Genomic DNA, 144,179 nt, shown 5'->3' on the forward strand with positions numbered 1-144,179 from the left:
ATATATAGAGATGAATAAAAAGCAGTGTTCATTGTTTCTCAATGGAAATTTCCATCAAATCTGTGGAGCTTCCAGTGGAGTTCTGCAGCACAGACTTCATGTGGGTCTTCTTGCAAGAAACAAGATGAATTTCTCTGAGTCTACACCATGTTCATTCACACTATATCTAACTCAGTATAATTCCTGTGTCTTGTGGATAACCAGACATTTGAAACTTTATAAAGCAACAAAGATAAAAGTAATTCCTGATGGAAACCACAGTTGTTATTCATTAACAGATGAGAAAACATTCAGTGCAGGAAAGCATATGCTAGTGTTAAGACTGCATCAGCCATTACACCAGACTGACCCCTAATGGTCAACCCACACTATTACAATGCAAGAACGATAACTCTGATAGAGATATTTTCCATTTGGTTTAAACAGAAGCACATGTAAGGAATTACGATGTAACACAATTTAACATTGTTTTTAAAGTTGCATTTATTTATTACTCTTCATACGATACATCACTGTACCACCGCATATATTCTGAAATATATTTTCATTATAAAATAGGGATTCTACAATCAAGGTTCAGATATAATAAAATGCTCTGAAGGATCATAACAGACAATAATGATGCATCTTCAAATTAAGTGCAGGATATTTTTTGATTTACTGTAATTTGATTCAGGGCAACTAAATGAATCAAATTGGTCATTTGGGTTTGTATCTTCTCAACAAATAAATTTCATCTCTGTGGATCAGATAGATGAAGTATTGTGGAATGGTTTCTTCTAAAACACACTGGGAAGAAATCTAACATATAGGAGAGATTCTAACATTTAGGATGGCGAGATTTCTCATTAAAAGAGCTTGACCTCCAAACCAGCATCAAACCCACAAATGTTCCTTTTGGTCCAAACATTGTTACATTGTGCCATAGTAGAGTGAATCGTTTTTGACATATTGTAACGCTTGCAAAAAACCATTCACAAAAGCACAGTAAATACCAAAGGCCACAAAATCGTCTGATTTGTTTCGACGTCAAACCATTAAGATTGTTAAAAACATCCTCCAGCAAAGGTTCGGTTGCGTTTCAGCGTGTAAGACTACGGTTTTCACAAACATGGGCTATAGAAATATATACTGTAGAAGTCAATATTTTGCAGTGCTGCATTAGTGTACATACATATACATACAGTACATTCTCAAGCTAGGTAGATTACTGCAAGAGACACCACACCATTTTGTGCTACGACATGGGATCATGGCTGTCCTCAATCAAATGTCTGCCCAGAAGAGATTTGTCTGAAAGCCTGAGGTATGCATAATATGCCCCGGTAACAATCATAATGTTACAATCATATAATTTTGTATATATATATATATATATCTTCTTTTCTTCTATGCAGGATTAACGCTAAAGAAGAAGAAAAGAAGATACATTAATAGTCATCTCACATACAGACCACCCTCTCCTTTATATATATATATATATTAAAAAGAAACAAAAAATAAAAAAAAAACAGCAAAACAACAACTAAACAACTAATTGTGCACACATATACAAGAAAAGGTGCCAAACCAGGCTCATATCATGATTAGGGTGATTGCTTGATTTGTAGGTTTGATTGTTCATAGGAGTTGTGAGCTACTGTAGTATGCAAGATAGAAGCACACTTGAGTAGTAACCGGCTAGTAACTGCACATGACAGCTTGAAATATCCTAAAACAGAAGGAAATGTACATGTGCTTTCCATCGTTTTTTGGCCAGTACTCTCACTTGACAATATGTGTCTCCTCTTAACCGCTTGAAACTGAAATTAGCTGACATACTATTACGCAACATCATAAAATTCACTCTTGCTTTCAGCAGGTCAGTGTGGAAAACAAATCATTGGGTTTGAAATACAATGCTTGCCGTGGAGTTTACAATAGCACTGAATTCACTCGGATATATAGGATTATGAAAGTGTTGAACCTGCTTATATAAACTAATACAAACCAGCCAGACTATATTAAATAACCCAGGAAAGGGTGATTTGCCTTTGTATATAAACATTCTTTTTCCCATCATGCTTTTGCTCTTATTCAAGTTTATAAAATACTACTCTGCTTTATATAAAATTAAACTGGCTAAAGTGACAGGACTTCTAATATACATCCACTGAGTATTTATATTCATGTGTCGTTTAAGAAAGAAAAAAAAACTACAAAATAATATAATAAGAGCGTAACAAATAAACCTGAAACATACAGAACGCACTGTACTCATATCGTACAACAACACTTTGGACTAGGTAACTTAGACAAACATATGCAACCATACCAAGTTAGATTAACAAGCTTTTTTAACAAGGAATTTAAAACAACGATTCCTGGATGCTACATCTCTAGCGCTACCTGGCATGCTTACAAGACGAGAGTGCAGGATAGGGTTGCAAAGGGAGGAAAGACTTTCCCCATCAAGTTTTTTTTTTCCAAAATGTACAGTACATCACTGTCAATTTACATGACTGTTGCAACCCTCACATCTTTAATGGACCTGGACTAAGGAGAACAAGACGCAAATTACAAAAATACATCAAATTCTCAACTATTTTCTGCACTAACTTGAAGTGGCTCAACAGTAAATAAGGTATTCTACTTTGTTCGTGTTCAAATCAACAAGTCTCACGGTGTGCTTGACTATACTATAGACAGGTCTCACATGTCTACTTGAATGCTGTTTGTTAGATGCAAGAAGTTCAATAGAGTGATTCACTTTTAGATATTGAAGTTTTCGACGCGTCTCATGCAACTCTGAAGGAAATAATCATTAGCTTACGTATAACATACAGCTTAAATGACCTGCAGCTTCCTGGCTAATGTTTTTTTTTTTTAAGCCACGTCTTATAGACACGAGTAGCCCTATTAAGCCTTGTTTACACACTTTCATTGCTAAAAGTGCAGTAACAATTCAATCACTGTCCAACAATTTAAAAACACACCATCTATTCTCTCAGGACAAGCTAGTACACAGCTTGAGAAAGCTGTACCGCATGAGAAATGTCATAAGTAACCGATAACAACTTTTTTAGGATTATTTCTGGCATAACAGGGATTGACAACATAAATTGTGGGCTCGTCCGGGATCCTAGAAATGACCCAGAACAAGTTATTTGCCATGGAATCATCCTCACTCTCGTCCACATGTTCACAGTCACGTTATGACTACTTAAAACTGGAATGTACCTGCTAGAAACATGTAGGCTTTTGCTTCATGCAGACAAGCAAAACACCTTGAATATCACATTCAACTTTGATTACTGCCCTAATTGTAGCTCAAAGCGCAAACAGAATTTAGCTGATAAGGAAAATTCTGTTAATAGTGATCAGTCTGCAAGGGTCAATGTTAGCTTTGAAATGGAACTGCAAAATAGATACTCACACATTCATACATTTTGGTCTACAGGTCACTAAAATGCACTTTCCCATCAAAAAATATGTCCTGACTTTACCATTTCAGGCTCTTGTTGAAGAGTTCCTGCCAACAGAAACATGCCAGAAAATCTCTGAATCATATTGTGACATTTATCTCTCTAAAGGGACTCTATCTAAAGGGATAAAAAAATAAAAAAAAAATAAACTTTGGCCTATTGAGGCTATTTCCATCCAATGTTTTGATACCTCATTCCATTTTTCAACAGTGAAGAGTAAAGAGCCAACATTTGTTTATATTCGCTATATAAATAAAACATCTTCTTCAGCATCAATATAAACTCTGCCAACTTTCTTGAACACTGACTTTCACAGTGAACATGTTCAAATGACCATGAGGACCACAAGGCTTTCACTCAATGCCTAATAGTCAGGCTTTCACACAGGAAGTCTTTCTCACTCAATACCACAGTTGTGGGTAAGGTGCTTGCTTCTGCAGGCCACTCTGCAACTGCACACCAATGAGGCCTGTAAGCCTCTTTCTTCCTGACAGCTTCAAGACAACCTGCTGCCACTGAGGCAGGTCATTCTAAGATTATCCTTTTAAACTGATAGTTGGCAACTAAATCTACTGGTCTTTTTCATAGAAAGCATTAAAGAGCCAATATGTACTATAAGAGAACAGAAGACAGTAAAGAGTTTTATAGCAACTACAGTTACAACATAGACTTGTTTCTGAGTGTACTTAAGCAAGAAAGGACAGAAAAGAAACAAAGAAACAGAGAAAGACCAAGTTAGAGCATGAGAGATAGTCGAGACTGTACAAATCAAATGCCTCTATGTCTCTCAGATTAGTCTCGCCTCTCCCTCCATTTCAGGTGGCAGCTCACACACTCCGGTGAAATTTATCTCTTTCCCCTCCTTCCCGCCTTGACTCCCTGCTTGAGACCCAGTGTCACAAGGTGAAGGGTTGCTATGTGATAGTGTGTCTGGTGATGTCCGGTGTCCTGTCCCAGCACGTCGCTCCTTCAGGTAGCCCTCGAGACGTTTGAGAATCTGCTTGGGGTTCTTCTTAGCAAAAAGCTCGACTTCTGTGCATCACAGAACAGACAGAGACATGGTCAGACTTTTTTTTTTGTTTTTTGTTTTTTGTAGATAAACTTAAATGTTCAGCATCCAGGCTACCTTGACCAAAGGTGTTCAATCCTGCTCCTCATCAGAATTTAGTCCTAGTCCTAATTAAACACACCTAAACCAGCTAATTATGGTCTTCAGGATCACTGAAAACATCCAGGCAGGTGTGCTGGAGCAAAACTCAGCAGGAAAGTGGCTCTCCAGACTACTCTCTAAACTACAAAGGGCAATATACACGTAAAACTCTTAAAGTCACAGTAACAAGGGTCAGTGAGAGTTAAACATGTTTTTGGAGCAAACCTTTACTATCATAAGTGGACTTTATGGGGGAAAATAAAAGTAAATTATGGCCCCTTCAAATGATATTGAACAAATGACACGGTGTTAAATAAAATCTCTGCTGAATGTCAGTAAACGATACCAAGAACAAATACTACGCTATTAATTTGTAACTGAAAAGTCACCTTTGAGTACATGGCCAGAATCCGAGATAGTTTTCTGCTGGTTCTTCCACAGCTGGTAGAGGTGCAGGAATGTTGCAACATAAAAATCATTCAGCACAGCTACAACCTGTTGCCTTCGGTTACACTCCCTAGGTGACATCACAAAGCAATAAAATGTTTTACTGCCATGAAAACAACTGAAGAGGTTATGTTAGGCTACAGCACAAACACACCCAGATGATTTCAAAGCTTTAAAAAACACGTAATTAATATTGCTCAAAATAACCATCAGTTAACGTTCAGGTAATCTTGTGACAAATGATGACCTACTTGGACAGCACTTCCTCTCTAAGAGCATGGAGGGCGATTCGGGTCATGTTGATTGACATCACACTGAACGGAAAATTCTGCAGGTGTTAAAAATTAAAATAAGTATTTTTATAAAAATTGAATGATAAGTTTGTAGTTTTTATGGCATGATACGTGAGCAAGTGTTTCTTTGTGTTTTGCATCACCTGGACTGGATGCTGAGAGAGTTTGTAGATGTCTCTAGCAAGTGGTAGTATCTCTGGGTCCATGACGAAGTAGAGAATGTGCATCAGACCCAGAAAACCAGTTCCCCTTAGATCTGTAGCAGGGTCTGAACCTAGGAGTATGAAAGTGTTACACAAAAACAAAGTTTACAAACAGGTGACTTCTATTTTATGGGATCATGAATAATTAAATAGTCGATGATTGTGGTTAAACAGTTTATCTTGATTTTTAACACAGGTGCCTTAAATTTTTGACGTACCTTGAAAGCCCACATTCTCCCAGTGTGGTCCATAGCGAGGGCAGTCTGCTCGAGTGCAAGTCAATTTCCTGTAGACGGTCTGGAGTACACGCATGTGCACTGACTGTCCATTATCCAGAGAACCTACAGAATCACAAACATTTCTCTCTGTATTTCTCCTCTTCACTAGCCTGCTTCCTAATCTAGTTGTCTAATAAACCTGGCATTGTATATTACAAATATTGTTTGCTCTTTGACAAATTGCTTTAATTCCTCTTTTGCAAATCGCTTGTGTCTGCTAAATGCATAAATGTAAATGTAAGGTAAGCAAATACACCACACATGTAAGACATTTAAGCTAGAGTTGCACCAATGTATTAGCTACAAATATTTATCTGCCCATTTTTTATCAATTTTAAAACATCAGCATATTGGCAATATCATGAAAAAGGCAAGAAAAAAGAAACTGACAGTTTATAAATTAACTGCATGAAAGCACAGAGTTGTTTAATGTTTGTTGCATAATCCAATGTTCCTCTCTGGGTAAATAATTAAATGCTCGCCCAAACAAAATCTGTACAAAATATAGCAGGGGTCGACGATAAGAACTGCCCGGGGCCAGCATGAACAAAGATCGGGCCAGTGCTGCATCATCATGAAAGTTTATCATTTGCACGTTTTTAAGCTTTGCCAATTTCAATATTCAAGCGTAAGAAGACATGAAAGAGAACTCAATTTGGTACTTGAGCGCTGTGTGAGCAGGTTTGCACCAAGAAAGCCACTGAATTGAGTTCTCTTTCATGTCTTCTTGCACTTGAATGTACCAGTTCACAAAATTATCTCAAAATGACTGTCTTGGCAAGTATCCTAATAAACATAGTCAATTATGCCTTAAAGGGGTCATATAATGGTACATGCACTTTTACAAGTTGATTGTACTGAAATGTGTGTTGGCAGTGCCTGTACACAACCATCACATAATGATAAAAATCCATCCAGTGTTTTTTTTTTTTATCTCCTTATATGTTTTCCCATCTCAAATCGAGCCGTCTGACCGTGTGACGTCACATGGTCGAACGCCCCTCCCACGATTGTTAATTGACAGCAGCATTTCAACACAGACCCGCCCTGAGCGAGCTGACATCATAGTCCGCGCGGACATTGTTGATACGCTGGAGCAGAATGGCGTCTAAGCGATTGTGGTGTTCTGTTCTTGGGTGTAATAACGAACACAGCAGTCATTTTGATGTTCTTAAATCCGAACCGCTGAAGACGCAGTGGCAGAGTTTGTTTTCGAGGGGAATATTCCCCACGATCAACGTCAATGCTTTCATGTTTTCACGAATCATTTCTCAACAGACTGCTTTATAAACGAGGGTCAGTATAAAGCTGGTTTTGCTAAGAAGCTGCTCCTGAAAAAAGGATCAGTACCAACTATTCGTGTTCCTGCTGCACCTCCAGAAGTAGTGAGTGTAACGTTTTATTAACCTTTATATTAATCTTTGCAAATCGCTTGCACGCTTCAAGATGAGGTTTACAACTCAGGGTACATTACGGCATGTTTTCTATGTACAACGTTCTCAATATAATTCATAATCCCAGTTTTATAATGAACAACGCTGTGTACGCACAACTGTGTACGCACAGAACAGAGGGGCGGGGTGAGCAAAGCTCATTATCATTTAAAGACAGATGTACTTAAAGGACAAGTTCGGTATTTTACACTTAAAGCCCTGTTTACAGATCGTATCTGAAGAAATAGAATGGTTAAGATTAAAATTTGGACACATGCTCCTGTCCCGAAAATTTTAGGTTTATTTCGCTTTTGTGGACCTATTTTGCCAAACGCGTCACACCCGTGATTCTTCCGTTGAGAGCTTGAATAATAGACACTCCAGCCCAGTTGGTGGCGATAATACACCTTTTGCCAATTGCAAGCAAACCACGGGCATTTCATTGAATACACAGAAGAAGCAGACGAAGAAGCGGCGGAGTAATATCGTAAAGGTGCTGCGGTCTCACACAGGGTGTCTACAGATATAAACAAGTTAAATTTAAGACTTTTTAAGACCTTTTTAATGCCACTTTGAATGAAATTTAAGACCAAACCTGTGATGGAAATACATATTATATTACATGCGTATTAGATTTTTAATTTGAGGGGGGAGTTTAGACTTTTTCTTTTATTTATTACATGTATCTGGCCTAAATGTATGCTCACTCATTGCATTTTTACAATGGGGTAATTTTGGTCTTAAGAATTTACACAACACAAGGAAGCTTGATTTCAATCTTTGAATTAAATTGAAAAAAGTAGCACAAATAAATACAATAGAATAGAGATCCCAATAAATAGAAATAAAGAGAAAAGTTTTTGCTTAGGTCTAACACTAGTATTCAGAAATACAGAGACTGAATAAAGTAATCAAATGTAAAATAACACTGGGTAGTATTTTAGTCCAGACTAAATTAAATACATAGGCTATTAATCCTGATTCCTTCAAATGAAAGCTATGGTTTGTTGTTTTGACAACCAAATGAATGAGACACATATGGCTGCTGTCCCTTTAAGAGCTAGTGCACGGATCCTGTGTTTCATTATACGGTCACGTGCGATTTATGCTTATTTAAGACATAACCGACTGTGTTTAGAGGATACTCACCAAGACCGAAATTGACATCATTTTCGCATGTTTTTGACTGTTAAAGCGATAAAATCCACGAAAAATAACTTTTGTTACCCACGAGCTGTTTGTGAGGCGGCTTTACTCTATGTAGCCTATGTGTGCAGAAAAAAACCCATCTCTCTCAGACAGCGCGCAAGTACTGAATAGTTTCAAATCGCGTGAATGTTTAATCAGGTAAAACTTTAAAAGACGTGCAAATGGTAAAGTTACTTATGATGCAATGCTGGCCCGATTATGCAAGTGACAATTCCGTCTATCCCGACTCCCGAAACGCGAGAGTGTATTTTTACCTCAGTATGTTTCTTCTGGGAGTTTTTTTGTTTGCCGTTAACTTATGCTCATTTGTTTTGATTTCTTCCTATAAAATCTATCACAGAGACAAGCAGCGCGAGCCTCAACAGCGTTACCAGAAAAAGCCTACATTATCATTTTCAATAGCTGTTTATGTAATAAAATCTGAATCATTCTCGCGATTCGATGCTTCACTTGTTATTTGACGGATATTAGGTCCGTCAGACTGGATAAATTTTAACGGTAACGTGACCAGAAATATTTAAGACCTATCGAATCTGAATTTAAGACATTTTAAGACTTTTTAAGGCCTTTTTTTAGGAAAACTTTATTTAAGACATTTTAAGACTTTTTAAGGACCCGCGGCCACCCTGTCACAGCACGTCCTATTAAGTCAATGGAGTTGGACAAAAACTACGATAAAACCTGTTGGAATGCATCTTTTTCAGCGATTTTTGATGGAACATATCAGTGAACACCCCTGACCACTCGGTGAGTTTCACGTCTTTGTAAACGAAAGTTTAATGTGTTTTTAGGACGGAATCTTCCAGTGCATATAGACAACCATTGTGGGGGTGGTGGGGGGGAAGCGAAATAAACCTAAAATTCTCGGGACAGCAGCATGTGTCCAAATTTTAATCTTAACCGTTCTATTTCATCAGATACGATCTGTAAACAGGGCTTTAAGTGTAAAATACCGAACTTGTCCTTTAAATGGCGTGCTGAAAACAGAGCTGTTTTTGACCAGGTAAAATGAGTGTTTTCTTACAATACTAATGAGAATTTTTTATTAAAATATATTACAAACTTTTGATTTAGACCCTAAAGAATCATAATAACTTGTACAAAAATGTCATTATATGACCCCTTTAAGTGAACATATGTTTACAGTATCCATGCATTGGGTCTTAAAGGGATACTTCACCGTTTTTTCATATTAAACTATGTTATTCCCTTAACTAAGACGAGTTGATACATACCTCTCTAATCTCAGTGTGTGCACTCAATCGCTCTGGCGCACGGCGACACTTTGATAGCACTTAGCTTAGCCCAGTTCATTCATTAGGATCCAAACAGAGATGAAGTTAGAAGCGACCAAACACCTCCACGTTTTTCCTATTTAAATACAGTTACACGAGTAGTTACACGACCAAGTATGGTGACACAAAATAAAACGTGGCGCTTTTCTAAGCAGGTAAAAGGGATAACTATAATGTATGGCGGAATAGCACTTGAAGTTGGGAGCGACTCTGCGCAGTAAAAAGTCACGTTGGTTCTAATGACAGAAGTGAGAGGGAGAGGATTTTTCAAGCATGACTTTTGAGACATGAGTCTCAAGTGCTATTCCGCCATACATTATAGTTATCCTTTTTACCCGCTTAGAAAAGCGCCGCGTTTTATTTTGTGTCACCATACTTGGTCGTGTAACTACTCGTGTAACTGTATTTAAATAGGAAAAACGTGGAGGTGTTTGGTCGCTTCTAACTTCATCTCTGTTTGGATCCTAATGAATGAACTGAGCTAAGCTAAGTGCTATCAAAGTGTCGCCGTGCGCCAGAGCGATTGAGTGCACGCACTGAGACGAGAGAGGTATGTATCAACTCGTCTTAGTTAAGGGAATAACATAGTTTAATATGAAAAAACGGTGAAGTATCCCTTTAAAAAGCACTGTTATTTCATCTTGTATTGTATTTGTGTAGGCCAGTTGAATGTTAAATAGATCCAATCCATATTCAATGAAAATAATTAATACATACTTTAATGCATGTGTTTTTGAACTTTGCTCATTTAAAACATGATCAAAACCGTAATATATTTTAATGACAAAAGTTCAAATAATTAAGCAAGTGATAAATGTCGGTATAGGCTAATCGTTTTTCGTTAAAATGGATATCAGTATCTAGCCTGGAAATCCAGACCTAAATCGAAAAGATTAATGGTCTGGCGTCGACTAATGAAAATCGGCCAGCTCGAGGGGCGGCACCAAACATGCATTTGAAAATCTCACTACACACAATTGGATAACACTACGACCAATCACAACATCGCTTAGCTACCAGCGGAGATAACTGGTAGATTAGACTCTTACGGTATCCGGTCGGCAAAACAGCAAAAACGCCCTTCTTGCAAAAGAACGATTCGAGCACCGTCTTCTGTTCCTCTTTTAGAGAAAAAGGCAAGTCTAAATCTTTCATTGTAGCGGTTTGTAGCCGTTTCAAACAAATGGTGTTCATCCATAGCAATCTTGCAATGTTTACTAATGACTTCGACGTCGCAGCGCTGTCGTCATCTCGCATCTGGCCCGCCTATATCAGATAACCCGATGTGATTGGTGCAGCTCAGATAGATGGGCATATTTAATGAGCATCATTACTCGACACCAGAGTAACTCGCTGAGCAAATTCAACTTGTGCTCTCGCGAGAACTCTGGATTACCAGGGTAATCGTATCGGCCAAAAAATCCAATTCTATGCATCCCTAATTTAATCAGTTACTCTGGTAGCCGTCTGAACAACTTAAAATAGGTCATGAAATAGAAAATAAAAATGTCCTTTATATTTACATTTATAAAAGGGTACTACACACACAAAAAACACACACAAAAATCAGTTTTATAACTCAAAGCTAACTCCCCATTTTCAAAAAAGAATTTTTGTTTTCCACCTTTCTGAAATGACAGTATTTGAAATCGCCTCGGTTGTAATGTTACGATTTTCCTCTACACGCCCCTTAACATTTTTATGTAAATCAAGGAAGTGTGCTCTCTGCAAAATGAATAAGCTAAACTCCAGAAAAGATCTGAAAATGCATTTCACCACCTCTTTAATTGATTCTTCAACACTAAAAAACTAATTATTAGTGCTGTCAATCAATTAAAAAAATCATTATTAATCAAACATTTTTCTGTAATTAATCGCACCTAACATTAAGATTAACATCAGTTTTTACTATATTTTTATATTGTAATAATTTCACATTTATCCTCCAGTAGAAACAACATAAATGCAGTATATTTTTTGTGTAATGTTCAAGAGCAGTGAGTGATTTTCTTTTTTTCTTTGATTAACATTAATGAGACATTACAGCAGCAGGTTTATTAGGCTGAGAGACTCAAATATACTGATAGAACTGCACTTCATTCTCTTTTGTCTTATCACGCTTCAATGGTTTAAAAGTATTTGCATGAACAAGCGTGTGATCATATACTGTAACGCTAGCCAATGATTGATGGAAAAATTGCTTTGTTAATTACGTTAAATATTTTTAACAATTAAATTGCATGCATTAACACAATAATTTTGACAGTCCTACAAATTATCCATTGGAATATATTAGTAAAACGATGTATGTAATCATTTAAACAAAGCATGCTACCAGACTTGTGAAGTCACATGTTCTACTCACATTGTGCGATGGCAAACACTAAGTCTCTCTCTTCTACAAGGTCTTTGTGTAGCCGTGGAGGTCCGAACAGGAAATGGGTGATGGCAGCCAATCCAGTCCTGTGAATGGTGGGCTGAATATTCTTCTGATAGAGGAGAAGAGCAAGTATAAAATAAAGAAAAAAGAAAGAGAATGGTCTCAATAGTCATGACAATCATAGTGTCATAATGCATATTCACTTGAAACAAACTCACAAGCAGGTCTCCAAGATCAGTGGTCTGAAAATGCTGCAGAGCCTCATTGAAGGAGATCAGTGGTGATGGAGTGAGATCCTCAGCAAGAACTATAAAAGACACATTGTTTTTTTTCTGACAGATGACCACACAATGCATCCCTCAATCATAAACATGGTTCAGTCTAGAAAATCAGAATACATAAAGCATATTCTATCACTAAAAAATAATTCCAATATGGAGGGCGAACCAAGAGAAATGTGGATTATAAAAAATATTGCATACATTTCAAATAATTAGAATTTATATAATACGTTTTAAACGTATACATTTTAAACTTAACATTTTTAAAAAGATAAAATAAATGTTATGGTCACTGATTACATTTATTTAGAAAATATTATTTTCAAAATAATGGCAGGATATCCTATCCAGTATAATAATGTTTGTTATATTATAAAATTATGTGATAAGTGATAACATGCTACATGATGAGAAAACTTAAAGCGGTTTTGATATTATCGATAGTATTGGTGTGTCACATGCTCAATCATTTAGTGAAGATGAAAAGAGACTTATGATAAAGATGAACAGTTTTGAGCAATGAAAACATGCACCTTAAAATCATTGTCATGTAAAAATAAAATTAAAAAAAATCTCAAAACTTTTGGCTGCACTGATTCATGATAATAATAGTAGGATAAGCATTAGTGATTTATAATAATAGTAAAAATAGTATTAGTAATAATAATAATAATACATTTAGATCAGTCAATACAATTATTGTAGATTTACACTATACTCTAGGTCTGCCAGTGAGCACAACCAACAGAATCATATACAGGGGTGCAAACACATGTATGGTCAAAAAAGAGAGAGGTAATCGAAGCCCTCGTCCCGCGGCAAATATCCAGATACTTACATTGCCTGCCACCCCCGGCCCACCCCTATAGGCACATATAGTCAAATGAAATTCTGAAAAACTATCTAGCACTTCTTCTTGCTTTACTACTCCTTCCTGAAAACAATTTCACCTGATGATTTGAATAGCTCTTTTTGTAAAGAATTAATAATTCTAGGATGATTGGGGTAATTTTGTAGGGTAGGCCTATAGCATCTGCATAGAAAATAATAAACAAATTACAAGCATATATAAATACAATAAAACACAAATACACGTGAAATAAAGCAGTGCTTTATGTTTATCAGGTAAATTAACTATTAAGTTACAGACATTGAATAATCAAATGTAAAATAACACTGCCTTCACTGTATACATTCAATATGATTCATATAATTAATACAGTTTATCTTTAGACAAACGTGATTTTTCTCTTTCTCTTTTGTTGTTTGATTAACTTTGGTGACACAAACTGGTATATTGGGTGCTGTCCCTTTAAGACGAATGCACATATCTACCGGTAATACTGACACCGTGACACGCATCCTTTTTCTCTGACTGCGTTTACGAGGAAACTCGTTGAGACGGGCACTGACTTTTTTTTTTCGTGCACATGTCTGTTCAAACACAAATAGATAAGAAAGAAAGGGGAATTCGGTGTTCACGAACTTCACGTGCTGTCTGTGACTGCGTGGCTCTGTGCGCCGACAGACCACTCTACATTTGGATGTTAAACATAATACATAGCCTACTGATACAGCAAAGACAACGACGGCAGTATTGACGGCAAAATAGGCTACAGAATGAATATTTCGTTCTGTATAGACAGGGGCAATATTTGAAAATCGATAATTAGGCCTATTTTTTTTATTACAATTATATGATTGTGTATATGATATGATCATTGATGTCAAAACCGAGAGACTTTCAAACATCAAAATGTAATTTATTAATATGTATTTGCGCCTTCTATTTTGCCTGGAAACTTCCAACACGCTGCGTGTCGCATGAAAAATAGGCGTCGGTTCTATTTCTAGCACGCGTTTTCTGCGCGGCTCGTGAGTGTCACGCAGCCAGTGTGCAAGCTCTAACCTGTTAACATGGGAGCCGAAATAAAAACGAACACGCCACGCAGCCAGTGTGTAGCCGAACTCTGGTCTCAGCAGAGATGCAGAGTGAGACACTAGTGGTTCACGCTTGCGCACATTCTGCTGTTTTGGCGCGCAGTGTTCTGATTTGCTTATTTCCTATTTACTTTTTGGTGAAATTATAATCAGGTCCTCTCAGACACCCCCCCCCCCCCCTCCCCCTCCTAAAAAAAAAACTCTTCGCATATAGAAACAGAAACAGATATCAATCCAACAGTTATTTTGCATGAGAGAAGGGATTAGGGCAAAGGCGGTAAAAGGGAGGGGCCAGTTAACCCAACAACCGAGTCTGTAATGACCATGACAACAGGACATGCCAGTCGCACCCACCGACAACACCTTTCTTCTAAACCTTTAACTCTAAGTATCAAACCTTTTAATTATTAATTCATTCTAAATCACCTAACATACAAACTCCACTTAAACTTAGCTAAAAGTCTTTAGATTGGCTTAAAGAATCTCGGTAGGGCTGCACAATATATCAAAATTATCGAAATATCGCAAATGTATATCACGAAATGCATATCGCAACAGCTTGCAATAACTGGGGTCATGAACAAAAGATAAAGAGAAAATCACTCACTGCTCTTGGCTGAATTACTTTTGTAGCTTTAATAAGAATCAGTATATATTTAATCCATACAGTGAAAACTAAGCAGTGTTTATTTTTACATTTAATTATTCAGTTTCTGTTGTTAAATAACCCTAATGTAGGATAACCTGAAACCCTAAACCCTGTGGTTTACACTGATGTTAAAATAACACTACTTATGCAACAGTAAAACACTAATGTTCACTTTCAGAAGTTGTAGGGATGTTTTCTTGTCACAAAAAGAATGTAAAACACGTATGTAGTTATATCATTTAAAATATATTTTAAAGATAATTTAAGTTTATTTTACACACTTTGAGCATTATCGCATTGCATATCGAATATCGCATTATTTAATGAGTTATCGCATATCGAATTTTTCTTCAATATGGTGCAGCCCTAAATCTCAGTCACATTTTGAGTTTCAGAGCAGTTTATGGTTCAGTTTACAGAGCCTAAACAACCAACCTTATTTACTGAGATCTGTCAGGGGACAGATATTTTGCTAAAATTATATTAAAATGTCTCATGTCATGAAAAGATTTTGGTCCTATCACCCACTCCTATGTCTATATATAGTTAATGTGCAGTAAAATCATTGCCCATTTGTTGCCCACATATCTCACCAAGAGATGCTAATGCTCCAGATTGTATCTGACAGCGATCAGGTTTCGTAATGTATCTATTTTAGCCAAGGAGGTGATGCCATCTCTCCAGGGTAGGGGCGTATGCTTAGTCATGGTGACGTAATGTGCTCAGTATCCAGGCTGACAGGACGTTGTTTCCATGGTGACAAGGTAATTGGTCTCACCTGGTTGGATGCTCTCCAGGGCATCCCACTCCTCTTGTGCTCGCTCCACCTCCAAGCTCACCTCTAGACAGAAAAATAAATAAATAAAATAAAAATTCACACACACATATATAGAGTAAAGGATGTTGCTGAACTACTGACATCATTCTGTGTGTAAAAAGTTTCTGAGAGATGAAGTCTTTACCTTCTGTTTTAGTCTGATTGCCTCCTGCTGCCAGAGACTGTAAGAGTCCATTCTGTTTTAGTGCTGAGATCTACACAACCACAAGTTCACACCGTTACCATTGCTATTCAAACCAGTAACATCATGTGACTTTGTTTAAGTGAAATACTCACTGGGACAGTTTTGAGATAAGGGTTGCCATTCACGTTGCCATTCTCTTTGATGCAATTACCTGGAGACAATCCATTTAGGATCTAAAAAAAAATCAAAAGCACAGCAACAGAAAGCAACCGTGATCCATGCAAATAATGACAAGACCTGGTTTCATTGAACAAATTTTAGTAGTGTGTTCTCACAGTTGTGCATTTGGAGTGTCCATTGGTTAGGTCCTCTGTCGGTTTACATTCTTGTGGAAAACCATTCAAGCCCTAAAAGGAAGAAATTAAAAAACATAAAAATTAAAAAAATTAATGGGTAACACTTTACAATAATGTGCATTAGTTAACATTAGTTAACTACCTTAGTTACTAAGAATGAACAATACTTCTAAAGCAATTATTAATCGTAGTTAATATTAATTTCAACATTTACTAATACATTATTCAAATAAAAGGATGTATTTTTTAACAGTTAATGCACTGTGAACTAACATGCACAAACAATGAACAGCTGCATTTTTATTAACTAACATTAACAAAGATTAATAAATACTGTAACAAATGTATAGCTCATAGTTAGTTCATGTTAGTTAATACATTAACTAATGTTAACTAATGAACCTTATTGTAAAGTGTTAACAAAAAATCTGTATTGGTAATATTATTCCTTTCCCCCAATTTTTTCTGAAAAGCTGCCACAAATGTTTTGTCAAAGCATTTCCAATTGAACATTTTAAAAGGAATCGCAATGTCCATTTGAAGCTGCACTGATAAAGTCTAAATTATGAGCACTTTACAAATGCGATTACATTTGAACAGTGCTTTTAATATACAATATATAAACTCCCTAGTCAGTGTGGTTTCCATGTTGTGAAATTCCCTCAGTATTGTCTGCTCCCAGAGTAAAACAAAGAGAGGAGGTGTAAATGATGGTATGCATCACCTGTTAAGAAATTTTAAATGCAGCATCATCTGTGTATATGCATGCCCCAATATTACAAAATCAGTCCTGAGCTAGTATACTATAGTACAGTATAGTTTGGCTTTTTCATAGATTAGCAGACTAAATGGACTTCTATGTTTTATTTCAGTTCTCAGTTTCGTTTAAAGATCTTTGACTTTCTTCATTAAAATCATTAAACACTTTGATCTTTCTCCAAAAATTCATTAGTAAACCAAATAAACTGTATATAAATTTAATTACAAAAAATTTAATTACTACAAAATAAAAATTCCTTATTCCCAAATAAACTGTATAAAATTAGCAGTTCAGATTAGGGATGTCACAATATACTGGTATTAAAAATATAACCATATTATTTAAAGGAATTGATTTCATTTTAACACAACAGATCCGATAATATTGTAAACAATCCAGAGCCATTGTCTATCTGTTTGTTCTCTAGCAAATATTTTGCGTTCCCCCAAGAAACCAGAACACACAGTTTCTCGGTGGAACGTTTATGTTTTTATCTCTTGATTTGTGGGTTTGTTATAGGTGAAAGTGCAATAATTCTGATGAAGTGTAAAAAAATTAATTTCACAAATGACATTGTGATTATAATTTTTAGCAAATAATTGTGATTATCAATTTAACCATTATGCAGCAGGACGAAAATGTGAAAAGTTTTCACTGACTAAAACTAGACTAAAAATCCCAGACATTTAGGCCTGGTTTCACAGACAGGGCTTAGATTAAGCCAGATTTAGGCCTTAGTTCAATTAGGACATTAAGTAGCTTTTATAAACGTGGCTTAAAAAAAACATTGCTGGTGTCCATCTTGAGACAAAACAATGGCACTGACATATTTTAAGATATGCCAGTGCAAGTTGCTTTCATTTAAAACAGCTAAAACATGCATTTTAGTCTGAAACTAGGTTTAATCCTTTGTCTGTGAAACCAGGGGTTAGTCGGCTAAAACTTCACCAAACAAAAACAGGACAAGGCTGACTAAATATGATAAAAACTAAAAACGACATTTAACACAGGACTAAGAATAGCTGACAAAACTAACACTAGTTAGTAGAGACACTGCACAGACACAGGTAATTCACACACACATCTCTCTCTTGATAGGCTAATTCATTCAAATAAATGTTATAATTCAATCAAATAAATGTAACCTTACCGCACTACTTTATTTGTCTGATTTAAAGCAGGCAGAAAGCTAGATCTAACAAGTCGTAGTTGATGAAAATGACCGTAATTTTAACCCTTGCCATCAAATTTAGTGCTACAAACATTAATAACAGCTTTAACTTGTCAATGCTCGTAAATGACCATGTATAAGCGGGATCATTTATGGCTAGCTGTGCACGATTTTAATGCATGACGTGGATGCAAAGAACCAGCAAAATCATTTTTTAAATAGAGTTTTAAAATAAAAAACTATCAAAATAAAACACTGACTTACTAAAAAATATATATTTTATGTTTACATGTCATGTGACCATTAACCATGAACATGCATTTGTGTCGTAAAATTGTTGAAATATTAAATTAAAATCTATATTAAATAAACATTTTACAAATTTACATTTTTTTTTTTTTTACCTGTGGAAGTATAGTGTAGTGTAGCGGCTTCTAGTACTCTAGGTAAGGATGTCATACATACCTCTGTATGTACTGCGATAGCAAGAACCCCTTCCATGACATGAGTCCACTGTCTCGCTGTCCCCCTACTGTCCACCCATCCTGTGGACTAGGCCAATTGTAAACACTGCACACTGGACGCACATGGTTCTAGAGCACTTGTAACGCTTTCAGAAGCACCTGCTCCTTGTCCTACAAGCGTGGATTAAGACTGAAACAGCAGAAGAGCTTTCAGTAGTGCATTGTTTAACCGTGCCACTTCTTGAGATTCAAAGAGGGGCTGGTAGAAACAAAGTTGGGCCAAGGAGCAGAAGCATAATTTCAGTAGTAACAAGCCTAAGGTTTTGTTCTAGTGGGACTGTGCAGCGAGTTGTGAATCGTGATGGCCTTGTTAGAGATGGATTTCTCAAGTCTGTCAAGTGCTAATTGTACCGGGTCTGTGGAACGTTAATAGGTGAAAGTTAGGCTTGTTATAGGTCCACTTATGTGAGACTGGAGTGTTGCAAAAGGAGCAGAAATCAGACATAGATTGGGTACAGCAGTGATGAAGCTGTATTTGACAGTGCCTGTGTTGATGACTCTGATGAAATTCTACTTGGAGGATTGAAGGCTTATTATGGGGACGTGTCGCTAAAAAGGGAGTTTAACGATGGATTTGAGGGTTACTAAGGGTCTCTTCAGAATCCTCCCTGTGGCCTTCTGATGTCAGCAACTGTCTCTGTAGGATACAATAATACATTTTAGAATATTAAAATTGTATAATATATAACATTTTTCAAAAGGTATATGCAACGCAAATATCACCGTGTGCAGAATATATAGGCATGATACACTCTCCAGTTTTCATTATAGAACAATGTAAAGGAGCGCTGCACAGAAAATAGGCATCCAAACGGGATGACGTCATCTTATCAAAACTGCATCCCTATGAAATCGAAATAGATGGAGTAATACGATCATCAATTACCACAGGTGAAATTTCAAACGGTTCTTTTCGTTTTGCAATGTCTTTAATGTGCAGACAGGCTTTATACGGCGGATAACTGAATCTATTGCATTCATAAAAATAAAACGGATGAGGGGTGACGTCATCTATATCCTGACTCACAAAACCTGAACTAACTAAACATTATAATAAACATGAACGACAGACAACTCAAAAGCCAAAGTATTAATCGATAATTAACGCTAATTTGGATATCAGCGACATCAGATATGATGCATCAGTTCCAAATGCGGCACAGCATGAATGTATGACAGCATCCAGTGAACTGTCAAACACCTTTACAAAAGATACATTAACCATTATATAGATACATGACGGTATTACTCTACACGTATTTTACTTCAGCAATCACTAATATAGCAACATATATCAAACATGAAAGATTTATCAGACGGCTAATCATGATAAAGACCAACAAAAAAAACTGACCAACTTACTCGCACAACAGTTAGGCTATTTCTGCCACAAATAACGGTACATTTCAGCCCCCTCCTCATTCTCTTCAAGTTAAATGAGCAACACGAAACGCTCACATTTACCTCAGCACTAAAAACCTGCCGTTACTTATTTCAGTTTAAAAAATTGTCATTTAATGTCACATTTCAGTCAGTGACTGGTAAAGCGTCTGTCTCGCGACCTGCTCGAGCTAACATTAAACTGCCTCAATCTTTTTGTACTCTCGCTTCTAGCTTAGCTAACTTGCCTATAATTAGTCGTTTACGAGACAATGTACACCAAAACGTGCGAACAATGTAGCGTTGTCTGTCTTAGCTGCTAATTACGCAATTATACCCTTGCTAGAATGATAGGTATTAAATATTAGTTTTATTTTTACCTCAGTTTCTCTCCCTCCAATCTCGGCTTCCCTTCCCCCTTTCCACAGTAACTGAAAACCCCGACGCCTTGTGGGAATTGTGGTTCTTCTACTGTAAATAGACTTCCGGTGCTGAAGGAGTGCTAAAGTCACGCTGTAAAGTACTTTTTTTTTTCTTTTTTTTTCTTTTTTTTTTTTTTTACAGTATTTCAGCAAAAACCGTGACTGCAGTGCTTAATCTAAAAATATATAAAATAAAAAATATTTTTTTAAATTAAATATGGAATATATTTGTATTTACACAATAACAACAATAATAATATAAATAAAAGCATAGTTCATGCTTAAATGCTTTCGCCTCAACAGTCCTTCAAGTTACAGAGAAGTTCCTAAAACTATGCGAATGGCAAAACATAAAAAATCCATGCTTTTCTCTGGGGGTTTTTCTCTCTATGTTTTTTTCTTTGTTTGTTTTCGTTTTGTTTCAAAGAGACAGCAGTCGGCTACTTAATCTGAAAGGATTCTTGTATAATTATGCTGTTTTATGACATTTTTAAGATTCAACAATCTAAGATTCAATCAGTCCATACAAAAGTGCAGAACATCCAGTGAGTAGATGCAAACCAGATGGAATGAAGGCAGAAAAAGGATCCAGACACAAAACTGTAGGCAAAAGCTATACATTTTATTCCATCAAGGTCATCAAAAAAAAATAAAAAAAATTGTGCCATACAATTCCAATACACCTATGCATGTCATTTAATTTCTGGGACATATATTTGTCATATGTTCAAGTGCCTATTTACAATCCATTTTCTACATTCTTATCACAAGTAAACCTTCATACCTTACATAACATTTTAAGTTAATAAACAACACCTTTGGCAAACATGTATATCATGACACAAAAATATTTTACAAAAAACAAATCATGGATAATTCCTCATTCATTGGCTAGTCTACTATCTAGCTAATAAACGTACCATGAAAGGGCGTATTGATCAACACGAAAACTTAAAACTACTTACCTCAAGCTCCATTAGCAAAATTGGCATGCCAAGTTGGCCTCATTTAGTCATGACCTTGTCCACATTCTCCTCTTTTGGTTCCTCCTCTTTTTTTCAGTGCACTTAAAAACCACAAATGCCAAAGAGCGATTTATCTTGCACTAGCGCAGGCTGATGACATTTTATTCCAACTTGTGTCATAGTAGCCTACGATTCAATAGGTGTCATCATCGTACAGTCTACATACTGTACATGTTGTACCCAAGTTTATTAGATCCATGTCTAGCTCTGTAACAGGGGTTAGCCACTTTGGCCCTCAAGATCCACTTTCCTGCAGAGCTTAGCTCTAACACAAGTCAAACACACCTAAACAAGCTAATCAAGGTCGTCAGGAATACCAGAAAGCGCAGGCATGTGAGTTTGGTCAGGGTAGGAAGAAACCTCTGTAGGAAAGTGGATCTCCAGGGCCAGAGTCGATGAGAAAAACTATGAGAGAAAAGAGGAGGATCAGAAAAAAAGTTGCACCAACCCAATCATTTGTTAATATATGCCAATGTTTATTATTATTATGTTCTTAATTTGTGTGGTGTGATGGTGCAAGTAATATAAGAAGGTTTATTTTGTTCTGTCAATCTGTTGCATACCGCACCCTCTCCAGTGCATCATCCAAACTACTTCATAGGATATCCCCCGAGGAAACATTCCTTATAAATGAACCTCTTGATATTCAAATTTAGAACATGAACAAATTAGCTCTTCCAGTATTTGTTTTCCTACTATGGAAGTCAATGGGGTCCATCAACTGTTTGGTTACCGACATTCTTCAAAATATCTTCCATTGTGTTCAGCAGAAGAAAGAAATTCATACAGGTTTGAAACAACTTGAGGGTGAGTAAATGATGACAGAATTTTCATTTTAAAGTGAACAATTCCTTTAAATGTGGAAATTAGTAATAAATAAGGAAGAGCATCCAAACTTGGTTAAAACAAAATTAAAAAATAAAATTTTCATACAACTACCCATTTATCAGTACCAGCATAGTGTAATGCAGCCAGACTTATAAATTACTTTTAAGTGGAAATAAAATTTGCATAAATCATTTTGGGTTTTGGATTTCGACACTTTCTGTTCCAACTGCTCATCCTTTTAAGGTTTAATTTCTGAATCCTATTTGCATACACATCTTTTCTTGATTACTGTACAGTTACATTATAATGGCAAATGAGATAAAATGGATTTAAATACAAAGAACAAACTGAGCTTGTATGTACAATGTCTAAGATCATAAGGGTGTTGGTGGAACCAAAAGTGTTCTGATCACACCTGGATAACGAATACTAATAATAACTTACTAATTTAAAGTCCCCCCTGTCAATAATTGTATCCCTTTAAACTCATCTTCGATCACCAAAATTACATATTTAAGCATTTGTTTTTCTTTGAACATTTTTCTTCATGCCTTAAAATAGCTTGAATGTAACTCTACACCCATTGCCTCATTTAGCATACATGCTTCTATGAATATGCAAATTAGCCCCGCCTCCACTCACTCCACTCGTTGGTAGTTTGTGACGTCAGAAACACCAGCGATTTCAAACCCCGTTTTTGAGACTGTCTTTGGTTCACTGCAGTTTTAAAGGAGAAAATACTCAGCAATGGTGTTGACTTGTACATGGTTTGTCTCAAAGCATATTAAAAACACCACATAGGCATATAAACAACATATTCAACATGTGTCTTTCAGAAATCTCCCAACACCGTGAATGCAGAGAGGTCATTTACACAACTTTTGCTTTGAAATTGATTCAATATACTCAGAAATGGCCAACTGCATCGGAAAAAATGAAAAACATTAGAGAGGCAAATGTGGCCTGCCTTTGGCCAGGACATCAGTGTTGACCTCATTTCCTGCTTTGTGCAATGTTGGCTCAAACAGACCTTCAAGGAGCCGAGAAGTTCCTAAAACACATGTGAATGACCAAACACCTCCTTGCTTTGGCAAGCTAATGCTAATTCAGTCCAGACGACAAGACATTTTTATGGACTGAATATTCTGGCTTTAATACGAGTCACATTCCCTTTCCGGGGGCAATTTGCTTGAACATCGCTGAGACGCTAATGGGCATAACTGACTCAAAATGTTGTTTATGTAACTGGCAGAGTGGCTTGCCAAAGTATGTTGATGAAGCTATTTCCTGTATTTCCTTACTCAGTCTGCAAAATGAAGCTTCAGTCATCATTTTTGCTCCTCTTGTGATACAACCATGAACAAAAAAGACTGATATTGTAGTTTGTCGTTGTAATAGGTTTATTAAATATTCGTTTAGCAGACATCCTTTTCCAGGGTGATGAAATAATAATATTAACTTAAAATAAATACTTTTTTTACACAAACAATGATAAAACATGAACTAATAAACCCATAAATTGATAGTCAGTGGTGTTCTGCAGAAGTATATGAGTGAATAAAAGGAAGTTAAAGTCACGAAATGGAGGTGACAGAGGAAGTCAGCTGAGTTTACCAGGTTGAAATCGAAACTTACTAAACCTCAATTACAATGACCCAGTAACCTACAGCATAAATGTTTTAGTTATTATAGTTCTGTGCATGCAACGTGAAAACATTTTAAATTGTGTGGCTTGAACAAAGAGCAGCATATTGCTTTGATGGACAATTTAACTTCTGTATCTGTGTGAAATGTTTAGGCCCACATTTGTAGGCTGGAATGGGTGTGACAGCTTTGGGTGGGAGGAGCTTGACCCTGAAAAGAATCTGCCTTTGTTGTGACATCTATGTTTTTAGGGTATAAGTGTGGACATCAGCAGGCAATGGCTGCTTCCACACTACCACTGGATGCCATTCTGTGCCTGAGGTGATTTGCGAAATCCACCTGGGTTTGCGAAAGTACCCGGTTGATGACAGTTTTCGGGATCCATCCCTGGAGAACAGGGACAACCCATACATTAGAACACTTATTAAGCTTATTTGGAAACATAGTGTGATACTACATTGAGAGTGACTTTACTTTGTAGATCTTCCTTATTAAAGACCATTTAAAGCATTAACTATCAATTATCATTTAAATTCACAGCTGCTTCAAAGGTAAACTGTGTCATTTTTAAAGCCACTAGAGACACCAAATAAAACTGAAAAAATAACTTAAATTTTCTAACAAGTTTCCTGAAAACTCCCCCTATTGGTTGGGAAAGAGATAGTGCCGCCTCAAACTCATGCTATTATACATATTAATCTGGAATAAGAGAAAGTAGGCTATTTAACGTCCAAGAAATTGCATACTTCACTTCACCTTTTAACTGAGAGGGCAACTGACTTACCTTAAGGTCTAAACTGAGCAACCAGGTAAACTTTGTCTTATTGGGATCATCTGCACTTGGTCGCATCACAATACAGGTGGGTCCATTCTCAGCCCTTAGAAAATAAGAATGAATTTAATACATTGCAAGAGGTTTGAATTTTTATCTTTGGGTGGGGAGTGGGGGGACTGTTTAAAATTTTCACTTACCTTACAAATCCTTTCTTCTCAGGCATTCCAGGGTGCTGAGTGGACATTCCAGCCAGGAAGCATGTAGATCCCCTGCGCTTGGCACAGCGGACACTTACAAAATCTCGTGGGCCAACCACATTTCCAGGTGTTTCACCTGAAACCTCATGTGTGATCATAGTATCCTGACCGATCTTCTGAAGAATCTGAGAGGGACCAAAACTGTATTGAATATCTCTAAGCAACAGTAGCTGTATGTTTTATTATGTTGTGATGGAGGCTTGTGAGTAAGATATAGGCAGTCCTTCAAAAGTGCAGTGACTAAAATGCATACAGCATAGGAATCTGGCAGTCAGTAGATCTATTTCTACCCACCTTGACTTGTTTGACATTGGGGTTCCACTCCCCCATTTGTTCCATGTTATTCACCAGCTCCTCATAAAGGTCATCTGTTTGCTGTTCAAGCATCACTTCCAACTTAAAAATCTTCCCAATGTCTGGTAATACTTTACTCATCACCTTATCTCCATTGAGCTGAGAGAGAAAAACCCACATAAAAAACAGTTTTAATTATTATTATTACAGTATATATGAGCAAAAAAATAAATAAAAAATGTTTGCAGCGCTAAAGGCCTTGGACACCAAAGTGCTGTATAAAACTGTATAATAAAATGTGCATGCATAAAAGGCATCTATACATGGCCTCATCAGAATGAATGATGAAATATGATTATGATTATGATTATTTTTATTATTATTATTACAGTCTCAATCTCAGTTTGCCAGCCGTCCTGGTCACTGAGGATGCTGACAGACTTCTGCAGAGCTTCCTGTCCCTGCTGCACATAGCACTGCTCAGCTTCACTGTACGTCTCTTCTGCAATCCGACTACCTGTGCAAAGAAACACACACATAAACATTATCATCTCCGTAAAGAAACAACAAATACACACTATATTTAAGAAGAAAATGTGCATTTCTGTGAATTTGATTCACCCCTTCTGCAAATTACATTGTTATGCCATAGGTGGCAATAAGTGACTGTCTTTATACGTTACTGAATCATTCACTCAAAAACACCGAATTATTTAGGAATCAAATAAGTGACTAACTGATAGTAAGAGTCCATCACTTGTGCATTTCGGAATCCTGTTGGCAGTATTAGGTCTAATTCGAACACATGACTCATACTGTCAAATACTGTTTTTCGCCTACTATATGGGAAGTCGTAAAATTGTGATGCAGAGACTCATTATTGTGTCGTTATGAGTGAGTCATTTAATCATTCACTCAACCTATTCGTTAAAAACACAGAATCATTCAAGAACAAAACAAGTGAGTAACTGTGTCTGAAATCGCATAGGGGTGAATTTAAATAAATTGGGACATTTTTTCCCAGTCATCTCAATAGCAAAAAGTGTCCCAATTGACTTGAATTCAACTGAGTAGGTACAACATTTTATAAAGAACTTACTTCATCGTTAAAAAAAGTACATTCTTAATGGTTGTAGTATGAATGAAATCCAGACATAGTATTGTACATCCATCATGTTGTCATTGTCATGTGACCTTTGACATCCATTGAGTTGCTTCTTTGCAATTCACATCTACTCTGGTGTGGCCTCATGGGATAGTAAAGTGTCCATCAGATAAACATTTCATAACCTTGCCAGAAGTATTAGGTCATCCGGGTACAATTTTTTTCACCTACTGTACTATATAGGGAAGTATGCGATTTCAGATGCTGTCTTTATGTCTTTATATTCACTAAACCAATTAATTGAAATACACTCGTTTGTTCAAGAACAAAACAAGTGATTGTCTTTATGAGTAAGTAATTGAATCATTCACACAATCAAAATGCTGATTCATTTAAAACGATACCATTATTTTAGTGATTGAAGCAAAAATAGACAAATAGTTGAAAATGCTGTCTAAATTGAAAGTTATTCACCAATAACTTTTTATTTATATATCTTTTCTACAAAAGAAATATCACACTCACTAATATTCAAAACAATAGCACACTGCTCCTGTAATATTGCTTAAATTATAGTATAGTGAACAGACAGTTAAACAGGACAATAACTGAGTAAATCATTTTAAGAATTTAGTTGGCTAATATTATTAGCTATTGGAGTCTACAGCATCCATATTTCTGTAATATAAATTTTGGAAGTTGTGAGGAAGTTATCTTACTGAGAAGTGAGCTCCTTCTTCGGACGTGGTTAATCCAAGCACCAGGTCCAGGTCCAGAAAGCTTTTTCAGCTCATGATGAATTGCAATCATCGCATTCCTCCTCAAACCTGATTGTGAAAGAAAAAGACAGAAAATAAAAATATATATATAAACTCGAATAAATACTAGCATATTATAAAAATATTTCAGAAAACCTGGATACATGAAACAGCTTCTTACCTGTCATGTTTCTCACATGCCTGTAGGAAATGCCAGCACACAGTTTGACCGTTGCAGGCAACATCATAAAATTTCCTTAACCGATGAATGAATGACTACACTTGAAATGTGGGCACGGTGAGTTAGAAGTGAAATCTGAGGAACAGCTGCCTGCTTCGGTCTCTTTATAGCCCCGTCAGACAAGGCCGCGTTCTCGTCACCTCGCAGATAAAACAGCACCATCACTCAAAGCACGGGGGTGACCCTGTGTGTCAAGGATGTGCATTGAACACGACGGCCTATCTGTTACCACTATAAACACGTTGTTACAGATAACGGCCAGTGCCTGAAGACTACCCACACAGAACATTGGTTTGTACACTTATGTTGTCTTTTTCAAGTCACAACAAACCTATCTACAGATATATTTTAGCATATGATAAGCCGGAAACTCTCAAAATTTCACACGACTTGCTCTCCCGAGTCCTGCTTCCATTACAGCATTAGTTCAGGAGGTCAAGTTTATAATGACAAATCATCAGCCAAAAATGTTCAAAATCATCATCATCCTATCTCCAGGGGGTCAAATAAAATGACATCATCACTTGGTGGCATCCCCCCCAAAAAAGAAGGTAGGCCTAATTAGTGGCTTTTCCACAGTTAAACCTGGGTGACAACTTGTGTGTGCTTTTAATGTGACTAATTATAGCTTTCAATAATAGAGATGTAAGCTGGGGTGTATTCTGCAAATCCAGGTTACATCTTATTACACGCTGTGCTACACAAACCCATATCAAAGCTGCAACGAATCAATTCTCAATCACTGACAACAATAAAAGGCCGATCTGGCAGCCTTGGACTCAACGGCAATGGAAACTTTCCTAGTTCTATGAAAATATTTGTTTAATGACTTGTGGTTTTCAGTTTGACGTAAAATCAACTTGTTCAAGAACATTGAAGCAATATCTTGTGGGGTAAAAGTGTCTATATGAGTGAAAGCACCTTAACCCACAACCTTGTGTCCCTCAGAGTAATTTATACTTTAAGCCTTAACCTTTATCAGACAAACTTCTAATCAGGAGGTGTGGAACAGCCATGGACTGTTGAAATGATGCTGGAACAGGTGCAAACCATAGCTGTCAATGGATTACAAACTTTAATTGAATTAATTACATGATATGACTTTTTTTCGTAACACTTTATTTTAGTGTCCATGTTACATGTACTTATCATAGTAATTATAGTAAATTATGCATAATAACATGCAACTAACCCTCAACCAAATCCTAATCCTACCCTACCCCTATAGTAAGTACATGTACTGTAGTTAATATTACTCAGTACTTAAATGTATAATTACATTGTAACAATGACATCTTAAAATAAAGTGTAACCCTTTTTTTAAATTACTTATATTTTATCAATATTTATATTAATTAATTATAATCATTAAATGTAATTTGTCTATAATCTCATTAATCTAAAAGGTTAAATTGACAGTCTTTAAAAAAAAAAGTAAAACCATTTAAACAAAAATAATTCAGTTTTCCTTGCCATTTATTATTCAAAGTTTTACGTTTATTTATCGCTCACGATAATCACGTACGTTATCATAATACAAACATTCACATTTCTAAAAGAACTACACAGTTATGTTCAGGCCAGCACAGGTTTTATTCAGAAGGACTCTGTCAGGTTTGGCTTCACATGCAGTCAGCGTAGTACAACACCTCTCTTTAAAACTGTGTGTGTGTGTATGTGTGTTTGTGCGTGTGCATGTTTACATTGTGTGAATGACTGAAGTGACAGACAAAGTGCAAACCGTATCATGAGCACTAACCTGGACTAGACTACTAAAAAGGAGGCACTTCATTGGGGTTTTCTATCTTCAGAATGACCTATACAAAAAATTAATCCAAAAGAAGCCATGTCCTCAAAACCTCATCTTCTCTAATTTCAGTTTTCACTTGCCAAATAAATATCACTTCAGTTCCCTAGTTTGGTCATTGTTTTAAAGGCAAAGTTCCCTTTTATGCAGCAATTACATATGTCACCACCAGTTCATTCATCACATTGTTGTACGTATGGAGGACATACAGGAAGTATACATAAGCAAAGCATTAACTCTTAGTCTGGGAAAAGTTCATTTTTCTAAACTTCACAGCTGTTAAATTAGTTCAGAGGATACTGTTGAATTATAAACCAATAAGTTTGAAGTTTAAATCACCAGGCCTTCAATTTACAACCCTTTTGTTAAATGAAGAAAAAAGAAAAAAAAAAAGTGGCAAACCTTTCCTTTGTGTTTCCATAGACCAAATCAACATTTACTTGCCAATATAGCATTAAATATGAGTTTAGATCAGACCCTAATCATGATATAGAGTGCTAGAAACACTTCATGAACTATTACAAAAATAATATGCAGTTTATCAATGCATACTTCGGGGGAAATTCTGCTTCAAATTCACTGTAAAATCAGTAACACGAATCTCAGATTCCAGAGCATCAAGTTAATCAAGTTTTATCGCAATTAACCTACTGTGATTAGAAGATTCCCCAATTTGGATACGCAACAAAGTGGCAAAAGTGAAGAATATTCCCTGTAATGGTAAATAAAGTACTTCCTAACAAACTGTCAAGATTGGCCACACATTTTTTTAAATAGGAGATATGCATTAACATGAATCTTTTCTAAATTTCATCTGAAAGTGACCATGAATCATCACAAGTATGTGGCGTATAAAGTCTCACCACAGAGAACAACAGCATGGCACTAGTATACACAGAGATCCGACCCCTAAACCATTAACCTTCTAACAGACACATTGGTCCCGCTCGATGAATAGTTGATTGACCATGCAGTGTGCAGTGCAATTTATGTAACATGTCATAATACAGTGCAATAACCAGTTATTACACACACTTCAGATGAGAAGTTTGAAATGTTAGAACCAACATTAAGTATACACTCTTTCGCTTTAAACCCTTCAGAGGGAATTTCTAGCACTGTAAATTAATGGCATAACTGATGCATAATTTGGTAAACACACATCAGTTTAATGATTGGAAATTATATGGCACTTAGCATACGTACTCGTGAAACAGCTTCAAGTCATCATTTTAATACACTTGATTTGTCTTGAGATTCTCTATTGAACTTTGAGGCATAAAAAAAAAACTTGGAATGGTATTGTAAATGCAAGATTATGAGGTTGAGATTCATATTCTATTCTTTCTTGAGTCGCTCCGTTTGGTTACTTGTAAATTATTTTAAAAAATTAAAGAAACATTTGAACACTCCAAAACGATCATGTATTCACTATGCACGGGATATAAATGTATTTTTAGGGCTGTGTGTTCTGGATTCCCATGATGTCTATACAACTGAAATCCTGGACACTTTAAATGAGTACATTTACAGTTGGGGAAGATGAATGAAATGTCTTTCTACCAGTTGGCATCTGATAGGAAACTGCATAAACATGAGAAAACAGCTGCTGAGGTATGAAACTTCCTGTATTGTGTGTGTGTGTGTGTGTGTGCATAAAGGCTGAAGTGAAGTGGTGCAAGTTTCAGTCTATTAGTGGTTGAAATGTGATTAAATGAAGGCATATTTACACACCGAATCTGGGGGAAAAGCTGTTTTGTTGTCCTAAAAAGTGAAAATGCTCCACTGTGTAGATGTATTATTAGACGGTCAATTCTATCTCCTCTTGGAGCTGCCGTGATACAAATTTTTTACGTTTTTCACATCAGCAAAATCTCACAGTAGCTCAGATTGATGAGTCCAGCAATATCCTCTGATTCAATGCCAAACTGCCTCGGAAAAGCTGAAGTATTATCCTCTATTTTCTGCAAATCGGGTAAATGAGCCACTTATGAATAATGCGATGAAATGAGAAGAACTCCCTGACTGATTTGTTGTGCTGTGATTGGCTACCTACCCAAAGACCACGCCCACTGAGATGGCTCCGCCTTTCACTACAGTCAATGGTCTTTATGCACAAAGGAACTGATACTTTTAGCTTATGTTTGCAGACCATGTAGTGTCCGGCAAATGGAGCAGATGAGATTATAGAGTGGACTGGAATAGGCGGAAGCTGCCAAATTGAGTTTGTTTTTCAGTGATATCACAAAATTTGCAGATGACACGGGAAGGAAAGAATATACAGCTTCAATGAGCTCCTATTTCCTTGTGCTTTTAGGCCTTTCGTCACTCTCTGCAGCGAAACATGGCAACGTTACTCAAATACGTGTCTTCCTGTAATAAGCTCTATCTTTGGCCTGAGAGGGTTGAGGTTGGAGGTGTTACATGTAGATGGAAAGATATAAGGGGTGGGTAGGCAGAACGAGAGGGATGGAGGAGGAAACGAGAGTGTGCGTGTGTTTGTGAGTGTGTGCGTAAGTCTCTTAAGTTCACTATATTAGATTTCCTTTGCAAAAGAAAAATTAAAAAGCCCCCTTCCCATTCCCTGTGGAGGCCTCTCTTTGTCAATAAAATCCCCTGAATAATATGAGTTAATATTCTGTCATTGTCAGTGGCTCTTTAATGTTCCAGCAATCCTGAGGGAGCGTGAGGTGAAGGAATAAATGTTCTCCTTTCTGTCACAAAACGGATAAATAAAGGTCTTTAAACAGGAGTTTTATTTTGACTCCTGGCGGGGGCCGTGGATGGATAGTGTGGGCCAAGGCAAGGAAAATGGACTCTTCCACGCTCTGTCGACTGGTCTTTAAAGGGCAGGAGGAGTTCCACACTCTTATTCTTTCCTCTCTTTATCGCTCACTCGCTTTTGTCCCCTGCAGTCCCGCAGCGATCTGTCCACTAGGGGGCAGAGTGTGACATGGAGTCAACAGAGTTGACACTGGAAGACGAGACCCGGCTTTGAGCGATGGTCACCTCTGGATGCTGAAGGATGAGAGAAAATGACAGAACAATAATTCATGTTAGTTGTGATTTATAAATTCTCTCTCACATATAGACATGTACAATCAGGGTCCAAAATTAACACTCGCCAGCAGTGTTGGGGGGGTAATGTACATTACCACACTGTAAAAAAAAAAAAATTCATTTGTTGTTATGATTTGATTGATTTTGCCATGATTTTGTTATCACAACTTTTGTCAAATCAACTTAGATAATTAATGTGGTTCAGATAACAATATTTTGAGTTTCTATTTATTAAACCAATCTCTTTGTTGTTTTAACTAAATTTTTCAATTTCAATGAACTAAAAATTTTAAGGCAACCAGGTAACTTACTTTTTAAGTTAAACCAATGATAATTTTTTACAGTGTAGTTATTTTTTCCTAAATCAATTGAAAAACTCTTTCTTTTCCATTTTTCTCCAGAAATGGGTGCTGAATGAAAATAAATGAGTGTGCTTTAGTTCAGTTGTGCTTGTTTATTTGTAGGCAAAATATCAGAATGTGGGTATTGCCTCACAACATAGATCTCTGCATGTGTAACTGTCGTTTTGAGAATCACTTGCATCTTGGGCAAGAAAATACAATACAAAAGTAACTTAATGCATTGCTTTCCATAAAAGGTAATTAGTTATCTACGACGCCTAGTTATTTTGTAGTTTATTTACAAAACACTTACACTACCATTCAAAAGTTTGGGGTCAGCAATTTTTAAAGAAATTAATACTTCCATTCAGAAAGGACACATTAAATTGATCAAAAGTGACAGTAAAGACATTTATAATGTAACAAAAGAAGTCTGGAGTAATTCAGCTTTGCCATTACAGGAATAAATGACAATTTAAATTGTTAAAATGGAACACTGTTCCTTTGAATTGTAATAAAATATGCAGAATGCAAAGAGAGACAATTCAAAAATAATCAAACACTTTATGATCCCAAACTTTCTGTGTAGTGCTCGTAGTTTATTTCTCACAGTAAAACAACAAAATAAAAATATGAAGAACAAAATTATGAGGTGTTAATGTTAGCAGTTTAACAGCTAAATATTACGATGTTGATATTGTCTCATTAAATATTGTCTATATATGTGTGTGTGAGAAATACAGCTTTATGGCCAGTATGAAATAAAGTGAAATTTGAAAAATAACTGAAAATATAAGAATCAAAAATTAAATTTAAACTTGGAAATAAAAAGAAACTTTTAGGATTTTGAAAAAATAATACCACAAAGAAACATTTTAAAAGAAACATAAAATAAAATAAAACTTCACTCTTTCTAGGTTATTAATCAAATAAGTAAATTTGTGAAACTGATCATGTGAATTCCTGTTTAGAGACTGAACATTTTCTAAATTAATGTGGCAAAGTTATTTTTGGCCCCTGGGTACAATGCTTCAGTCTGATCCTTGCTGTTCTGCTCTACATGTGTGAGCGTGTGGTGTCCTGATGGGGTGTTTGACCTGGTCTGTAGTTAACTATTGTGTTCTCTGGGGTGTTCCTCTGTGTTGGAGGTGGAGGGGATCCTCACATGTCTCCTAAAGATCCTGTCCAGCAGGCTGCGCCGAGGAGGCTCAGGAGGCTGGTTCCAATCCAGGTCAGGGGGCCGTGTCCCCTGAGGCCCGAATACATTAAGGTCGCTGAAGCACTCTGTCTCAATCATCTGCAGGACAGAAAGCAGACAAAATAGCAAGAGACAGACAGACAGATACAGATAAACAAAAAGAGAGAAATGATGATAAGAAGGTCAAATCATCCTTATTTTCTAACATCCTTACAGAAAGGACAATTATAGTTCTGGATGCTGATTGGTCAATACAGCCTTCCAGTCATGCTTATATACATTATTAACAGCTATACACTATTAACACCTGCTATACACATAGGGGTCAGCAACCTTTGAATTTTTTTCTTGTTCATTACTGTGCCAAATGGAATATTAAAGATGATGCCAGGTTGAATGATTCATTATCGTGTTATCTGATTTTATTTTATTTTTTGCCATATGGCATTACGTTGGCAGAAGATTTTAGCACAGCTTTATACCTCATTTTGCCATGGGATGGAGACGCTGCCAGTGGCAAACTTGGAGTAGAAATCATTGTCTGTTTGGTCCAGGTTGACACCCTTAACGGTGGAGAACTGCTCAATGTCCAGAACATCTTTACAGTAGACCGCCCTGGGCTATGAAATAAGCAAAAAAGAGAAACAAAAGTGAAAAACAGAGTAATAAGAGAATTCAACCCTATGCAAATTTCCCAAACCTTGAAATGTTCAACATTAACCTTCTTTAAAAACCTATTATCTGATTGATAGTTTATACTTTTTTGTACGTAAAAGGCCTTGTAGAATAATTGTAAAAACACCTCCCCCTTCAAGTTGTGGTTCACGTGCCTTTCTGCTGTGAAATCTTTACTGATTTTTAAATGTAAACGTAAGAATAACTTTAATAGTGTTGGTAATGTTTCAAGGAGAACATTTGATTGGTTTACTTTATTATAGATGCATCATTGTTTAGAAAAATCATGTTAAAATGCATCAAATATGATACATCAGGATTTTGAGGAAGGTTTATTTGAACATCTCATGTTGAACATCATTATATTGCATTGCATCATATGTTTTGCCCTAAACAACTACAGAGCTTTAATCATAAAACAAGGCATTTTAATACCACCATACTAAGACATATTATTGAGCGATACAGAGTGACAACTGATATATGCATTTTATAGTAGTCTACAATAATCTCACTGATTTACATCACAAGCTATCAGAATTTCATTTTACAGTCTGAGCTTCTGAATAAAACTGAGGTGTTTTTACCTCCTTGAGAATGAGCTCCATACCCTCCTATATTCTACTATATGAGCCATTAAAGACTGATGTATCAAATGTGATACTCAAAAAAAAAAAAAAAAGAAAAAGGTAAGCCAACTTTATCTAAATAAAAATGTCAAAGTTTTGACTATTATTTCATTTGTCAGGCTTTACAGTGTTAACATCAACTACATGAGAACAGGAACTCACATCAGGCACAAAGGAAGGTTCCAGAATGCCGGCCTCCAGCCTCTTGAAGTTGATGTTCTTAAAGAACGGGTGGGCTTTGACTCCAGTACCTTCATCCGCCTGGCAGCCGAGCCTCTGCTTGGGATCTTTGGCTAACAGCTGTGGGACAAGGAGAGGAGAGCAGCCAGACAGACATTAGGAACACAGGTTTGTACATTCTTCAAGAGTGGAATGTAAGAGGCCAAGCTGGTCAATGGCTTCGAAACACTAGGAAAAAGAGATTGTGTGCCAAATTAAGACATTTAAATGGGGCAAACATCCTAAAACTAGGGTCAGCAATCACAAACCAGACATCACAAAACCACACACAGGAACGAGTTAGGCTGGGAACTTTGTGAGCTAAGATGTGGAGGCCATTTGCATGACGCACGCAACATAGAATTTCAAATTAAAATTGAAAAGTGTAATCATTCACTTATCTTCATGTCCTTCTCCAACAAAACAAGTACTCCATTCGATTCACTAGCTATTATTAAGTAATGTAAGTATGTTTTGCATGAAGACCAAAAGTCTCAAATCAGATGAGGGCCTTAGCTTCTTCAAAAAACTTTAGTTGGGTCACAGTCAGTTAACAGAAGATTTCAAGCTTTTTTTGCCAAGGACTCCCAAATATAATGATCCATTTTTGAGGGATGTCCTTTTAAAAGCAGCTACACTACCGTTCAAAATGTTAGGTCTGTACGATTTTTTACATGTTTTTGAAAGAAGATTCTTTTGCTCACCAAGGCTGCATTTATTTGATAGTAAAAACAGCAATAATGTGAAATAATATTGCAATATAAAATATATATTTTCTATTTTAATATACTTTAAAATGTAATTTATTCCTGTGATTTTCGCCATCATTACTCCAGTCTTTAGTGTCACATGATCCTCCAATATTATTTTAATATGGTGATTTGATGCTTAAGAAACATTTCTTATTATTATTAATGTTGAAAACAGTTGTGCTGCTTAATGTCTTTGTGGAAACTGTGAAACTTTTTTCCAGGATCCTTTGATGAATAGAAAGTTCAGAAGAACAGCATTTATTTGAAATAGAAATCATTTTAACATTAAAAATGTCTTTACTGTCACTTTTGCTAAAATGAATGCATCCTTGCTGAATAAAAGTATACAGTATGAATTGTAGTGTAGTGTATACTTTCATGTAAAAAAACAACCAAAAACATTTAAATTATACGAGTATGATAAGTGTGATACTGTAAAAATATTGTACGAAAAATTAGGCAAATTGTTAAAATATTCTCTGGACATAAGTCTTATAGAGCCAAATAAAAGTAATTTTATCAAATTTGGTGAATGTATAATATATATAAACATCTTAAGGGTACTTGCTAACTTTCAAATCCCTAAAAATATATTTTGTAAAATCTGGTTTAAAGCAACGCAAGGATGAGTAAATTACATTTTAGTTTTTTGGGTGAACTGTCCCTTTAAGATTAACAGAAAGCCAGTCGCATGACACAGCTCTAATAAAAGACAGATGAGGTTCTTTACAATACATTTAGCGTATTAAACAATACTGAACTGAGCTGTTCTCAGAGAGCTCATTATCAGCTTCTTCCCCAGCCGAAAACATGCAATAGCAGCCAGAAAAATGAGCCAAAAGTACAGAATGGACTCGATTTGACCAGTTTTGTGCGCTCAATCAATGGACTCTTAATCAGCTTCTATGGCGTGTTTGACTGAAGAGATAATGTAGCTTCGGATACAAGCTCTTAGTTGTACTCGACTGTGTCATCTTGGATTTTGACCAGCATAGAAACTTCATTCTTTGTGTGTGTATGTATATGTGTGGCCTCACCATCCTGCAGATGGCTTTGGTGTCTTCTGAAAACTTGTCGCTGTACTCCTCTTCCTCCTCCTGCACCCTCTTCTCCACTTCTTCCCTCTTCACTCGCTCTTTGCGAGCACGGAAAGGCGATCGGCCAGCTGTCATCTCGTAGATCAGGCAACCCAACCCCCACCAGTCTGGACTCATACTATAGCGCTCATTATTGATCACCTCTGGAGCTGTCCATCAAATGATATTCAGTTCATCAATCAATAAATAACATTTCAATGCTTAATATTGCCATGAATGGATATCTAGTAGGACTGAGTGGTGCAGCTAAAAACAAAACCTGATATTTTTCAGCCATTTGATTATAGTTGGTATTTACACTAGCACTCAAAAATGTTTTTGAAAGAAATCTCTTAAGTTCACAGTAAAAACAGTAATATTGTGAAATTGTATTACAATATTAAATCCAATTTAATGCATCCTTACCATAAATAAGTAAAAAAAAAAAAAAAAAAATTATTATTTAAATGGTACTGTAAGTCAATACATTTAATACTCGTTAATAAAAAAATAAAAAATAAATATATTATAAAAAAAAGTTATGATTTATTTATAAATGCCGTGCAAAATGCTATTTTGCTTAAATCAATACAGGTAAAAAGATCATTACCCATGTAGCCCACAGTCCCCACTCGACCACGGATCTGTTCTCCATCAGGCACTTTAATGGCCAGTCCCAGGTCTGAGATCCGGATATGACCTGTAGGGATAGAGAGGGAGTAGTAGCAAACAAACCAGAACAAAACAAGTTAATGTAAAATGTATTTATTGTCCCATTTAACAATTTATTACACTTTCACTGACTGAATATTCAATTTATTTATATATGCTTTATATTTATATATATATATATTTATTTATATATTTTGACATTGGGGGTTTTAATTAAAGATGTATTATTATGGCAAACTTAGTCCTCAAAATAAATAAAATAAATAAATATTTAAATAAACCTGTTACAAATGCTACACATTTTTGTATGCATACTCATATGCAATGTCATATTTAGCTCATTTGAATGAAAAACTGATCTTCTTGACTTACCATTATCATCTAAAAGTATATTCTCTGGTTTTAAATCCCTAGAATGAAAGAAAGCAAGATAAAAATGTCTCAACCATAGAATTTCATTATTATTTTATGAGGATGGGTGCATTTGAGGATGGTCACACGTTGGTTCCTGCCCACCTGTAGACGATAGACTCTCTGTGCAGGTGTTCTAGACCACAGCAGATCTCGGCCCCATAGAACTGCACGCGCTCCTTCTCGAAGCCCGGGGTTCCCATGTTATAGATGTGAAATTTCAGATCACCACCGTTCATTATGGTCAGCACCAGACACAGGGCATCTTTGGTCTCATACGCGTACGCTAAACTAACCTGAGAGTCAGAGAAAAGAGGATGCCGATTCTCAAAAATACATTCTTTCCTCCTTTTAAAAGTATACAAGCTGTTGCAAGCCTTTATTGGACAAAATATTGGACAGAGACAGAAATGTACTGAGGAATAAAGATTTGAGGCTTTACTGCCTGGCCACTTGTGACTGGATCACCCAAGATGGATGTTTAAACCAGGTGTAAACATGACCAGAGTAAAGAGAGGAAAAGAGATGAAAGAACAGAATAAATGAATGAATCCACTTACCACAAACCTGCTGTTGACCTTCTCCAGAATCTGTTTCTCATTTAGAGCCATGGCCTCCCCCTTTCTTTTCTTTATCCTTTTCTTCTCAAGCTTTTTACAAGCATACATTTTACCTGTGGCTCTCACCTGGCACGCACACACCTGGGCAGGGATGTACATATATTATCACCACATATACATAGATACACACATATATATATATACATATACACACACACACACACACACACACACACACACACAAGAAGTTACATTTTGCCTTAAGGTTGGGTCACAAGGTTTGGCAGGCAAGAAAATTGTGAGTTGTCCACTGTCAATAGTGTGCACAGTGTGACCAATTTGAACACGAGTGATATCTGTGTATAGATAACTTATTCACCTTCACAAGAAACTTCTGCTCACACAGATTCCTATTGAAATGACTGGATTTTGCTCGTGAAATTTTGCAGAGCAACGTTAAACGTCACTGCACCATTACAAGACAGCATCTTAACTTGAAAGTGACTTAATAAATTGTTCCCTTTCGAAAGGGAACTCGCACTACGTGGATTAACGCATTGGGGAACGCCTCAAGCGTGACAGGTGTCTGAAATCACTATCAAATCACAGCAATCACATTGACCGGCGACAGCTGTTGACTTCATTAACGTGCAACCCTCTTCTCGAGTGAAGAGGGTTCAGCGTCTGGACCTTGTGGTCCTGGTCCCGCTCGTGCTGAGGCAGAGCGGCAACGCGCATCATGGGGTTCCCAAATGGAGCTCGCCATTTGTCTTGAGAGGGGGATAACCCTCTCAGACGATTCGGCAGCTGACGAGGGTGAGCTGCAGGTGGAGGATTTCTCTCCTCCTCTTAGTCCAGCAGCGGGTGCTCTTCTAATTAAGCAGGAGATGGCTGATGACAATCACTCTAACCCTCTCAGCCACTCTGCCCGTTGTATGCTGAACTGGTGGATGTTATGGATCGCGTTAGGGGAGAGATCGCTCACGGTAGGCTTGACGATCGGTTTCTCCCCGGCCATAAACCACCAGCTCAGGTGAGCCTTCCATTCCTTCCTGATCTTCATACTGAGATCGAGAGGGCATGGAAGAACCCATATTCTGCCCATATCCTCCGACATCAGCGGGCTAGTTTCGCTGATGTTGAGAAGATAGGAGAACATAGGTATGTGTCAATGCCGCCCATTGACGAGACATTTGCGAACTATCTCGCGTCTGAGCGGGCATCGACAAACCTGCCATCCAAACCTTTAAAAGCAACATCGCGTTTGAATGGCAGAGCATACACGGGTCAGGCCGGTGCTGCCCTACATACCATGGCGGTGTTGCAGACGTACCAGGCCGATCTGCAGGGGGATCTCAAACAGGGGGCAAGGATATCTCCTGAGGCGGTTGCTGAGCTGCGTCGCACCACGGATCTTGCTCTCCAGGCCACTAAGCAAACTGCTGCCACGATTGGCTGGTCGATGGCGGCGATGATGGCCCATGGAGAGACATCTGTGGTTGAACCTGGCCGATATCAGGAAGAAAGAGAAGGGCTTTCTCCTTGATTCACCGGTTTCGCCCTCCAAACTTTTGGCACCTCCGTGGAGGCGGTGGTTGGAAAGTTCAGAGAGGCGAAGGCGCGCTAAGCTGCATTTAGGACCTGCATACCGCTGAGATTCACTTCCATGCCCAGACAAGCGGGAGGGCCTGGCCCATCATGGTCAGAGGACTGTAGACAGGGCCAGAGAGCCAGCGTCACTTCTCGTGCGCCCCCTCCATGGAAGAGTAGGTCGCAGAAGAGGCGGGACTCCCGCAAGAAGAGGTATCTGAGGGAGGTGATCCAGAACAAACACACACAGTGTCGGAGATGGATCACCTCCCTTGAGGGCGTAATTATTTCTTACATCAGGCCTGAGGCCGGGCCCATGATGAGCGGAATACGATATTCTGATGGCCCGCCTTGGCTTGGTTAGTGAGAGTGCCTCTTTCAGGCATGTAATGGTGGTAGACCCCAGGTTCATAGAGAACTGTGTGGTGAGTCTGCACTTCGCACGCTACAGGTGTACAGACCATCGTTCCCTGTGTAGAGTTATGGGGTCATGTCACTGGTATAAGGTAAATTATGGTATTATTAGGGCCCTGAAGTCCCCCTGTTAAGTGGCTAGAACGATAGAGAGAAGCACCAGTTATATGGGCTTCATGTGTGAGTATGTGATGGTCTTCCCTTTTTGTGAAATAACGGGGTGTGCCACCGCTCATTCTAGATGTACACTATTGTTAACAGCTAGGCTTCATCTCATTAGGAGAGCATTTTGAGGCCGCCGCTCATTTCTACTGGAATGTTAGCGGAACACTAAGTGGCAGAACGTCATTTTAAAAAAGAGTGGAAACGTTGAATCCTGCCACTTGGTTTATTGTCTAAATACATCTGTTTTAGCACTCAGGCTATTAGCCACCGCAGGGTGGAGTAGTTCGTCTCCTCTCTTAAATAATAATACAAATAATTATTAGAGAGTATATCGATTTCTTTCTAGAGACAGAGCTTCCGGCCCACGGGGCTGTCTGACATTTTCCTGAGTACATCGCTCCCTGGAGCTCTGTTTGGGTTTTTCATACAGGCTTAGCGGTTTTTGTAGCCTCTCATAGGATAAATCTTTCCCTTGAGGCTGTTGCTCCTCCGAGCCTCAGGTAGATATATGCTTATAGGCTGGACCTCACTAGGGATAGTGGAGGCGGTCTGCTGAAGCATTTCTGCCTCTGGCCTTTCACTATGTGAGTTTAGGCTGTTTAAGCATCCCTAGATTACAGCCTCCACCCAATAGGGAGTTGTTTGGCCAAGATCCGCCCCCTTCTCTGCATTCGGGGGTGAGAAGAGTAATGCAGGTTGGTGTAGAGGCATGATTGATAAAGACCTAGGGTTAGGCCTCCAATAAGGCCTCCCCCAGTACAATGGGTCTTTTGGGGCAGGATTAGGCCATCTTTCGCTCTGTGGAGAGATTGTTTTTGGTTTGCCCCGCCATGCAGAGCTAGCATATGGACTTGGGCCTCCAGAGTAGGCTCCACTCAGCTTGCTGAGCCACTGCTCAAGCGATGGGTTGAAGGTGGATGGTTTGCAAGCAAGTCCATTGAGGCAGGGTGGCGTATGTTGTACTCCCCTTGCTTAAAGGGTGTTGCGTTTTTTTCTGAGTACACTGCCATGGGCAATGTGGTTTGGTACCAGGATACTGTTGGCGCTGTGTAAACAGCTTATCTGCCAACGAAGGCTGCACTGTCAAGTAGTCAGCCTCACTAGGCCTCCTTGATGGGCAGCCCCCAAAAAGGGCTCTTTAGGCCAGCTTGCCTCAAGTGGTTGGCCTTAGTAGTTCGGGCAGTAGACTTACTGACGGGTAGTAGGCCTTAACAGGCCTCCTCGGAAGAGAGTCCCAACGCTGTGGGACATACATTAAAGCTGCGACCAGGTAGCCAGCCTCAAGAGGCCTCCTGTGGGTGGCCCCAATATTTGAGTTGGTGTAGTATGGTTCCCAACGGTGTTGTGTTCGTAGCAGAATAGACTTGCTATGAGCTAGAAGGCCCCTACCAGGCCTCCCTGAAAGCAAATCACCAGCAGTATGGGTAGTTGGCTGACAGCACTGGCGTGCCTCAGGCCGAGTAGGCATCTCATGAGTTTTCGAGTGACGGGGTACACAGACAGAAGATAGGGTGCTTGGCTGTTAAATTCACTGGCCAATCAGACAATTGGCTTCAGTGGGCCTCTCTGGAGGCGAGCCCCGATCATGATCAGCCAAATAAGATTTGCCACTGTATGGTTGGCCGTTTAGGCCTCCCAGAAGGCAAACCCCCAACAGCGTGGGTAGTTTTTGCCAGCTAGTAAGACCACTATCAGGCGGTTTGCTTTATCAATTTACCATGAAGCAGTCGCCAACCTTACTGGTCCAAGGCAGTCAGTTTCTTACATAAGAAAACTTTCGGGCAGCCGGCCTTAACAGTCCGCTCCGAAACTGAGCCCCAGGACTGGGCAGCTGGCCTTAGTAGGCCACTCTGGGACTGACATCTGGAATCGGGGTTCATAGTAACCAGTTGTTCACTTTCTGCTACTGGTACTCTCTCTCGGAATCTCTTTTTTAGCCTACAGCCTGGTTTGCCTACCAGGCAGGCCATGTGCTCCCCTCACTGAGGGTCATTATGAGTACTCGGCCACCTGAGTCTGGTCAGACGGTCGTAGGCCTCTCGTGAGGCCTCCCAGTTAGATCAGTCCTTAGGCCTTTTCAGGCCTCCTCAGTGCTTTGAAACACAAGCGCTGGATAGATCTGTGGATCGAGCAGAGAAACTCCCCTCGCTGGCAAGGGTTGTAAGCGCTATTCTGAGTCATGCTCTCCTGGATATCCCATCTCTGAGATCCGGGCCGAGTGGTTCAGGGTCTGGATGCTTTATCTAGAGGCAAGTGTCCAGAGGCTCTGTCTTCGGACAGACAGGAAGTTGGCCAGACTGAAATGTCCAATGTAAGTGACACCAGCTCAGGCCTTCCTGGTGGCATTTCGGGTGAGTATGTTCCCCTGAATAGTGATTGGCTGACAGCCCAGTGTGACCTGAGGGTAAGTGGTTCTGGCATTTCATTTGAATTTTGCTGGTTCTGACAGTTGTCACTGCCAATGGGCACGCACTCCCCTTAGATTGGCGGTGTGGGTATATCGTTCCCCAATGCATCAATCTACGCAGTGCGAGTTCCCTTTCGGAAGGGAAAGTCTCAAGTTACGACTGTAACCTTTGTTCCCTGAGAACAGGGAACGAGACACTGCGTCTTTCTGCCGTGCCTCGGGGCAAGCCTGCCAAACAGTCCCTTCAGACAAAAGTTGATTGTCATGTTTGCAAGGCGCCCTTTTATACTTCCGGGTTGCATGTTAATGAAGTCAGCGGCTGTCGTCAGTCAATTTGATTGCCGTGATTTGATAGTGATTTCAGACATCTGTAACGTCTGAGGCGTTCCCCGATATATTAATCGACGCAGTGTCTCAATCCCTGTTTTCAGGGAACAAAGGTTACAGTCGTAACCTGAGACGTTACACTATTGAGCATAGATTTTTTTTTTTTTTCGAAATGTCACTAATTTGACTGCACCTCTTCATAGGCAGCAACTCACAAATAATGCTCTTTATGTGAGTTAGACAGCACACTTGACTCAAAACTGATTCCAAAAGAGTTTGATGTTTGCATGTGGCTAAGGTGATAGCAACAACTGAATCAACAATTTTGGTTATTGAGTGGATTACAATGATGCAATCCTCAACTATTCTGGGACTACCTATGATGAGGATACATGCACTGCTTTGCTGTTTGGCCAAAAATTAGACATCTCAAAAAGCAGTATGATGTATTATTTCGATATTTCGAAACTGCCTTTGCTGAGCACACTTGTAATGCCCAAAATTACTGTCTAGGTCAGTGTTTCCCAACCACTGTGTCGCGATAGGTTGTTAGGTTTACCATGGAAAATGATCAAATTCCAAAAAATACATAAAAATAAATGCTACAAATAAGAATATACTGTTGCTGTTGGGTGGAAACCTCGTATCTCTATATTTTTTCATTTGTTTTTAATCTTTTTAACAAATGCATGTCATTGGTCATCCTTTACGTGGGTTTTACAAATAGTTAACCAATGAAAAGCATTTAAAAGAGGTTGTGACTAAGCCTTGTAACTGATGCGTTGTCTTACATTAAACCAGTTGTCACCATATTCCGCTGAAATGACATCGATTGTGTGATGCAATTCTTTGGAATGATTTGCATTTTATTACTTTGTGTTTAGTTTCTGGTGATAACTCTCACACCCACTCTGTTGTTTGCTTGAGGGATTTTTTGTCAAAGCTAACATGCAGTATTATAGACACAGACACGGTAAGCTAGGCTGAGTTTACTTTTTTCCCGATGAGGGAAGGGGATGAGAGGGCAAAGGTTCAAGAGTCACAGTTCACTACAGATATAAATACATTTAGACCACTTAACTTAGTGATTGCTATCAGGATGTGTAGAGACTTTCAACCAGAATAACACAAATTGTTCCTGGAACAAATCACCTACCTCGCCTTTAAAGAGTGGAGAATAGTCGAGTCTGGTATTTGCTGTCTAGTTGAAGCAAATATACATTTTAAATATCCTGTGCATAGTGCTTCATTTTTTATATCATTAGATTGCATTCAAATGTTTTCAACAACAAGAAAAACCCATATAGCTACAATAAACCTTATAACCTGTAAGTTGTTGAAAACAGATACAGCGATGCACTTACTGCCTCAGATGCGGCTGTTCCAGTAACTGACAACATATCTCTGTCATTCGCTGGTCAAAAACCTCATAACTCCATTTGGGTGATCTTCATAAAATGTTAAAATTATAATGACACGTCCAAGTGTCTGGCCATATATAAAGCCACAATACCAACTTTGACAACACAGTGTTTAAAAAATACGAGGTTTCCACCTGACAGGGACAATATGTAAATTTGTTGTATTATTATCCTACAACAACATCATAGCTACCTATATGACCTTATTGTGTCCCTACTTGACTTAAACTAAATTTTCACTTTAATTGTGAGTACTACTTTTAATATTATATTAAGTTTTAATATGGCATTTAAAGTAATGCATTTTTATCTGATCTAATGTAGGCAGCTCGCTAGTTTTTATACAGAGCAACTGAGGAAATATTCAGTACACACAGTGCAGGTCATTACTTTTTACAATACCCTTACCTCTCCAAAACCGCCTTTCCCCAGAACTCTATACTGCCGAAATGTGTCTTTTGTGATAGACTGTCTGGAAACGAAACCACAAAATCTGATATCAAATCAGTGCAGACAGGAACCTGACATTTTAACATTCAGATCCATTAACAAAGCTAGGTGGAGCACAAGCTACATTACAAGTTATACACAACATTACAATTATAAAACACAGTCAATAAGAAACACATTTTCCACCTCATCTATGAAAAAAAGCCTTCACAGAATTGTGTTTGCAGAAAAAAAAAAGGGGGGAAAAATGGGAAGGAACACTTTTTGGTAACACTTTAATTTAGGGTCCAGTTCTTACTATTAATTAGTTGCTTATTAGCATGCATATTAATAGGATATTGGACGTTTATTAGTTCTTATAAAGCACATATTAATGCCTTGTTCTGCATGACCACATTCTACGTCCTTAATCCTACCCAATACCTCAACTTCACTACTACCTAACTATTAATAAGCAGGAATTAGGAGTTTATTGAGGCAAAAATAATTAATATAGTAATAGTTATTTAATAGAGAGAATTGGACCCTAATCTAAAGTGTGACCAATTGTTCATAACTGTTTTTATGGGCCACTTAAATGTAAAGTTGTTCGAAACAGTTTATATCTAGCATAGGCTTGGACACTGCAAAGAAACTTGAACGTTTCATGACCCAAAACATGACTGTTTGCTTTCATGTGTTGAGCTGTTAACAATTACACTAACAAATAATTTAAACGGATTAGTGTCTGTACTGCCATAACAGCTGAATATAATTTAGCCAAATGAAACAAAAGCAGGATGTCTAGTTTAAGCAGGGCAAAGAACTTCCTCCAGCAAACTAAAAGAATGAAATACACAATTTTAAAGTAGATTAAAAAGGTAAAGACAGAGGAAAGGGAGAAAAAGCGTGTAACCAACCTTTCCAGCATTTTCCATTGGAGGAAGCGGTCGAAGTACATGCTGTTCTGATAGTCAGAGAATGGAGCACCACTTAAGTAGTCATGAAGAGTTCTGTGAGATTTAAAACAGCATGGAGACTGTTAGACCATAAGCAGCACTGTTAGTGCAGTTGACTTACTTTAGCTGAACAATGACACTATTTTCTCTTTGCATCATTGAATCATTTTCCTGTTTTCACTGTAAAACTGCTTAGAAACAATCAGTATTGTATAAAGTGCTATATAAATAAAGGTGACTTGACTTGACTTGTACACAAGACAAAATATACAACGGTTCCAGAAGTATAATGTTTGCTTCTTTAGGGACAAAAATGCGTTAAATTATTAATATCCCAGAAAAAAACTACATAACCCTTAATTCTGCATACTGCCTTTTCTATATAGTATTCAATATTAGGTTTACGTTTAAAATAGTACAGTATGTGAAAGGTGCCCAGATTGCATACAATGTTCAGAGGATTTTTTAAAAGTATTTTGGGCTAATTTTGCCCTAAATGATTGTTACAGCCTGTTCCAATTATGGCAATGCTTACTACATACTATACATTTCTTACTCAAAATCATACTGACCCCAAACTTTTTAACTGTAGGGTATTAGTTAAAAAGTTTGGGGTCAGTACGATTTTGAGGAAGAAATTAATAGTTTTACTAAGCAAGAACATTGAATCAAAAGTTACAGTAAAGACTTTTACAATGCTACAAAAGGTTTCCATTTCAACTAAATGCTGTTCTTTTGAACTTTCTATTCATCAAAGAATCCTGAAAAAAAAAAATGCATCATGGTTTCCACAAAAATATTAAGAAGTACGACTGTTTTCAACATTGATAATAATAAGAAATGTTTCTGAATGATGATTTCTGATTTTGACACTGAAGACTGGAGTAAATATACAGCTTTGCCATCTCAGGAATTAATTACATTTTAAAACGTATTAAAGTAGAAAACATTTATTTTCAATTGTAATAGTATTTCATAATATTATTGTTTTAGTTGTATTGTAGATCAAATAAATGCAGCCTTGGTGAGAATTAGAAATGTCTGAAAGGTAGTGTACTTCCCATCACTGGAGGAGAACATATATTTAGCACATAGTGCAAGTATACAAACTAATATTAAACCATAGTAAAATCTTTACTTACATTTTTTTTATTTATTTATTTATTTATTTATATAATAGTTAATCAATATAAATAACACTTTAATACAAATTTAAAAACACCACAATAAATGTGTAACAAGAACGGTTGGTTAAAGTATTTGAATTTGCTTAGTTTAAGAGAAACAGAAGTCCAGGTGTTTACAAGCGTATTTGCATTTGTCTTACTGGCGACAGTCACTGAAGATCTCCTTGCAGGGGCTCAGTTCTAGATTTTCTCTGCAACTTTCAGCAAGACCTTCAGCAACATCCACACACTCAGAGGACTGTCAGAGAAACAACATGCTCTGATTACTGATGCCCACTGGGACATTCAATATCCAAAATTAACACACACACACACACACACACACACACACACACACACACACACACACACACACACACACACACACACACACACACACAGTAAAGTTAAACCAAATCACACCTGCTTGGTGAGAAACTTCTTGATGATCTCATCTCCTCGACTCTTCCTCTTTTCATCTGGTGCCACCTCATAGTCCTCCTAAATGACCAGATACAAACAAATTACTACAAGTTTTAACTGAACATTGAGACAAACAAGGTATAACATAATCCAAAATATAAATGACACCTTATGACACAATGCACTTGATTTAGAAATGTATGAAATAGTAACCAGCCTCAGAAGCCAGTCTGATTTATATTGCACATAAAAATGTCAAATTGCAGTTTCTGGGAGTTAGGGAGAACAGGTTTTTAATCAGTCGTCCACTGAGAAACAAAATTTGGTTTACAAGTTCCCAGCCCTTCCTGAGTTCCCATGGTTCATACCACGCAAGGGATAGGTCACCCAAAAAAGAAAATTCTGTCATCATTTACTCACCCTCAAGTTGTTCCTTTATGAATTTACTTCGTCTGCTGAACACAAAAGGTGATATTTTGAAGAATGTCAGTAACCATACAGTTAATGGGCCCCATTGACTTCCATAGTGTGGAAATAAAAATACTATGGAAGTCAATGGAGCCCATCAACTGTGGTTACCGATATTCTTCAAAATATCTTCTTTTCTGCTTCACAGAATAAAGGAAGTCAAACAGGTTTGGAACGGCTAGTAAATGATGAGAATAAATGTAATTGGCAATCAGTTGTTCAGTTGTTCTTAAAGCTAAAAAGAAAAAACTATTACAATTTGTTTCAAATGAAGCAACAGTAAAATACATTTTAGATGAAATTCTTCAACTTATTTTCATTTTGGTTAGTTGCCACCAAGACAACATTTCTCATTTTTGTTAAAGTACTAAAATTCCTAAAGCTACAACTGAATTAAAACTGAAACTGCACCAACCCGATTTTTCAGGGGTATCCAATACAAAATGCTGTGCCATTATTTCTTTTCACACCGCTCTATTATTTTTGTATAATTATTTCAGAACACAAAACAACTGTGGTAAGTCAAATTATAATGCTGGCGAAACAATCTCTTCCTGTCTAAGGAGGTTTTTATGGTCATTATTAGCTGCAACATAGACCAGACTTTATGTATTAGTCAAAGATCTAGTCACATGAGACTAATGTGGATCAGACTTTGTGCCGATACTCACAAATCTTGAGCCTAATGAAACAGAGACAGACAGAGAGTATTAAGTGAACTCATATCACTTGTTCAACACTGGAAAAAAGAAACTACATCCAATGACTTCACCATTACTGATGGTATTTCTATATGCTGAATGAGGAAGAGGCATCATGTAATTGAGTCTGCGAGTGATTACACAATGAATGAGCTCCACAGTCTGGCACGTCCTTTCCCTAAGGGCCGTAGATGTGCCTGTGTGTGTGTGTGTTAGGGGGGTAATACTTGATGACACCCTAATCAACACTCTCTCCAGCCCTCGTGCTCTGTGGATCCCATTACGCAAGACTCTCCATGACCACCTGCCCCCCTCTCGGTTCCATCCCGAATGATGTAAACACATACAACATAAGATCTCGCGCCCACAACGAAGCATATGTACCCACAAATAGGTTTTCGCACAAATCACATGTCTGCACCCGCGTCACGGCCCGGCTGTAGAGTACGAAAAGCACATACACATATGTTTCGCGACCGCACACACATGCTTCATGAAGCCCACCATGTGTGACTTCAGGTTGCTTGGTAACCAGCCAGTCAACACGGCAGGATTCCATAAGGTCCTGGAGCGCCACAGCACGGCCCAGCAGCGTCATTAAATACATTGAACGTCATTACATAGTGGGGGATGTGTGTGTGTGTGTGTGTGTGTGTGTGTGTGTGTGTGTGTGTGTGTGTGTGTGTGTGTGTGTGTGTGTATGCATACTGTGCCTCGACACATACAGAATGATTTCCATTCCCCTTAACACATTTGGCAACTCATCCATTGGAAGATTGCCGTGAGTAGTGGAGGAAAAGAATGTTACATGGAATGTTCAGAGTTCAATAGAAGTCAAGTTCTTTTGAAATAATTTCAACTAGTCTCTAAGTTAAAGGGATAGTTCACCCATAAATAAAAGAACCTATAAATAAATAAATAAATAGATAAATATACACAATAAATAATTGTGGAACCTCAAACATGCTTGCGTGGCAAGCGAAAACAAACCTCATTGGTTCTCGTGCATCAACCAAGCAAGCTTGAGCTTCCATTGACCATATTTGATGAGCTCCATGTATGTGAATTGATCAATGTTTATTTAAGAATTAAATCTGTTCATCATATAAAGAGATCATGTCTTCAAATCTAGATCAAACTGCTTAATTCATATAGATTACATTTATGATGTCTTTATGACTTTTTGAAGTGTAAATGTTTGGATGGAATGGACTTACAATAGAGAGACAGAAATCTTTTGTGTTTAAAGGATGAACTAAAGTCTTAAAGTCCCCCTGTAGTAAACATTTTTCCTTAAAACTCATCTTTGATCACCAAAATTACATATTTAAAAGTTTTTTCCTTGAAAAAAATGATTCATGCCTTAAAATAGCATGAACTCTAGTACTCTACACCCTTGCATCATTTAGTATACGCGTTTCTATGAATATGCAAATTAAACCCGCCTCCACTCACTCACGCCAGCTCAGAGATCCACTCGTTGATGATCACACGTTGACCTGATTGGTTAACAAGGTAGTTTGTGACGTCAGAAAGTTTGTGACGTTTTTGAGACTGTCTTTGGTTCACTGCAGTTTTAAGGAGGAAATACTCAGCAATGGTGTTGACATGAATTTACACAATCACTCATCTCTCCGACAGCGAGTTGACATACAATCACATATATTGTTTGTGTTACAGGGCTTGAATTCTGCCGTGGGATTGTGCGTATTGCGCATAATTTGACTCATTCCTGCCGAATTTGTGCTCACACCCAAAGTGGTCGCCACCTCTCAGTACTAAAGTTATTTTTCGCTGCTTATTGCACTTAAACAGTCAAATACACACAAAATAATGTCAAAATGCAAGTCTTGGTAAGTATTCACATAAACACAGTAAGTTGAGAACGTAAACAGTTGAGAAAGAAAACGGATGTGTAACAGTATAATGGATCCGTGCGTCAGGTCTTAAAGTTACAGCAGCATAATATACCTGCTGCCAAATGATGAGATAATATTAAAAATATCTATATGGCAGTTTTCCCCCATGGTATCGATGACAAAATTGTGGCCAGTGAAAATGCTGAGTGGCAAGTAACTTTGGAAAACCACTAGCCACAGCAGCTGGTCAGCAAAAAAAGTTAATGTCAAGCCCTGCTAGTGGCTATACTTGTAAAACAATGTTTATTGTCCTGTTTATTCCCTGGCTCCATGTACTTCCATTGTAAGCACTTTACTGGAACAGTAATTTTTTCTGGGTACGTGCCAATGTTATTTTTTGCAGTTATCCAACCACAAATGCTGTTGATTGAAGTTCATTTGTACCAAACCCAGAAAACATCTTTTTACACTGACATGTTTTTATATTTTATACTGCTGTAGATGATAGTGACATTAGGGAAGGGGACACCGCTTTATTTCAACTTGCTCTGCCATCTTTTAAATGGGAAATGATGGAATTTGAAGGGGAATTTGCTATGCCTGCATGTTAAAGGTCACCGCATGGAAAAAAGCAGCAAATACAAACACTCGAGATCTCACACACACACATGTTGGGTTTCCATGTTTTATGGGGACTTTCCATGGACAATGATTTTTATACTGTACAAACTGTATATTCTATCCCCTGAGAGAGAGAGAGAGAGAGAGAGAGAGAGAGAGAGAGAGAGAGAGAGAGAGAGAGAGAGAGAGAGAGAGAGAGAGAGAGAGAGAGAGAGATCCAATCATAATAGTGGTTTGAGAACAGACCTACGTCAGTGGCTCTGAATGGTACAGTAGAGCTACCAGGCTAAAACAAATGGCGGGCTGCCTCTGACACAGAGGAACTGGGCCAATCTGATGTGTGAGATAACATCGGACTATTCCGCCTCCACCGAGATGGAAAAACAAAACCCGGACCAAGAAGGTCAGCTGCATACACATTTAATTTGTCTTTGTGTACACTCAGACCTAAATAATGTGTGAGGAGGTTTCTCACAATAAAGTTCTTGCGCTTCTTTCCTTCTGTCACACACACAGAGATCTCACACAGAGTAGACACAGACAGTGCCGTCTAACTCGCCACAACAATTGAGATCCCGCTACTTTCTGACGTCAGAGCAGGCCTCAAACCCCCCCCCCCCCCCCCCCCCCTCCCGGGCTCTTTCCTTATGGTGGCTCACACAAATACGCACATGCACATTTGCTGCCGGCAGAACATATGCGGACATACATCAAACACATTCAAGTATTTTCAGTTCAATGCATCTCTGTGTTTACATTCAATTCGTTATTCAAAGCTGAATCCAGAACTCATTTTGATGCATGCCAGCTCATTAAGGGCACTTTTTCTTCTTCTTCTTGACTTTAGAATACAGTTTAATTGGGTGAATCTCACAAAGCCAAGAGTATGCAGAGTATTTCACCCTATAAATCAAAACGCATATTAAAAATACAATGACAATGAACTTTTTAGGAGCATTGGGATTTATTTTTATCTTTATTTTTAATTAGTTGAATTTGACCCCGATTCTCCTTACCATAATGTGTCTGGGTGCTTTATTTTTGAGTTTGCTTATAGTTCTTTTCATTACTTCCCATGATCTCAGTGTAACGCTGTAATGCAAGTTATTCTGTTCTCATAAAATGATTTTTTAAAATTAAAATCAGCATACTACAATACATACATGTGCTATCATGAAAAAATTTAGATGATATGCATTACTGTTAAAAAATGTGGGGTCAGTAAAGATTTTGTGAGAGTAAAGACATTTATTACGTTAAAAAATAGTTATATTACAAACATATGCTCTTATTTAAACCTACAATTAATCAAAGACTCCAGAAAAACATTAAGCAGCACAACCATTCTCAACATAAGAGCATAAGAGACTTCTTTCAAAACATACTAAAAAAATTTTTTACAGACCCCAAACTTTTGAATGATAGTGTTTATTTAATTTTTTGCCATTACAGTAATATGAATTGTGGGGTTCTATTTTATTTCTTATAAGTTTTATTTACTTCTACATTAAGATGTTTTAAAATTAGTTAAATGGCATCTTTTACTAGTAATATGAATGAAGGGCAGTACCACTGATATGAATACTGATGTCTTTAACAAGCTCATTGCTTCTGCCTAAATGAATACATAATGTTAGCTAAATGCATGATTGTATTATCTCAGAACTGTGCATTTCTGACATAGGGACATTACTTTGATACACTTCTGATAACGGATTACTCTAAAATGTAAAGTAGAAACTTGCATTTCCTGCAAAGCAGTTTTGAAACGACGTATTGTAAAAAAGCGCTATACAAATAAAAGTGGAATGAAAATTAAATTAAATGCAGGGAAGGAGAGCAGAGCCATTTTTGTAATGGATACTTTTGTGGGAAAACAGCTTATTTAATGAATTAACAACCTATTGGCTAATGTTTAACAAGTTTGTTATTAAACATTTGTTTTGGATTGATCTTTTTTTAGTTTACATAGGAAAAATGCTGTTTTATAAGAGAAGTCACAGACAATTTTGCAACATGTAGGATTCAGTTTATGACACATCTCATTAATTTCTATGGTATCCGCAGTGATTGACTGTCGCACAACTTGAAAGATATTCAATGACGTCAAGGCTGTAATGTGATTGGTTATAAAAGAACACGTGATCCTAGTCGGCCATTACACTTTCTCCAGTGGTAGAGCCACTTTAAGTACTTATACTTATTTTGAACAAATAATTACTTCACGACCCCTAAAAAAAGTAAGTTCTATGTAGTGTGAATGTAATCTGGACTACATTTGCTATGTTGTCATTGTCATGTGACCTACTATCACTTTACTATCCCATGAGGCCACAGGACAGGATTTATGAATGGCAAAGTGTCCATCGTATGCACACTTCAGAATCTCGCCTGGAAGTAGTAGTGCCGGGTGCTTTTTGCATACTCTTTTATGAGTACAGGGAATTTGGACTTTTTTTTGACACATACTGTTTTTCGCCTACTATAGAGTAGGCACGCATGTATGATTGTATGATGCTTTTATGTTTAGGACATTTGTTTTTTCATTTGACTTTCAGACATTCGCACAAGTCTCTATAACACATCAGTAAAGCTTCCGCTATTCAGCTATACAGCGACACGGCACAAAGGGTTTTTGTTAAAAAAGAGGCGGCGAAAGTTCCAGGATGAACACCTTTTCCATGTCCTAAAAAACACAAATATGCTGCCCCATGTTTTATGATGGTGACTTCCTGTCATGGGTTCAGGTTCCTGGGGTTCAGACTGTTTGGGGTCTATAGTGGTGTTAGAGACCAGACAATGGCCTCATTCAGTGACCAGATGCTGGTACTGATATTTTGGGCTTTATTCCATGCTAGGCAAGCTAGTCTTGTGGGAGGCCTGTTGTCCAGGCCAGTGGAACATTGGTGGAGGGGTTAACAAGAATCCTGAGAGAGTTTGAGCAGCCAAGAGATTTTGATAGAAGATGAACTGCTTAAAAGAACCAGCAATTAGTGACTAAAAGCTGTTTTGATGATCTTAAACTAATTCTGTTTTCATTAGAACATAAAGCAGGTGCATTGAGCATTGGAGACGTGTGTATGTGTGCCATGACATACCATGGCATCCAGAAGTTGGATGCATCGCTGCATCTCCGGTCGGGTCTCACAGTAAAGGCGGAACAGAAGTCTCCCGATGGGCTGCTTCTCACACAGGCTGAAGTAGTCCCGCTCTAAGACACCAAAGAAAAGGGAAACTTTACAAAAATGTGCTTTGGTGGCATCATGGTACAGTGATTGATGGTGACTCTCAAAAGATGACATTTTGTCCATACAATGAAAGCGAGCAGGTTCCAGTCCAGAACACCATTGTCTTTAATTGCATGGACAAAACAGTTAATAATACTACATGCATACATTCTGAGGGTGAGTAAATTACATCATTTTATTTTCATTATTGGGTGAATTGTTAAGACAGTAAGTATGGGAAAAATCACACATGGACACTGCAGATCACTTTTTCTGCCAGCATTTTCATGTTAGTGTTAGCGTCTAGCTAAATTAATGACTTACTAATTAAAATTTCTCAATACTTAAATTTTATACATTCATAATTCTGATTTATAATATACACAACAGTTTAAAAGTTTGGGGTCAGTTATACTTTTGTTTTTGAAAGAAATTAATACCTTTATTCAGCAAGGATGCATTCAATTGATCAAAAGTGACAGTAAAGGCATTTCTAATGTTACAAAAGATTTCCATTTCAAATAAATGCTGTTCTTTTGAACTTTCCATTTATCAAAGAATCCTGAAAAAATGTATCATGGTTTACACAAAAATATTATGCAGCACAACTGTTTTCAACATTGATTATAATCAGAATTTGTTTTTTTGAACAGCAAATCAGCATGTTAGAATGATTTCTGAAGGATCATGTGAGACTGAAGACTGGAGTAATAATGCTGAAAATTCAGCTTTGGCATCACATGAATAAATCACAATTAAACATTTTCAAAGAGAAAACTGTTCTTTTAAATTGTAATAATATTTCACAGTTTTAAAAAATTTGAAAACTAAGTCTTGAATTGGTTGTTACTGTTAAACAATTGAAAACGTTGATGGATGACAGTCACTCCTCCTCATCTGTAGCTCAAGAAATTGTGCACAATATTAGATCAAAAACAAGCAAGGTTGGATATTTTGCAAATCTACTGGGACAAGTATGACATCCAGGCACCTTTGACATATTACTGGAATTTGAGACGCACCAATGCTTATCTCTCGTACTATTTCTCAGATAGTAAGCAAACTGGGATTCAGACAATGACAATGACAATGTAAACTCAGAGATGACTAAACAATGCTGAACTGCAAAATGACATCACCGTTAGGGAAATTTGGCAAGGAGAACACCACAGCTGACAAGGAGCATGACAATAACAGGAAGTTCATGAACAAGACAAATTGCGTGTCGATACTTTACCGATTGTTTTGCTCAATTCTGTGCACTGACTGATATGAGGAAAACGAAGAATCTCCCTCCATTTTTTACTTCTTCCTTTCCGTTTTCCTCCTCCACCTAGACAGGGAAAAAAGACAAAATTGGTCATTAAGAAAAAATTCTAATCAACATCAGTGTAAACAAAGAAAAACAACCTTTAAATGATTAACCCTATAAAGCCTGCTGTACCACATTTGATATACAAGTTGTTTCTAATTTTATTAATAAAATGTATATAAAAAAATTATTATTATTTCAGGATGAACATTTACTAAACAGACGCAACTTACTGTACGTTTACTCAATTATTCATATATACATTTTAACATGACTTAAAAAAAAAAAAAAAAAAAAATTCAATCAAATACGATCAGGATTTTGAGGAAGGTCAGTCATCTCTCAGTCATCATTGTATTGCTCTGCATTATATGTTTTGCACCCACTATTAAAACTACTGAGCTTTGATCACAAGACTAAACATTTAAATATCATTTTAATAAGACATAAATATCAGTCACTCTATCTCCGAATTATACGTATAAATATATGATATATTTTAATATATAATAGTCTACTATAAACAGCTATCAGACAGCTATTACAAGCTTTCATAAGTTTATCATAATGTTTGGCCATATATAAATAACATCTGGACCAAATTGCATATCACCTATTTCATACTATATGTCATGAGCCATAAAAGCCTGATGTGTCAAATATAATACTCAACATAAAACACAGATTTAATAAACTGTTCCATTAAAAAAAAAAAAATCTGACTATTATTTGATTTGTCAGGCTTTACAGGGTTAATAACTGTGCATGAGAAAAGAAAAATCATATGAACCAATAATAAAATATCACAAATTCCAATCAAATCCCAATGAATAAGATACAGTTTTACAGGACAATGCCGTTTCATGCTGACTTTAAATGCCAGGATACTTTATGTGACCGCTAATTAGCTTTGAACCTCATGAAATCTCCTTGTGACTTTGAACATGTGCAGTGTAATAAAACATGTCAGCATCTGGTCTCTCAGCCTGAGAGTAAGTAAGCTCTAGTTAAAACGAGTATGTCATTTCTGACGTCAACACAGGTCAAAAATATGCATTCCCTCCCAAGAGAAAAGAGGAGCTTTTACAACAAACTATGTCACGCTCTGCAATAACGGTTTCCTTTTGAAACATTCAAACTCGTAGAGGCCAATAAAACAGAGCAGCTTCTGCTACAGTTAGATACTGTTAGTTACAAAAGTGCTCTTTATCACTTCGTTCACTCTGGATTTAAGGAGAATTTGCTGTATGGTGCTCTGGAATTGAAACATGAAGCATTTGACAATTCAAGCATTGTGAATAGTGCTGAATGTTTCCAAACACAAACAACCAGGGAAGGTAAAGCCCAAGACTGGTCCTTAAAGACATTCATCTCACGTATATGACAGGCCTTGCTAATTAGCCACAAATCAAATCCTTTCCCACAAAACGGCAGAATTTTTGAAGGGATGTTAGTACTAGCCAGATTCAGCCACCTTAAATAAATATGAGAGGAATGTTACAGTAAGTTGTTCATACTTGGCAGGGTGATTTCAGTGTGTGTGTGTGTGTGTGTGTGTGTGTGTGTCTATTAACAATTATTTTAACATGACAACAACCAATTTAAGACATTACAAGGAATCTGCAAATATTATAATGCATTTTAACTTTGGTTACAATTATTTACGAAAATACAGAATGCATTTTAATGTACATTATGCATACATGTTTTACATTCCCTTCAAATCTTGTTTATTTGCAGGAAATTCAGTTTAGTATACGCTCCTGCAAGTTACTGGCTGTAAATACACATCAAGTGCGGCATTTGGGACAGGACACTTCAACTATGGGCACTTTTGGCCACACTGTATCACAGGACAATTCTGTAATTTTTCTGTAATGTCATATTTTGGAACCAACAAATTTTATTGTTTTTATTTTATTATTGTATATTATTTATACAATTAAAACTTTACACCAGGTTTCAGTTGGTCAATGGTGCAGTCTATTTCATTTCAGTTGCCTCAAAATAGCAACCAAATGCGCCTGCACACACCTCGTTTTCAGACCAGCCCATGGGTCATTATTTATTTTATTTTATTTTTTATTTAAAGATATTAGTAATATGCGCCTATAGACGGGTCCACAATGCGCGTACACTTTGTCCCGTAGATGGTCTGCTTGCACTCTTTAAATTTGCGCACGAGCAGATCCGTTTCCTCGCCAGAGAAGCGTTAGTTTTTTTCTGCTTGCAAAAATGTAAATAGCGAATCCGCCATGGCGCGAGCGCAACTGGCTTTTAAAGGGAATGGGAGATGAGACTCCAATTGGTTTATTGCACAATATGCCCAAAACACATCCATTACTTAAGAGAATAGGGGCAACCCTTTTAGATCATGCGCCAGGCGTGCTGACCATTTTTCCCGTCGTTAAACTAGCAAAAGTATATTCGAACACGATCTAAGTGCACTTGCACTTGCACAACGCATAGATCGTTAAAATAGGGACCTAAGGGTACGGTCAAACTGATGAAATTTTGAGAAATTGTGCAAACAAAAAAGCTTTCTTTACGCAGCGAATTTGTGTGACTAACCCAATTCTCCCTCATGCGAAATTTCCAAACAAGTGGATTCCTATTGAAATGCCGGGCTTTTGGAGAAAGTTACCTTTAAAAGTAATACGTTACAATATTGCATTACTCCCTAAAAAAGTAACTAATTGCATAATTAGTTCATTTTTATGGAAGTAAAGTGTTGCGTTACTTTTGCAATACTATTTCTTATGTGGACTGGGCTTGCTTGATTGTTTTTTTATTTAAAAAAAAATGTATATGATGGCAAATGTAAAAGACTTTTCACAACAAGAGTGAAATGAATAAGCCTCAGGCTGAAGGAAATACAAATACCTAACTTTTGTTGTAAATTTAAAAGTAATGCGTTAATTTACTAGTTACTTGAAAAAGTAATCTGATTATGTAACTCGCGTTACTTTTAAAGGCACACGCCACACAATGCAGTTTCCGTTTTTCTCAAACAGCGACCCCTAGAGTCGCTGTGGAATACTTGTATTTAACGTTAACTGTTGTAAATACCATTAACGCAGAGCCGTCTCTGCACTCTTCCGACCACACTTTCTTTGTTTTCTTCGTCGACTCTGCCATGATTCATGTCTGAAATGTGTGCTAGTGTCTTCCATAGAGGCTGCTTCATATGTTGTTGATGTATGTGACGTTGTGCCGTAAAGCAAGTGATGATTCTTGCGAGATTTGTTGGGGTGCCACCTCTCAAACTTGCATTGCTGATTTTGCCAGCGGCAAGAGTTTGTTTACCATCAAAATTATTTCGACGCTGTTATATTAAGGTACAAATCTTGCATAGTGTGCCTTTAATGTGTTACCCTCAACACTGCTTAACACACACAGGCGCATGCACACACACAAACGTTTAAATTTGTTAGTTTTAATAGAAACCAACCCATGGGTCATACAAGTTTAAGTTATGTTTTTCATTTTACAAACCTTTAGATTATAAATGAAACCCAAAACACTGCTGAGGTCGAAAATAGAAAAAGATGAATACTGTAGACCATCCGCAACAATGATCTGATCATGAGAATTTGCCAAAAACTTGCAGCTTACATAATCTTTAATGCATGTGTGTTTGTAACAGATTAAGGGAAAGTGACGGCCACAGAAAAAAACCAGATGCCAATCACACGAGAGAAGAATGTTTGCTTTATCTTCCTGCCAGAGGTCTGTTCAAGTCAGAGCATGCATCACGGGCCAGCTGAAGTCAATGCATCAAACAATGTAAAACACCTGGAAGAAAGTGGGTCAAAAAAACAGAGATGTAATTAACCTCCTTCCTTTCAGTCCATCTCAGAGCCAACTAGAAGAGTCAGATTGACAGCGAAGGTCAGAAGGCTTGATGCTCACTCATCCGAGTAATATAAACAAGAATCGAATTTGCTGAGAATGATATTTAGAGAGCTTGAAGGAGCTCTTGCTGATTATTACAGCTGGAAAAGCGAAGTCAAAGCACCACCCTAATGACTGAAGCGGGATAGGGATCCGGTCTCAATATTTGGAGAGGTTTAGGTGGACGCTAGGCGTACACGGCTTTATGTAAATGTATTGTACATATGTGCTCAGATCAGCTCGACATGCATCAGATCAGAGGAACTGCAGTAACCATTTACTTTGTCTTTATTTTTAAATTATTGGGTTTCTGGTGTGCTTGACATGAGATGATGAAAGAGAGCATTGGTGAAATCTGCAGTGCTTCATCCACTTGCATTCCACAGCAACAACTACTCTCATATGTCTCCCTATGGCAAAACTATTAAAAACACTGTCTGAACAAATTTAATCATTTACGAAATGACAGTGCAAATATTCAGTCTTAACAAATCAGACAGTTTGTCAAAACTTTCATCTTTATCATTCATTAGTGATCACTACAGAATTACTCCTCAAAAGTCAACAACAGGTCACATACACACACGGCTAAGCTGAAAATATTATGAAGGAACGCAGATCCCAGCGTTTAGCAATTACGGGTTCTTGGCAAACTCACTGTGTTGTTTTCATATTCAAAATGAGTGAGGATTCAGTCCAGGAATTCCAGTCATGGCACTGTGTGTGGGCCACAGCACGGTCAGGTGCTTGTGTGTATCTTTATTTAGGAATGGTATAAGCACCGTATTGTGCATTTTTTAGTTTCTCTACAAAAAAAAACAGCTTCAGTAATACTTTACAATATTTCCTGTACAAAAAAGTCTTTACAAAAAGTCCTGTAGGTCTCCAAACATGACCCTATTATATACAACAGAATTTATATTTTAAAATGTGTCCCATGATGGCTGACCAGCAGGGTTTGGGTGTTTTGAGAAGGTCCTGCAAATGTCCAAAAATTGTCCTAGGATGTGCTTGATGTCATACACATTCACAATTTAAATAAAATCTAAAATCAAAGAGACAGTATTAACATAGAAGGTCTGGACATTGAGATATTTCAAAACATTATTTCAATCTGTCTGGATCAGTCAAAAATTTGGACACACATTTGAATAAAAAAGTTAGTCTAAAAAAAGTCTCATTATCTTAAAAAAAAAACATGCTCAAATGCTGGAAAAAAAATGTTGTATACACTACCATACAATAAATTTACTTGGGTTGCCTTATTCCATGGTTTTTGAGACTTAATTGCTATTATTTTTTGACGACAATTGGTAACCTGTTTTGACAATAGATATCACAATTTGGGCAGCATTTATAAAGTACCCTCGATGTACATAGAGTGATCAATCCACTAAAACAAACACACCATAGAGAGAGAATGACAGGAAATCAATTGTTTGTCTCTCCGTGTCCTTACACACACATTAATGTATTTCATGTCAGAGACCAGCTTTAAAAAAAAAAAGAAAGAAAAGGAGGCCATATTAAGTTGAAGAATTAGTGAGCCTGTTTTAATTTGTTCCACAAGACTCAGACTACACCCTTTTGTTTCATGTTCGTTTTTATAGATATGACCTAATGTGCACAATATAAAAATATGCTTCACAAGGTTACGCCATGCATCTGTCAGAAACATGGAGAGCAACGGCAGACACACGCATGACGGTAACAAGTCGTCATTTCCTGCACTGCAACTTTAGGCCGTTTTACAGTTGATTGTTTTACTTGGTGATTCAGAGGTGTAAGTCTTTAGAGAGCACATTAACTACAGTTATATAACAATTAAAATAATGGGAAACAGAGTTGTTATAGGAACAACAACTGTAAAATAAAACACTACAATAAATTGCAGAACCTGTTCAAGTAATCATGTTCACTCGTCTGTGAGCGTCACATTAAGGATTTGTTTATTGACCGCAATCCACAAACTGAAGTACAACCCATTTACAACAATTTTACACCACCTCAGTATATAAAATCCAGGCTGCTGAAATGCCAGTGTAGTTTCAACTTAAATATATTTACCATGTATAATACAGAATCTACAATGCTCTGTATTTCATATAACGCCTCAAATTACATTCTCATTGATTCTCAAATTAATTCTATGGGGATTCGGTGCTTGGTGCACTTCAACTTCACATTACGACATCCATTCTCCTGATCCTGTGGATTCAGTGTCTATTTTCTTTTTCTGCAACCAGAGTGCTGGTGTTTTAGATGGTGGTGTGGTGAGACCATAACAGGTATCGACTCGACAGACGCGGTGTCATGGAAAAACGAGTAGCCTAAGCGATTGCATGCAACACCTAGTCGACTTGATAAACAATCTATGTTCAACATCAGTTGTTTATAATGGATTATGATCAATTATTAACCTTTAGTCTTCATAGCTTGAAATCATACCAAAATCCATTCTGCTAGCCCCGTTTCTAATGGAAAAATTTTTTTTTCCTTTTAGGCTGAACTATTCCATCATTTACTCACTATCATGTTGTTCCAAACCCAAGGAAAACAAAAGCAGTAATGTTAAAAAAATCAAACACGGCAAATTGTTAAAAAGAAAACTTTATGCTCTTTTTGTGGCTGAAAGAATAGTTAATATTAGTCTAAGTATTAAATTAATGAACACATGACGAGAATCTAGTATTTTTTAGTAGCCTATTATTTTGCATAACTGACATTTTAAGTTACTTATGGTGCTCATTAATACTTTGTTTTAAATTATTTAATTTAGTCAAAAATGATAAAACCAAAAACTAAAATACAATTATAGATAATAATAAAATATTAAATATTAAAATACTATGGTTTTAATGAACATTGTAATTAAAATTCAGTTCAGAAAAATATGAACAAATGCACTAACAACGTTTTTAGAATGTTTTAAGAACTTATTCAAATAAACCAGTCCAAACATTTTGCATATTACTGTATAATAAAATGTTCTTTTCGTTAAATAAAATTGTGTGCCACTGCCATTTTAGTAAAATTGACAACAAAACTTTTTTTTTTTTTTTTGCAAAAGTGAACATGGCAGAGCACATGTCCATCACAAACATTTGGCTACACCTGTGAAAAACTAAACTAAAAGACTCAGGAGGACTGCTTGAAAAATTCACGCAGTGAATTAAACACGTGCCGTCAGCCATCACAGTTTTTTCAGAGCCCCATAAAGCATTTAAAAGGTTTGATTAACCACACTTTTATCATGACAGACTCGGTTAGAAGAGCTCCTTAAGAAATATTAATGTGTGATAACACAAGAGGAAAAGAAACAGCCGACCAGCCACAACCTGGTTTCACTTTCTGAGGAAAAAAACGGCGCTTTTTTACCTACTCTGTGAATGTGTGTGCTATACATCTGGCTAAATATACATGTGACTGTGTGAACCAAAGAAGAACCTGACCGCATTTTGATTGACGAGAAATCTGCAACGGAGCAGCACTGCTGTTTCCTTGTATGGTTATAGAGTCGATCTTTTGGGGAGAGGTTTTTCAATGATGTCTTGTAAGCCAGCTCACATCTACCGCTACATCGGATATGGCGGAGGTTACCAAGCATGACAGATAAATGAAGAAGGCCTATTGACCTAAAACGACAGTTGACCCCAAAAATAAAAATGTAGTTATTTTGTTATTCGTTATATGTCATTTACTCATCCAAAAGTCATTCTGAATAATATTTTTAAAGACTTTTTTTTGTTCCAAAAGAAAAAAAAATAGCATACAAGTCTGGAATGAAAAGAGGGCAAGTAAATTTTTTAAATGAATAATAATCAATAATTGGTTTATACATTTATAAAATAATTTATATAAAATAACATTTAAAAATGTTATATTTTAATTCCCTACTATAGCACATCATTTATATAGTAATTTATACAACATTTAATTGAACTAAAATAGATGCATAATATTGCTAATACAATTCTGTTTAGTGGCGCGAGGTGATCTCACTGTCACACACATTAGATAAAAAGTAATAGCAAAACCAAGTCTCGAAGTAACTACAATAACTACATTATTTCTTGTTCAAGAAGTCGTTTCACTTGGATATGTCTCAAGTAAAGAAAAGACTATAACAACTTCCGTTTCATGCCGACTTTATATGTACAGGAATACTATAAATCTTTATCAGTGACAGATCACTCATTTTGCAGAGCTTAGATACACAAGTGCATGCTTTTGCTGACTGCATTCTCTTGCTTAATTGTTCATCCTCACAGACTGTTCACCAGTAAACCACATCCTGAGGAAGGGAACAAATCAGATGAAAAATAGCAGGCCCATATCAACCAGACAGAAAAAACCAACTGTACGTGCACTGTATTGTTGCAAACATGAGGTAGCAGGTATATTTTTACAGCAAGGGCGTTTTCTCTGAGGAGGCAAGAGACATAGCCTACATGAAAAAGAAAAAAACGTAAATGCAAAAAAAATGTAGATGAGGAAATAATAGACAATATACAAAAACTAAAATATTTATAAGAAATAAGAGGTGTAGAAAAGGTGTAAAAAAGGTGTAAGTGTAAAATAGGTGTAAAGTGTAAAATAGTTGTAAATTTTTTTTACACTTTTTTCAAATCCAATTTAGACTTTAAACTTTGCAACTACATGTCAACTAACTCTCATCAGAGTATTAGTTGACTTTAGTAGATTGTTAGGTTAAAGGGTTAGTTCACTCAAAAATTTTAATAATCCCATAATTTAAGTCAAGTCAATTCATCTTCAGCGCTTTTAACAATGTAGATTGTTCCAAAGTGGCTTTACAGAGATACAAGGATAGTTTAAAGTAACCGAGATTGTTTTGGCTTTATAGCGGTTCTTGAATAAAGTTATTTTCCAGCTAAAGTTAATTTGATTGATTCACTTCCGTCGCAACGATCATTAGTTACTAACTTAGGGGCCGCTAACACAACACCGTTTTAACAGAAAACTCTACACAGACTTTAAACGCGAAACCTGTGAGAACGCTGATGGCGTGCACATGCATATTACGAGTTCAGTCTATTGGTATGCGCGTTTGAATATATGCGCAGGTTTGTAATTCCCTATAAACCAAGCCTTAAAAAACTACTTGTCTGGCCTTAACATTTTTGATACAGAATTGTATCACTTCGGTGTAGATACGCGAACCGAATTGTCCCGACAACGCTTTACCTGTAGAGTGGTAACTAATTTACTCACCCTCAAGCCATTCTAGGTGTTTATGGTTATCGCCAGATATTATATTATAGTCTATAGATATAAATATGGATATTTATTTTTCTTACAAAAATGCATCGCTCGCTTCAGAAGGCATTTATAAACCCACTGGAACTGTATGGATTACTTTTATGATGGATGAATGTGCTTTTTTGGCTTCAAAACCAAGGTACCATAAGGTTAGGTGTTAGGGTTCAGGTGAGTAGAATAAGTTGACATGCAGTTGCAAAGCAGTAGAATGTCTGTTGGGGATCATTAAGTATATAAAAGTTTAGTTTGTAATAAAGTGTTAACAGATATTAAGCAGACCGTCTACTAATACTCTAATGAAAGTTAGTTGACAACCACACCAAGTTGCTTCAATTGGCCAGAGGGGAACTGGCCCCTCGACTGAGCCTCGTTTCTCCCAAGGTTTTTCTCTCCATTCTGTCACCTGATGGAGTTTGGGTTCCCTGTCACTGTCGCCTCTGGCTTGCTTAGTTGGGGACACTTAATATTTAACAATATTATTGATCTAACTGCACTGACACTATTGTATGAGAACTGAACTGAGCTGGACGATGACATAACGGTTTTCTGCAGAGCTGCTTTATAGCCAAACTGAACTAATTTAATAATTGATCATTTTTACAAAGGAACTGAATAAACACTGAACTGATTTCAGATGAACAACAGTGACACTTTTTTCTTCTTTTTAGAGCTCCTTTACAGCCGATGTTTTCACTGTTGAATCATTATTTTCCTGTTATCACTGTAAAGGGGGTCGCACACCGGAAGCGCAGCTCAGCGCCGCGCCACGTCTTTTAAATTCGAACACATTATTCTCTATGAGAGTACACACACCGGCGGCGCCTTTCGGCTCAGGACGGTGTTCAAAATCCTGCTGCGCCACAGAGCGCCATTTACGTAGTTTTATATTAAATTTACATTTATGTGTCTCAAATCGTAGTTAATGTATATACGGACTTCACCCTGTGCTGCAATATACATTTAGTTTTATATTTACTTACAGAAATCAGAAAATTGCTGATGTTATCGGATTTTCAGGTGAGAGTTGTCCTAGACGTGGCGCGACGTGGCGCTGAGCTGCGCGTCCGGTGTGCGGCCGCCTTTAAGCTGCTTTGAAACAATCTGTATTGTATAAAGCGCTATATAAATAAAGGTGACTTGACAATCAATTAAGTACTTTAGTTAGTAGATTATCTAAAATGGACCATTGAAATAAAGTGTTACCCATTTTTTTCCTGGGTAACCAGATGCATCTCTTTTGCCTCAGTTTGAACTGAGAATGTAAGGGTAGAAATACAGGTGAAAAGTCTCATATGAGAAGGCAGTGTTTCCATGGCACTGTGATTGGCAAATTTCTTCAACAATACGATATTGCATATCAATCATGGTTGCAAATGGTCTACAAATCGTCCCGAAAGGGTCACACTGGTGCTATGGTGATAGGAAGTCTGATTCTTTTCTGCTAACTGGTTATTTAGAACAGTTTAATTTCAATGAAACGGTAAAAAAATAATGCTCTTATCCTGGCGGATCAAAATACATGTCAAAATGACCTTGAAATGATTTTAAAGATTAAATGATCAGTGAGTGGGGTAGTTTGGGGAACATTCAGCTCTGTAAAATTAAAACCGATTTTCATGACACCTGAAAGTGTTTACAGAGCATCTGAAGACTGTCATCAAATTATTATTTATATTTATTTATTTATTTATTTAATATAATAAAAGCTAAAGAACAGTTAATAAAAGGCTAACTAAATAGCTACACAAAATACGCTTTTTATTTTGAAGCAATTTAAACGTGTAAAAGGCTTTTACCATCTTTATAAACCATTACTAAATATTACAGTATCGGTTGCTTGTTGACAGTGTATCAAACATCACATTCTAATCTAGCATCTCTTGTGCTGTGATGGCTGACAGCAGATGTCAAACAGGAAACACTGGCAACATTCAAACACACCATACCACAATAATAAACTCCATGTCAGAGATCAACATCAAAAGCATGCATAAGCAAAATGGTGCCCGTTTGGTTTGCATGCATACAATGACAGAAAGACTACCACATAATCAATGAATTGAAAGATGACGTTGATCACCATTAAGCTGCATGCAAACGCAGAGGTGAATGAAGAGAAAACAGACTTCTCTTGTGTGGGCACCATGTCAGTTTCTGGAAAGCGATTTGCATTTACACCACACAGTCAAATAGTGCAAAATGCAAACCTCAGTGGCATGTAATCATGCAAAAGCCTAGGGTTTTAATTTGTAGTGCTTGTTTGAATGGCATTCTTTTATTTACCTCAATGTCAACCCAGCTTCTTAAAAACTCATTGAAAGCACCCAAATGCAGACAAAATCTGATAATGTAGCACAACAGACTAAGCAACTACATTTTCAAAACTAATTCATGTTCACATGGTGATTGGACGTGACATAATGTGTAAGACTTCTGCTTTGGACTGGTATTCTGTTATACAGTAACCGTTTCTTCAATTGTAAGCACTTTTGGCCCACGGGTTTTTACATAACAAAAAAAACAAAAACAAAAAAATTATATATATATATATATATATATATATATATATATATATATATATATATATATATATATATATATATATATAATTATTTGTTCATTAAAATTATAAATATTATAATACATCTATTTGTTTTAAATTGTTCAGTGGAAATGGACTCCCTTGGTCTGGGATAAGGGAAAATAAAATCTATACATAAAAAAATCTAATAGAATGACATAAAAATGTGCTAATGGTTGTTGTTTTGCCATTTGTGGTTATTCACTTTCATGTTTTAAGAATGAAACTAGTCACTGAATTCACAGTTAGCAAAATGTTTGCAAAGCATTCATAGACTTGAACAAAAAAGGAAAGAAAAAAAAAGGCCAAACCTGCCTTATATCAAGTAAAGCGGATCTTCCTGGAAGACAAGAGAGAACGCTGTTTATACTTATAATTATAGCATGCCCATTAAAAAGATTGTTTTTTTACAACGCCATGTGTGTTTAACCGTCTGTGTAGCACTTTTACAATAATGTCAAACAACTCAAATAGCCATTATAGGTAAAACATAGAGGTAAAACATAGCATCACTATATATACACCAATGTTCTCTCAATTGGTATTTTAGAAAAAAACAAAACAAAAATCTAGTTTGTAGACCCTTTTTGGGTAAGAAATGGTGGGCTGTGACCCGTGTATGAAATTAACCAGGCCTTGGGGTAAAAATACCCAAGATATATATAATGTGGGGATGAAAATGCCCTCTCAGTGAACTTCTCCGTTTTTCATCCATTATCAATGTTTCCTAATAATGTATACCAGGTGTATCTACCCAACTGCTGCTGGTGCTCATGCCGGAGCCATTTGGGGGAATCTGCGAACCACTATCAAAAATGTGACTTCCCATAAATACAAATACTGCTATATCCAAAGTAATTAATTAACCAGCAAGGGCATAACTGCAGCATAAGAAAGAAATGCATACAAGTTTGGAACAAATAATGACAGAATTAAAAATTTTAGATGATCACTCACTTTACATTTATTGTACATTTGTACATTTTAAAATTAAGTGTTTGACATTTACCGTTCAAGAGTTTAGGGTCAGTACGATTTAAAAAAAGAAAAGAAATTAAAGGTGATGATACACAGGAAAACTTTTTGAGCGATGTGGCTGGGCAATCTTGCCAAGCGATTGTTGTTTGGGCACTTTCCCATTGAAAATGGGCAATACATTTCTATCTGGATAATTTAGATCGTTCGTGGGCCCTGTGTCTCCTCTGGTAGCCCGTTGACGGCAACATTGCCCAGCAACACTGCTCAAAAATTTGCTCTGTGTATCATCACCTTTACACTTTTATTCAGCAAAGACACATTAAGTGGATCAAAAGAGACAGTAAAGATTGTTACAGAAAAATAAATGCTGTTATTTAGAAATGTATCATCACAGGAATAAATGACTATTTAAAATATATTAAAATAGAAAATAGTTATTTTAAATTCTTATAAATTTTTTTTTTAATTACTGTATTTTTGATCCAATAAATGCAACCTTGGTGTGCATAAGAGATTTCTTTTGAATACATTAAAAAAATCGTACCTTTCGATCAGTAGTCTAAATTGACTCAAGCTGTGTGTTTTTACATGTCTAGGAAAAAATGCCCTTGAAAATCAATTTCGGGGCAAATATTGTGTATCAATAAAAATTAAAAAAACATATTTGAACCTTGTTACCATATATAGAGTGATATTAAGGCACCAAATTTTAAAATGTGTAATAATAAACAGCGTGAAATTATGTTAAAGTCATGGCTTTATCAGGATTTACGTCAGTCCATGTCAACATAAGTGAGAACACACAACTGGTTTCCAAAAGACACCCAACGTGTTAGAAACTATCAAACAAAACCTCAGCATAGCTGGTGTTTATTTAACTCTGCTTTGCCACGGCGCGGGCTACTAACGGTAGCCAACACAGTCTGGGTACAGAAAATAAAAGTGACACGACTACCTGTGTTAAGTGAAAACAAACCTTCTCTATACATAGTTGATCTTCAAGTCCATGTGCTTATGTGTTTAAGGACTTCTCCAAGGTGTGGCCCCTCAAACTACAACAGAAGCCTTTGTGCCACAGGATGTAAAAAAGTGCCGCCTTTTCCAAAGGTGAAGGCCAGGACTATTGGAGGAAGAGGCCTTTTGTTGAAATGTTCCAGTGCGATGCGGTCATTTGTCTTTTTATTATCGCTTTAAAGGCACTGGCTTCAAACAGCTTTTAAAAGAACTCAAGGAGTCATGACCAAGAGAAACTTAGCAATCAGGCCATGCTCACTTTGGCTCAACTTAACAGTGCTTGCTTTGTAAAAGATTCAACATAAAGTCTAAGCCATTTAAAGGGACAGTTCACCCAAAAATAGAAATGTTGTCATCATTTACTCACCCCAAAACTGTAGGAATTTCTTCACGAAAGGTAATTTTTGGAAAAATGTAGGATGAGGACAGTCAAGCTCCAAACATGACAAAAAGCACCATAAAAGTATTATAAAAGCAGTCTATGCAATTTCTTTGCTTCCATGACTTCTGGAGTCATATGATAGTATGTAAGGAACAGTTACAAATTTGAAACGTTTTCACAAAGAATCTTGACATAGGTCCAACCTCTTTTTGGCACATTCATGATGAACTATTAGAGATGTCCGAATACTGAACAAATCTTTCTTTTGAGTCATATCTGCTTTAACAAATATTTTGATCCAATCAGCAAAACCTGTTGTAAGACGCATTTACGAATCAGACCGACCCACTTCTCGAGACTCAGTAATCCAGATTATCTGTGATTAACAAAATTTTTGTCTGTTTATCAAACAAAAGATTTCTATGGCTTCAAAAGTTACAGAAATATAGAGATTTTATGGTAGTGTTGAGTACTTTTTGAAGGTCAGTCTTCAAAAGTGGCCAGGATATTCTTTAAAAATTACATTTTGTGTTCCACACCGATTAAATAAAATCATATGGGTTTGAAACAATGAGAAGACAAGTAAATAAATGACAGAATTTTCCTTTTTGAGCCAATGACAGTCAAACATGAAACAGGATTCTTGCTGTACTCTGATAAATACAAATGGTGTCTTCCGTTTTCCACAGCAGTACAAAGATTTAAAATATTTGTAATATTGATTTTTGATATATGTGTTTATATCAGAACATAAACAGAACAACAGAAAGGCAGTTATCTAGATTACAGGGTGTTCGTCATCAAAAATGTTTTTTTATTGAAAGTTCAAAAATATTCAACATAAATGACTAGCTCGGTCATAGAAATGAGGGTTATGAAGTCACTATTCTTTTGTTGTCTGCCAGTATCTCAACACATGCTCAAGACTTTAACTACAACTAAGTTAAGCATCACTATTACGATTACTTGTATTAAGGGTAAAAGGTTTAGAACAAGTTGAGGATAGGTAGGCTAAAACTTTTCTAAGGGATCAAGTTTTTGCATTAAAAACCAAGCCATAACTAGGGACCAGAATATTATAGAGAGCATCTCTGCTTCTGAATATGCCTACTTCCCTTCTGTTTAGTATGTCAAAAGCAGTAAGTCAAATGAATAGTATGTCAAATGGGCAGAATTCATTAAACAGAAAAAAAAAATCCATCCCAGAATCTAATATATGCATCTAATAGGCAGTTTCACTATCCTATGAGTAAAAGCAGCACACATGTAAGCCATTATGTTAACGCCTTAGCAATGGCATTAAATAAACAACACCCAGACTATCTTAGCAACTGCATAGCAATGCCCTGCCAACCACCCATAACAATCTAGCATCATTCTGGCCTTAGAAAATTCCTTCTGAAAAACCGAGCTGCTGTTTTGTTGCTGCCAACCTGAATGCAAACTTTATGAATGCAAACATAATGCAAATTTTGAATTGTCTTTGTTTATATAATGCATGACAAATGATCCTTCTTGCATTCTCATAACACACATTTGTTTAAAAGGCAGATTTATCCAGCATGAGCTAATTTCTAAATTCTAGGTCCAATATATAAGTTAAAACTGGTGTCAGAATAATTCGCTTGATTGGGCATTAATTTATTACACAACTAACATAGATGACACTACATTAGTGTTTGAAGCCATGCATACTTAATGTGACATTTGATAATTACCAGAATTAAAAATAGCTTTTGAGCTCGGGGGCAAAATCTGTTGGCGCGCACACACACACACACACACACACACACACACACACACACACACACACACACACACACGTCAGATGGGGTCTGTTGCAAGTACGTTGAGTGGGAACACAGTCTGTCTAGTGTGTGGCCTTAGAGCAACTCAGCAGTAATTGTGAATCAGTTTTAGTCCTATTGTACAAAAGTCAAACAAAACGTTCTGCTGGCCCAATGAGACCAGTGGTTCAGACAGTACTTCCCTCATCATAAATAAATATAATAAATACTACTATTCATAAACAAATTTAAAACTCTTAAATTATTCCAAATCAGCATATTACAATGATTTGTGAAGGATCATGTGACACTGAAGACTGGCGTAATTATGCTGAAAATTCAGCATTGCATCACAGGAATAAATTACACTTAAATGTTTTTAAATATAGAAAACAGGTTTTTTTGTAATATTTCGCAATATTACTGTTTTTACTATATTTTTATTCAAATAAATGCAGCCTTTTTTTACAATCTTAATTCTTCCAAACTTGTTTACCAGTAGTGTATACTAATAAATAATAACTCTAATCTACATAAAATATTGTAAAATTATTTAAATAAAATATTGTAGAAAAAAATTTAATAATCGAATATATAGAATGAAACAAGTAGCCTACTATAATCGCTTTGAGTTTTCTGACATTATTATTATTTTTAAATCTATTATGTGTACGTTACATATGCAAAATATTTTAAATATATATAGCATTTAAATTTACAATAAATAATTAAAAATAAATTTTTGCTGGAAAATGATGCCATATTGTACAAATAATGTGCCTCATTTATCAATTTAACATAGAAAGGAGTGCAGATCAGAGCGCAGAAATCATCTTACGACAGGGTTCACGTGCCATTTATGAAACATTCGTATGCTGCCAATCCCATCGTACGTTGATAAATGTGGCGGCTGAAAACAATAGTCATTTGAATATCACTCCCCTAAAAAAATTCACAGTTTAGAAGCCTTGTCCCAGAGTTTACGGCTTGAAGAAACGTAACCCGACCAAGAAGATGCAGTAATCTCATGAAAGAGAATACTCAAATCGACAAGTAGGATGTGACGATACAACGTCGAATCAATGTATCGAACACAGCCCTAGTGGTGCATTCAACTCTATTTTGTAGAGCTTGCATAGCTGAACACAACTATGAATCTGATTGGTCAGATCAGATTAACATAAAACCAGCATCATTGTTTTAGGATTTCTTGAATTTGCATAAAAGGTCAAAAACCCATTGTATCAAAATATATAATAATAACAGAGTTTGAATTGGTTCAATAAAGAACTCAGTCTCTCTAAACCCCTCCTTCCGAAAGCCAACTCTGCTCTGAGTGGTCACATGTTCAAGTCTGTTGTGATTGGTCTACCGCTTACAGCGTATATCAAAAAACTAATCTCTGAATTTCAGCTCTGTAGGATTTCTCAGCTTTTCTATACATAGGGGCTGTTTACACCTGGCCACTTCATGCGTTTTCTCAGATCGGATAGCTATCTGATTTATCAAAACGATTCCATTTACACCTGGTCACATAAATGTGTTTTTGCGAAACGGATTTAAATCCGATCTTCAATTCCCGCGCTATATGCAGATTTAATGGAGTGCATGTCACCGAAAGCAACAGATATGAGTTTCATTTTATTGATCATCAGCTAAAATTTCAAAATCAAAGACCGCATAAGAGAGAGCGGCAACAGCCCTGGTAAGATCATTTCGTTTTTTAAGTATTTACTTTTAACGATGATGATTGTGTGTTAAGCGTCTACGACTTACTTTCACTTTGATTTGCGATAGTTTGCACGTTGGCTTAATGAATAGATGCTCAGCTTCTCATATGCGGTGATGCGTGTTCCATAGCGTCGTAGTATATCTGGCTATAACATTACATATAGCCTATAACACGCTCTCACACGTTTATTTTTTAGCATATTTGGGAGGAGTACAATTTACATATGTGGTTTCAACAACCAGATGCATTTACACTTGTCCAGTTTCGTCTGGAATGCGGCCCAGACCACCTCCTGAAGTGGTTTGAGCGATCGGATTCAAATCCGTCTCGAATGCGTTTCGGAGGGCATTTACACCTGGTCTTTTCACGATCGGATAGCTATCCGATCTGACTGAGAAAACGCATGAAGTGGCCAGGTGTAAACAGCCCCATAGTGATAGGTTGGTTTTACCATATAAATTCGAGCCTGAGTCCTCATCTTTTGGAAGTGCAAGCAATAAATAAATAAATAAATAAATCTTCTCAACATGTCGACAACGCGAACCAAACTCTTCCAGGCCTCAGCAACAACTGCATGTTTCAAAGTAGATGCTGTTCACAGGCAGCCAATGAAGAAGAGATTTGTTATAAACCATCGTAGGAAAGACTGGCAGTTCAGAATTAGTTCTTTCTTTTGGGGGACAATAACAACATTTATCATGCAATTTGACCTTTTACAATCACAAACAGCTATATTACATGCTACATGAAATGAATATATCTGAAAACGCATAATAGGGGCAGTTTAATCAACTAGTTATTCAGGCAACGCACCAAAAAGTCAATTTTGCACATTCCTAATTAAAACACATTTGCAAGATAACCAAATGGTGAACCAAAAGGGGCCATTATACGAAGAATGCGTTTCTGTGTTTAAAAATGCAGGGTAGAGGCCCCTTACAGTTTTTTTGTACTATATCTGTGTGTATGAAAGATATGCATTTCAAATTAGCGTGTGTGGCTGTGTGAGCATGTAACTCTGTCTATGTTTAACAGGACCTGTAACACAAAGGAATCATTAAACTCTTCCTGAGACTTAAGCCAGGTGTCGTATCTCTCCTTGGCACTATATATAGCGAGAGTGTGGAATGTGAGAAAGCAATGCCGGTCTGACTGCCATCATGGATGCTTTGTGCTACAATTACATAACACACAAGCATCACAAAGCATTTGCACTCAAAGTGTGCCGCACAATGCTTTCACCGAAGCATCTCAAAGTCCACAGGAAAACAATAGATAGCAATTGAGAAAAAAAAAAGAAAAGAAAAAAAAAGTAGGAGAGGCCAGTTACAGTACCTGCCCCAACATGAAAGATCAGGGAGAGGCATATGGCATTTGATTATCTCTTATTCTTTCTTTTACACACAGGTCATTTAGAGAAACATAAAAGGCCTGTTGTAATCAGGGATGTTGCCTTAAATGGTTGCATGGAATGCCATCAAGAAATCTGACAATGCTTTCGTTATAGAACTTCAAAGCGGTGAAGCGGAAATACATTCGCAGTAGTTGTTTTGGACAAGGGGTCAAAGTGGTTTCGCTATTCCTCTTAGAGCCCCTAGCTTCCTCGCCAGCTGTTCTTGATTTCCTCTACACCACTGCCGCTCCCTCTCTTCCCCCTCAAGCTCCTCATATTCCACCCATGGACTCCACCTGACTGTTCTTACGAGTTCAGGGGTTTCTTGGCACATCATCACTGTCCAATAAGAACATCCTGAGCAAAAAAATAGCCAAGTTTAGTGCTGCATTCATTATGATCAGAGCATAAATCCAATTAGTTTCGTGCTATTGATCTTTTTCCTAGCTGAAACCAAAAAAGAAAAAAAGAAAAAAGAAAAAGTGTTCTTCTGAATTGGAACAGCTGTTATTCAGCTCTAACCAAACCCCACCCCTAATTTGATCAGCTATTAAATATTTAGGAGAATTTGCTTGTGCTTTCAACTAAAGGAGTGTGGTCCCTCTGCTCCATCTATGTTGTCCTCTATGCTAGCAGAAATGAGATAGAGGTAATATTAATACTCTTTATATGAGAACTGTTAGCAGCTATAACTAAAAGAAAACATCTACAGTATACGGCCATAGAAATAAAATCTCCTCCAAAAACGTCCCCCACATTAGGGGTGAGCTGTGTCGTCATACTTTGGGTTTTCACAGTGATGCCATAGAAGAACCATTTCAAGAACCTTTTGTGCAATGGAATGATTCCATGGATGTTAAAGGACAAAATATATTCCAATCTCTTATTTTGCTGCACATTATTAAGTCTGTAAAACCTCACATATGAAATAAGTCTAAAAATTCAAATTTCTTGAAATGCAAGTTTATTGAACCATTTTCACAATTATACTAAAGAGTATACTAAACTATCAATCCGACGACAGTAGACGATTATGTACAACAGGTTTTTCAGCGAAGTTGGTCATGTTGATCATTTAGAGGCCTTAGAAATGTGCATATCATATGTGATACAGCGGGCTTATAGGCTTATTATTATTTTAGTGTAGTAACATTTTTATTTTATTTTTTTTAATCAACATTTTCGTAAATTATGTCATACATTTAAAGGCAAAGCTCACAATTACTATTGGTAGAGCCACTGGCACAGCTTACCCAAAGGTATCTGGCACACTTTACCCCCGCTGCTTAATTGATTAATTTATAACATATTTTTAGCAATGGATTTATACAGTCAATTCATAAAAATGATTTTACCTGCCATGCAAAAACTTTACTTTGAAAGGAGAGAATTTTTTTTTTGCCTTAATACTTTTAATTTTTCTCATGTGCATCTTTCAGTCACGTACTGCTCAGTATGATGTACAGCAGGAAATAAACAGTGTGCAAGATTAAGGATGCCACATCTGATCCTACTTTTCTCTATGCTGTAATATTAGAGGTTATTCAAATTTTGCATCAATAGGACACACTGTATTCGTTCGGACAAAGCGATATGCAAAGAATGGCAGCATGTTCTCATGGTTTGTAATATGCAAAGCAGAATTTCAGACATGTAATGAGATATTCTACCAGTCATCTGTCCTAAATAACATTCAAGGTTGACGCCATGGTACAGGGTTAAATCATATCGATCCCACTTTTACCTCCAAAAGTAAAAGGCAAAAAAGCTCTAAAAGAAATCATTTTTAAAAAGCTGCTGATGAACAGGTGATGCATGGTATTTTTTTTACAGCCAGTCCAAATTAAGACTAAATATTTCACAGTTGGCTCTGTTCTCACTCTCACATAAACACAAGCAGGCTCTCATGGAGAGTGAGTGGGCTGAAGGCGAGGTTAAGACTTCATGATGATGGACCTTCCCTTCCATTAGAGTCTCTCCACTCAGAAGAGCTTTTAAAACTTTACTGCATTACGTCACACACAAAAATGAGAGCAAGAGACTGCATTCAAGGACAGGTAATAAAGCCTGTAAAAAACATTTAGGAAAATGTGGCAGATGAAAATGAAAGAAAACTCCCCTGCACTTCAGCAGGACAGAATGTGGTTGAAAGTTTAGCTGTTCTGACTCCAGCATTCTTAGCTTCATGTCAATGCCCTCACTGATGATGCAACCGCTGAGCTGTTCTTCATGGTGGAACATCAACTACAAGCACCCAAAACCTGTTGCGACATGCTTTAGTTTTATCAAAAGTTGTTCATTCTGTATTTTAATGTGAAAATGCAATGGAACTCTATTTTACACTTTTACAAGCCACCATCTACTAGTCCCAAGTCCAAATTCTCGCCACTGTAGCACTAACCTTTACAGGAGACATTATTTAGCTTTTCTCTACAATGACAGGCAAGTAAACAGCAGGTGATACTCAAATATTCACTATATTAATTTCTTAGGATTAAAAAATGAATGAGAAAATGATTGAGCAAATCAATGTCTAAATTTCACCATTATTTGTCTTATTTATTTAAATAATTTCAAAGAACAATTCAGTGAACGGTTTATAAGATAACCTTTTTTCTTAGTGTGAAGAACAATCTTAAATGTAACAAATCTTTTTCCACTATAATAACCTTTTGTGCAATGGAAAGGTTCAATGGACGTTAAAGGTTCTTCATAGAACCATAGATGCCAATAAATAGACAATATTTTTAAGAGTGTACATTCATTAATATAGTCCTTAAATTGAGATCAGATGGATTATTTTCCCCCCTATTTTCCCCGATTACACCTTGGCCCATTACTTCTAGGGCTGTTAAAACCCAGTTCATGCCAACAATTATCGAATCATTCAGCAATGTATTCTATGAGTACCAAGACAGCTCAAGGTCACACTATCTTGACCTTTCCTTATGTTGGAACTCTGTTCTAGCACCTCTTCACCACTTCAGTGAGCAGTTCATAAAGTTCTTATTTACTTACATTGACATGAATTATTTCTATACAATAACTTTTTGTAGTAACCGTGTCAATCAATATCCAAAAAAGACCACAAAGCTACTTTGAAACCATATAGCTTCATGAAAGGCCAGAAGCCAGAACTATGTCTTAAATACTGGTTTAGGGGAGGGGTGTAATTATGTTATTTACAGGAAAGAAAAATATATATTTTACTATACGTATGGAAGACAATGTTGCCTTGTGACAGCTGTTGCCTTGTGACAGAATATTAAACTATGAATAACATGAATCACTTAAATTCAAAATTGCAAAATTACACAAAAAAGTAAAGTAGTTTGCCTGACTGGATATTACTGTTGTTGGTCATTTAACATTTCTATCATAAAACAGTTGTCAAATATGAAATGTTTAGCTAAATGTCTACAGTAGATCTTCACATTCTTTCACCGCTAAAACTGAAGCGTTACACTGGAATTCATGTTTGCCTTCTGTGAACAATAAAGCCCACCTTCAAACATTTTAACATTGAGCATGTTTACATACACACCGATATGAAGAAAAACTCCTAAAAATCGTCTTATTGAATTAACCCGTTGTCCCGGTTCACATGCAAACAGATAATCCATCAATGCAAGTAAACTGTGTTTCCAACACATTTTTATAATATCTTGGGTCAAGAATTTCTTGGGTCGGAGCTTGCCATTTATTTCCTCCTCCCCTACATTGACCCACTCGCACTGTGTGGAGGTTACATATCACACATGCGCACTTCAATAAGCCGATAGATGGCAGGTTAATGTGTTTACAAGCCAGGCAAAATCGGGGTAAGAGGCAAAAATGTCGATTGGTTTATGCTTAAGCCATTTATGACCTTGAGGGTTGATGTTTTTATATAACCACATGCATTATTAGATTAGTCAGATTATTAAGCATAATCAGGTTAAGTGTATGCAAACTCTCATTGACGAACGCTGTTAGACCACTGAAGTAGACCATCCTAAAAATGAACTTTTAAAACTTTGTCATTCTAACAATATACAGAGTGGTGTATAATAGAGTGCACAAGAGCAGCATCGAGAATATCAAATATTGTGGAGGGACAATTTGGCCCATATCTAATAACTAGGAAAGGGACACGTCCTTGACAGTGGAGGTCATACTTTTGCACATGTGCATAAATTTCCCAAACACCCTGCTCTCTTCTCTTGATACATCCACATTTGAATAAAAAACATTGAAGTTTGACTTCAAACATAACCCAGCCAGTAACACACGCGACTTTCCCTCGACCACTTCTAAATGTGACCAACGCCACAAGTCAGTCAACAAGTTAGTATGGATATTGACCGTGTGGAATTAGATCAGACAGAAATGACATCAGCTAAGGCAACAGACGTCCGCTCGCAAACCAACTGGCCATTTACAGCAAGTCAAATTCAATTTTCACGCCTATCAGTCTCGGCCCAACACAAGCTTCAGCACTTCTGCTACATATTTGTGCTGCTTGTACCACAACACATCCATCTAATGCGGCAGTCACTGCTAGACTGGGTGTGGATAAACAATGGTTCAGCAAAATGTTATGTGAGAATTATGTATGCCTGGCTGGCCTACGCAAAGTAGCAATAGTAAAAAATTACATATTTTAGCATTTAGAAGACCGTTAATAAAATATATCCCATTGTTATTTTCGTATAACATTGCTATGAACCAACATAAAACGATTGTTTTTTTATTTAGAAAAATTAAAGATTTGTTTGATCAACCAGTACAGTAAATACATTATCTATTTTTATCAAAAATCTAATTTAGTCTAAAATAATCATGGTATATTTACAGTTTTTCACTGAATGAACACTGCCAAGAATTATGTCTAATAATTTCAGTTATTATGCTATACGCACCAATATATCAATAGGGCCTACATAGTACTTGGTAGCACTAACTAAAATTAATGCAATATTTTCATTAACTACAAATAAATGGCACACTGACACTTCTATGATTCATTTCTGTGAATTACTTTGAATTATTCAAAAGAATAATGGATTCACACAAAAACTTCAGCTTGCTGCAGCAAATGAAGATCAAATCATAAATTTGCATTCACATTTACGCATTTGACAGACATTTTGATCTAAAGCAAATAAAACAGTATTCAAAGAACACGTTTTTATGCATTCTTTGAGAATCAGAGTAATAGTAATTGATTTCTCATATATGTATGCATGTATGTATATATATATATATATAAAAAATATTATTACTATTAGATACTATTAAATTATCTGTTTTATCGTAAAAAAATAACAGCAACATTCAGTAGCTTAACTGTATACAGCCACCAAAATCATTGCCCATGCCTAATAGATCCTTCCTTTAGCAAGAATCACCTGTGATAGAGTAAAACTACATAAGACGACGCTTCTACGACAGCGTGCATTTTAACACTGGAAGCTGTGCATTAACAACACAAGAATGTAATTTCTCAACACAGTGGCGCAACTTTTTAGCATCTGGCCAAAGGAGCAGCAGCAGATTTCCCGCTTGTTATGAGTGTGACACAATATTTCTTCTTAGTTCTTTCTCCTTTCGTTCATTGCCTTGCATTCTCTATCACTCTTTTTTTGCTCTCTGTACTTCAGTCCCCTGATTTGCCTCTGACTACCTCTTTACATGGGTCTGGATAGTGTTTATTCTTCAGGATTTCACACGGCAGTTTCCAGCAAAGAGGAGCAGTCTGCCAGATCCAGAGTTCTTGAATGGGAAGGAGAGCCCCCTCGTCCGCCGTCGTCATGGGTTACGACGTGCACTCCACATCGCCTATGCTGTCTTTGGAGGCCAGGGTCAGATTACAGCCTTGCTTAGGAATTCACCCCCCACCATCTCTCAGACACAGTCACTCACTCACTCATTCTTTGAAAAGAAACCAATACAATGGTACTTCCATGAGAGAATGCCAAAGGAATTTTTTTTTTACCTAAAGTCCTGGTTAAAAGGCCTGCTCTTAGTTATTGTTCCATGGTACATTTACTGTAATTCTGTCAGCTTAATAATGGAACAATCTACAAATTGGGATGGGTCAGGATTAGCGTTGCAAAAAGTACCGACTTTGGTACCAAGCTGGTACTGAAATTAAAAAAATATGACGATACCAGCATTTTCCTCTAGCATTTTGAGTGATGCTGAATGGATTTTTTTAAACGCCTCTGGTTGGCCATTGCATTCACGTGCTCAACATATATGTCACCGACTGGTCGTTGTGTTCACGTGTTCAACATAAATATGTCTGTGATTGGCTAGAATGATCAACGCTTCAAAAACATGTTGTCTTCACCAAGCGCTTAAAAAGTTACACACGGGAGCATTTGAAAGCTTCTTGAAAGTTTATCAGTGGATTTATTAGGGATTCACTGATAGACGCCTGCTTTCAAACGCTATAGTATACAGGATATGTTTAAGATACGTTTGTACAAGTTTTGCCTTCATAGTTCATGCAAATTTTCTGCAACGATATTTAACAAATAAGTCATTTGTTTTACATTTACACCATGTTGATCACTTCAGGTGTGGTGCACTTGGAATATAACTTTTTTGAAAAGATGGTTAACCCTCTGGGGTCTGAGGGGGTTTTTGGGGCCCTTGAGATGTTCTGACATGCCCTGACATTTGTGCTTTTTTCAGTTGCATATAAACATATTAATGGCAAAGGTGTAAATTCACTCTATATAGCACAAACAGGGCTACCATAATATGTGAGCCACGTGTATGTACATGTTTTCATTTTTGAGAGAATAATGTTTATGCATGGTTATTGAAAAAACTAAAAACTAAAATTTCTGAAATAAGGCCACAAAACATAGTAAATATGTGTCAATAAGACTTTTGACTAATGGATGTCCTCGCCTAGAGTTTTTTCTTCAAAATTATGTGAAAATAGTCTTGCTTTATCGTTCACATAAAACCATACATTGATTTAAATTGATGTAAAACAGGTTTTGCTTGGAAAGCCAATATGCGAGGGGGGCGTGAACGATGAGTGGTTTACACCTGAGAATATAATGTCCCACCCACTCTGCATAATGATGAGCCATTCACTCAGGTGTGACACTGACTGAGCCACAATGCAAGGACAAAAGATATATTTAGAAGAAGACTTATATTGACCATTTAAGATTTTGCTTACATCTATCTTGTAAATATGTTTTGCTATTTTATTAAAAAGGTTACAATTACAACAATAATTACAATTTCAACAATATTTCAAGTGTACTCTTTCTTTGTAAAAAAAAATGATTATAGGCCTACATTTTATCTATGTATTCATTAGTTTGAATATAGTCAACATTGGAACAGCTAACATCTTAGTTGATGACTTTATTTTTGACAAAAATAGATATAGAAATTGCTAAACAAAAGCTTATTTGACGTGGCAGTATATTCTACAGCAAAAACTGTACCCAAATCTAGTCAACAAGATGTTGTCTTTCATATTTCGCCTGACTGTAACGTTGTTTTCATGAAATATTAGGGCATATTGTTAATTTGCAGTTTAATACGTTGCTTATAAAATAGCCTACATTTTATTTCAACATATTTCAGTCGATTTTTACTCATCTCAGTATAGCAATACAGTTTGCTAAAACATCATCATTCATTCACACACGCAATTTAAATTTAACTTCTGGCAAAGATGAAGTTGACGATAGGCTATTGACTCGCGATCTTCGCAGTAGGCTAGTGAACTGCACATGAACTGCTAGAGAAATGCACATTTATTAGGCTACATAGTTTTTTGTTTTGGATGGTTTTGTTTAGAACCAGCTTTCTTGTAAATATATTTCACATTTTTTAGACATGTGAGGCGAGTAGGCTACGGTCTGGTTAATGATGATCTCCAGTTCAAGCACCTTATGTTGTGATTGCTAACCTATATTTACTTTAAATCCAGGAAATTTGTTAATGAAAAAATTATTAAAATTAAGATACAATTGATACAAAACGAAATTCGTTTTAAAGAAAGGATTTGTAGTTTCTGTTTTGAGGTCTCTGTGAAAGTTTGAAAGTCTTTTAGTGCGCTTTCAGAGCGCTCGCATCCATAATGGAGAACTGTCACGTAATATTGTTTTTTCCTCATAAATGCGAACACGAAAAATAAAAGACAAAAGACTGTTAAGTAAAACTTACTCCGAAATTGTGTCCTCGGCGGAATTTGCTCTTCAAAATGCTGCCGTTCGTAGTCTGAGTTACAATCTTCCTCTGAGGAAACAACCCGGTATCATGCATTCTTCCTCGCTGTCCAGAATCATCTGAAGGGCGTCTTTACTGGAGAAGCGTGCCATACTCAAAACGCGATGAACTATCAGTAGGCTAAGTCTGATGAAGAAACTGTGTTTTTATGGCATTGATCGGGGGGCGTATGCGATGCATACTAGATCACCTAAACTATTTACCATTTGAATAGCGCCGGGGGCGGGGCGGCCTCAACTCATTATAGAGATAATGAGGCAGAAGGAAAAACGGTACCTCTCCTTGCTTTCAAACGGATTACATGAGTTGAAAACATTTGTTTTTTATATAAATTACTTCATTTAAAAGAAGAGATTTCAAGCTTCATAAAGACATCTCACGTGTCTGTGTGAGAAGTATTCGGTGAGTTACAGTTCATTTTCGGACGCGTTTCAGAATGGACTACAGTGACAGAGAGAAGGCAGAACTCGCTTCGTGTTTATTTTTCTTTATTTGGCGAAAAGCTCAACACTTTGTTTTTATTATGAGTATACACAAAAATAATACACATTTAACAGAATCGATTGATGTACGAAACTCCTATGAAAAATCAAAGTCAACAGAGTATTTATGAGTTTCTTTTACACTGATAAAAAAAAAGCGAGCTGGTATCGCCGGCGATACCGTCGACCTCAGGGGGTTAACAAAGAGAATGTTATTTGAATCATATTGTAGTTATGTTTTTAAAGGAGCCGTATGTAAGATTGTGGCCAAAACTGGTACTGCAATCACTTTCAAATTACTGTAGAGCGGTGTATCCCCTCCCCCTCCCCCTGACTCGAGGTTGCCAGATAGGCTGCAGGATCCAGCAGGAACGTAGGCTGCTACGTAGCTGTGGTAACTAGAGCAGAGCTGGCAACCCCGATGCCGAAACACTACTGACTTCGTGATTGGTAGATAGGTGGAGGGTGGCGCTTCAGGCCAAAACACAACATGACAACATCAACATCAGTTGAGGGCTGCAACTTCACTTTTTAAATGACAATATCCTGGCCAGACTACTGTTGTCAGTGATATAAGTATTTGAAATGAACATGATTTCTTAATGTCTAGTGACATATCAGGGCCATTTTATGATTCATTGAAATACATTTCTTACATCCAGCTCCTTTAAGTTGACTAGTTAAACATTTAAAAAATAAAATCGAAATCGTGAAATCAACCCAAACAAACACACCCCTCGATTCATGGCTCAGCCCCCAAAATGCACAAACATGCAATGCAAGAGTAGATGTCTCTTTATTATAGCTGAAGCGAAGCAAAATAAGGCTTCACAAAAAATAAAGAAAGGATGACGAACGAACTACAAGGAAAAATAAAATCCTTTCTAATATTAACTTGGGTCTTAAAGCTCATAAGCCTTCTTTTTCCAGTGATATTTCTGACCATTTCTCTTTTGTAATGTCTCTCAGCCATCTCTCTTTCTGTAGTCTTTCATCAAATCTCCCTCGTTCACTCTCTTTCCTCCCTAGACAATAGACATGTGCCAACGATGCATCACATTAATGAATATGCACGATATTGTTATTGTGGGCCCTTCAAAATACTGTGAATAATTATTTATTATGAATTATTCCGATTTTTTAGATTGCATTTTAAGAATACTTTTTCAACACTGCTGTATGCTGCGTCAAAGAACACTTGTGTAAACAAGCCAAACACGCATGTGCAGCATGACGGAACGGTGGCTGAATAAAAATGCACGTTCACTGACATCAGATGGAGCTGATGAAACAGCATAAATGCCTCCTACTGCTGATTGGCTACAAGTGTGTTGTGCTTGGTCCGATTCACTTTCAACAGTTTCTCAGAAATCGCTTACTGCACCTTTAAGACTGACCAGTTGTCCAGAAAATGCACTGACAACAATCAATTGTCAAAGTTATGAAAACATGGGAATATAATAGTTTTTACACTGCATCACAATGCGGGTGTGAACAATTCTGCCTAAAAACGAAATAATCTTATATCTTAAAAATGAAATAGGCCAATCATACATATTAATATAATGTTTTGTTGTGAAATAAAGTACTCTTACCATACATAAAAAAATAAAAAAATGCATATGTCCTTCGCCTATGCACTTGTATCTGATGTTCGCAGATTATGATTTCTTGAAAGCAGATATTTGGGCACATTTCGGTTTTTACGAAAAGAACATGCATTAAAGTCTGATGTTTAACATTAAATTAGATCCGTACATTAGGTCTTAATATAATAAACCTGCTACTATCTGCATCATTAATGTTAATCAAACAACAAAAGAAAAGAGGGAATCACTCACAGCTCTTAACTGAATAACTTTTGCAGCTTTATATAATAACTCATTTGTAATTAATGCACTAAAGACTATTCAGTGATTATTTCTACAAATAGTTATTCAATTTCTGTATTATTTCATACTTGAAAGCTTCAGTTAAATAGATATAAAAAAAAAAATTTTAAAGCACTTACACACGTTTCACACATTAAAGCACACGTTTCTTTCTTGTATTTGTTCTACTGGTTTTTATTTGCAGCTTTGTTCTTATTTTTAATAGCGAAGATAAAAAAAATAAAAAAAATAACTATATTGTGATTATTAATGTAGTAATTATTATTAAAAAAAAGAATTGGATGAAGCTCCATCGTGATATATTGAGCATCATTTTATAATCAAATCATTACCCTCTGAATTGTGATCATATAGAATGGTGAGGCAGGATAAGATTCACACCTATACTGAGATTTGATACTACAAATGATAGTAATTATTTTCCTCATAGATCTTTTACTGTTATTTGATTTACTGTTTATTCCACCTCCAAACCATAATTAATCAAACTGTTCACGAGGAAAAAGTAGGGGTTGGATGGTAAAAAGTGGGTGATGATCCATAATAGAATAAAGCTAAATCAAATGAAAAATTGCTAAAATAATGCCTAAATAATAAATGTCATCAGCTGAAAAGCAAAGTTGTTTCAGAGGAAGAGTACCTTAAAACATTTAAGGATTATGAAGAAAAACATATTTCTTTGGAATAACATCCACCAATGAACCATTCACGTTGCATAAAAAAAACTAAACGGGGTCAGATTTGATTTCATGTTGACTTTACATCCTACTCTGAGCTGACCCTGGACTGAAGACAATGAGGCTATTTTTTATGACCCATCTGCCTGGACTGTCTGTCTATAATAAATCACACCCGATATCTGAGGTCATGAACTTGACTGACAAGTTTCCCTTATGTCATCTTGACATTTCTCCATTTGCGAATTAACTTCCCCCATAAATCTAATCAATTCTTTCAGGTCATAAAGAACAGGCTTAAAGAACTGCATAATGTAGGCATAAGTGCATTGGGACTTACTATAACATTGGATCGCTTCACTTGATGCAGCAAGTTGCGCCGCAACAGCTAGAGGCTGTCTGTGTCTACACTGGACATGACAACGCGACCATTGCAAACCTATTTGTTAGGAATATGGAATATGTCAGAAATAGAACCAGGCATCAGTTTACTGTTGGGAATTTGACGGGTCACGTCGCATCCAGTGTGGACAGCATCACTGATTATAATGGGTTCTATTGTATTTTGTCAAGTCACGCCGCTTGCGTCCGGTGTAAACACGGTGTTACCGTAGGAAATGATGTCACTAGTGGTGGCAGCAAAGGGTGATCATACCCAAAACATGCTCTACGCAAATGCGCAAGCAAATACTGCAATGCTAGCTCAATTTAATGTGTCTGCATTCCAAAATGTTAGAGCGCAATTCATGATGTGACACAAGAAGTCCCTATAATATAGAACCCCATGCCTTTACATCTCACAGTTGAGTGGAGTGAGAAATTTATTTTTGTAAACTCTTTTTATCCTTCACTGGGCTTCAATATTATAATGTGCATTAGTGCAACATGTTTTCTGAGCTCTGACTACGTCAAAGTGGACTGACAGATCAAAGAGAAAGTTAGTCAAACTGTCATAGGCTTATGGCAGGCTACATGAATAATTAAGAATTCAGTACAAATTAAGACTACACACAAGGGGCCTACCTTTTTCAATGTCTGCTCCTGAATATCTCCAAGCAGAATATCATAGCAGACGTAGATGGGATTTCTGTTTAGTTTGGGGCTGCCTGGCTCTGGCCGGACTCTCTAATGATTTCGGAAGCGTGGCTTCAGCCATGTAAACAGACTGTGTGGCCTGTAAACTCTGCTTTTCCTGTTATCTGCTGCTAGTCGAACATTTGGACAAGAGTCTGCGTGCCTTGCGCTTCATTTTCTGCTCCAAACACAGCGATAAACAAATGGGGGGGGGGGGGTCACACATATGGATATAGAACAAACAAAGCAGACCCTCACTGAACAAGTGCCCTCTCACACACATGCACAAGCACACAGACAACTGCACACATCAATAAACACAAGACCACTTTAAAAAGACTTATTTCCTGATGTTCACTGTATGTTCAGAAGGGTTTCAACATGAATAAGAGCAGTAGCATGACGAGAAACATGTTTGTAAAAGGCTTTTTTCAATATTTGCACAAAGTGTTGTGAAATGTTCCTTTAACTATTAAACCATGTACACTCACCCACATTACCGTCCACACAAACACTCTGCAAACCCTGCTGTCCATTGAGAGAAACTCTTTTGTCTACTATCTGAAGTGTGGAAAAGCTAAATAAACCAAGCTTCATCATTTAAAAAAAAAATTATCTATATTATTTGTCTATAGATCAGCTAACATTACTGGCCTAGGCTAGTGCTCTCTGTTCCACAACAGAGTGAGGGTACACTATAAATATAACACTTGTCAAAACCTGGTCATTTATGGTAAACTCTGGGCTAAGGGCAACAATGAGCACAGGAACTGAATGTTTGGGCTTGTGCCTTCAGTCCACAAGAGAATTTGGGTAATTAATGGAGCCAATGGTGCAAGACATTTGTGGAAGCTATGGTTAACAAGGTTCACCAGCTCCATATTTTGACATTTTTGCTGAACAATGTCATAACTGAGCTCTGAAGTATCACGACAGATGGCAAGAAGCACAAGATGAATGAAAGCACTGAGATGTATCTGGAGATCACAACAAACTGCAAGCAGCAAAATTTGAAAGGATGTTTGAATTGTAACTATAGATTGGGATTCAAGAGTTAGCAATTCACTTCAAATTCACTTTCTAAGCAAAAAAAAGAGAAGTGTGAAATGTAAATGGCATTTACATTTTAATGTTCCTTCTGAAACAGACAGCCGGTTCCATATCTAAAACAGGTTCTCAAGACCCATCAGGACTCCGTTATAATTTTCCATGATGCACACAGGTTCAAGAGAGCAGCTTAGCTAAAATCATTTCTCACACTGATTGTCAAAATGGGGAATATATAAAACTAAAAACGTTTCTTTATTTTATACTAGCCTTTATCATCTGTCCAGATGGTAATTCAATTCGAGGCCTGACAAAAACACAACACATAGCCTACTAAAACTCTTCCTACCCTAGGATTGTGGACCAGGTTTACATTTGATTCACTTTGAATCTAAATCAATTCAAGCTTCAGTGTAATAACGGTCGTCTGGCGAGGACGTATATCAAAACACGAGCAAAGGAAGTAGCGGTTATTGTGGTATTTGAGGTAACGAAGACGAGCGTAGTTCGCGACGCCTTATCGACTGCTGACCTGGTTTGGCGGACCTACCGAGATAACATCAGTAGTGCGTGTTTTGTGGAAAAACATTAAAAAGGTGGCAGCTGTAGCATACCATTTCCTTACACAGTGACACAGCTCACGTTATAGCCTACCTCACTGGAAATGAACTGTAGCCTATAGAAAATACCACCAAAACGGGCTATTCAACGCGAGAAGTTTGTAGTATCTCCACACTTCACTTGCATTTAAAAAAAATCACGACTCGCTTTTCAGCTCGTTAAACGGATGTGGGAAGCTGATGTTTTCGGGCGTTCAACCCGTAAACACGTACCAACTGTCAAAAGATACAATGTTATAGCATTATGACGCTGGCGTCATGACGTCGATAACAGATGAAAGAACCGCTGGAGGTGTTCGAAACAATGTTGCATGTCGTACTGGATAAATTCACACAGCATCTGTTTGAGATTACATCATCACAAAAGCTGCACGAGCAGCGGTTTCAGGGCTTTTCCTGGCTGTAAAAACTAGCAAACTACATACGATTAAAATAATTATAATACATCACATTTTCATTTTCCGTACTCACCCTCTCTTGCCTTTAAGAGTACCGTGTTTGCAACAATATTCTCCAGCTCCATCAAAAAAACACCGTGATATTGCCGTGGAAGCCGAAGAGTAGATAGAGCTCCTTATTGCTCCTCCCAGCAGAATACGCTATTTTCCGTCCTTATGAAAGTATTTAAATTAAAACCTAGGCATTTTAAATTATCAACACACGTATACACACGTAAAACAACGAATCGCTGACACACGCGTGTGGTTGTTGTAGTTTGCGCCACAAAAGGCGTAAGGAAGGCATTGCCTGTTGAAACACAGCGTTGTCGAGCCACTGGCGACAAGTCACGTTAAAACGTACATGCCAAAGACAGCAGGCCAAGGTCTACATCCTTTGAGGGTGCACGGCAGAAAACGGATCAAGTAGAGTACGGTCGATCATACAGGAGTTGTTGAAGTGCCGCTGTCACTATCAGCGTGCTCCCTCTCTCGGTGCGTAATCGAAGCAGGGTTGGGTTTCTGCTTTCAGTTGTAATTTTTGGCTGGGTCCCAAGCGGCTTTCCCCGTGGCTCCGTTCAGATTTACAGCGGTAGAGCGGTGTTCAAATGGCGAAGCGATGCGAAAGGTTGAGGACGCACGCAGTTATAACGGTGTACGAGATTCATCTTTAGCGCTTGTCATGTTTCCTTGTCATTCCTATTCAACAAGCGTTTGAAAGGGGCGTGTTCAAATGCAGCTGTGACGCACGAGCCTTGAAGAACAAGCATGCATGGCTGTCAAAGGATATTTGATAGCAGCACATTCAAGCCGCTCCCGCTCTTTCAGTCGGCACTGAGCGCAATAATAGAAAGTGGGATAGCCCGGGATTGAAAGTCAAGGCCAATAAATAGCAAAGACGAATTACACTTTTTTTCCCCTTTCATTTAAGTGGGGCCATTTCAAGAACATTTCCTAAGAACACGAGTTTTGTGTTCAGGCTAATGGACAATTTTGACTTATCACTATCAGAGAAATCAATTTGATTCAATAGACATGAACAAGAATTCTTTTGAACACATGTTATTCAGCTGCTGGGTTAATCACAGCCATGATGATAATTAGACCGACCAACACAAATGCGCATTGTGCTATTGCTTTTCTAAAACAATTCAAGATATTAAAGGGATAGTTCACCCATTTACTCACCCTCAAGTTATCCTAGGTGTATGACATTCTTCTTTCAGACGAGTACAATCGGAGTTATATAGAAAAAATGTCCTGGCTCTTCCAAGCTTTATAATGGCAGTGAATGGCTGTTTCTGTTTTGAAGTCCATAAAAGTGCATCTATCCATCATAAAAGTTCTCCATGGCTCCGGGGGGTTAATAAAGACCATCTGAAGGGAAGCGTTGAGTTTGTATAAGAAAAATATTTATATTTAATACGTTACAAAGTAAAATTCTAGTTTCCGGCCAAACGCAGTCTTGCGCCTCTTACACAACTTATGACGTCAGAAGTAGCGTAGTGCGCGTCATGGCGTAGTGTAAATATCAGCAGTACGTCGCATTACTCACATAAGTTGCGCTTTAGACTTAAGTGGAATCCGTATGTGTGTTTGGCCGTAAGCTAGTTATTTTACTTTATCAAGTTTTAAATATGGATTTTTTTTCACATAAAATCATCGCTTCACTTCAGAAGGTCTTTATTAACCCCCCGGAGCCGTGTGGAGCACTTTTATGATGGATAGATGCACTTTTATGGACTTCAAAACAGAAACTAAATCTAAATCTTGGAAGAGCAGGACATTTTTTTATGTATTCGTCTGTGAGAAGAATGTTATATACACCTAGGATGACTTGAGAGTGAGTAAATAATGGGCTAATTTTCATTTTTGGGTGAACTATCGCTTTAATAGCCTACTCAATAAATTATGTTTCAGACTAAATTTGACAAGCTAGTCAAAGCAACAAGCAAAGCATCAAGTTTGGTGTCACCAAACAATGCACATAGGCTACTGAAATCCAGACTGGAATTTTCAAAAGAAGATTTTACCTCCCAAAGGTTTTTCAATCACTCTGTTCCACTCCAGGTTTTCTGTTTCTCATTTACACTTATTGTAGTGAAACTTTCTGGGAGAGTGAAACTCAACAAACATTAGCTGTTGTACAGTCCCCTGTATCATTGTGCTTTGTTATAGTTATTATTTTAAGTAATTTATTAATAATAAACACATTTAAACCCAATATAGTGAAATTTAGGGCATTTCTTCCCTTTTGTACATTTGAGGTATGCTCAAATAGCCTACTCTGAGCTTATTAATATGAAACAATTAAGAGTGTATACACTTCAACATCAAGATAAAATTATTATAATCACTGTAATAAATTTAGTCTAATATAGTCACTGTAGCCATGACATGTCCTCTTCTTACTATGTGAAAAAGTATTGTTGTCTAACTCATGCTTTTAACTTTGATGTCCTTCTCTCCATGAACTATTGTCTCAAAACAGAACAAATGCAAAACCACCCCCTAGCTACCGATTGATGCAAGGACATGTTTCACATGAAAAGCCTTATATCCCTATTGAGGGCACAATAGAAGCATATAATAAACTTCTGTAATTGTGGAGATTTTACAATTAATTATAAAATACATTTAAATAATTATATTATTCATATATAAAAATATAGTTTTTTATATAAGAATTCTGCTCTGTGTTCTAATCTACAGTAGTGTAAATAGTTACACCCTAATGTTTTAAAACACCATCCCTCTGTGTTGATCGGCTACTAAGAACATTTCTGGAGATTAATCCAAAAACAATACATCAAAATTATATTTGGTTTCTCAGAAACAAATAGAGCAACAATTAATTAAAAGCCTGTCATCAGTATAAAACAGGTTTAATAGAACAAAAATATTTTCAGTGTTGTTGCGTTTTACATTATACAGTACACCAACTTAACCATAGCGTCATATCCATAACATAGTGAACACTGAAATAAACTTTTCTTGTATACATTTACAGTTGTTTCATTTTAAACTAAACGTCAACAAGTGCTTCAGTTTGGTCCATCCTTCATTTCACTATGGCATCAGCCATTAAAAAACAAAGATGGTAGGCAATTCTCAAAACGTGCCTTTACAAGCAACTAGTGAAACAAAATCTTGAAGTCATAATCTTGTCAGACTCACTCTATCAATGGACAGAATGATTTCAAAGTCAAGACAGACTGTCGTCTCATACCAAACAAAACCATCCAATAAAACAGAAATAAAATCATCCAAAAAAGAACTAAATATTGTTTCAGAAATCATCTAACGTGTCAGCTTTAGGAATCGATAAACCTCGCTCTTTCACGGCCTGTAGCTTCAATCTCTCAGACTCCTGCTTGGCTTGCTGTTCTGTCCGCTGTTCCTCCAGAATTTCCTCAATGGAAACTCGCTGGAGGATTTGATCACATTCTTTATCCAGATCCTGGAAGGGGAAAATAGCATATTATTCTATTATTAAGGAAAATCCAAAGAAATGATAAAATAAGCAAAATTTCTGATTTGTTACCCTCATGAAATGTTGTCTCATCATACGCCACATGGCTTGCAAATATTACACAAAGTCATAAAACCATCCCAAGGGTAGCAGGACGATGAATACATGTACTTACTACTTCCCCAAGCAAGACGACATTTTCTCCTCTCACGACAAATATTCCACGAGGTATGTCACCAAATTTTTTACCTACGTGGATTCGTTCAACTGTTTGATGCAAAACTAAATTGGCTGTGGAAGAAAAAAAATCATGCAGGTTCAAATATAATGGCACATTTTACAATGAAAATAAACATTCATACTGAGCAAAGTCAGTTTTTCTTTTCACATTACTACTAGTCTTAAAGACATAATTCAACCAATAATGTATATTCTGTCACTCTCATGTCATTCCAAACCTGCATGACTTTCCTTAGTGGAACACAAATTTTAAAACCCTATTTTAAAAAACGTGGGGGTCCAAATAACATTGACTTTACGGTGTGGACAAAATAAAGAGACATTTTTCTACATTTTTAGTGTGTTCATTGAATTGCATACAAGTATGGACCTTCATGAGAGAGCGTAAATTATGAAAAATATATTGAAATAAAAAGAAAAAAATAGATGTTTGCAAAATAATGTCAGGCCACTATACATACCAAACTGATCTATGCTTCTAAGGATCCCAATCAATGTTCTTCCATCGCGAAGGAGAACAAGGTGTTTTTCTATTTTAAAAAAGAAGAAGAAAAAAGGAGGAAATTAAAGCATCGTGAGTCACATGTATACTGTTGAACTTTGAGATTTCTGTCATTAATTCATGTTATCACACGAACACCTGTATGGAGGCAATTATTATTCACGTGAACTCTGTATTATTTGATTCATCAGACTAGCTCAGTTTGCGGAACAATAGCAAAGAGCAGCACTAGATTTACATTATTTGCTAAAACATGTAACACCAACATGACTTTTATAAATGCTTTTTATAAAAGCGTCTAAGCGAACATCATTACACAACGTCGAGTGTAGGCTATGTCTCGCCGGGGTGAATCCAATATATTGAATCATTTCGCAATTGACTTACTATCAATGTCCTCGATGAGGCTCGCAGTCCCTGGCATGTAATTCATTTTGCTAACATTTGGGGGTTTTTAAACGTAAAGTATCAAGCCATGGACCATTTCAAAAGTGTCTCCTTATTCCACAGGATGTAACACAGAAACAAATGCTTCCGGTTCAATTTAACCCTGTAAACCCCACTCCTTACTGCTCGTTCCAAAGGTCCCAAGCGTTGCTTTAAATTATTTATTTAACAAAAATGACAACCAAATGGCGCTAAAGTTATTTCTCTTTAATAACTAACTAAGTGTTTTTAGTTAGATTCACTGATGATCAGTGGTTAGATTACAAAATCTAACAGTTGCGCTATCCGATTTATGGAGTCATATCTTGTTAATGAATGAATGAATTGGACTGAAACCTAAAACATTTTCAGTCAAGAGATGTAAATGGATTTAAGTATTATTTAATGTAACTGAAACGTATATTTAGGTTCTAAATTATTGATGTTTTCATGAGTTCAACCAATTGAACCTGTGACATGTGAAATTACAATAAAAACACTTTTTAAAATTAATGAATCAAGTACATGTTGACGTTATTACGTTGTGAAGTCAAATATTCACTGAAACACTCGTTTAACATTTTAGAAAGAACCGATTAGCAATGGACTTCCCATAGAAACTTTTAACTTTGTCACATGGGTGTGTCGTCACCATTGTACTCGTCTCCTATTGGCCAGTTGAGTTGTCACTCAATGCGTCTGCTGGCGAGTTGAACTGAATGACAGCGCCGTGCCTCATCAGTGAATGTACCAAACAAAATGGGAAATGTATCCAATTGACGCTCTCTCTAGCTACAGCATTTTGTGAAACGTGGTGGCAGATAATTGAAGGCCAGTTTTGAGAAGACCTGTTTCATTCTAAACCAAGCTGTGATAGACAGAAGTGAACTTAAGACAAAAAGAGTTCGTGGTTTAGTCACGAATGGCTTTCGATTCAGTTGGCAACGACAGAGTCGGAGGTGAGGCTGCGTGGATCATGCATCAGCAGATGCAGTCTGATCCCAAGTCATCTTGGCCTTCCAGCTACAACTCGGAGAACAATAACTGGAACAACGGAATGGTGAGTCTTTTGTCATCTGATACTGGTAGAGGTCGCTAGGAGAAATAACATTGAAGCCGTTCTGACGATTTCTATCGCTCACACTGCAAAGCAACGAGCTGTACGCCGCTGATCAACAGTACGGCCCGCGGGGTTTGTTTGTAACGTTAAATCATCAGGCAAAACCTCAAGCTTTCTGTCTTGCATGCTTTGGTTTGAATGGACACTGGATATTATTGTTTACCAGCGCAAATAAGTATGACTGCTTATTGAAACGCTCATTTAACGTGAAACTGTTGCAACGTGGAATTCATTCACAGCTTGTGTAATCCCTCTTTAAGTAACCGGGGTTTAAATACCTTAAAAAGACAGTGTTCATAAAGCTGGACTGTGTTCTCGGTAACTCTTGTTTATTCCCTTGATAACTTCTACTTGAGCCAGAGTATAAACAGTTACTAAGTTACTCACTGGTTCGGACAAAATGTGGATCAGAGGGTAATGAAATGACGTGTCAAAAACATTGACCTCGGCATCTACTTGGAATGAATGAATTTAGGCAACAGGGTGGCTTCAAAATTAATTTTAAATCATTTTCCATCAGACTGCACGATTCTGCACATCACACGTGTTAAATGTAGCTATTTGTTGTCTATGTTTTTTTTTCTTTTTTCTGGTGTTGCTATAGTTACTCAGGGGTGGAAAGAGTACTAAAAAATTTTTTCAAGTAAAAGTAACATTACTTTCCAAAAAATGTAGTCTGAGTAAAGTTAAAAGTACTTGAATAAGCGGAAAAGAGTAGCTTATGTAAAAGTACTCATGAGTAGTGAATACTAAGCTGCGGATTCTACCCCTTATAATAAACACTGTTCACTGCAATTTAAAAATGTAGAAAACTCTGATACTGTAATTCACATTATCTTTTGCTGTTTGTCATAAGAATGAAGAATATCTATATCCTCAAACTGCTTTAATTTTGACTGACAACTTTTTCAAATGCATCACAAAATTGATCTTTTTCCCAAACAATACGGAAATACCATTACAGAGATGAAAAGATTAAAAAGTTATTTTCAGTACACTCATCACCATTTTGAATCGTAATACATGAAAAGATTAGATTTAAAATCAGTTGAAAGGCCTTGATGAACACAGAGCAAGCTATTGTTCCTCATAAAATACCAATGTTCAGAACAGTGCAAAGAATACAAAAACTTTCATGTGAGTTCAGCATCACACACCAGAAATGGGTTAAAAAAGAGAGAGATAGGCAATTTCTCTCCAGAACAGTGTCAGTTTTAGCATTTTGTGAAAAAGAAATGAGAATCACTAATATTATCAAACAGTTAACCTCACCTAATGCACTAAAATAGGCAAAGATAGTGAGAAAACACTAATTCTATTGTAATTCCATATAGTACAAATACTAACATTGCTTAAGCAGCAGCCCAATAATATCAGTGATGATGACCAGGGGTTAGCTGGGAGTTTGGAGTCAGGGTAACACTAAAATCCACAAAAATAATGCTTAGAATACATAAGTATTTTTAAATAAAAAAAAATTATGAATAGTATTGTCATTAGAACATCCCTTTGGTATCTAAATATCTATTAATTGGCCTGTATAATTAATTTAAAAAAATAATTCTTTCATATAAATCTCTTTAAGTGATACATCACAAACTTTAATATGATTTATGATAAATGCTGATATCTGTATTGAATTGATGCTTGAAGGATGTGCTTCCACAGAAGCCATGATTAATAGCAGTTAGCACCATCTACTGTGTTGTTGTGGTAAATATTTTTCTACGCGCGATTTAATTTGACAGGAGTCACGAGACCGATTACTCTCTCCCTAACCAATTACGTTGATGGATAAAACATTTTTTTTAAAAGCATGTGACAACCACAAAAGGTCTGCAAAGTTTTAACCCTTTCATGCATGAATTATGATAACCTCAGTCAGGATTTTTTTCCTATGTGTTTTTATTGCTCTTAGGGCATGAAAAACAAGATAAATTATTATAAAAAAAAATGTATACATATTTTTCAAAGAGATTTTCAGATGTCCACTTGAGTGGACAGCATGTTTTTATGGTTTAAACTGAAGAGATACTGTATTAAACATAATACAGTAATAACTCAGCAATATTGTGTGTATTTAACAAACCAATCAATACAATTATCTAAAATCATGTGAAAAAAAATATAAATGCGAAATATTGCAAAGGCAATTGAACTTCATACAAGTTGAACTCTTTGATATCATAACATGAGGACATGATTCCATCAGAAATTTCTACAGCTTGTCAAGGTACAACTGTGGAAACCACTCAGATGCTCCCTCCATTGTACCAGAGTATATCAATTTACCCTTATTAGCTGATAATTCTGATTATGTTCAAGATGGACACATTTTTAGCATAGCTCTCCTCTAAGAAAACCTATCGATCAGGTGTTTTCAATCTCATCTAAAATGAGCAGTGTTGGGAGTAACGCATTACAAGTAACATGCATAACACGATCAGATTACTTTTTTGATGTTATGAGTAAAGTAATGCATTACAAGTAACGTGTATTACGTAATCAGATATTTTTTTAATGTTATGAGTAATGTATTACATGCAACATGCATTATGTAATCAGATTACTTTTTGTTGTGACGAGTAAAGTAACGGATTACAAGTAACGTGCATTACGTAATCAGATTACTTTTTATGTTACTAGTAAAGTAATGCATTAAAGCAACACTATGGAACTTTTCCTCTGCAGTCCCCTACAGGTTGGAAGCTGAATTGTCCATTACCGCTGTCGTAAATCATTTAGCCTACCGCAGCCTACCATCGCACGCACGCCCACTGTTTATCCAGCACCGGCTTTGGAATGAACGATGTCCACAGACAAGCTAGAGTATGATGCATGATTTTATGAAAGTATGATGTATTGCGACATCAGAAACGAAGAAAAACAAAATAATGACTATTGTAATGCTTGCCGTAAAGCAAGTCAAATTTGTAGTTTTCTTATGTCTCATTCGAACTACAGAAACGCGACCCAATCTGCCAATCTTACATAGTGTGGTTATAGCAGCTAAAGGACCGCAAAGCGGAGGCATAAGTGCCTTTCACCCTGTTACGACTTGATGAACCACTGAAACGATTTTGGAAACATTGTTTTAAGGTAAAAAATGTTACATAGTGTTGCTTTAAAAGTAATGTGCATTACTCGTAACATCAAAAAGTAATCTGATTACGTAAAATAATGCATTAAAAGTAATGTGCATTACATAATCAGATTACTTTTTTGATGTAATGAGAAAAGTAATACATTACAAGTCACATACATTATGTAATCACATTTTCTTTTTTATGTTAATGCAAATTACATTCTAATAACACAAATACATTTATTTACAGTCAAAAAAGTTACTGCAGATTAAGTATTTTCAAAAACAGCAGTCACAGTAATAGTATGAATTGTAGCTGAAATATAGCCATGATGCATGAGGTCCACTGTAGTGGACAGATGATTAATCAGAATTTTCTAACATCTAAAATCAATACTTGGAAAATGTAACTGTGATGACTCATTAGATATTGCGTGACGCTACAAAAAATGTTTTGCCTGCAAGAGTCTCCTAGGATAGAAGGAATGTGTGGATATTCCGGAGCAACTTGGCATTTATTACTGGCCATTGGCCATCTTGGTTTGGAGGGAAAAAATATCAACACACAATGGCTTGCCACTTGGTGGAAAGGTATAGGATGATGCACCAGGGTCCACTGTAGAGGTTGATGTTCAACTATACCATCAAAACCCATGCAAATGCAAGAAAATGCTTTTTGAACAGCTGTCCACTGGAGTGACCTCTATGCATGAAAAAGTGCGCTATAAATAAAGTTTTAAAGGAACATGCCGACTTTTTGGGACTTTAGCTTATTCACCGTATCCCCCAGAGTTAGATAAGTCCATACATACCCTTCTTATCTCTGTGCGTGCTGTAACTGTCTGACGCACCCAACGCTAGCCTAGCTTAGCACAAATACTGGAGGTAAATGGCTCCATCTAGCATACTGCTCCCAATAAGTGACAAAATAACGCCAACATTTTACTTTTTACATGTTGTGATTTGTATAGTCACAGCGTGTACAAATAACAAGGTCACATGAGACACAGCTATCTTCTAACTTGCTACGCGTGATTTGCTCGCAGCATCTGAGAAGCCCCGTGGTGAGGAGCAGAGAGTTCGCTCAGAGTTGGAGTAAATCACTCCGCAGAAGTAGCAGTGCTTCGCCTTCTGAGAATATAGTTCCCAGTATACATACTGAGAACGAATTTTGAATCTTTTCAGACTCTTTGAGTAATGAAATGATGTGCAATGTATATTGAGAATTGTGCTCTTTGATGTTAGATGCAAGTAAACGTATTGTAGGAGATCTCCAAAACAAAATGAGGAACCTTTTAAAATAGAATAATAGGGGCACACTAATATTTTGTCTGACCACATCTATAACTGTATCTGCATGTACTCATTTTTATTTTAGGAATCTCAGTATCCTGGCTACTCAAATTATTGGTACCCCCAGTCACACACAGCCGGACCTTACAGCAACTCGTACCCCCCTGGAACAGAGGTCAACGGACAGGCATCATATAATCACCAGGTACTGCCACTTCATTCTTATGCAACACCCTCTGTCAGTCGAATACACTGCAGACTTATCCCACTTCACTCTGCTGTGCCCTTTTCAGGCAATGTCAGCCTATCCCAATGGGGTGTACAATCCAGGGCAATACTCCACGAGTATGCTACATCCTTCCAACCCATTCTACTGCAGTGACCAGGTTCCTTCAAGACCACCTCAGTATCACAGCCAGACCTGCCCTGAACAAAATGCGAGGGGCTCGGCTCCTCCCCCTTACCCTGTACCTCACTGCCAAGGGGTAAATTCAGTTAAATATAAACATAATATATTCATGTAAATTTGGTTTTGCACCAAGCACATTTCTGAATCAATTGCAAATAATAGTTTCCATGATAAAGAAAAATCTAGTAAAGGGAACATGTGTGCAAAGTTCTTAGCATTTAAAATACACAAATATTTTTTAAAATTACATCTGTTTCTAAATAAAGTAATTTTTATTTAGTTATAACTAGCTTAAGGAGGACTCGGAACTCGAAGACAAAAAGAAAAATAACGTCTTGCTCAATTTTAGACATGCATGACAAATACCAAATGCATAATAGAATAAAGTTTAAAGACATCTTTATAAATTAAGGAAATTCAACTTCTCGGAACGAAATGTCTACTCAGGCGATAATGCCGAAAAGAACGAGAAACATCAGACCTTGTGAACAAGTAAGCCTATTTTATTCAAAACATTTTCTTAAACAATTCTCCTCACGAAACAAAATTCATTTCAAACACAGTACAGAGTGGAAATTATTAGCAACACCAACATAACAGCAAAGCTAATGTTTTCTGTTAGTTTAAGCACAAACTAATAAAAGAAAAACAAACCTTTAATGTTTCAATAATTAAAATGAAATAAGAGAATCACAAGCTATCATTAGATACGTTTCAGTCAAACTGAGCATGGTGTGTGTTTATGGTGTATATTGGCAGTGTTGTCTCCGCTTGGGTAGACAAAATAACCGGATAAAGATTTTTTACATCTTATAAGATTTTCAAAATGTGATAGACCACAAACATGAGGACAAAAAATCCTAGATATAACCGTTTTGCTCCTATAGTGTGTGGTGTGCCATGATGTAACAAAGACAGGACACCACACACAAACAGATTTTCAACCAGAGTCTCGACTTTGAACACAGGAAATCTCGCAAAATCTCGCGAGACCTCAGAATAAGCATGGCGGACGATATGCAGGAAGAAATTGCGATGATAGTGTTTGGAAAGGTTTTACACAACACGTTGTATAAACATTCGTGCTCTTGCACAAATCAACAAGCTGATCCTCCATCTCTGCTGTCCACATCAATTTCACTTTGTGCTGTGCCATGACTGCGTTTGTTATGCTTCTGTCTTCCATCATCTCGCTTTCTGATTGGATATTGTTTAGCTATATGTTAAACATGTTGAATATTTACGATTCGCGATCGGGGCGGCTCCGACGTTCTTCCGATCAGGTTCGGACACTCTTAACACACCTCACACCAAGGGAAAATCTGATAAGATAATCTGTAGAACCATCAAGATAATCGGGACATAGCTAGGATTGTCGGAAGGGGGGAAATCAACCCAAAATCAGCCCGATTATCTTTTGGTGTGTACCCAGCATAACTGAAAATCTGAAATAAAAATAAATGAAAGATAAATAGAAATATTAAAAAAACACATTACTAAAACTTAAACTAAAATTAAAATGAAAAAAGCTGAATTCAAAATATTGATAAATACTATAATAGTAAATACAGTAAATAATACTAAAATAACACAGGTGTACACATTTTGATAATTATTTTCAAATTGTTTTTAAATATAATTTTTTGTTAAGTATTTTTTACAAATATCGTGAATTAATTCATAAATGTCATTAAGTTTTTGGGAGTCACACCAATTTTACTAAATGAACTAACCATCTCATATTATCTAATATTTTAAGAGACTTATTGATCTCTGCAGAAAATCTCATGGTTTGGATTGCACCACCTGAAAAATGATCTCTCATTCTCATAGTTCTTTCTGGTCTCCTTTTTCCTCTTAGGCTCCTGGCTACCCAGCAGGATCTTACCCACACTATGGAGAAGGATGCCCTCCGAGTGCCCCCTACCCCAACCAGCAGCCCATGCTCTCAAGAGCCCAGCATGAGGCCTGGACCCACTCTGGAGGGTATGGGCCTACACCGCCCCAACAGCAGTGGCCGTCCAATACCCAGACACCCCATGGCCCCTATGGCAACCATGTACGACCACCTCACCCCCCGCCGTGGCAAGGACCCGCACCGCCTCCATATGAACACAAGGTATTTGTGATGTTTTACAAACATGTATTCATGTTCACTTTAGTAGTAGTATCAAAGTTTTCTCAAAAGTATCACAAATTTTCTGCCGCTGAATAAGGTTTCCAAATTTGGACAGCCAAAGCAAATGTAATAATATTTGATGCTTTTTCCTTAAGATGATTGTGACTCTTTTAAGTAAAAGGAAATAGAGCACCTCCTCCTGCTTTTCCCTTTGTTGTTTCTAGGCAACTAGCACTGGTGTTAAAGGTCATAAGTCAAAAGAAATTAAACTTTGACGTGGAGATGATTAGGAAAAATGATTGAAAAGTGTTTTAAATATGGTTGTGTCTGAAATGTGCTTTACATAAATCATCATGGAATCAGTATTATAGAAAAATTACTATGGTGGTATAAACAAAGATAAATTGAGTCCTGGGAACTACATCACTGTAATTTTTTTAAATCGTTATGAAATAGAAATTCATCCAATCTAATACTTTAAATTGTGTAAAAAACATTTTTTTACCTCATTATTTTTTATGATAGTGTCATAACTCAAATTTCCAGTGACAAAGACTTCTCCAGTCATTTAGTCTGATTACTCCTGCCAGTTTTTATTGTTGTTGTTGTTTTTACAATTGACTGCAAGGTCTTAACATCTTTAAATCATAGGATTATTCTTTATTTAGGAATAGTTCACCCAAAAATGGAAATTGTGTTTCACTGGAAAAATAAAAGGGCATGCAGGTTGGGAACAACATGAGGGTTAGTAATGACTCATTTAGTAATGACTAATAATTTATAATTGGTAATAATTTTTGGTGAAGTATTAAAAACTATGGTAGGTCATAGAAATTACAATATTTCAGGTTGGCATCTTAATGTTTGTCTTCTGAATCATGCTGAATTTAAAGACATTAAGTTCTATTACATGCAAGGTTATAATCGAGCCAAAGCAAGTTTTTGCGTTGTTGAGCTGCAGTGTTCATTTATATGTCCTAGTGTACATGATAGTGTGTATTTGATTATTGAATGATTAATACACAGCGCGTCAGTTCTGTCTTTCCGAGCAAGCGCAACACCAAGGCCATGGTGAGGCCAAAATCGCATCTAAATTTGTTACTCAGATTTTAATTGGACAAAAACACTTACATGATATTTTATAAAGACAAATTATTGCTTCAGCCTGCCAGATATACTTCTAAAGTGCAGGTAAATGTACTGACTGGCACTTTGGCAAGCACGAAGTGGGAAGGCTTATTTAACAGTTAAGAGACTGCTGGGTTCACCTCATGTAACCCCTCCTTCTCTCCCAAAGCTGATTACATAAGACAGCTCAACTCTCCCACTTTCAGAATGTGTTTCTGTACATCACAAAACTTTGATTTTCTGTTTTCAATTCACAAACACGGAAGGTAGCATGTTTAATACTCATTGCGGGGGACTATATTTGTTGTGTAGTCTTATTTTAAAAGCAATTGCCTTTTTCCTGCAAGGAATGAAAGTGTACAAATCATGGGAATCATAATTTCAGACTTTTAGTTGTTCAAAAAAGACTACCTCTTGAATTTCCTGACCAAAAACCCAAAGTATACTTCAGTTTTGAAGCGAATGCTTAACTTATGTGGACAGCGAAAGTCTTAGACACGTGTGCACTAGAAGGTTTTATCCTTGTCCAGGGTCTGTGCTATTTCTTTCCAGAAGTTATAAGTAATAAAAATGTATTTCTACTTATTTAAACTGGATTTGCAGGTTTCTCTTAACCCCCTCAAAAGGCTTGCCAACTCAGGAGTCTATTGTTGTTGTCCTATAAGTTGTTTGTTGTTGTTCCATCCCTTTTTCGACAGTAAAACAACGGCCCAGGCCAGAGTGTTGCCACTTTGTGGACCAACTGAGTAAAAAAAAAAAAAAAAAAAAATCAATGTGCATGTGTGAGTTGAGCATTCAGAGTACGCACGGTTAGAAAAAAACGGATTGTGATTTTCAGACTTAACATGTACAAAACCCGCTTTGTGGTTTTGGAATTGGTATATTATGTAATATTGAGAATTTATTTATATCTAAATGAATATCTGTCTCTTAGGATCCACCATATCACAGCCAGCCTCATATGCACCCTCGAAACCAGCCTCCAGGCTCCAAACCACGTGCCAGCACTCCAAACCCAACTCCACCGCCGCCCAAACCAGCCCAGTTCAGCGCTCCACCTCAAATCTACAACAAGGGTCCCTCTGGAGGTGGAGGACCTGAGACCAAACCAGCCCAGAATGAACAACCTCCAACGTCTTCCCGCCCCACCCCAGCCCCGTTCAGTGATAATCCCGGCCTGGCTCGAGTTCAACTGGTTATGGCCCGAGTTCAGCTCCTCCAAGAGGACGTGGACGAGTTTGTGGGGAAAAAGACGGAAAAGAGCTACCGGTTCCTGGAAGAACTTTTGACAAAAGAGCTGCTGGAATTGGACTCGGTTGAGACCAACGGGCAGGAAGTCGTTCGACAGGCTCGCAAAGAGGCTGTTAAGAGGATCCAGGCCATCTTAGACCGCCTTGAGAGAAAGGCTTTTTAATAACAGGGTGGATTGATGATGGTTCTGGATGTTCTTTTGTTGCTTTTTCTTTTTAATGATCTTTTCTCATGATCAGAGAATATGAAAATTTTCACAGTTTGCCAGTTAGTTGCATTCAATTTGTGGTGTTTTTGGGTCATGAATACTAATGACGGTAATGTATTAGTCGAAATATAGGCGCAAAATGTCCTAATCATTGCAGTGCCATACTCGAACCAGCCTTCTGCCATGTCAGATTAAGCTCAATTAAACACAAGTCTCATTGCATAACACGGACTTAAGATTTTCTTTTTTTTGTGTGTGTTTTTTTTCTTTTTTTTTTGTCTATTTAGATTGAAAGGATAAAACAGCCAATTCAACCACTTTTTTTTTTCTGGGCTTCTTGGTAGCACAACTTTTCATAAAAAAAAAAAAGCCTCCATTGCTCATTTTGTACTTGAAATATTGTTTATCACTGCTATTATACCAATACATTCATGATTTTATTGTTATATAATTGATTAATAAATAAAGGAAGGTCAGTTTTTGGTAACTAGCTCTTAATCCATGTAATTTCACCCATTTTCTTTTTCTTTTGTATTAGTTTCTTCGTTTCATTGTCACCTTCTTCGTGAAAATGTGTTCTTCAGCAAAAAAGGTCCTTTTTCACTTGTTAGAAGTGTAGCGATTTACGTAACACCACTCGCACCGAAGTCAACCTGGTAAATTTGTGAGAAAAATGTTGCGGGGGGAAATGTTCCACCCTTATGCAAAACTCCCGATTGTGCGGATTCCAATTGAAATGGTTTGATGTCACTGGCAAAATTTTGCAGAGCAACTGTAAATGTGACCTTATCTGATTACACACGCTAGTTTTTCGTACACAATCATTGGTCTATCTTGTCCAAACTGAGTGTTACAAACCCACAACCTGGATGGATTTTAGACCAGCTTTCACTGCCATCACTGCATAGTTCCCTGCAACTATTTTTCCAGGCCTACGTCTGAAGTTTAAAGAGACTTTTAAATTAAAATGGCTATTTTGTGGGTTTTACACCAATGTCAGTTAGCTTTGAAACCATCTACATGCTAATGTACTGCTAAAATTTGACAACCCTTCAGTAACACCTGCCTCTAACAAGCAATATCGAGTAGCAAATCATGATGATAAAAAAAATGCATTCATCAAACCATTTCATGGGGTTTCTAAAATGTTCAATGAACCTGCATCTCAATGCACCTGTTCGACGCGCCTGCATCTCAGTTCACCTTTTAGTACTGGCTGTGTTAACATTATTGCTTACATCCTGCAGTTCGGAGGACTTTTGGGTATTGTTTCTTTCTTTTTCTTTGTGAGACTATTGATTTGTAACTGATTCAATGGATACATCTGCGTCAGTGTTCAAGTGGCAGCAGCCATTGACATGGCTGATCTACAGGCCTGTTTACACTCAAACAGAAGACCTTTTTTAAAAAGACAAAGGAATAATATACAGTTTCTATCTGAAAGACTGGAGTGGGGATGCGGACTATGGACAGACCATCAGCACTTCTCTATGGAATAAAAGTTCCCTTTAAATTCACTACATTTAATACTTTGCACCAAAGTCACTGACATCACGGACCGTCCAACAGGTCTTCCTCCTACCGCAAGGATCTTATGTCTGTTTTGTAACCAGGAAAAACAGTGCCATAATATCAGCAGGTGCTTTTTCATACCACAGCAGAGAAGTATCTCAAATACACACACAAAAAAAAAGCAAATCCACTGAGCTTTGCATGAAGTCTCGGATTCCATGTTTATCTCTATTGTATGTGTTTTCCGTTCTCTCTCTCTGTAAATGACCTCATATATACCTGAAATTGGTTATTAGATTAATCTTTACAGGAAAAAAAGAAAAAAAGTATATTTGTATAACGAATATATTGAAAACTCAGTTCCCAAATAAGGACCAAAAACCTGCCTGCTGAAGTCCCCAATGTAATGCATGTTTTTGAACACAAGCAGGGGCTGTTACTCCATAATGTTGTAGGACTGAATAAAGGTCAACTGACAGTAGGGTCTCTCATATTAAAAATCAGGACATTCATATTATTGTGTATTATTGTTTCATTGGCTCATGACTACTTTACAGTAAACAATATGAATTTATTAACATTTATAAAAAGCTTCACTATAGTAGCTCAATTGAACAAAATATTCTCACCGCACTTTTAGAGCCGCTTTTACCACATGCTGATTCTATACAGAAATGGAAGACCAATCACAATTCAGTATGAAAATAATTGTAAGAAGACCAATAGCATACATTCAAATATTACAATAATGACATTTTGAATGGAGAACATTTGAACAATATAAGTCAGTTTACTTTATATTTCTTAATTGAAAAAGTACTCTATAATCTTTATATTTCTTGCAGTGGCCCATTTTAATAACCAACTTATGTGATGTGTCCACAATTGATTAATTCATGTCAATGTTGAAATTACAGTTATATTTTCTTGAATCGCCTTAATAGGTTTTGTGCATATTGAAATAGAATTGTACTGTTGATTAAAGCAACTGTCTGTAAATCATAGAGAAGATACAGTATATTGTTACATTGCATGAGTAGCCTATGTTCTGGTGTGAATGTGCAGGCCCAATTTAAAGATATGCTCCCTAGTCCTAAAATAACCACCTGCACTGAAATTCAAAAGATGGCTTTTTGCAGAAAATGAAATTACAGTTTGAATAACTTTAACAGGCGTAATTGTCATGCACTTAACTTGGATCAATAGGAACAATGTTGTGAGGCTAATATTACCAAAAGCAGTGGACAACTAATAACACTGTACGTGCTTTCGGAATTATTGTAAATAGCCTACTAGTTTCCTAGTTAAAAAATTGGACATGAACCTATGGGATTAAATTCCCACCGAAAGTATTGCGGTTACGGATCAAAAAATAATAAGCAATGAATAAAAAAAATGACAAACATGTAAAAATATATATTGCACAAACTGAAAAAAAAAAATTGCCTTTCACGCAAAATAAGGTACACTGTGTAGTTTTTTAAGTATTTTATTAGCTAAAATCAATGTCTTTATTCATAAATATGTCATCATTGGTGTAAAATTACCTCCAATGATCTGACTTATCCTCGTAAGCGAAGAATTTCTTATCTTTATTTACATTGGACGGGTAAGTCCAAGGTCCATGTCGTTCCGCCATTTTGAAAAACGAATTGAACTAAACTAATGCAGGATCATACTTATGCCAAGCCACAGGAGAAGGAATCCTCGTTGCCAAAAAAGAAAAGTAGAGTCAGATTCAAATGTGAGTGAAACAAGTTTATTGAAATATAATCCAAAGTGAGAAACAGAGTTCAAGTCCGAAGAAAGGTTGGTCCGCCTTACAGAGTGGCGCAGGCTTGGCGTTGATTGATGGGCAACAATCCACCGTGGAACTCCTTGGGGACGAGCAGGGATCCAGGAACAGATACTCCAAACAGGAAACACGGACCAGGGCAGGCGGGTTAATAATTGAATGAAAAACTGGCTTCAATTTGGAAATTCTCCTGTACGCAGGAGGGAGTTTAAGGCAGACTGCCTAAGAATCTGACACTAAGAATCTCGGTGACAGCGAACGGGCCGATGAATTTGGGGGCTAACTTGTTACAAACGGAACGGAGAGGAATGTTCTTGGAAGAAAGCCACACTTTTTGACCCACGACGTATACGGGAGGCTTCGACCAGTGGCTATAGGCCTGAGCCTTGGTGCGTGCTCCCACCCAGAGGAGAGTCTCGCGGGCCCTTCTCCAAGTGTGGCGGCACCTCTGGACAAACGCGTGAGCAGAGGGGACCGCGACTTCGGATTCCAGACTGGGAAAAATAGATGACTGGTACCCTACGCTACACTCAAACGGAGATAGGCCCGTGGATCTTGATAATGAGAACTGGTAATGAGTTATGTGCATACTCAACTCATGAGAGTTTCTGGCTCCAGGAGGAAGGATTCTGCGAAACTAAACATTGCAGCATTCTCTCTAAGTCTTGGTTGGCACGCTCGGTCTGGCCATTGCTCGAGGGATGAAACCCTAAAGATAGACTGACACTCGCCCCCAGGACGTAACAAAATCTTGAGCGATGTGGGATCAGGGTCTCGAAGGGACTGACAGCGGTTGGAGTAACCCATCTGGAGGACGATTGGAAGTCTTACCACGAGCACAGACAGAACATGCCAAAACAACACTTTGAACGTTGCGAGCCATGGAAGGCCACCAGAATTGTTGTTTGACCAAAAAACTGGTGCGATTTACTCCTGGATGACACGCCACATTGGAGCAATGACCCCACCGAATAACGTCGGACCGTAATTCCTCCGGCACAAATAAACGACTCGGTGGACACTCGAGCGGAGGCGTTACCCCTTCTAAGGCCGAATGGACCTTTGATTCCATCTACCATATGAGTGTGGAGACAATGAGTCTCTCAGGAAAAATGCACTCGGGCAATCTACTTGGGCATCTATTTGATGTAAAATATTACCTTAAGTGATCATAGCTAAGTTGTAGTTTTCCATAGGTGGTTAAGTTAGTGCCTGATTATAAAGAAAAAATATTTGTTTTGTCATTCCTGGATAACAGCATGTCATTCTTGGATAACAAAAAACTGTATAGCACCACAGAGAAAAACTAAATTTGCACAATCTACATTTACAGTTCAAGGTACATTGTTATGGAACAGCTTGTCAGCTGAATTGAAAATGCAAACACAGTTGAATATTTTTCAAACAAAACTGAAAAAGTGGTTCAAACAAAAGCAGATATGTGAACACTGATGGTTGTACATAGTCTTGGTTGCTTATTTTATTTTACTTCATTTGTTTTGTTTTTTTTAGCCTAACCAGGGACTGGGGCTGCAAATTAGCCTTTGGCTAGAAGCTTATATGTAGAGCATCGGCTGCATGAAATTGTAGCAATGTTATACTGCATTGTCCCTGCTAAATAAACTGATACATAAATAAATAAATATGGGTTAAATGAATTGCCTGTGTCATACTGTAGCCGGAAGGACATTCTGCAATATTTTTCAGGATTACCATTAAAAACCATCCTCAGTATCATTTTCTTTCCAACACTCAAACTTGAAACAAAGTAAGAGACACTGACAAGTTTTTAATGGTTTAAAAATCTGTAAAATGTACAGTAAATCTGTAAAATTATAATGCTTCATAAACAATGGCCAAGGTTATAGTCCAACACATTATACATCTAAAACATTTAGGCTTATTGCAAATGAGTGTGAACCTATTTCGATCAATATTTCAAATTTGCTTGTTACTGACACAATATCATTCCACTGAGTCATCACTATAATACCTTGCTCTCTTTTTTACATACTCAGCCCTAGTAGCTTCTGCATCTGCGTTTATCCTGGCTCTGAACCATCTCTGCCTCTCTTTATTAGACAAAGGTATCTGGAAGGACAGAATTGACCTTAAAACACCAGAAGCTATACTAAAGCTTTAATAAAATGTTGATATATTAATAAATATGATTACATTATTCATGATTTGACCATTAACATTACAAAATTCAATTCAATGAAAATGACCCATGTGACTCATTGAATCATGTGAAATCAAGATGAATGACAGCAAAAATATGGCAAAAAACATACAATTATGTAAATAATGTTAATGTTAATAATATAACTATAATAACTATGCCTAAAAGTTTACAAATGTTAATTAAAAACTAGATTGTTATGCATATGTCATTCTGGATAACGGATGACATGTCCTGGCTAACAGACGTTCTGTGTAGTTGCACCTCTTGTAGCGATCCCCCTACTACTCTGTTTTGATATTAATTTGCATATAACTTTTGGCACAAGATTATTTAAACATTTAAAAAACAGTTTAATAACAGATGAATTTATAAAATTTTCAAAACTAAGCAAACTATATTTTTGTAAAATGCTACAGTGATGCCATCTGGTTGGTTTCTTATCCAGGACTTTTAATGTTTGTTTATATAAGGATCTAACAGGTTTAATAGTCAGTTGAGAAACCTGACTCCAGACAGTCACACAGTAAGATAAGTGTGAAAAAATCATTGCATGCATGTATAACTTGGCTGCTTTTAAGGATATATATGGTCTAATCATGTAAAAACAATTCAGATTTGTTTTGATTGTTCTACATAGCTTCTTAACATGCATATCAAATTTCAAATGAGAGTCTAAAATAACACCTAAATATGTAAAATTATTAACTGTTTCAATTTCCTTTTGATTGATCTTAATTATAAAACCACTCATTTCCTTCTTTCTGATTGAAAAACACATTGAGACAATTCAGGGTCAAACAACTGTTCTGTAACCACTGTGAGTGACACACCAATCATTTCATTTGTTAATATTTCTGCGGCTAAACTTGGAGTCTTTGCAGATACATAAATGACTGTGTCATCTGCATATAACTGACATTTTGTTTGCTTACAACAGTTTGGAAAATCATTAACATATAAGGAAAACAACAATGGGCCCAAAATTGACCCTTGAGGGAGACCCATATTATTATTTCGTAAAGCTGATCTTGAATTATTAATTTTAACACACTGATCTCGGGATTCTAAATATGATCTAAACCAATTCATTGCCTGCTGAGTGAAGTTAAATAACTTTAATTTGTGTAGGAGAATTTCATGATTCACAGTGTCAAATGCCTTTTTGAGATCTAAAAACACTGCACCTACTACATTACCTTTATCTAAAGATTCCTTAATAAATTCTGTGAGATAGCAGTTTGCCATTTCTGTTGAATACTTAGGCCTAAAACCAAACTGTTTAGAATAAAGTAAATCATGTTTTTCTAAATAATTGATAAGTTGTTCTGCTACCAATTTTTCCAGAATTTTTGAAATTACAGGAAGAATAGAAATTGGTCTATAATTCTGAACCTCATCAGCTGATCCTGCTTTGAAAATTGGAGTTACAATACTAGTTTTCCAATTCAAAGGGAATTTATTTTCTCTAATTGATACATTTATCAGATTTACCAAGGGCTTTATCAAACAAGCACTATATGTTTTTACAAATGCAGTATCCATTCCAAATATATCTTTAGCCTTTGAGTTATTCAGTTGATTAATAATTTGAAGTATCTTATGTTCATCAACCTCAGACATATGAAAGGATGAGGGTGTGCCATTTATTACATTTTGAGGTAGTTGTATAGTTTTGAAACGCATAGCAAGCTCTTCCACAGACTGAATAAAATATCTATTAAATTCATTGGCAATTTCAGTGCTATCAGTACTTAATCTACCATTTATGTTCAGCTCCACTAAAGGTTTTCTTTGTGTACCCTCTCTTTTAGAAAGTTTATTTATACACTTCCAAAGAGATGAGCTATTTCCCCCTGATTCTATAATCAATTGCTCAAAATATGCAGTTTTTGCCTTCCTCATATCACTAATTACTTTATTTCTTAATGATTTAAAATGTATAATATCTGTCTGTGTTTTTGTAAGCAATGACTTTTTCAAAGCTATATCTCTCTTTTTCATTAGTTGATAGATATCTGAATTTAACCATGGTAGAGATGCATTTTGTCTACATTTTAGCGGTTGTGTGTATTTTTGAATAGTTTTTTCAATAGTTCTCATCACAGTTTCACTGTTTTTGTCCAATTCACCAATTTGTAATACATCATCCCAATTTATGTTTTTCATATCATTTTCAAGTTTTAACATTTTACTCTGAGGAATACCTACTTTTCCTGGTTTAAAGATTTGATAAAAATTATTCTGCAAATGTTTCTTTGTTAATTTCCTAACAACCAGGATCATGTTATGGTCAGACAAACCTGTCAAAAGATTATATGTTTTTATTACCCGTTCAGGTTTATTTGTAAATACCAAATCAATAAGAGTTTTACTTGTTTTTCTTATTCTTGTTGGTCCTTTTATTAACTGGTTAAATTTGTGTTTTGCTATAATTGATTTCAATCAATTATTGATTGATAATTGATTGATGACTGTTATTTGTGTGTTAGATTACACAATTCAGTTTTTTGTTGAGTTAATGATAAATCAAGTCTTATTTATTTTATTGGAAAAAGTTTTTAAACATTTCCCAGCTTTTTTTTATTTATTAAGAGTTATCAGCAGGCAAAAATGAGCCCATGTCTATATGAAATCCCAAATTGATTATATTTATTGTGATTAAAATGTAGTTTTCCGAGCACTAATTGTTTTTTGAGCTCCAATTATGGATATCAGTACATTTGTATGCCAACAATGGTAGAAATGTAATTAATTTAAAAATTCATTACGTTACCCAGGAATGACATTTTCATGGGGAAAAAATGGTTAATTACATTCTTGAAATGTGTACATGTCATTGCATTACATACACAACACTTTAATAAGTAATAAGTATAGAAAGTCCTAAAATGTACATTTTTGCCAGTACATTTTTTTTTTCACATTTTAAATCCTTATCCGTCATTCACCTACCCCCGAACCCTCTAACCAATGACGCCATTCCTCCAACGCTAACTTGACTGCCAGCAACTCTCTGTTACCAATGTCATAATTACGCCTGGCAGGCGATAAACGATGAAAAAAAAATCGCGCATGGGTGCATCTCGTCATCCGTGGACGAGCGCTGGGAGAGAACCGCTCCTACCCCCACCTCTGACGCGTCAGCCTCCACCACAAACTGACATGAATGATCAGGGGCTATAAGAGTGGGAGCTGAAAAAAAGCGGCTCTTGAGGTTGGAAAATGCAGCTTCGGCTGCACCAGACCACCTGAACGTTGTCTTGATGGAAGTCAAGGCAGTTAGAGGAGCGGCTAGTTGGCTGAAATTGCGAATGAAACGTCGGTAAAAATTGGCGAACCCCAGAAACCTCTGTAGGGCCTTACGGGAATCTGGGGTTGGCCAATCCACCACAACCTTAACCTGGTCGGGATCCATGCCCACTCCCTCGGAGGAGTTGATATAACCCAGAAATGGAACTGACTGTGCATTGAACGAGCATTTCTCCGCATTGACAAAAAGCCCATTCTCTAGCAGCCTCTGGAGCACTTGTCTGATGTGCTGAACGTGTTCCTAGAGAGAAGAGGAAAATATCAATATGTCATCCAGGTAGACATATACTGTATGAACTGATCTACCATATCTCTCAGCACGTCATTCACGAGTGCCTGGAAAACCGCAGGGGAGTTAGACACCCCAAAGGCATGACTAAATACTCAAAATGCCCCCTGGAGGTATTAAAGGCGGTTTTCCACTCATCCCCTCCCTTATGCGAACCAAATGATATGCATTACGTAAATCCAATTTTGTGAAGATGGATGCTCCCTGCAATTGCTCGAAGGCTGAAGACATCAACGGCAAAGGATAGGTATTCTTTACCATGATGTTGTTCAGCCCTCGGTAGTGAATACATGGTCGCAGAGAACCATCCTTCTTCCCCACAAAAAAGAACCCTGGAGAAGAGGAAGGATGGATGAACCCGGCTGTTAGAGAATCAGAAATGTATTTCTCCACGGCATCCCTTTCTGGAGCAGAAAGTGAGTATAACTTGCCCTTAGGCGGAGACGTACCTGGCAGTATATCTATGGCACAGTCATAGGGACGATGCGGAGGAAGAGAAGCAGCCCGGGACTTACTGAACACTTCCTTCAGGTCGAGATACTCTTCAGGCACGTTTGACAGATTCACCGGCTCATCCTGCAACAAAGAACAAGACACAGACGAACAAGCAGACACAAGATAGGAAGCATAACATTGATCACTCCAGGCCGAGATGGAACCGTGGCCCCAGTCGATTCGGGGATTGTGCCGAAGCAACCAGGGGTGGCCCTGAACTATGGATGCCGATGGAGACTCAGTGAGTAGAAACGGTAGTAATGCAAATCGCATGCAAATACTGATGAGCCTAGGGGCAGTATAAAATGCGGAGGAGCGACAATTGCATCAGAATCTTTTACTCCACTATGCCATCACTGAAGACGCAACAGAAGAAGACGACAACATATACTTCTCCACCGCATCCGATGGCTTCCTTCTGCCTACTTTGCACAGGCCCCATTGACCCGCCGGACCCACACGTGTACTGCATCGCCTGCTTGGGCCTGGCCCACACTGAGGCTGCTTTCACCAAGTCCAACTGTGGGCACTGAGCCGACCTACCGCATTGCGTCCTGAGGACTCGGAGGAACATTGCTCATGGCCTGACAGGGACGAGGCCCGAGGCCGTCCATGCCTCTACGCAGGCCATCTTCTCCCATGTGTACGGAGCAGAAGCCCGCGACTACGTGCGCATGCCCCCCATCAAGGAGACCATTGCCATGCATCTGTGCCCTTCCTCAGCCATGCTTTCGTTCAAGCCGTGCAGACTGAACCCCCACCTGGTTCACAAGGCCTACACCTCCGCAGGTGAAGCGAGATCCACGGTGCACAAGATGACAGCGCTGCAGGTCTTTCAAGCTAAGATCCTGCAGTCCCTGGACAGCGGCTGTGTAGACGCGGATGCCGTAAAAGACCTGCCCGCGGCGACGGACTTCGCGCTGATGACAACAAAGCACTCAGTTCAAGCCATTGGTCGATCCATGGGATTCATGGTGGTCCTTCACCGGCCCTAGCTGACCAGCTCCTTAAAGGTTTAGTTCACTTCGGAATTAAAAAATCCTGATAATTTACTCACCCCCATGTCATCCAAGATGCTCATGTCTTTCTTTCTTCAGTTGAAAAGAAATTAAGGTTTTTGAGGAAAACATTCCAGGATTTTTCTCCATATAGTGGACCGGTCTGTTAATTCTGAGGGAATTTCAAAGTGTCATCAGCCAAGGGGGCATTCATGAGGTTTGTTTTTGCCAAAGAGGTTTGTTCTTGCGCTTGAGGCACGCACTTTTGAGCTTCCGTTACCCATACAAGATGTGCTTTATGTGTTTATATGTAAAAAATGGCTAAATTAAAATTTGTTTATCATATAAAGTGGCCAATCGCGTCTCGTTTGAAGACTTGGATTGAACCTGCAACACTTAAAGGTGCTCTAAGTGATGTCACGCGTTTTTTAGGCCAAACATTTTTTTGTCACATACAGCAAACATCTCCTCACTATCCGCTAGCTGCCTGTCCCCTGAACACACTGTAAAAAAACGCGGTCTCTGTAGACACCACAGGCTCCACAAACGGCAACAAAAACAAGCTGGGCTCACCCGCACCACGAATCACAACAAACAGTGCTCCAGCCAATCACCGACAAGAAGTATTTGAGGGGTGTGGTTTGGGGGTTAGTGCGCGTGCACATGAAGGGGGTGTGTGGAGGAGAGAGAAGCATGAAGAGGGATGTTTGAATTATGGCCGACACACGACTAAAGAGACGATGTTCCGATGAACAAATTGCAAAGAAGAGGGACAAGGATAAGGGACGCGTGAAGTCCCGAATTTACATCGAAAAAACCCTCGAAAGGTGGCGAGAACTCCGCCGGCAGAAGGGCTTCCAATCCGACATTCAGTTGCTCTGTTTTTGCAGAACAGGTAAATCCATTTTTCTTTCTAAATTGACGTTCATGTTCGCCAAACTACCACAAGAATGTAATTAACTAGAACTATGCAGTCAGCGTTAGCTTTGGTGAATACAACATATATGTTTCTAGCAGCTAGCGATCAATCTCTATTGTAAATGGTCAAGCAAATTCACAGTAGGGCGACAATTTGTGTGAATGATGTTTTCACCCACTGTTTGTTATGGATTTGAATGTTCATTTATAGGCTATTGACAACTTTGACTAAATTTGTTTACGCCGCCGCCGTTGTTTATGCTCACTGGGAAACGCGAAGCTAACGTTATCTTGCTATTATTGCGTCCTTGTATGGGAGCTATAGTTATAACCTCAGGTGGCGAAACGATTTTAAGACAATGTTTCTCTTTTTCTGCATTCTGTTCTGCAATATATAAAAGCATTTATCTAACTTGGTGACATTACACATTGAATGAAGTATCAGTAAAACTTAACTTTGTTTTTAGTGACTACTTTGACTTTCCTTTATGCCGGAAGGGAGGGGAGGAGGGAGGAGACGGGATGAGGAGGAGGGAGGGTCTAGCTAGCCTCCGTTTTGTTTGACAACAATTCGAATGTCAACACTCCCGGCATCACTTAGGGCACCTTTAAGGTAACACTTAAGGTGAAGTTTCCTAAACCTTATGTTATACTTAGGAAGATGACAGTTAAGGGGCTTTATGCAACACTTATCGTTTTTTAAGAGATTACTTAAGGGAAAAATGTATACTTAAGGGAAATTCTTATGGTGTATGATGTTTCACCTAAAGAAAATCTTGAGTAACACTTTATTTTTGCAACACCCTTAAAGGTATAGCGGAGGATGTTTTACTTCCTGGTGGGTAGTCTAAACTATTGGTCCTCCTAATTGTCAATCATTCTGGTGAATCAATCAAACTTTTCAAAAAGTGGAGAGGGCGGGTCTTATCTAAAATTTGGAAAGATCCTCCGCTATACCTTTAAGTTTAAGGGAAACCTATGGGCGTTCTTCAGGGAAAATTACATTTAAGGTGCTTTATGCAACCAGGCACTGGGACTTATGGCGTCGGCCTCATCAGTTTGCCACCTGGGTCTTCTGCAGCGACTGCTGCAGTTATGGCTGAAAACTCGAGTCCTGTGGAAAGTTTGGACCTCAGGTTGTATGCACATCTTGGTCACACACAGCAGCACCAGCGCTCTGAGACCATGGCGCGACCTAGACATGTTCAGTCGAGGGGATCCCCTCGGACTAGAGTCACAAAGCAAGGTCAGAGTCACAAAGCAAGTGGCACATAAACCGCTTGGAACTGAAAGCGGTGTCCTTAGCCCTGGAGGCTTTTTTGCCGCAGCTGGAACAGCGACGTGTTGATTCACACCGACAATATATCTGTGGTTTCGTACATAAATCCTATTGTGGGCGGATCAACATCTATTTGCAACGCCCGCGTCGGCCAAGAGCCAGACTTTAAGTGTTCCCTCCTGTGAAGATTTTGCCTCTGGTGTTATGCAAAATCAGGGAGGAGAGAGCGTCAGTGATCCTCGTCGCCCCGAGCTGGCCGAATCAGCCTTGGTTCCTGGACCTGAGAGAGATGCTGGTGGCTCCCCCTTGCGGATTCCCCTCAGGAGAGACCTGCTATCTCAAGCAAACGACGCGATATGGCACCCCAGCCCGGAGTTGTAGAGCCTTCATGCATGGCTGCTTCAGGGGTCTTAGAGGAGCTAGGTACCCTGCCTTCTGGTGTGCTTGACATTGTGGTAGATTTTCTCCCTAAAACCTAACTACCTGGGTCTCGTCTACAAATCGACGTCCCTGAACGTCTACTGTCAACGTTTAGTCTATCTGGGTCTCGTCTACAAATCGACATCCCCTGGGTCTCGTCTACAATCGACGTCCCCTAACGTCTACGACGTTTAGTATAACTACCTGGGTCTCCTAACTGACTTGCTTCCCTATCTTCTCTGCTGTGCAGCATAAATGACAGACAAACTTCAGCAAATGTCCTTTAAATGCTTTAATCACGGCCGGGAGAGTCCTTGAACAATTCTCAGAGAATCTCAGCCACATAGAATAACACATCAGGTTTTATAGGTTAAAGACATGACACATAAAAACACAATCATTGTGCCTAACTCATGACTTTAACATTGTCACCTTCTATTAATATGAAGCAAGCCCCCCCCCCACCCCCCTTTTCAAACCAGAACGTTTTAGTACAATGTGTTTCAAAGTGTTAGGATGTTAGCCCTAAAAGGGGAAGTAAAGTTTATGTGTTATTATTGTTAGAATAATGGTTAGTTTAAAAAACAGTTTACTATCTTATTCATTAAAAATCCATCACATTTCCCCTCTCTGGTCATAATCACCACGACCACTATACCTGGATTTTTTTTATTTGGAACATTACAATAATGACTCTCCAGTCGGTCGATCGGGCGCAACTGTACTTGGTTGACCGGTTGCAACTGCTCATATTGGTGGTCTTCTTCTTCTTCTTCCACAATGCTTCTGACCAATTTCCCCAGACTAGCTCAAATACATTTGATCAAACATCCAATCATAATTGCTGCAATGAGCAAGGCAGCAATTACTGGTAACAAGAGCTTAAGTATGGGTCCGAAGATATTACTGAAAGCACTGTGGAAGGCATCAGCAATCCAATCTAACCCCCATCCTATTGCTTTGTTCTTTGCCTGTTCATCCTGCCACAAATCATTCCGCACCTTCGTCATATCGTCTAGCACCTTTGAAATGGTACCACCATCCGCATCATAAGCTGGAATGTAAGTACAGCATTCTTTGCCAATTTTAACACAAACTCCCCCTTCGTCCGCAAGAATTGCATCTAGTACCATTCTGTTTTCCAGAGTCACTTGTCTGATAGCCCCCACCTCGCTTTTCAAGAGTGCTAAAGCCAATTGGGTGTCGTTTGCAAATCTGAATGATTCATAATGGATTCTATTACATTTACATTTTACATTTATTCATTTAGCTGACGCTTTTTATCCAAAGCGACTTACAATTGCTATATATGTCAGAGGTCGCACGCCTCTGGAGCAACTAGGGGTTAAGTGTCTTGCTCAGGGACACATTGGTGTCTCACAGTGGATTCGAACCCGGGTCTCTCACACCAAAGGCATGTGTCTTATCCACTGCGCCACTACCACTACCACCCCTATTAATCCAGTTCATTGAGTCAGTTACAGCATTAAGGATCAGAAAAGCCTTCCAAAACTGAGAAGTCTTGGCAATTACAAGGATGTCAGAAATGTCATGCCTCCACCATGTGTCATCATCCCTCCTCTTCAAGGCCCTTTTTACTCTTTTTTGCTTCCCCACATAGCCAATCCTAATTCTTGCTCTGAGCTGAACTAAAGCACAGAGACCATGCCATGAAACAGGCAGACTGGATATGCAGTATGACCACACAACCAGTAATAGTCAAATAGGACGTAAGCCCCTCCTGCAAGGTGGTCACTCTTACCTGTGGGATCATAACAGCTAACTTCGTGGATGGTTTCACATCCCTCAAGCATCCCCAAGAGTTGATTTCCCTCTCGTGACCTATAACACTCCTTAAATTTCTGCTCTGGCAAAGGCTCTGGCAAAGAGAGAGTATTGGTGACGGAATAGTTACATTATCACATTCAGGGGGAAGTCTCTTACGGAAGATTTTCTGGGAACAGTCTGACCCCGGTCTGGCTATGTAGGATAAAATACACTTCAATTTGTGACCCTCTACTGGCTCTGGCAACAGAGGATACGGATATGTGGCAGAAAAGGAGGCATGAGCACAGACATAACAATCTTTGTTAGGTGCAAGTAATTTAGCTGTGTAATCAGCATATATCCAGAACAAATTCAACCCATATTGGTTTTGGTCGGTGTCAGATGAGTAGTCATGATGAACAGGCACTTCCCTTTTCTCTCCATCCTGAGCACTTCTTGGAAAAAATCCAAACAGAAACAGCAACATGATCAAAAGCAACACACTTATGAATACAACAACACATATGCTATTCTTAAACATTCTGTCAGACCACATTCGCTCCCAGGTGCGCTTGTCGTCCCGTCGGCCCCACAAACGTCTGAAACGCTAAATTTTCACCCTGATGACTCTTTGCGAGCCGTAGCAAGGTCTTTCCCTCGTTGGTAGAGGAGGTACGTCACCAGTACGCCCTTTTTTCCCCTACTTTCCACTTGATCGGGGTTGGTGGGGCTTACAATGTGACACGTGAACCCAGGTGTCACGCTCGGCAACCTTGATTGCTGTATTTGTTGTTAGAATGATCTCGTATGGACCCAGCCACCTAGGGTTGTTCCACGCCTTGCGTCTGTGGTCCTTGATCCAGACCCACTGTCCTGGCTCGTAAGAGTGCTGCAGTTCTGTACCTGGAACCGGCAAGGCCGCTTTGACCTGCGAATGAATTGTTTTAATAGTTCTGGTTAGTGACAGTATATACTTTCTCATTTGCTCGTCTACCCCCGCCAAACCCTCCTGGGGAGGAGGTTCGATTCCTACTCGCATGGGCCGACCTGTAAGAATTTCATGTGGGCTGAGGGTTGTTCTTGCCCCTTTTCTGGCTTTCATGGCCATTAAAACAATGGGCAGGGCTTGAACCCACGTCATTTCAGTCTCAGCCATAACTTTACACAATTTGTTCTTTATTGTCTGATTGGATCTGCACTCAGAGGCCTGTAGGGGCAGTGTTGTCTCAAATTTATTTGTAGCCCTCTTGCCAATTCAGTTATTACCTTATTTACAAAATGAGTTCCATTGTCACTAGACAATTTCTCAGGTACTCCCCATTTGGGAACTACCTCTCTAATCAGAGCTTTTGCTACAGCCGCAGCATCAGCTTTTCTGCTTGGGAAACACTCAACCCACTTTGAAAACATGTCAACAATCACAAGACAATATTTATATCCTTGGCATGGTGTTAGTTCAATGAAATCCATCTGTAGATGCTGAAAAGGAAGATCAGGTGTGGGGTGGGCAGAGTAAATAGCTTTTTTACTCTCTCTTTCCACATTATTTGCTGCAAAGATATAGCAATTTCGGCAGAATCTTCCTGCCACTGATGTAAATCCTGGAGCCACCCAGGATGTACTTATCAGATCATTCATAGCCACTTTTGAGGCATGGTCTAATCCGTGAGCCCAATTTGCAAAATTTGGATACAGTTGCTTAGGTAGAAATGGTTTGTGTTTGTTTTGGTATCTTTCCAAACACCTTAGTCATCTTTTACACCCCTCTCTGACCAAATTTTCAATTCTCGGTCAGTACCCAGTTTCTGAATTTCACTCAACGATGGTGGTAATTGGGTGCTATCAGTAGAAATGAATGTAAAACCTATAAAGTCAGTCAGTCAGTCTGCATCCTGTCAGCAAAATTATTACCTTTTGATACTTGGTCACCGGCTCTCATATGTGCAGCACATTTGCAAATAGCAATTTCTTTTAGCATTAACAAATTCTCAAGTAATTTATCAATCAATTTTGAATGTGCCACCGGTTTTCCGTTAGCAGTGAGGAAACCTCGATTTTTCCAAACTGCCCCATGGTCATGACATACACCGAATGCATATAGTGAGTCGGTATATTTAGTGACTGAGTGACCTCTGGCCAATTCACATGCACGTGCGAGTGCTGCAAGTTCTGCTGCTTGAGCTGAATGATTCTGTGGCAAACATTCGGTCTCAACTATCTCAAATCTTGTGCACATAGCATAATGCAGTTAAAAGCAATCCTGTATGTGGATTTCGGAGACACGATCCGTCCACATAATAAACCAATTCAGGATTTGGTAATGGTGTGTCTAATAAATCAAGCCGCGGTCTTGTCATTATTTCTACTGCCTGCGTACAGTCATGGGGTTCCCCATCTTCCTCATTTGGTAGCAGTGTAGAAGGATTTAACACGGTGCACCTTTTCAATGTGACATTTGACATTGTGAGCAGGACGTTTTGCCAATGCAGTGAACTTGCAGCAGTGAGATGAGCTGTCCTTGACTGCATTAACAAAGCATGTACTGCATGGGGAACATACACTGTTAACTGATGAAAAGCCACCAAATCTGAACATGCCAATACTGCTTCGACAGCAGAGGCTACGGAACGTAGGCACTGTGGCATTCCCTGTGCGACAGTGTCTAATCGTTTTGAATAGTATGCAACCGGACGGCGGCGGTCCCCGTGAGGTTGTGTTAGGATGGCAGACATGAACCCCTTTTTCTCAGATACGAATAATTCTAACACTTTCGTATAGTCAGCCAACCCTAGACTAGACTACCCTAGACTAAAGTTATTTAACACATTTATTTATTTGTAAGTGATAACTTTAGTTTTTCAAATGCAATTTGACATTCGTCTGTCTAGGTAACTGGATCAGTAATTTTTTTAACCTCATGAGCTGCCATGTGGCGAGGGTTTGAAATCTCAGCATAATCTTGGATCCATGGCCTACAGTATCCCGTTACCCCTAGAAATGACATCATTTGTGATTTTGTAATTTGTTTAGGAATCTTTCGGATCACCTCAATTTGATCTAGGCCTAAAGCTCGGCCATTTGCTGAGATAAGGTGGCCAAGATATCTCACTTCCTCTTTTACTAACTGCAACTTATTTTTAGACACTTTATGTCCATTTTCTGACAAGAAATTAAACAATACACGTGTGTCACATTCACAGGAGGCTTTGTCTGGAGAACAGATTAACAAATCATCAACGTACTGAATTAATGTACTCCCCTTTGGTGGGACAAAACTTTCCAAATTTCTAGAAAGTTCTTTTGTAAATACAGTCGGAGACTCTGTGTAGCCCCTGAAAGTAAACGCCAGCCAATATTGACTATCTGGATGTACTGGGATTGAAAAGAATGCATTTGCCAAATCGGTCATGGTAAAATGGGTAGCGTTGTTTGGTATTTCAGATAAATACCAAACACCTATACTTCCTCACAGGAAGTATAGGTGAATTTATGGGTGAATTTTGACAAGGCACAATAGCACCTTTCTCAACCAGCACAGCATGTACTTATGAAATTCCTTCTACAGTTTCTTTGCTGAGAGGATATTGAGGGCTAAATGGTCTATGTTGAGTCATTGGTGTGATAACGAGAGGCATTGCATTCTTTATCTGACCAATATCAAATTTATCTTCAGCCCAAAGTGTTTCTGGAATTCCTGATAATAAATCAAAATTGTTTTCAATTGTATCAGGAATAATTATTTCTCTCCTCACTGCACAACCTGTGAACTGTTACTGGATATGTATTGTTGGATATGCTCTTACCCCTGCATCATTTTGATAATACCCATCATCATGCCAAGTCCAACCCCTTTTCTCCACCTGCTCTGTTAGCTACACTCCTACTATCGCCCAAGAGCTTCCTCCCTTTTTTCCCACTGAGACATAAGGCTGGACTTGCAACTGTTTAAAGAAAGCAGATTGAGAATGCGTTAGCCTTACAGTAAATGCAGAGAAAGGCTGTACTATAAGAAGATATTCAAGAGTTAATTTCTCACCCAGTTGCTCACTAAACCATTTTTCCTCATACTCACTATTTCTCTCGGGGCCCACAAACCACGAGGTACAATGGAAATGAGATGGCTTTTCATGGTCTGCTGGTAAAAACTCATACTCTGAATATGGGTCAAACGTAGGAGTTATAGCCCAGTTATAATACCAATTTGGTAACCTTTGAGCAAAATTTCCATTCTTTGGTGTCACTGTTATCCCTTCCAATGAAACATCAATTGTAATTTCTAATTTAGACATTAAATATCTACCTAATCAATTTAAAGGGCATGTTTCAGAAATCAGAAATGGGTGAGTACATGTTTTATCCCCATCTATCACTGTTAATGGCATTGACAATTTATCAATTTGTGCTAAACCTGATATACCATACGTTGTACGAGTCTGATCAGAAAGTGGTAATTTGTCAAACCTGGATGCGGTCTTGATTGTGAGAGTTGAAAGGACGGCTCCGGTATCTATCAGAAACGAAACTAAAAGTCCTTGTAAAGATATTGTCATCAGTGGGTTTGAATTTGGGTCTTTAGTCAGTTGTATCAGTTGAGTTGCTGTTTGAGTGTCTCTCCCCTCATCCTATGCAGTCCTTGACGGTGTTGATGGGGGCAGGTGGAATGAGGAAGAACTTTGTTCCCTGTAGTTCTGCTTTCTTGGCGGATAGCTCTGCTGTTGTTGTTGGTATGGTTTGAGTAGAGGCTGTTTCTGTTGTTGAAAGTTGTCTAGACAATCTTTAGCCCAGTGACCCCTTTTTCCACAGTTTCTGCATATGTCCGCAGACGGCGATTTTCGGCCTCCCGCTCCCATCTTCGAAAGAGTGTCCAGTCAATCGTTCTCTGTTTCTTTAGGGGCAAATTTTCAAGGAGGCGCTGTGTCTCTCCTAAAATTGACATGCTCAAAGTCCCACAATCAGCCCTGAATACTAGTTTCTTTAGTTCCTTCTTTACCACAGCAGTTCCCAATTTTTTGTTAAAAGCAGTTCTTCAATTGCAGAAAAATTGGCAAAAGTAATTTAATGGAGAGCAACAATAAACAAACAAAGTTTTTAGTTTTTATTGAAAGGATCCCCATTAGCTACAGCCGTGCTGCAGCTATTCTTCCTGGGGTCCTGAAAAATATATACATAAACAAAAAGAAAAAGTCATTAAAAATACAACAAATAAATGGAAAAAGTAAATACACATTCACATACACATATACACATACATATACACATGTATATACACCTATCAACGTACATATGTACCCTCATACGGGCATGAAATATACACACATATAAGAACACATTCATACACATACGCCTATAAATATACCTACACATGTGCATGTACACACATATTCACACACATATATAAATAAATATAAATATAAACAGTCAGATGTATTATTTTGATAGATGCTGTTTTACATATAATTTAAATTTATTGACATTGTTAGTAAGTATGATATGCTTTGGCAGTTTATTCCATTCCTTCATACCTCTGAACATAACAGTGTTTTTTATGGCATTTGTTCTTGCTATGGGTAAGGTGAAGTTGCCTTTAGTTGCATGTCTAGTACTGTACTGATGATTGTCTACACTGAAAGAAAGATGCTTGAACAAAACAGAAGGCAATTTTGAGATGGAAATGTTTCTTATGAGAATTAACAGTAAATACAACAGTCTATCTTCGACCAACAACCAGTTAAGATCTCTGTGCATTAATATAATATTTCTCCTATAGCTGCACCTAAGTGCTACACGAGCAGCTCTATTCTGTATAAGTTGTAATTTATTCATATATTCACCAGTGGCATTTGACCAAACTGCTGGGCAATAGTCGAGGTATGTCAATATTAGTGCTTTCATCGCATAATTCATAATATTTGAAGTTAAAAAATGTGCATGTCTTCTCATAATAGATATACCTCTTCCCATTTTTGCAATAATATTATTAATATGTTTTTTCCATGATAATCTAGAGTCAACTGTTACACCCAGTAGTTTGGTCTCGTGCACCTGTTTAATAGTTACGTTATCAATTTTAATATTAATTACAGGATTTTGATTAATGTTATAATTTGAACCTAAAATCATGCAGTTAGTTTTTACTGTGTTCAGTGCCAGTTTATTTCATTTGATTCAATCTACTACATATTGTAATTCTATATTTAAAACAGTTTCTAGTTCCATTTGTGTACTTGCTGATGTATATATAGTTGAATCATCAGCGTACATGACAATGTTAGCCTTATGTAAAATGTACGGTAAATCATTAGTAAAAATATTAAATAATAATGGACCCAGACAACTGCCTTGGGGTACTCCACATGTGATATTTCTGATACCTGAGAGACTGCCATTAAAAAACACTGTCTGTGTTCTGTTTGACAGATAACTGTACATCCATGTGATTGCTGACTGCTCAAAACCATAACAAGATAATTTTGTTAATAACAATTCGTGATCTATGATGTCGAAGGCAGCAGAAAAATCTAAAAATACAGCACCAATAATATTTATCTTTTCAGTCTCTCTAAGCCAATCATCAGACATATGAGTCAGTGCAGTGGCAGTGGAGTGACTTTTTCTGTATGCATGCTGAAAATCTGTTAATAAATCGTTTGTATAAAAATAGTTGTTAATTTGATCATATACTATAGATTCCATTATTTTAGATAATACAGGTAATATACTTATCGGGCGACTGTTGGGACCAGAGAAAGGCAGTTTTTTGTCTTTGGGCAGAGGAACTATTTTAGCCTGCTTCCATGCATGTGGGCAGGTACAGCAGATAAAACTAAGGTTAAAGGGATAGTTCACTTTGAAATAAATTTTTGGTATGTTTTAGCTTACCTCAAGGGCATCCAAGATGTAGGTGTCTTTTTTTCCGCAGTAGTTTCAATATTGATATTTTTAGGTCAAACCGTTCTTGTCTGTCAGTCATATAATGCAGGTCTATGGTCACTGTCTCAAAGAGCATGCACAGAGTCCAAATTAAAACAATTCCCCGTCGTCCAAATTAAACAATTCCCCATCGTAAGTACACATTGATGGCCTAAGACACGAAATGAGCGGTTTGTGTGAGAAAACAAACAGTATTTATATCGTTTTTACCACTTATACACAGCCATGTCCAAGTGATCTGATCTGACGTGTACGCAGACTGGTGCATAGATATATACACACTAGATGTCGCCTTGTTTACGGCAGTTCATTGGAACGAATGTCTTTAAGGCGACATTGGAACGAATGTCTTTAAGGCGACATCTAGTGTATATATCTATGCACCAGTCTGCGTACACGTCAGATCAGATCACTTGGACATGGCTGTGTATAAGTGGTAAAAACGATATAAATACTGTTTGTTTTCTCACACAAACCGCTCATTTCGTGTCTTAGGCCATCAATGTGTACTTACGATGGGGAATTGTTTAATTTGGACGACGGGGAATTGTTTTAATTTGGACTCTGTGCATGCTCTTTGAGACAGTGACCATAGACCTGCATTATATGACTGACAGACAAGAACGGTTTGACCTAAAAATATCAAAATTGAAACTACTGCGGAAAAAAAGACACCTATCTTGGATGCCCTTGAGGTAAGCTAAAACATACCAAAAATTAATTTCAAAGTGAACTATCCCTTTAATGATGTGGGTTAGAACAGGGGCAATAGAGTCAGCAGCTAGTTTAAGAAGCCTGCTGTCAAGACCGTCGACACCCGGTGGTTTGTTTTTACAGGATTTTAAAAGATTCTTTACTTGATCTGTATTTACCCTCTCTAATTTAAACCTTGAGTTTTTATTTTTCATCAGTTCGTTTCTTATTAATAGGTGAGATATGTCATTACTTAGATTAGGCATATTTTCTCTTAGTTTGTCTAATTTTCTTATAAAATAATCATTAAGATAATTTGCAATATCTATTGGCTTAGTTATACATTTATCCCCTGTTTCCAGAAAAGATGGAATTATTTAATTTTTCTTACCAGTCAATTGATTTAAAACATTCCATAACTTCCTACTATCATTACCTATGTTTTTAACATGATTATCAAAATAGATTTTCTTCTTCTTTTTATTAAGTTTAGTAACAGAATTTCTCATTTTACGATATAGGTCCCAATCACATTTATTTCCTGTAGTAACTGCTGTTCTTTTCATTTGACCTCTTATTTTCATCGAATTTTTCAGTTCATCATCCAACCAAGGTGTGACGTTGTTCCTGACAGTAAACTTCTTTAAAGGCGCATGTTTCTCAATCAATGACAAGAATAAATTGTTAAATTTAAAGAGGGCAATTTCTGGATTACTAGCTGCCAACACATCAGACCAGCATATAGCTTGAACATCTTCAATAAACTTGTCATTTTTAAACAATTTATAAGATCTTTTAAATAAGACTGCAGTTCCAGATCCACTCAGCTTGGTTATTAACACAGAAATGATCAGATTATGATCACTGCTACCAGTGGGAATAGACAGTACCTTTTTACACAGTTCAGGACGGTATGTGAAAATATGATCTATACAGGTAGATGTTCTGGAGCCATCGCTCTTAAAACACGTTCTTGTAGGCTTATTTATAAGTTGAGTAAGTCCACATGCATTTGCAGTAGTTAACAGTTTTTTTTTCAAGTGGCAGTCTTTAGAAAACCAGTCAATGTTTAAATCACCCATGAAATATATGTCCTGACTTACATTAGTATTTATATCCAACATTTTACAGATAGTGTCAAGATATTCACAATTGGCACTTGGAAACCGGTAACAGCAGCACAGAAGTATCGACTTTCGGTGAGGTAAATGCATTTGCAACCATAATATTTCGATGTTAAAACTCATTAAATCAGTTCTTATTTTTACTGGCAAGTGATTCTGAATATATAAAGCTACTCCACCACCAAAACCATTTCTGTCATTTCTATATATGTTGTAACCTTCAAAAAATAGTTCTGTGTCATCGAAGGAAGAGTCCAAGTGAGTGTCCGAGATAGTATTTTATTTATGTATTTTATACTCATTTAGCAGTTCAGCAACTTCATTGATTTTATTCCTGAGACTGTTTATATTAATATGTGCTAGTCTTAAGCCTTTTCTTGGTAATGAGTACATGAGTTTTATGTGCTGTCATACCTTCAGAGTTGCGTATAGGGGTGCTAGTGCGGGAATGGATGATGAGTTTGTCGTATCTGAGGTAGGCAATATCTCCTTTGTCACGAGCTTCTTTCAACTTTGGCATCAGTTCCTTTCTTTTTAACCGCACAGCATCAGTGTAATCGTCATTAATGAAAATTGTTGTGCCCTTGAGGTTCTTTGCTCTTTGCATAACAGCAGCTTTGTCCTTGAAGTTCAGAAATTTAACAACAATAGATCTTGGTCTATTTCTAGCAGCTTCAGGTTTTCCTATTCGTTGTGCACGCTCCATCTCCATGTCTCTTTGTAGTTGTAGTTTTTGCCTAAAAATGACCTTCACCTTTTCTTCAGAGTCTACCCAGGATTCGCCAGTGGATTCAGGTACTCCATCAATCACAATATTATTTCTCCTTGATTGACCTTCAAGATATTCTTGTTTGTCACACATAACTTGCAGACTCTCACAGATTTTCACTATATCAGTTTCTGTGATTTTTCCATGCTCAGACTGTTTAGCTTGAGTGACTTTAAGTTCATCTACGTCCTTCTGTGTATATTGTAAACTTGCTTTTAGCTCTTGTAATTCTTTGGAAACGTTATCCATTCTGGTGTTCACTGAGTCCATAATAATTTTAACAAAGTCCTTGAACATTTCCTGTTGTTGCTGTAACAGAGCCATGAACATATCTTTTTGCTGTTGTAACAGTTCATTTACCTGAATGATGGTTGCATATTCCTCCTCTGTGTTCCTCCACTTTGGAGGAGCCATGTTCTGCTAACCCTGGAAGCTGGAAGCCTGGAAGCCTGGAAACAAAGAAAAAGCAAGTACTTCGTAGCGCAAAAGAAAACTATCTTATGAATTCAGTTTACTGGGTATATATCAGATGTATACCTCCAAGCCCAAATTTGGGATATCTTGGAATGGTAGCAATAGGAATTAATCCCAATTCTCCTGTGGCCCTATCTATATAAGGTCTTAAATTTGGCTTGGTAATTAAATATAGAGATGTTTGTCCTACTGGTAACTGGTTCTGGGTGAGGTTGATGCCATGCCCTGGTGCATCCAATTCCTAACACTGCAGAATCTTCCTCAAATATTTGTTCTATCTGACCACTTAATCCCAATCCTATACGTCACCATACATACGTATATCTTGTTAAATAAAAATTATATTGTTGTGGTGTATTTAGTTGACTTTCGTCTTCTCCAGGATAATGGGATATACCGTTTAAATCTGGGTGTAGCCAGTGTCTTTTTTCTTTCTTTCTTTTTTTTTTTTTGAAATGCTCTGAATTATTATCTAATAAAATTTCACACTTTTAAAATCCCTCTTTTAAATTTCAGATAAACAGAAAATGTTCATTTTTACACACACACAAAAAAAAAAAACTGAATGTCACGATTCATGTCTGTGTTCCCCTGTCTCATCCTATGTTTAGCAGTTCCCCGTTATGTTGATTAGTCTCCCCAGGTGTTTTTCATTAGCCATGCCCCCTATCTTGTCTAGCTTGTCTGTCTGTGTATTTAAGCCCTGTGTCTTGTTTCAGTCTTTGTGAGTTCTTGGTGTTGTATGTTGGTTGTTCCTGAGTTTCTGTCTGAGTTTTGTATAGTGGTGGGCAGATCGAGGCTTCGTGAAGCAATGAAACAGTTGAACCAAATGGGCCATATTGTTTCGAGGCTTCGAATCAAACCGACACCCGTCTCAACGGTGACACCTAGTGGTCACTTGCAGGTGTTGATCTGAAACAACCTTGACGAGCCATTAAAAAAAAAAAAAAAAAATTATTATTGTATTTTTCTAATATGTGAAGCTTGTAACCTATAGGCTCCTCACTGTGCATAATGTTATTTTGGTCCTGTGAATATTGAAAAAATGAATATTACTAAAAGAAATCAAGCCACAATATCTCACTTTTTTAGAGATTTTAATTAAAAAATATGAATTTCTCTGCTGTGGAAGGACTTAGCCTACTTCTTTTTTTACAGATAATTTCTCCAGCCTTTGAAAAAATCCTCTCACAAGGGACACTTGTTGCTGGCATGCAAATATATTTTTTAGCTAGGACATACAAATGAGGAAAGATTACTGCTCTCTCTTTCCAGTAAGTTAGTGGATCATGAGTTCTGGGCAAATACGCAAATTTCAAATTCTCCTCAAATGGCGCATCATGGATGATGTATTGTTGCAGAAGGCTAGCTGCCGATCACAATACACACATCTCACTTTATTTGGGATTTCTAAACGGAAATGCTCCCACACCACAGATGTACGGCATCTCTTCTGGGGAGCCTCCATTTTATCTATCTATCCAAATCTATCTATGTATCTATATATATGAATCTATCTATGTGTCTAGATTTGTACCTAGATATGTATCTAGATATAATCTATCTATGTATATATGTATCTATCTATAATCTATCTATGTATTTATATATGTATCTATAATCTATATATGTATCTATCTATTAATCTAGCTGTCTATATGTATATCTATGTATCTATTAATGTGTCACTATACTCTGTCTGTCTCTAGCCTATCAGTCAATGTGTTGTGTAAATTTAAAAGTAAGCCTAAATAGCCTATAACTAATCAAATCGCACTATGTCACTATATCACCAAAAATCCGCTATCTCAAAATCAAACTCCTCTCACAAAAACCCACGAGGTCAATATGCGTTGATTTCACTTTTATACAGATGTGCGATTGTGTGGTCTATTCCCGACCGTGTCAATCAAACGCTGATTCGGCGGACCACACCTGATGAAACACTTAGTGAAACACTTCGAGGCTTCGTTTGGCCATAGTCACGTGACATGGGTGTTTTGAATCACGCTTCGGATCAGTGTTTCGAAACATCTGCGCTTCGGGATCTCGCAAAGCTTCGGAACGACTGTTTCGCGTCAGCCATCCCTAGTTTTGTATCGTTTGAGTTTCTTTAATAAAACCTGCTGCACTTGGATCCTGCTTCTGCATCTGCTTCAGCCGTCTTCAGCCGTCTTTGTTACACCTACCTTATCTTCAAATTTCTTTTCTCTGCCTGTCCAGGATGGTCCCTCCGTCGGTGTGGGATCTGATGCAAGTTGGCAGGATTAAATTAAATCTAGTCTTGTCCGCTTGTCCGGAAAGCCCCCACCGACGGAGGGAGGATCCTTGGGCTCCTGCTGGCTCGCCAAATTGTGGTAGATTTTCTCCCTAAAACCTAACTACCTGAGTCTCGTCTACAAATCGACATCCCCGAATGTCTACTGTCAACGTTTAGTCTATCTGGGTCTTGTCCACAAATCGACGTCCCCATGGTCTCGTCTACAATCGATGTCCCCTAACGTCTACAACGTTTAGTATAACTACCTGGGTCTCATAACTGACTTGCTTCCCTAACTTCTCTGCTGCTCAGCATAAATGACAGACAAACTTCAGCAAATGTCCTTTAAATGCTTTAATCACGGTTGGGAGAGTTCTCGAGCAATTCTCAGAGAATCTCAGTCACATAGAATAATACACCAGGTCTTATAAGATAAAGACATGACACATAAAAACACAATCATCGTGCCTAACTCATGACTTTAACATTGCCACCTTGTATTAATATGAAGCAAGTCCCCCTCTTTTCACCCTCTGTTAGTGGCCCAAGTAAAAATATCTCGGAACATAACAAAAAAACAAGTAGGCTAAAGGGTTAAGAGTTCTGTTGATTACTCAATATGTCATGAGACAAGAGAGATAGTATATTTTTGATAGTTATGGTCAGCCCTAGACAATTTTCCATAACGCAAATAGACAAAAAAACTGAACGTTTTAGTAGAATGTGTTTCATATCATGGTTAGTTTAAAAAACAGTTTACTATCTTATTCATTAAAAATCCATCACAACATGCTCTATCAGTCTCATGCACCTTCCCCCAGGCGCCTTTATGCTCTAAAATGGGGAGTGTTTGTGAAATTGTGCAGTAATTACAATATCGACCCAGCGATCTGTCCCTTGTTGGATGTTTTATGTTTCTCACAGCACAGGTTGGATAACGGAAGCCTACCGTCCATGCTAAGGTTTATATGGCTGCTATTGCCTAATTTGGAGCTTTCTCTTAAAACTGCTTTGCTTCTCGCCCTTGCTTCAGCTAAGCGCATAGGAGATTTACATGCATTCTCGGTGGACAGCGAGTATGTATTTGTATTCGCTTCGGACCTGGGGCCTCATGTACAAAGACTTGCGTTGAATTCATACTAAAACATTGCGTACGGACAAAGCTGTAAATGTGCGTACGCACAAAAAAAACAGATGTATGAATCTCTGCGTACGAAGGATCCCACGCATATTGTCTTTGTACATCCCAATTAACGTAAAATTGAGCGCACATGCACGAGCACAACGCCCACCCAGTCTCCTCCCTTAATTAAATTAATTTAAATATGGTAATGAGTCCACTTTGGCAAAAGAAAGCAGTAAGAAAATGGCGGCAAGAAACGAAACTTTACAGAAAGTGAATTGGAGGTGCTACTATCGGAGGTAGAAACGAAAAAAAAAAAATTATTTGGAACTTTGTCCTCCGGAATTAATAACAAAAGGAAAAAATATGAGTGGGAGAGTTTGGCTGATGCCGTCAATGCGGTGGGATCTGAAAGTCGCACTGTAGAGTACAGTTGAGACACTTTTTGCGTTTTGATTTTTCACACAAAAATAGACACTGAAAAGAAGTTAATTTCCACATGACACGCCACATGACATTTCATTAGCTTGTAGACTAAGACATTATCAATCAATAATACCCACAAGTAGTTTATATTTTCCACAATTAGCTCATAAAAATAAGGTGCTTTTTGTCTCAACTTTGTCTCAACTGTACCCCTATGTGGTACAGTTGAGACAGTGCATGGTACAGTTGAGAGTGAGACACCCATTTTTAATGATGTGAAGGTAACCAACCATTCATTGTAAATATAAAAAATAAAGACAAATAAAGAAAATAACAATTGGGCAACATTTTTGTTTATTCATCCATTTATATTCATTCATTTTATTTAAAATAGCACTGGTTAAAATGTATAAAGCAGGAACAAGATATGTAACAATATTTATTAATAATACACAGTTTAAATATCACAAATATCACATTTTATTTTCATTTGCGTCCTATGCTGGCTAATTACGACGTTTAAACTGTTATCATAACACTGAATAACTAAACAGTGTGTTTCCTAATAGAACTCTATCGGGGGTACAGTAGATATGTGTCTCAATATCCCCCGCTGGCCACCTCGCACATTTCTCTAGATTTTGCAATTACTAATACGCACTAATACACACGTGCACAGCAAAAATCACAACTTGTGCTTGCTGCGAACGCAAGTCATTTAAGGTGTCTCAACTGTACACATGTCTCAAATGTACACAGTCTATAAATGACCTTAAAAAGAAATGGTCTGATATAAAGGTGGACATTAAACCAAAGCTGTCATTAAGAGTTGTATCAATTTGCATATGCTTTTATATGTTCTTACTTAATTGCATAATTGATAGAATATTCCCATAAGGCTCGTGTGACAATATATGTCAATTATTTTATAAATTGCAAATTAATAGCAATGCTTCCCACCACAGGTGGTGGCGCAATAGACTTGTAGAACAATTCGTTGTGTAATGTTTGCAACTTCACTTCATTGCCTGTAAGAGTCGCCAACGGACAAAAACAATGAGAAATGTACGTACGCCAGTCATGAAATTGGCGTGGAGGAATGCACATTCTCGCGTTAATTTCACTGTTAGTACATACGACTGTGAGCGTGAAAGCTAGCGTACGCAAAGTTTTTGTGCGTACGCAAGATTGATACATGAGGCCCCTGGTTACTACAGTGTCACTGTCTGGCCGAGACCGGGTTACGTGCCTAAGTCTCTTTCTACTTCCTTTAAAGCGCAGGTCGTTTCTCTATTTACCTTGTTTTCTGAGCCGTCAACCTCGCAGGACGTTGGCGCTCAGAGCGCCTTTTGCCTTGTCAGGGCTTTGCAGAGTTACGTAGACTGCTCGGCCACTTTTAGACAGTCAGACCAGCTCTTGGTTTGCTACGGTGGCTGTACTAAAGGACATGTAGTTTCTAAGCAGAGGGTCTCTCCTTGGATAGTCGACGCTATCGCTTTGGCTTATGCAAGTCAGGGACATGAATCATCAGCATCAGAGCTCACTCTACGAGGGCTATCGCCTCTTCATGGGCATGGTCTAAAGGCACGTCTGTTCGGGATATATGGTGTGTGGCTGGCTGGTCTTCACGGAACACTTTCGCCAGGTTTTACAAGCTGTCCTTGGTGTCTCAAGTGCTTTCGGTGAGTGAATAACCTCACTTATTGCTTGGGTTTTCTTACTAAGACTGCTTCTGGACACAGTTTGTTACCCGCTTTGGCTGATGACACTGTGTATGCCCATGTACATTCATATGTGCTTACGGTTGTTGTTGTTGTTCTGCCCTGTATTCAGTGCAGTCCGCTCGCTTGGGCAGATCCGACATGCTAATTTAGGTGTACCTGAGCTGGCTGTTCATTGGTCGAGCTCCACCTATCAGCTGTGAGCACTCCCAGTATTGGTTGAATTGTGTACTGTTCTACTTCTTGTTTGGTGTAACTTTAGCCCTGTTTCTTCGGCCTGATCTTCGCCACTCTGACGGCGGGATTGTATACTGTTCCCGCAAAATTGCTACTCAATGTTGAAGAGACTGCTCTCGAAAGGGAACGTCTCCGGTTACTGTTGTAACCTCAGTTCCCTGAGAGGCTGGAACGAGGCTGCCGTGTTCGACCCCTCGATCAGCTGTGTAGCATTCAGTATGATGCTGACGCAATTGTCTCTCCTCTGCATTTTATTCTGCCCCTAGGCTCGTCAGTATTTTCAGGCGATTTGCTTATTCGTGACAACTGGCCCGTTTTTTTTTAGAAGGGGAAGCGTTGCTACGCATTTGCTGTTTCTCAATACACGTTCTTAAGTGATCTTGTGTCCTTGTGTTCTCATACTACGTCATCAACCACCGTCAATGTTAAATAAGTGAATAAGTGAAAAAAAAAAAGATTTATAAAAGCATATTACGAAAGAATATTGAACATGGCACAAATTCTAGTTATGTTTATAGCTTTCTTATTAACAGACATTGAGATTGTATTTAAATACAAATTCAGTTCTTGTTTGAAGATGTTAAACCAGGGTTTTCTTTTTTGTATATTTACATTTATGAATATACAACTTTCCAATAAATAAAAGAAGATTTATACAAAAACTTGCTTTGATTAGATTCTTTCCAAAAAGAAGTCCCCATGATTTTTTTGGGGGGCTTTTAGTATGAATTTGTTAGTCTTACTGTTATCTATAAGCTAGTGTGCTCCAAAACAATAAAAATAAAAATAAAAGAATTTTGAAGAAATAAGCATTCAAAACGTACAGTCTCTCACTTCCACCAATATAGATCAATGATTTTGATGACATCACTCTGCACTTCAGCTTCTCATCAGATTTTCTGCCCAATCAAATGCTCTCTTAAAATCTGCATCCCTTCCCGACCCCAAATAGACGCTGAAGCTGCGGCTAAAATTGGTAACTTGTTCACACATTTACTATTTTCTACATGGTAAAAAGCACATAGTGCACTACATAGGGGACATGGAACAATTCAGACAGTGTAATTATGCTTTCCATTGGGACGAATGAGGTCTGATGATTTCACGTTAGTGTCACGCGAACTGGCACAGCCCGCACAGTCTGCTCCGGTCCAGAGACATGATAGCACAGAGCGGATTATATGCGTGAGTCGGCACAGAACACAAAACGTATCAGACCCATTTGAATTCTGCCCAGAAAGCTATATTTTAAAGCGGTATGAGGAGATTAGGAGGAAACTGCGACTTTACCGAGCTCAACGGCTCTAGCCGAGCTGTAAACTCAACGCTATTGGCTATTTAAAAAAAGGAGAGGAGCTGTTGTGTCCCGCTCTGTCTTTTAAGCGTTTAACATAATCATTGTTATTTCTAGAAAGACAATTGCCTTTCTGGCCAAAGAACATTTTAGAGTGTCCAACACTTTAAAATTAGAATATTCAAAATCACAAAGATAATAATATAAACAGTTTTACTATTAGTTCCATTTACAAGAACAAAGCATCTACTAAATTGTGGTGACCCACAAGGAAGTCTGAAAGAGACATTCACCAAGGAACTGTACCTTTAAGGAGAGGGGGGTTTAGACGATGACGAGTTCCGGTTTTGACGTTGTGTTTTGGTTTTGATATCACTCGCTGTACTGTGTGATAGTTATATTGAAGTGGATAGTAAAGTTGACTCGACGCATCTCCGTCTCTTGTCTCCTCACTTACCGCACTCCACATTGGTGACCCCGACGCGAGTTGAACACGGCTGAATTATGTCACACAACGACGGTGGTGAAAACGCTGCGGCCGCGGCGTAATGTCGGCGCGATCTACGCAGCCACCATCAAGTTACCGGACTTTTGGCAGCACAATCCACGGCCGTGGTTTCAGCACATCGAGGCACAGTTCCAGCTGAGAGGAATAACACAGGACGTTACAAAGTATTTCCACGTGGTAGCGGCCTTAGATGCCTCGACGACGGCCAGGGCTATGGCGCTGTTAGAGGCTCCTCCAGCCGACGGCAAGTACGACGCACTTAAAACGTTCCTGTTGAGCCTCTTTGAACTGTCAGAACTGGAGAAGGCAGACCGCCTGCTGTCCCTGAACGGCCTTGGCGACAGCAAGCCGTCCGAGTTAATGGAGAGGATGCTGGCGGTGCTGGGCGCGGCGGATCCCTCATTCCTTTTCGCCCACATATTCCTGCGGCAGCTTCCAGCACCCGTGCGTACCGCACTGGCTAGTTCCCCCCTCCCTTCCTCCAGAGACTACCGAGCACTGGCTGTGGAGGCAGACAGGATTTTCCTCGCCAACCGACAGCAGTTTGTCCATGCACTGCTGCCCACCCAGCGCACGTCTGTTCCACCCTCGGAGGACGACCCAGACACTGCAGCTGCTGTGACGGCCCGCCGACAGCGTGAGGACGGGTGGTGTTATTACCATTCCAGGTTTGGGGCCAAAGCTAAGCAGTGTCGTCAGCCTTGCAGTTTTGGAGCCCAGGGAAAAGCCAGGGCCGGCGCTCATTAGCAGCTATGGGCGCTGGCCGTGACTGCAAGCTGTTGTTCATCACTGACACCTTGTCCGGCCGGCAGCTGCTGGTCGATTCTGGGGCTCAGCGCAGCATCCTGCCAGCGCAGCCTGTGGACACCATGGCTGGCGGGCACGGCCCCCCGATGGACGCCGCTAACGGCACACCCATTCGTACCTATGGCACGAGGCATGTGGAAGTGTGTTTCGGCGGGCGGCGTTTCGGCTGAGACTTCGTCATGGCTGCTGTATCTACGTCGCTCCTGGGGGCGGATTTTCTCTGCGCTTATAGACTGTTGGTGGATGTTACAAACTGCCGCCTGATCGACGCCCTCTCTTTTGCTTCGTACCCCTGCACGCTGGGAGGGACAGGGGCGCTTTGTCTGTCAAACACGCTGGCCAATGGGAACCTGTATCAACGCCTACTTGCTGAGTTCCCTGACATCACCACGCCCACGTTTTCATCGGCGGTGGCTAAGCATGGCGTGGAGCACTACATCACCACGGTGGGCCCCCCAGTCTACGCACGAGCCCGGCGCCTCGACTCTGCCAAGCTCGCTATCGCCAGGGAGGAGTTCGCCACCATGGAGCACCTCGGCATCGTGCGCCGCTCCAACAGCCCGTGGGCTTCCCCCCTGCACATGGTGACCAAGGCTGATGGCGGATGGCGTCCCTGTGGAGATTTCCGTCGCCTGAACGACGCCACCACACCCGACCGGTACCCAGTGCCGCACATCCAGGACTTCTCCGCCCACCTAGCCGGCGCCACCATTTTCTCTAAGGTGGACCTGGTGCGCGGTTACCACCAGGTGCCTGTCCACCCGCAGGATGTCCCCAAAACAGCAGTCATCACACCCTTTGGCCTTTTCGAATTCCTACGGATGCCTTTCGGCCTCAAGGGGGCAGCGCAGACGTTTCAGCGTCTCATGGACTCGGTGCTGCGAGATATGCCGTTCATGTTTGTTTACTTGGAAGACATTCTCGTGGCCAGCGCGTCCGCAGACGACCACCGGACGCATCTCCGGCAGCTGTTCGGCCGGCTCAGTGAGCATGGCCTCATCATCAACCCGGCCAAGTGCGAGTTTGGCCGGTCATCCATCACTTTCCTCGGCCACCACGTCACCCCACAGGGGGCAGTCCCCCTCCCTGCCAAGGTGGAGGCCGTCGCCAGTTTTCCACGCCCACGCACTGTGAAGTCCCTGCAGGAGTTCCTGGGCATGGTGAACTTCTACAACCGTTTCCTCCCCCGTGCGGCCCAGCTCATGCGTCCATTGTATTACGCCTTGCGGGGTAGGAGACCGGCGGACGTGTTGGATTGGTCCCCAGAGATGACTGATGCGTTTGATGCTGCCAAAACTGCGCTGGCCAACGCTGCTCTGCTGGCGCACCCGTCTCCGACCGCCCCAGTTGCTCTTACTACGGACGCCTCTGATTATGCCGTGGGGGCTGTGTGTGAGCAGTGGGTGAGCGGAGCCTGGCAGCCGCTGGCCTTTTTCAGCAGGAAGCTCCGGGACAATGAGAGGAAGTACAGCGCCTTCGACAGGGAGCTCCTTGGTCTTTTCCTCGCCACCCGTCATTTCCGTTTCCTGTTGGAGGGTCGGCGGTTCACGGCTTTCGTTGACCACAAGCCGCTGACGTTTGCTATGGCCAAGTCTACGGAGCCATGGTCTGGTCGACAGCAGCGTCAGCTCTCGGCCATCTCCGAGTTTACCACTGACATTCAGCACGTGGCTGGCAAGGACAATTTCGTCGCCGACTGCCTCTCCCGGGCGGTCGCTGGTTCCGTCCACTTGGGCCTCGACTATGCGGCTATGGCTGCGGATCAAATGGCGGACTCTGAGGTGCAAGCTTACAGGACGGCCCCCACGGCGCTGCTCATGGAAGATGTGTTGTTTGACACGGCCAACGCTACACTCCTCTGCGACGTCTCCACTGGGCAACCTCGCCCCATGGTACCTGCTGCCTGGAGGCATAAAGTTTTTGATGCCATCCATGGTCTTTCCCACCCGGGGGTGAAGGCCTCTACCAAGCTGGTGGGGGCCAAGTTCGTCTGGCCGGGCCTGCGGAGGGACGTCAGGGCCTGGGCTGCGGCCTGTGTGGCGTGCCAGCGCGCAAAGGTGACTCGTCATACCAAGGCTCCTTTGGCACCCTTCAAAGTGCCAGAGAGACGTTTTGATCATGTGAATGTGGACCTGGTGGGCCCACTTCCCCCCTCCCGTGGTTACACCTACCTCCTCACCATGGTGGACAGGACCACCAGGTGGCCAGAAGTAGTTCCCCTGTCCTCCACTACATCAGCGGAAGTGGCCCGGGCGTTCATTATGGCTTGGGTGGCCCGTTTCGGCACACCGTCCGACCTCTCCTCGGACCGGGGTCCGCAGTTCACATCGGAGCTTTGGTCTGCGGTCGCCGAGGTCCTTGGGGTGAAGGTCCATCGTACCACAGCCTATAACCCACAGAGCAACGGATTGTGCGAGCGGTTTCATCGTGACATGAAGGCCGCGCTCAGGGCCAGCCTTACGGGCAGCGACTGGGCTGACCGCCTCCCATGGGTTATGCTTGGCCTTCGCTCCGCCCCCAAGGACGATCTTCAAGCCTCATCGGCCGAGCTGGTGTATGGCCAGCCTCTGCGGGTCCCGGGGGAGTTTCTTTCAGATGCCACGGCCCCGTGGTCAGTTGCCTCGCATCGGGCTGCGTCTCGGGACATTGCAGACGCTTTTGTTCCTATTCCAACGTCTCACCATGGCCTTCCCCGGTCCTACGTGCCCAAGGATTTACCATCAGCCAAGTATGTTTTCATCCGCCACGATGGCCATCGGACACCTCTGCAGCCCCCATACGATGGGCCCTTCCGTGTCCTGGTGGGGGGGTCTAAGAACTTTGTTGTGGATATGGGGGGCAGGCCTGAGCGGGTGGCTATTGACCGTCTCAAGCCTGCCCATGTGGATATTGGCGAACCGCTTCAGCTGGCCCTGCCCCCGCGGCGAGGGCGCCCACCTGCGGCAACCTCGCCCCCTGCCCCTGCCCCGCCCCTTGCCCTTGGCCCCTCTACTGTTAGGCGCAGCCGGTATGGCCGCCCAGTCCGCCCCCCTGTACGTTGACTTTGTTGAAGGGACTGTTATGTGCTGGACTGTTCTGTTTTGCACTAGTGCATAGTGTCACATGTTCGGCCTGGCCCTGTTATTATGGGTGAATTCTGGGGGGGCCTGTGTGGTGACCCACAAGGAAGTCTGAAAGAGACATTCACCAAGGAACTGTACCTTTAAGGAGAGGGGGGTTTAGACGATGACGAGTTCCGGTTTTGACGTTGTGTTTTGGTTTTGATATCACTCGCTGTACTGTGTGATAGTTATATTGAAGTGGATAGTAAAGTTGACTCGACGCATCTCCGTCTCTTGTCTCCTCACTTACCGCACTCCACAAAATGATGTTTTAACAAGGTTCGGGAGGAACACGTTCTAATGATCAAGCAATCAAGTCATTCCAACCAGCTGTCATCAATCAGTAATCAACAGGTCCACTCAATCAGCATGAGTTAAACCTATAAATATACGCAGTCGACTCACCCATATTCCTCGACAGTTTTCAGCATCCCTCCACCACCCCATCTCCTCACACTTGCATGGTTATCTTCCTAACCAGAGATTGGGGAGGTACTCTGGGTTCGGGCCCAATTTCCGAGCTCGGAGCCCTCCCCCCGGACAGCACGCCAAATACGCATAACCATTTACTCTATGATCATTCGTAAGTGTGAACTCGTGAACCAACTGTAATACCTGCAAAACAAGTGTTCTGGTGTGTTAATTAAACAAGTGTTAACATTAAACAAGTGTTATTATAAAATTATTTTATAATTCGTATGTTCAAGAATAATGCAATAATAATGCTGTGGGATGCTTTTTCTCTTCGTTAGTGGTATAGCTGTGAATTGCGCAGAGCTGAGAAGTATGCAATTCACCCATGTCCTGAACTGCGCCCACAGCTCCAGACATAATGCCGAGATTCATGATGGCATGGGCATCATGTACATGGCCATAGGTGCATATGATTCACCCATGTATGACATGAGTGCCCACTTTAACAATGGGCTGAGTTTATACACACAGCACTGGAAGAGGGGGGTAAGTGGTTGTGTGTCCAAACCTAACCCAGTCTACCTTCCTGTGCTCACTAAACTTAAAAAAAAAATTAATCAAAGGCAAAATCCTGGTTCACTGTTAAGTTGGAATGAGTCGATCTGCAACTATAGTTTTGGCATATCTCATGCTAAAACAAAACATGACGCTGGCAGAGGCAATCAAGAAGGTAAAAGAAAAAAGAGGCATCTACCCCAACCCAGGCTTCCTCAGACAACTGATCAACCTTCACATTATATGGCCAAGACGCACTATCACCATTAGTTAAAGTGAAAATTGAGGGGGGAGAAGAAATATGGATCAATGTGGGTTTTAATATTTGTAGGGCAGTAACTTTGTGCATCTTGTTCATTTGAAATGCATTCAGTCAATTTTCCTGCTTTGTTACGGGTCTTTTCCATTAAAATAAAGTTTAAATGAACGTATTAAAATGAATATACCTGACAACTTTTTATCTCTCTTGTTTTTTTTGTTTTTTTTACTGAATAGATGTACATGCACACATACACTTAAGTTCAAATGCAAATATTGAACAAAAAACAAACATTCAATTTAGTATAAAGTACAATATTAGTAAATGAGATTATTAAATGCTAGCAGTATTGTTCATTCGTAGTTCATGTTAAGTAGTTAACTAATGCAACCTTATTGTAAAGTGTTACCAAATAAATAAATAAATATATAAAAATCAAATAAATACATTGTAGAGCTCACAAACGTTTTTATAGTTTTTTTCTTCAAAGAGTCTATTTTACTGTCTATGTACAGCCTTTCTTCAGTCAACAAAACCACAAAGTTGGGTTTTTATTAGTAAACTTGCATCTATAAATATGAAATTTGTTCAAAAATATAAGTAAATTAATTAAATATGCAGTGAAGCCAAAACGAACATGGCATACACGAAGCTATGCCATAAAAGTGATAGAGGTCTTGAACACCGGATATTTTCAGTGATACACAAGATTATCTCTCTTGTGGAAGGAATTACGGAGTTAACGTTACTGCTTGAAAACTGCGATGCGTTAATTCCGTAGTTACCAAAGCAACCTAACTATACAAGGGGGGGAAAGCAGAGGACGTTATTATAACCAGCGAATAAGGTAATATTATCTTTAACAATTCGTTGGTCTGCAAATTCTTATTTTGAACAGGCAAATAAATTAGGAATACTTGTTTTACATTTTGAATATATAATGACATGATGAACCCTCAAAAATCCTGCAAACTTGAGTCGGCCATTAAAATAAATAACTTTTTGATATGTAAACACATTTAACGAAATCACATTTGAATCACCCTGTCGACGAAGATGGCAAGTCCGCAAACAACCGAACAGCCCCCGCCGCATATTGACCCGACACAAGCGCCGGTCGCTTTCGGGAACTGGGCGCTTCCAAAGCTGATCATGGAGCTGCAGGACGTCGAGCTGTTTACCCGGCAGAGGGCGCTCGCTGCACTCTGCGAACTCGTCCATGACCACGAGCGCGCATATGAAGCCATTCTCAATGGTAAACACAATATTTAATAACCTTTTTGTCCATAAATATATCATTATATAGAAGCGAACGTTATAATCAGAAATTTGT

At 38.2% G+C, this 144,179-nt stretch overlaps 6 protein-coding genes across 11 annotated transcripts in view; 2 read left to right on the forward strand and 4 right to left on the reverse strand.

Annotated features, from left to right (window-relative positions):
• Window positions 1-465: 465 nt before the first annotated feature.
• elmod3 (ELMO/CED-12 domain containing 3) lies at window positions 466-20,626 on the reverse strand. 2 transcript variants are annotated; one of them, XM_082187762.1, is made up of 13 exons: window positions 20,557-20,626; window positions 18,738-19,433; window positions 16,321-16,392; window positions 16,138-16,218; window positions 15,986-16,055; window positions 15,802-15,864; window positions 12,371-12,459; window positions 12,138-12,261; window positions 5,776-5,898; window positions 5,498-5,628; window positions 5,313-5,389; window positions 5,004-5,131; window positions 466-4,496 (listed from the first exon to the last, which is right to left on the reverse strand). In XM_082187762.1, the coding sequence occupies exons 2-13, from the start codon at window positions 18,771-18,773 to the stop codon at window positions 4,252-4,254; spliced, it is 1,239 nt and encodes a 412-aa protein (XP_082043888.1). In that variant the 5' UTR covers window positions 18,774-19,433; window positions 20,557-20,626; the 3' UTR covers window positions 466-4,251. The 2 variants fall into 2 exon arrangements, with proteins under 2 accessions (XP_082043888.1, XP_082043889.1); XM_082187763.1 differs by lacking the exon at window positions 20,557-20,626 and adding an exon at window positions 20,159-20,531.
• Window positions 20,627-23,833: 3,207 nt separating this feature from the next.
• Window positions 23,834-28,567, reverse strand: star (steroidogenic acute regulatory protein). The gene is made up of 7 exons (XM_082187795.1): window positions 27,466-28,567; window positions 27,246-27,353; window positions 25,811-25,938; window positions 25,422-25,580; window positions 25,068-25,252; window positions 24,880-24,973; window positions 23,834-24,482 (listed from the first exon to the last, which is right to left on the reverse strand). The coding sequence occupies exons 1-7, from the start codon at window positions 27,530-27,532 to the stop codon at window positions 24,363-24,365; spliced, it is 861 nt and encodes a 286-aa protein (XP_082043921.1). The 5' UTR covers window positions 27,533-28,567; the 3' UTR covers window positions 23,834-24,362.
• A 416-nt stretch (window positions 28,568-28,983) lies between these two features.
• grk5l (G protein-coupled receptor kinase 5 like) lies at window positions 28,984-90,656 on the reverse strand. Of its 3 annotated transcripts, none has more exons than XM_082187751.1 (16): window positions 89,966-90,656; window positions 56,340-56,435; window positions 54,974-55,086; window positions 48,227-48,304; window positions 47,965-48,062; window positions 46,599-46,691; window positions 45,658-45,721; window positions 38,926-39,066; window positions 38,471-38,661; window positions 38,327-38,364; window positions 37,893-37,982; window positions 37,244-37,452; window positions 35,398-35,535; window positions 34,414-34,551; window positions 33,899-34,030; window positions 28,984-32,350 (listed from the first exon to the last, which is right to left on the reverse strand). In XM_082187751.1, the coding sequence occupies exons 1-16, from the start codon at window positions 90,015-90,017 to the stop codon at window positions 32,267-32,269; spliced, it is 1,755 nt and encodes a 584-aa protein (XP_082043877.1). In that variant the 5' UTR covers window positions 90,018-90,656; the 3' UTR covers window positions 28,984-32,266. The 3 variants fall into 3 exon arrangements, with proteins under 3 accessions (XP_082043877.1, XP_082043879.1, XP_082043878.1); XM_082187753.1 differs by having other exon boundaries at window positions 28,984-32,343; window positions 33,847-34,030; XM_082187752.1 differs by having other exon boundaries at window positions 33,831-34,030.
• A 2,143-nt stretch (window positions 90,657-92,799) lies between these two features.
• lsm1 (LSM1, U6 small nuclear RNA associated) lies at window positions 92,800-94,692 on the reverse strand. Its single transcript, XM_082188539.1, has 4 exons — window positions 94,533-94,692; window positions 94,105-94,173; window positions 93,579-93,694; window positions 92,800-93,391 (listed from the first exon to the last, which is right to left on the reverse strand). Exons 1-4 carry the CDS (start codon window positions 94,576-94,578, stop codon window positions 93,221-93,223), a joined length of 402 nt encoding a protein of 133 aa, XP_082044665.1. The 5' UTR covers window positions 94,579-94,692; the 3' UTR covers window positions 92,800-93,220.
• A 579-nt stretch (window positions 94,693-95,271) lies between these two features.
• On the forward strand, window positions 95,272-107,208 carry bag4 (BCL2 associated athanogene 4). The gene is made up of 5 exons (XM_082188651.1): window positions 95,272-95,631; window positions 100,155-100,274; window positions 100,363-100,554; window positions 102,340-102,597; window positions 104,660-107,208. Exons 1-5 carry the CDS (start codon window positions 95,494-95,496, stop codon window positions 105,137-105,139), a joined length of 1,188 nt encoding a protein of 395 aa, XP_082044777.1. The 5' UTR covers window positions 95,272-95,493; the 3' UTR covers window positions 105,140-107,208.
• A 36,378-nt stretch (window positions 107,209-143,586) lies between these two features.
• The window catches only part of rsph14 (radial spoke head 14 homolog), a 67,931-nt gene continuing 67,338 nt past the window's right edge, over window positions 143,587-144,179 (forward strand). For 2 of the 3 annotated variants that reach the window (XM_082187776.1, XM_082187778.1), the window contains exons 1-2: window positions 143,587-143,693; window positions 143,903-144,101. In XM_082187776.1, coding sequence (XP_082043902.1) covers window positions 143,903-144,101 — 199 coding nt within the window. In that variant the 5' untranslated portion in view covers window positions 143,587-143,693. The other variant, XM_082187777.1, reaches the window with a different exon arrangement.

The sequence above is a fragment of the Leuciscus leuciscus genome (genome assembly GCF_965113295.1).
Source record: "Leuciscus leuciscus genome assembly, chromosome: 13".
Taxonomy (NCBI): Eukaryota; Metazoa; Chordata; class Actinopteri; order Cypriniformes; family Leuciscidae; genus Leuciscus; species Leuciscus leuciscus.

What these genes read in the sequence shown, in the direction of transcription:
- grk5l (XM_082187753.1), bottom strand. Translation starts at nt 90,017, where the DNA reads ATGGAGCTGGAGAATATTGTTGCAAACACGGTACTCTTAAAGGCAAGA. An exon ending in AGGTCAACAGCAGGTTTGTG is followed by an intron (nt 38,662 to 38,925) that starts GTAAGTGGATTC and finishes TCTGACTCTCAG; the next exon opens with GTTAGTTTAGCGTACGCGTA. An exon ending in CCAAAGCCATCTGCAGGATG is followed by an intron (nt 35,536 to 37,243) that starts GTGAGGCCACAC and finishes CTTGTCCCACAG; the next exon opens with CTGTTAGCCAAAGATCCCAA.
- lsm1 (XM_082188539.1), bottom strand. Translation starts at nt 94,578, where the DNA reads ATGAATTACATGCCAGGGACTGCGAGCCTCATCGAGGACATTGATA. An exon ending in TAGAAGCATAGATCAGTTTG is followed by an intron (nt 93,695 to 94,104) that starts GTATGTATAGTG and finishes TTTCTTCCACAG; the next exon opens with CCAATTTAGTTTTGCATCAA. An exon ending in TCGTCTTGCTTGGGGAAGTA is followed by an intron (nt 93,392 to 93,578) that starts GTAAGTACATGT and finishes TTCCCCTTCCAG; the next exon opens with GATCTGGATAAAGAATGTGA.
- elmod3 (XM_082187762.1), bottom strand. Translation starts at nt 18,773, where the DNA reads ATGGAAGGGGTTCTTGCTATCGCAGTACATACAGAG. An exon ending in CCTGGAGAGCATCCAACCAG is followed by an intron (nt 12,460 to 15,801) that starts GTGAGACCAATT and finishes TGTCTTTTATAG; the next exon opens with TTCTTGCTGAGGATCTCACT. An exon ending in CTGATCTTGGAGACCTGCTT is followed by an intron (nt 12,262 to 12,370) that starts GTGAGTTTGTTT and finishes CTCCTCTATCAG; the next exon opens with AAGAATATTCAGCCCACCAT.
- star (XM_082187795.1), bottom strand. Translation starts at nt 27,532, where the DNA reads ATGATGTTGCCTGCAACGGTCAAACTGTGTGCTGGCATTTCCTACAGG. An exon ending in AAGAAGGAGCTCACTTCTCA is followed by an intron (nt 25,939 to 27,245) that starts GTAAGATAACTT and finishes TTCTTTGCACAG; the next exon opens with GTAGTCGGATTGCAGAAGAG. An exon ending in TGCTCAGTTTAGACCTTAAG is followed by an intron (nt 24,483 to 24,879) that starts GTAAGTCAGTTG and finishes CCTGTTCTCCAG; the next exon opens with GGATGGATCCCGAAAACTGT.
- bag4 (XM_082188651.1), top strand. Translation starts at nt 95,494, where the DNA reads ATGGCTTTCGATTCAGTTGGCAACGACAGAGTCGGAGGTGAGGCTGCG. An exon ending in ATAACTGGAACAACGGAATG is followed by an intron (nt 95,632 to 100,154) that starts GTGAGTCTTTTG and finishes TTTTTATTTTAG; the next exon opens with GAATCTCAGTATCCTGGCTA. An exon ending in CGCCTCCATATGAACACAAG is followed by an intron (nt 102,598 to 104,659) that starts GTATTTGTGATG and finishes TCTGTCTCTTAG; the next exon opens with GATCCACCATATCACAGCCA.